Below are 118,702 nucleotides of genomic sequence, written 5' to 3' on the forward strand. Positions count from 1 at the left end.
TTGCTTAATATTGAATTCTACATCGCAGAAATTCACTGATGGTGGTTTGATCTGGAAGCAATTAATCGCAATAAACAAGAGACGACTGTATACCGCATATGACCGTATGAAGTGTCAAAAGTTACCGAACACATCAGCAAACCTCCAAACATGACCTGGCCTCAGAAGCCACAGAAGTATTAATGCGGACACCGATGCTGTGTATGAACAAACGCTGTCAAGGTCACAGTGCCCTAGTCCATCCAAGAACATGACTATGGGAAGTGGGAGATGTTGAAACAGATGTTTTAGATATTGGCTTTGTGGCGTGAAGTTGATGGCTGCTCTGTTGCATTAAAGCAGCACGGGGTGCTGTTGGTGGAATTCAATTTCATCGGTCCCTAATTACTCACAATTTGCGCCTCAGCATCATTTCACATAACTTAAGAGCCGTGCCGTCAGGGGAGTCATCATCCATCCCTGTACCTTTCCATGGATAACATTAGTGACTTTCAGTGTCCTCTGAAGATCTATTAAAAAGGCTTGAACACCATCATAATGTAAATTTACATATGAGGCTCGAGCAAGAAATGAAGGAAACGCAGTGGAAACAAGCAATGGAAACATTGACAGTCTGGAATACTTAGTGCTTTCCGACTTAGACTTCCTGTTACAAGATGGGTGCGGTGAACACTGATTTGGACCTTGGCATGGTCGTGAACGTGGCATTAAAGCAACAAATAACCAACAGATCAGATCTTTGCTTTGACTGCCATGGTTTCTATAATAAAAAAAATAGCTTGCTTCCAAACTACCTAACACTCACTCATGTTTGAAACCTGAGTTCCTCCATCATGCTGAGAGGTATGCACACACACACACACACACACACACACACACACACACACACACACACACACACGTGTATTTCTGGATAATTCCAATAGTTTTAACATTTTCTGAAGTAAAACTCCCTGAATTTGCACATTTCCTGATCAAATACCGTGCAGAAACCTAAGATGAGGCTGCCGCGAGCGTCTCTGCTCGGCTTATTATGCAAACCCAGCCTACCAAATTGGATCATGGAGCCTGCCAGTTCCAGTTTGTCAGCATGTCACCAATAATATAATGTTGCAGAAACATTGATTAGAGCCTACACCGTCAGTTTCTACAGACTGTGTAATGTCTTTAATGTAAGTGTGACACTATTATTCTTTCTAATAAGAAAATGTAGAGGAATGTCATACGGGAGGCACTTGCAGTACTCTCCTCATCCAGACGGTGTGTGAGGTGGAATGTGAATAGAATGTCACTATCATGCATCCATAGAGAGGAAAACTATTTATTTTTCAGCCGCACCAGCAAGACAGAAGCTAGTCCATCCATCCATCATTTGCATTGAATATATTTTTATGCTGGGATAGGCTCCAGCACCCCCAACCCTCATGAGCGGTAGAAAATGAATGAATGAATAAATGATTCGGTTGAGCTGGTTTCATAATTATACCTCTTGAGTGTTAAGTTGGTGTGTGATGAGTTTAGTGTTCTTTGTGAGAGCACTAACACATTCCAAAAACATGCTAGGTTAATTGGTGACCCCAAGTTGTCCATAGGTATGAATGTGAGTGTGAATGGTTGTTTGTTTATATGTGCCCTGTGATTGGCTGGCGACCAGTCCCAGGTGTATCCCGCCTCTCTCCCGAAGACAGCTGGGATAGGCTCCAGCACCACCGTGACCCTCGTGAGGATAAGCGGTAGAAAATGAATGAATGAATAAATGATTCGATTGAGCTGGTTTCATAATTATACCTCTTGAGTATTAAGTTGGTGTGTGATGAGTTTAGTGTTCTTTGTAAGAACACTAAATCGTTCTAAAAACATGCTAGGTTAATTGGTGACCCCAAGTTGTTCATAGGTATGAATGTGAGTGTGAATGGTTGTTGTAAGCAGTAGAAAATGAATGAATGAACAAATGTATTTGACTTCCAAGATGGAAGACTCTACATGGCAAGCTCAGCAGAAGGTGGCTAGACTTTTATAGCAAATTGTATTAATCTAGAAAAAAAAATTAAATTATGCAATGTGGTTCATGCCAGAAAGAAGTGGCAACCCCTTTTGTTAAGTCAAGGTCAATTGATTCTCTGAATGCAAAATGGTACTGTCCTTTTCGAAATAGACCACAGGTATGTTGCTATAATGCTATGCAGCGTCTTTATCAAGAATGGCTGCAGTTCGTTGGAATGACTCATCGTTTTGACCCAACATCCTCAGCATACGTCAGAGCCCTCCTCCCCTTCGCCATCAATCTTTCACCCAAGAAGGTTAGATTTTAGTTCAGTGTAATACGTCAGCAGCCCTCAAGCCACACAAATGCTTCTTATTTTCACTTCAGACTCTCCATGTCTCTTTTATGAGGCTTCTGCCAGAGCAGGATGGCTCTTTGGGTTTAGGGATGAAAAAGCCGCTGCTCCTGCCAGAAACGATCATTATTTGAGACGATGGCTCTTCCAGTGTAATTCTTGCTATAACCCTAACTTTAAACTTGACCTTAACCCTAAGCCCTAAGCATCCTAAGCACTTCTCATGTCTTTCTATTTGTTCGAACGCAGTCACTTTCTTTCCTTTGACTGTGAGTCTTGGACTATAAAGAACATTTACCTGCTGCAAAGAAAAAACACAAACAAAATAAGGACTATAATTTCATTTTTGTGATAATCTAGACATTTCTATACAGTCAATCCGTTTTTGTCTCTTAAGACAGAGATCAAGCGAAAAGTGTTGATGGGATCCAGCAGGCTCTGATATGCTGCACTTCCACATTCAATGTTTGGTAGACACTGAGCTGCGTGCGTGTCATGTGAGTCGTGATGTGGATGGTAGTGGTTATGTAAATGGCGAGCCAGGAGTAATAGTCACTGACAGATGCAAAAAGGGGTCTCCTTGTCCAAGTTGCAAAGGGAAACAATTTAAGAAAGATGACGGCTACCACTAACACGAAGCCACTCAACACTCAAAGTCTAATATGCAGCATGCTAGCATACATGCATGTCTAGCATGCAGAAAAAGAATTTATTCAGATCACAATATACATTTTAGAGTAAGAAACTTACAAAAGACTATTAGGGCTACAGGGAAATAGTTGGAATGTTAAAAGTAAAAGAAAAAAAATTGTATGTCAGCTTTGTGTTATATAGGTTAAAAAGCGTATTATCGTAAATTTTGGTATACAAGTCACTACTTTGTATTTATGGCTTATACAATGGTACAGCTAATCTATGGCTAAATTCCATCGTGGTAGTTCCTTTACTTCAGAACTACTAATTCATTGTTTAAATATTGTGCCAGTCATTATCTACACATAACAGTTTAACAATATGACATGGGGGTCATCTTACCAGCAACACTAAAATCACAACACAGCAACTTAACACTCAAAACATAAAACCGGGAAATATACAAACATGTACCAATACAAGTTTTGAGCAACTTTCATTAGTGCGCTGCAATGACATCTACCTCCCTCTGGGCTCCTCTGGCTCCTTCTGGTGAACACAGGCAACATTTCATATTTTGCTTGTTGTCCAATGAACTGGCTCCGGTCAAATAAAGAGCTGCCTGGTCCTGACAAACTCGTGTTTACCACAATATGTCATTTTATGATGTGGACACTTGCAAATTATACATCAGTGCGTATTCTTTATGAACAAATCTGGTCTTTCCTGTAAATTTAGTGGGTTTAGCGTCAAATTTACAGTATTGGTGTTAACGTTGCTCTTTTTCCTCAGGTTTTCAAATTTTGGTATTTTTTTTCTTCCCAAACGTGGCCCTAATACTTTTTCACAGAAAAATCTGCAGTATTAATTAATCTTTTTCGGACCTGATCAAGGCAGTTTTATTCATACTGCATGTTTTAGTGATTTTTCTGACTCTAAGAAAGGGGCTTGAGCTCAACCCTTCAGGCTAACATCAAGAGCTGTAAAAGGAATTACCACTGCGGTTTTTGTCCGCAAACCTTAGAGGCGGTGTCATTCAGTTTTACTTTTTGACAGAAAATATATAAATAAAGTACAAAAGTGTACCACTGAATGCCTACACATTCATACACTTTCCCTGGAGCGAAGATAGAACACCACTTATTTGGGTGAGTTTATTGAAAGGAACGTGTGGGGAGAGCAAGATTAATAGCTAGAACTTTATCTTGGCAAATCAGTTTCCAATAAAGCCCGAAGAGAAATTTGAATCTGGCCGGTGTGCATTGGATTGTGATTCCAAAAACCTGCAGGTGATTGTTATACGGCACTGATATCCAATACAAACTGTATTTCTGTATACAGTATTTAAAATGTATTTCTACTCACCTGGAAAATATTCTGGTTTTGTGCTTTAGTGTTCTGCAGGATTCATTTTGTATATGAACTCTCTATTTTAGCGGCGTAGTTTAATGCATTTTACATTACATGCATGGTTAATGTGAAGTATTACAGCAGCTTGGCGTGGTCATCTAGCAACCCGAAGGTTGCGGGTGGAATTCCCAGCTTCTTTCCAGACCTGTCAAAGTATTCGACACCAGACATTTAATCCTCAGTTTCTCCTTAAACTGTCAACATTTGATGAGGTATTAGAGCCATATTGAAAGAAAATAATAATTGGAGATTTCAAGAATAAAATCATGAATTTACGCAAACAAAGTCATAAATTAATGAGAAAAAAAGTTGTAAACTTAGGAGAAAAATTAAGTGACTGACTGTGGTTTGCGTATTTTGAAGTATATCAAAGCATCATGCAAGTGAATCCCACTTACCATTTGTCCGAGTACATATTTTGTTCTGATTCGCTGTGTATTCGTCAGGTACCTGTTCATTTTCATCCCAGAAAGACATTCAATTAAGAATATTTTGATGTATTGTCAAGATAATATCATGATGCTATTTGTTTTATCACTTCTGGCTTTTAAAACAGTCGGCCCAAACACAGTTACAACTTTTTCATAGTTTTTATTGCTGACTGCGTCTCATCTCATTTGCTTCTCACTTAAATTGCCGCTGTCCTCCTTTCATCAAGGCTGTTTGACATCATCGGCTCTTTGGAGGGTCACCTAATAGGTCAGGTCCAGGTTAGCTCTCCTCCTCCTTCTCGGCAGGATGTCCTGATGTTTCTGGGGTTCAGAAGCAGGGCAACCAGTGATGGCAGACGTCTTAGAAGTACTCATAGGGAGGCCTGATGGATGGAAACCATTATATGTGTTTTTGTGCCCCTTCAGGCCTGGGTCAAAGAGGGACAACTGAGAAATGTGTCAGATAAATATGGCTGACCTGCCACCAGACAGCAAAGTATGACTAAAACTTAAATGACTGTACTTTGTAAATAGATCAATACATAAATCTATACACCATATATATGCATTTTGCAGCTAACTGCAATTCTTACCAGTTTGGGGGAATGGTCCAGCGCAGGGCCAAGTGTTTTGCCGGAGATGATGTGGCAGCCATTGTGGTGGGCTGTGGTTGGGTGCCAGTAAGCTCACCATTGGGTGAAGGCCTTCCCTGTGAAAGAAGATATCACCATAGCCTGTTGGCTGACAGCTTCGGGGCCCTTATTGAAAAATCAATGTCTATTTGTGCGTCCAGCTCACCTGGCCGTCTGCCAGCTCGGCTGAAGTCACCTAATGAAGCCTGATCCCGTTACCTGATTCCTGATTCACTGAGTCAAAGTGACTTTGTGGATGAAGTCATTCACCCATCGGGGCGAGTTCAAAACAAACCATGCAGTGTGTTGTTGTTTTAGATTTACTTTGCATGCTTCTGTGGGGAGTATAATCCTGGCTAGCATGCGGTCATGCTGAAAGTCATCGTATGGCTGAGGCCATGTTGTTCGGACCTACGGTATGTTGGAAAAAAAACACCCTAATGATGACGTTAAAACTAGTCTACAAGACATATTGGAGACTCAACGCTCATACCATTATCGATGTTGTAATTAAGGCAATGAGAATCCAATATCAAACATGGAGGACACTGAAAAGCCAAATAACACGGATCGCTCGAGGCAAGTTTAAGTGACTGAAACCCAAATGTAATGGGCCAAACTACATCTTATGACTAACTCTGTAAACGTACAAGCATCTAATACCAGCCTTGGTCAGAGCTCTCTCATTACTAACACTAACTCAAACATGGTCGGTGACTCACTCCACTTCTCAAAAGTAATGTGTTTGACACAAATTGGGAGTACAATTGCATCACTTAAATGTCCCGTCGAACAAATATATTAGCTTTAAACTTATTCGGTTGAGGCTGAAATGACGCTACCGACAACGCGGTGCTGTTTTAGCAGTGGAAAACCTGGTCGACCCCTCTGTCAAATAGCATACCACAAATGAGTCATCCCAGGATGGATACCTAAAACTGAAATGCAGCCTGTATCCTTGACACACTGTGGTCATCTTTTCAAGCCTTGTGGATAAACCTCCATGATATCACAGCTGGGACTGAGGCTTTTCTTCCAGTCACTCTGCTCGGTTTACCATTAAATGGATAGAAACTTCACAATGCTATTGTGTATTGTGAGTCTTTTTTAGCCCACGCAAGGACTGCGGTCTAATTGTGTCTGAGAAAACTTTCCTATGTGTAAACACTCGGCCACTCTGACTGATCATTATGTTAAATGTCAGCTGGCTTTAAAGTTGTGGCCGAGGCAGTTGAGCAGCAAAGCCAGCCTTCTTTGGTGGATTACAGCCCTCTGTGATGTTTCATCTGTCCATGGATGAACGGCCGGCAGCAACAGCAGGCTGTAATCCTCTGGGCCATAACAGCAGTGCTTGATCCAAGGTGGAATGAAACATCCCACTGTAAAACCCCAATCAGAATTGAAATCCCAGTAACTATTGGGCAGGGGGAGCAAGCTGATCATGCGGATGGTGATTACCGCGGAATCGACTGATATTCAATCCCTCTTCCACTGGCTGGGTGCTGTTCCCTTGAGCATTGGAGAAGAAAACAGGGTTTTGATAATGAGGTGTTTAAAAGAGTATCCTGATGTACCTTCTCAAAAGTGTGAGTCATGTTGGGCATTTAAGGCGGGGGGGGGGGGGGGGGGGGTGAGGTCAGCGAGAGTGAGGAGGAGAGAATGATGAGGTGGAAGAGAATTGAGAGTGCCCTGCCTTTAACGCAGACGATGCTCTCCAAACATTCATTATAATGATGACGTAGTCTGTCTGAACACCTTGTTCGTCCCTGATCTGACCCAGAAATCACACTTGTCCCTGCTTTTTGCCTTGAAGGGGAAAACCAAGAAGTCAGTTACTTTCAACATACATGTTTTTTTTTTATTTATTTTGGACTGATACTGGGAATACCCCCACCGTCTCGACCATCCCGACACCAAACATCCCTGTTGCTCCCCCTGCTTTGTGCAATGGGGTTTAACAGAGAAGGCAGTGTGTAATGCAATTTGGTTGATTAAAAGAAAACATTAAAGCTGTACCTTATTGAATTTGACGGCACGTACGGATCCGGATCTCACCAGCCACTCTGTTTTATTGGCTGGGATGAAGGGAATCACGTCATTCCCCATCTTCTACCGCCCCCGCCGCCGCCGCCGCCAACTCGGTACACCATTCTCCCCACCTTTGAGCTCCGCCTCTCTCTATCTCATTCTGCTCTAAACAAACCTTGGCAGTAGGTCGTCCTGGCAGGATAGGATTGTTTAGACCTCCTGTCTGTCTCTTTTGAATCCTCACTAACCTTGGCCATGACAACAGAGTGAGACACATTATAATGGACGACATGAAAGTGACAGACCCTTGGTGTAATGACAGTGGAGTCATTTTGTATGTGTCAATAAAGACTGATCAGGTCATTAATCTTTTGAACAGATGGCTTCGAGGTGGGCACCGCATCCTCGTCTGATCAAGATGACTCATACCTTGTCCAAGCCTCATTGTCTATATTTTAGAAGCTGGCGTGTCTTTCATAGGGTTAGAGGACAGGGTGGCGAGTGTATGTGTGTATCCTCTTCTGGGAATATCGAACACCTGCCAGTCTACTCAAACGAGGCCAAGCACCCTCTCTGCTTGCCATATCCAGTCCATTTATTAGAGTTACGGTGATGGAGCTGGTCTGCCTGGCCGTGTACGGGAGCAACAAAACAACTTCTGAGCCCAAGTCTTGTATTTAGATGACATCACCAGTGAGTGCATCGACTACGTACTCTGTCTGAAATGCAAAGGAGCACAGAGAGGGTGATGTAATGTATCGACAATCTGTTGAGCCATTGAATTAAGGCTTTTTCCCCACACTGGCTTAAGTGCATTGTTGACTCTTCTGATAAAACAACATCATCAAAAGCACAGAGCAACTTATTCAATACAAAGAAAGACAGAAGCATTAGTTTACCGAATTTGATGTTGGCCCTTGTTTCTAAACAGGCCATCAATGCATTAGTGAATAAATTAATCAGTATGCCATCTGTGGGCAACCTTGTTTTCATTACAGAGACAGTGGGAATGCAATTATTCCACTCTTCAAACATTACCAGCTGTATGATTTGTGTTAACGCCCTCATCTGTGTTTGTTATTAACTAGGGATGAGCGAGTACACCACTATCTGCACCCGTACCTGTTCACTCATCTAAATTATCTGTATTATATCTATACTTGGGGGCGGGGCTTAACCAAAAGTGGGCGTGTTTAATTATTTTAAGTCTGAAATTGATTGGGATTGATCATAAATCGTTATATTTATTATTAGCCCGTTATATGTGTACTGTGTATGTGTGTAAGTGATCTTTGAGACCTATAATTTAATTAACTTTTAATGATCTGTATGATCTTTGTGACTCATGCCACTCACCCGAAGTCAGCTGGGATAGGCTCCAGCACCCCCGCGACCCTTGTGAGGATAAGCGGTAGAAAATGAATGAATGATCATAAGTTGCTATATTTATTATTATCTCGCTATATGTGTACTGTGTATGTGTGTAAGTGATCTGTGAGACCTATTATTTAATCAGCTTTTAATGATCTGTATGGTCTTTGTGACTCATGCCGCTCACCTAAAGTCAGCTGGGATAGGCTCCAGCATAGATTAAGCAGCATAAAAAATAAATGGATTGGTGGACAGTTGAAAGCAGCTTTTTTGCTTTACCATAGTTACGTGCTAAGAGGTGCACATGAATTAGTTTTCCCTTTCTTCTACAGTATCATCTCCATCTTGTTCCCAAATGCTGAGGCTGTGCACGAATACATAAACGAATGTTGATAATATTATGACGTCTGTATTAGCGTTTGCCCATACCAAGTGGAATTAACCATTTTGCATGGTTGCAATGTGGGGATAGGTACTTCCACACTGTCGTCATTTGATTAAACATTCCATTTGATTATAACATACATATCCAAATGAAAGAAAAGTAATTTTCCAAACTTAACCAAAGCCCAGCGGCCTCATCGCGGTTGGGGCCCTGGTACAACATCCCCCGATTTGAAGGTTACGATGCTCCAAATGCACCACCTTCCATTGGTACACTACGCCACTGGGTAACTTGAGATGTCAACAGATACAAATGTGTGCTACAATTTCCCGCAAAGAGCCCCCATCATGACAAAGCATGGAGGGACGCCGGGGCACGGGAGGTTACTAGGGTATTATTGTCTTAAGAAATCAAATCCAGGGCATCATCACTGTCTTGGTTGCTTGGCACTTTCAGCGCCATGACAAATTGGGGTAACTTTGCAAATAAAATTATAAGGAAAGTATACTTTGTTGGAATGGTTTAAATGGAAACCAAGGAGAGAAAGAAAAGGTGAGAGATGATAGGAGGACAAAGAAAGATCCTAAACAAAGATCTCTGGAGGTTCTTTAAAAGCCTTCATCATCCCATACTCCTGGAACTCCGAGGCAAAGCAGTGAATGAATTATTCAGGTTGTGGCTGGATGATCTCCTCCGGGACTCTCGCTCTCCTTGTGCAATAGAGCACCACTTGACGGTAAATGTTCACTGGGACAAACGGGAGGTCCTTAAAAAAGACGCGCACTTAACTCGCACTATAACCCCCCTCCACTAACCCTTCATCCTGACCTCGGCCAAGATCAATACACGGCGGGAGCCAGATGTTGCACAATACCACACACAAGGTCTCTAAGAGGAAGTTGTGTGCTTATATTTAAACACACTGTGTTCGGAAAGCCAGTTGATTGAGTGGCTTGCATTAACTTTGTATTATTTTTCTTATGCATGTAATCCATGGATTTTACACAGCTTTGCTTATGATGCTTCAGATTGAAATTGCAAGTTGCACTGCCTAATGCTGCCATCTTCAGGTTGTCTTTGGTTAGTTGGTGTTATTGTGTCTCAATTGAAAATGGTTGTATTTATCGCTTCTGCCATCATTATGCTGTGAATTTGATCTTTTTGGAAATACACATGATCATGGACACCACAGATGACAATGCAAAGACTCACTGGGGAAAATTTTGAATGAATGAAGTCAAAGTTTTCCTTAGTCACCAGTAATATTACAACAGGTGTGCTATGCATAAAATGGACAGCTCCTGTATTTATGAAAATGGGGTTTCTTTTACAGATAATAAGTTGTAATGATACGTGTTGTGTTGTGTTGTCGATGACTGCTTTCATAGTCCTTCAAAATGTTGTCCACATATGATTCATTTGAAGCAGACAGTGATGGTGCATTTATCCCAAAGAAGGGAAAAAAACCCAAAACTGGGAAATGGAACTCCAGCATTGCTGTTGAATTGTTGTTCAATAGAGCTTTCTAACAAAAATGATGGTAGTCTTTGTTGCACAACCTTTTGAAGCAATTACTGCCATCAAGAACTTCCTGTATCTCTGGGTGAGACTCCTGCATCTGTCCAGGTATTTTGGCCCCCCATCCTTAAAAGCAAAGAGCTCCAGATGGGTCATGTTTGATGGGTGCCTTCTCCAGACTGCGTGCTTCAGCACTTTCCAGAGATTCAATTAAATTTACAGTAAATCAAGAATTCAGAATAGTTCAATGCTTGACACATCTGCAATTTTCAGAGACTTTTTATCTGTGTTTTAGGTCATTGTCATGTTGGAGAGCTTTATGACGCTGGGTAACACATTTTGCGCTAGGATCTAGTCTTAAGATTTCATTATGGCCTACACCGATGAACGACATCATGTGCCGGTATCTAAACATAGAGCTGATCTCCAGACTTGTCTTCCAGAAGCTTTCTAGCTTGTTCATATACATTTTGGCAAAATACTTCTTTTTTTTTTTAACTCACAGTGGAACTTCGGTTAGTGGATGCCCCAGTTAGCATGTTTTCCGATTAACACTGAAAATTTTTACGCAAAATGTAGCGTTTTCCAATTAGCGTGCAATAGGCCGTGGGTCTTATCGTGTCAACAGTACGCTTTGCACAGTTCAACTCCGCTTACTGGCTTGTTACTAGAGCAAACCCTCGTTTTTTGCGGTTAATTGATTCCAGACTTGCCTGTGATAAGTGAATTTCTTCTTTATAAATATAATATTTGCATAGTTAAGGCATAGACAACCAGTTTATAATCGTCTAAAGATGTTTTTTTTTAACATTATTAGTGCACTCTAAACATTATTTAAGACGTAAATAATACTTGTTACTTTCTATGTCGCAGTAAAGTGTTGCGGGTGTATGGAAGACGACGTCAGGGGTTTGGAGTTGAGTAGTCTATATCCTTATGTAGAGTACAATTTAGTGGAAAACTAAAATTAGCATGTTCCCAGAATCTTCCTTGTACACATATTACTCGTTCTCTTTCCAGTCAGTCTCCTTGCACACAGAACTGGTGGCCAGTGAGATAATCAGGTCTGCAGAGCCTGTTGTTGGACACAGACCCAACAGCACCGCTACATTTGAAGCTAACCATGTTGCTTTACTGCCCTGTTTGTGTACCGTCAAAATGCAAATGTCAGCAATAAAATTGGCTGCTGACGGGAATGACTGATGATCGTTTCAGTCTGTGGTTGGATGGAATTCTGTGCATCTTTACATACATTAACACTTGGTGGTTTGTCAAGGAATGGTAGAACTATTGCAACTATTCCCATGGACTTTGGTAATAGAATAGAAAGTCCTATAGTGTGGATTCTAATAGCTTTGTCAGTCCCTGACTTCCCAGCATATACCCAGAGTTTTCTATTACTCAGCTTTTTAACAAAGCAATGATTATCCAGTGGTTAGCATGTTGGCCACGCAGTCAGCAGATCGGGAAGACCTTTGATTCTCCGCTTGGGCATCTCTGTGCGGAATTTCCATGTTCTCCCTGTGCGTGCGTGGGTTTTCTCCAGGTACTCTGGTTTAATCCCACATTCCAAAAACATGCACGTAAGGTTAATTAGCGACTCCTTTTTTATTGGGATAAAAGCCAAAAAGAACAAAAAAAAAAAACCTTAAACTGTATTATGGAAAGCAGGAAGTGAACAAATGTAACAGTTACTAATTGTAAAAATACCAGATGGAGGGGCAGGATTTAATAAGCTTTGCTTCTTCCTATTCCTTTTGGACATGTGGAACTGTGAACTGATTATGTGATGCACTCAATTGTAATTGATGCAGGTTGAAATGAAATAAAAACCATTACCATTACCTAAAATAGTACTCAGGTTTGGTATGGACTCGTGCCCATCACTACTTTGACAACACTGATGATTCACCGACCGGCAGATTCAAACCCACTTGCCTGCTGCAACAAACAAACAAGCAGGCAATCATTAGTTCACATAATTAGAGGTAAATGCATAGACATAATGGGGGGAAACAAGCATACAGAGGAGGTCATGCATGATGAATAACTACATTAGCAGTTTGATAGAAATTAAATCAAAGGAGCCCTGTAAGGCGGTGATTTACAGTGGTGACGGCTTAGCAGTGAGATGATCAAGAGGTGAAGTAAGCTATGGATTTGTTTATATGTCTCCAATAAGCTCAGGAGGCATTCAACCCGATTGAAAATATGACACTAATTATACTCCCCTGTCTAACCACAGCAAGACCACAGCCTCAGCCATCACAAACAGGCCATTAAACATCCACTGTGTGTAGGATCAGAGAGGCTGTGGGAGATGTAACCTGCATGGCTTCCCTGCAGTGGTTGAGTGGTTTTACTGTAAGATTGATCTAACCGATCACCTCATTTCCTTTCTCATCTACCATAACTGCCAAACACTGAGTCGGTCTGAGAAAGCAATGTAAAAGTGCCAAGTACAACACAGGAAATGTATCTGCTGCAGACTGTTTTTTTTCTGTCTGGTTATGACATGCTGTCTTTGCCTTGTGTGGGATGAAGCAGCTCAAATAAATGCATATGCCCCTTAAGATTTTACAATTTAATGTTTTTTATTCATTAATTATTTTGGGAAAAATGATGGTAATGGATGGCAATTTCATTTGAACATCAGATTACAATTGAATGCATCACATAATCAGTTCACAGTTCCATATGTCCAAAAGGAGTAGGAAGAAGCAAAGCTTATTAAATCCTACCCCTCCATCTGGAACTTTTACAATCAGTAACTGTTACATTTGTTCACTTCCTGCTTTCCATAATACAGTTTAAGGGTTTTTATATATATATATGCTGAGTTATCAGCATACATGCTCACAAGACCCAAAGTTCAGTGAGCATCAAAAGATTAACATTTTTAACTTTTCTGCAGAACTCCACACTCTAAAAATAGCATAGGGAATGCTACATGCTACTTCGATATCACAACTTCATAACATTACATTTTATATTGGTCAACTTCTTTTTACATTTAAAAACCTTACAAACTAAATCCCCAAGATGTATAAGGGATTGTTAACACTGCTAATACAAAATTATTTTGTCTTATCCAGCCAAATAAAGACTATAGTCCATATTATTATTATTATTATGCAACAATAATAACATGAATAAACGCATGATCACACATGGAGTTATGTTTACGAGGCCTGATATAATGTAAAAATGAAATGTTTGGACCCCAGCCAGGAAAAGACTGAACAATGTACTTAAAGGCTGTAATGTAAAACAGCTTGGCTTGGATAAATGCATCTTGCCCAATGAGATGTGAAAACCACATTTACAATACAATGAGCTTTCCAATGATCCAGGGTGCACATTGACTAAAAATATCCTGTTTGGATAAAGCAGTGGAGGGAGCAACCGAAAAATGAAGTCATGTCTCACAAGAGTTTTGGCTTCGGCCTTTCCCTACAAAGTAATCAATTGAAGTGGAAACTTTTTTTGGCCTTGCCGTCTGCTGATAAATGGAGCTGTAGTTCATTACAAATGCATGTTTTGTAAGTTGTCTTGAAAGGTTGGAACCTTCAAACTTACTGGACTCATGCTGGATTTTCCTACAGTACAGCGTCTCGTGTTTCCTCTGTGCAACCACTGCTGGACAACTGTTATCTACATACATTGAAAAGAACTGATGAAAAGATGAATGATTAATAAATCATTACTATTATTGTTATATTGCTGCATGGAGGGTTTTTATGGCTTTACAAAGATAGCTTTACATGCATTAAAAAAATATTAATGCATATAAATGAAGAATGTCTTTTCCATCAATGTCTTCAATGATGGTAATAGTAACCTTAAATGTTCATGTATCGCCTTCGTTCATTGAATTGTTTTCTGCATGCTACTATTTTTTTTAGCTTTTTGGAAGCCATTAATTGGATTTAATTTGGTAATTTGGTAATTTAATTTAATTAATTAGACATGATTTCTGTTGAGAAAAAATGATTTAGTTAACATCCGTTAGAGGTGGACCTTCTGAAACAGATTAATGACACTAACCAAGGTTCCACTGCGTTTTTATATGAAGTACATGCACCCTATCCTTCTCCAGGAAAAGCTCTTTTACCTTGTTATAAAAGATAGATAGACTTTCTTTATTGTCATTGCACAATAACACAGCAGTGAAATTGCCAACGAAATGTTGTTGCCTGGCTCCCGTATAATAATAAATAATAAATAATAATGTGGAGAATAAAAAGTCTCATCACCTTCTGTTGAGCTAGGATATACACTCAACAGAAATATTAACGCAACACTTTTCTACCGTGTACCAGTTCCCACTGATATCCAGCAACTTTGCACGGCCATTGAAGAGGAGTGGACCAACATTCCACGGGCCACAATTGAAAATCTGATAAACTCTATGCGAAGCAAATGGTGGTCACACCAGATACTGACTGGTTCCGAGTCCCCAGACCCCCCAAAAAAGCACATTTCAGCCTTGAATATAGCCTTTTATTGTGGCCAGTCTAAGGCACACCTGTGCACTAATCATGATCAGCATCTTGATGTGGCACAGCTGTGAGGTGGGATGGATTATCTCAGCAAGGCGGAAGTGCTCCCTATTAAACATTTAGACAGATTTGTGAACAGAATTTGAAATAAATGTTAATATTGTTTATCTGGAATTAGTTTATATTTTTGTTGAGTGTACATTCCTGATCAAAATTGTAAGAATTTACATTTTGCACTGTTTGATTTTTCTGAGGTTCTAAGTAGACCTTCAAAATGCGAAAATTGGTGTGACACAAAAAAAATGTGCAAGTGATTTATTACAAACAGCGAGCATTTTATAAACTTCCCCTGCCATCCGTCCGCAAATATTGTCAGTCACCAAGACTGTGGTTGGTGTGCTGTGTTGTGACCCCTTGTGGTTTCATTGAGTTCGGTTTTACTGCTGCTGCTACTTCCTGTTCAAGCAGGGTGATGAGTCTCTAGGAGGGAGTTTCTTCATCCGGATATGTCAAATATATGATGTTTTGGTTCTATGTAAATACATTTGAGATGAATGAACTTGTCATGTAGGTTGTGGTTATGTGGTCAAGTTAGGGTTGCTGTGACCTCCTGGAGTCTTGTCGCCAGCTTTCAGAGGACAAGGTTTTTTGTCTCCGGCCAATGCATACTTATCCGCTCAATAACACCATGCTTTCTTATTTAGGTTTAGGTCTGCTGAAGGTTTAAGTTATATTATGTTACTTAGAGGCAGTCATGTACACCGCAGGCACTGCTAGAAGAGCTTAGTTCCTCTCACCATGGGGTTTTATGAAAACATATTTCAGTTTGAGAATGAATATTTGCACCTTTTATGCATCCAAATAAGATAAAACATTATAAAAGTCTCTCAGTTTGAGCAGTGAAATTGGTCATTGTTGCAAAAATACACTTTAAGAATTCTCGCTTTTGTACTGATTCTTAATAACCATACACGTCTACATTTTAATGTGGTCATCTTGTTGCAGTGTTGTGAAAAAGCTTATTTCCAGTCATATGTCAAGTCTAAATTTGGCACAACGCCCTTTCCTGAGTCAGCAGCTCTTTAAAGGTGACACCCAACACCTTTGCAGATGTACTGTAAATATACAACAAACATACTCACACACACACACACACACACACACACACTCACACACACACACACACACAGTTGCATTGTGAAAGTGTATTATTACACCTCGGGGAAATTAGCTGACTGCAGCTGCTGGGTCAAGGCTCTGCCTTACCTGAACGGATTGACTTACAGAGGAGCCAAGCAAATATCAATAAGACTGATATCGTTGCACACTGCTCAAGGATAAAGCGATTATGCATGAAACCTCTGCAAATAGACTCGAGCTTGGCATTTAAATGTGTTCGCTCGAACCAAATCCCTGCTTAAATCCCCAAACATATTTAGTTGGTTGTATGAGGGAAGCTGCATGCGTTGGCTGTGATCCTCGGTGCCAAACATAACGGAGGAAAGATTGCACGCCAAGATGGGGCGCATTAAAACGATGAGGTAGATGATTTAGCACTCATCTGAAAATCTAACACTGCAGATGTTTGCAGACAAGTAAACGCTCCAAGCTCTGAATCTGAGGAGGTACCGAAGCAATGTGCCCAGTTATATCTGCCAGTTCTCTTACACACGTGTTGGCATGAAAAATGGATGAAAAATAATGAAAAAGAAAATGGGCATTGAGAACACGTTGTTTTGGAAGAAACGTCCAGGACAGTGTGCATAGTTAAATATGGCCTTTAAACTGATTTACAACTTCACTGAAAGGAACAGGACATCGCTTCATCATGCGGAATATTGAACTACTGTATATTCCCTTTCCTGGAAATCTGGTTGTTTTTTCTTCCCGATTTTTCAGTATTTTGACACGCCTGAACCTTGCATCCATCCATTTTCTATGCCGCCATCCTTTGGCGAGAGGCGGGGTACACCCTGGACTGGAAGCTGGTCGCCAGCCAATCACAGGGCACATATAGACAATCATTCACATTCACTCACATTTATATCTATGGACAATTTGGAGTTTCTGATTAACCTAACATGTTTTTGGAATGTGGGAATGTGCCACTTAACCACCGTGCGGCACCAGTAGTAGGTAAAATTAAAATTCCATTCTTATGTGAAATCTAAGCGCCTAGGAAGGAAGTTCCGGTCATGCTTAAAAGGACCAAAATACGGCAAGATACTGTAAGTATTACATGGTATTATGTTACTACTAAATGGTTCCAGCATGTACTGTACATAAAACCATAAACCCGTGTTGTAGGTTTTTGGAGGTGTTTTAATAGCAGTCTTGGTATATCCCATTAGGTTCAGTAATGAGCTGTCTCTTTTTATCTGTTTTTATATCTTTTGAACTAAATTAGAGCGTTTCCATGTCTCATAAACGGAATGTGGATGATGGGCAAAATTCCAAAAAAAAGGTGCAGTTTTCATTTAAAGCCACTAATGAAGGAGTGTAAGATTTTAGTGCTGTTGTTGCTATACGTCATTCCTTGACACTTTTAGAGTTGAGGTTGAGTTGACAGTTGGGGCTTTTAGCTTGATGGCTATTTCTCTCGATTCTCACTCAGCGGACCCAGGCTGGCTGGACCAGTCAGGGTCCACATCTCATTGATAGACTCTGACCCATGTCAGTTAGAATGAAAGTCTTGCAGTCTAGAACATGACAGGGCATAAACAAAAACAGAACAAAATAACTCCTGGCAGTGAGTACTCATGATGTGATTCCAGATTATAATAGTAAAATATGAATGAATGCAAACGTGCTCATGCCTAATTTATGAGCAACACACACACAAAGGCATTGTGTGGTATTCTTTATTTTCTGCTGGCTCGCATAAATGCATGAATCTGCGGCAGCATCAGTTGGTAAAATAGATAAAACTGCATATGCTCTTTAACTACATTCCTCCCTGCGTCTGAGAACTCATTAAAATATTGAGTTGATCAAAATCCGACATACCGGGGCTATCACATTTGTGGGGGGTGTGGGGTCATACTCCAAGCGGTTTATATCACTTTAAATTTTTATCAGAAAACCACTCGAATAACATGAAATTGTATGCTTTGCACAGGATGTCCTTTATTTTGCATTTGTAATATGGGAATCTTTTTCCGAACTCATTTTAAAACCTTTTTCCGATGTTGGCACTCTTCACATGGACTGCAAGAGCCACATATCAGGAAGCAGGCGTGCACACGCACTTCTGGACTGATGCAATATGCTGAAAAAATAAAGATGTTAGTGTTTGGTGTGGAATAAAAAATATAAGACATGAATGTTTAAATCTGGTTATTGACTCCTGCAAAAAACCTTGCATGGCACAAGTGTTTCTGTGATAGTGTTAATATAGCATAATGTTCCACTGTGTGGAATCCACTGTGAATGTCAAATTACACAACATTATATAAGCTTCGCAATGCTAAAAGGCAACGATCTATTCATGATAGAAGAGAATCTGAGAGAAAGAGACACGGCACAGGAGCGTGCGCAGTGCATGACAAGGTTGCCCGGTGCAATCAAAGTGCAGAGCGCAGTCAAAGCGACTTGGAGCTTTGGATCGGATGCACAAAAGCTCGGCTAACTGGCTTACCTCAGCACTGCACCAGAGAGGGACTGTCACTGGATATTACCATGCACACCGCTGAACTGATTCTCCCTCAGCAGAGTGGACCTCTTAGAAGCCCACCTCAGACACACTCTGGGGACTCCGGCTACTTCCTGAAATGTGTCTGTGTATGATTTTGCGGTTCAAAACCTTCACATTAAAAATGAATAGCTTTAATAATCAACTGGAGCTCTTAAGAGATTTGCTGGGTACCGAAAATGCAATCTAGTTCTGCGACAATGCCCGTAACATCTCTGTCGGTACTGTATGCATGATAACAGTGTGTGTATCCTATGAACAGTTGTTCAAGCCCAGCCTTGGAACAATACGAAATTGTTATGTCCCTTTTTAAAAGACTGGCTCGTATAATATAGATATTTAATGATTTCATTAAACGAGACCAAATACAAAGTGATGCCCCTTTTTCTGAGAGAGAGAAATGTCACAATGTTTAGTTGAAATTTTCCACAATGTCGTCCAGAGACAATTGTGTCGAGGAGTGACTTGGACTGGATTTAGTTTTCAAGCTGATGGAACCGTACAGTTTAGCTGAGCGTTTGGAATAAGCGATGACCTTCCTCCTGTACATCTCTCCTTTCCAGATGGAGATCATGAGCAGCGTAGACAGCACAACCCCACCCAGGGTCAGCAAACACAGTCCAGCTATGACACACCGGTCCAGGTGAGCCCCAATCCGAGCACTCTCCAGTTCTAGCCTCTCCATCTCCCTGGCCGAGACAGTGTCCCGGTCCACGACTATGTCTCTGGGCACAGCATAGGAGATGATCACCAAAGAGATACCAGTCACCAAAAACGTAACGGCACTGATGAACCAGTAGTCCACTGAGGACCCGGAGGCCTCCCCAAAGGACAAATCATCCTCAGACATGAAAGAAAATTCTGGTACTGTTTCAGAGCACGGCTCGCAGTTACGTGGGGTTCGATGAGAACTTTTAAGACTCGTCTCCGGGCTGGCGAGTCTCAGGTTAACATTCTCATCAATGTAGATGAAGGAAGTCTCCAATTCTTCGTCACAGCAGACGCGTACTTTCTCGTCCCCGAGAGGACGCAGTTTGACCTCCGAGCCCGCCTTGCGATGTGCCGTCCTGGCTGCTGAATGACAGCGGGCGTTGCAGCCCCGGGCCGGGTTCCAGAAGCCATCTGCAGGGATCCCTCCTCCTGTTGATTCCCTTGTCTTGCTGACGTGCAGCACACCAGTGAGGTGTTCAAGGACGGCGGGAGAATGTGGTTGCTTATCCACACTGCTTGCAGAAGGCGGCACTGGAGAAGCCATTCGTTCCCTTTCCCTTCTTCTACTCTTTCAGTGCACAGCATCCCTAATGAGACAAGTTAAATGGTGCATATTAATTAGATAACCCCATTAATAATCTTGATTTGCCTTGTCTTTTTATATGCAGGGGCGTGTGCTTCATATGCACACAGAACTAAATAAAAGCCACTTTTAAGTTGATTATAGAAATCTGTGCGCTCATCTTGAAAGATGCTAACATTGGATGTGATGAGTCGAATACCGTTGTATCCAATTAGGCAGAGAATCTGTGTGTAGCCTTAAACCTAGATTAAACTATTCTAATTCGGCTTTAATCTGATCACCTTTGCGAGCACACCAGATTTAAAACGTAAGCGGACCATAATAATCAGCAGATAACTCACAATTGAACAATACTTCCTAAATGATACAATATCAGTTCATGGACCGAAATGCTGCTTCACATGGATGTGTAGCGGAACATCCGTTTTCAACAGCCGAAAACAAGACGTTTTCCTTCGAAGGTTACATTTACTAACCGTGTTTCTTCAGCATTCCTTCTGCTGTCGCGCTGTCCAACACGCCATAGCACGGAACTCCGCGCCACCGAAGGCAGATTTATGAAAAAAAGCTTCAGTGAGTGAGGACGCCTTCACTGCCGTCTCCCTGCTCGCTGCTGTGACGTCACAGGCCGAGCTGATTGGAGCTCCCTCGTTAGCCCCGCCCACATCCGAGCCTCTGCCTGCAACCGTGGAGGAGAGGAGCTGACCAGATCAGCACCAGGCAGTCAAAAATTGATAGGAATCTGCGAAAATAAGCTATTATGATTTGTTTTTGACACATCCACAGCATCATAAGATGCAAAAAACTTTATTCAAAGTCTGCTTTGACAAAGCACTGGATGACACTGACAGCTGAGAATTATAATGCAGGCCTTAACCAATACAATTGAGGTAGCATTAATGCAGCTAATCTCAACTCTTCTAAACTAATCCTCTTTGTCAGATGCAGCATCATTTGACATGAAACCTACATATCATATTTCTAATTATATATTACAATGTATAGACTCCTGTCAATATTACATAATATAAAAATGGAACAGTGATTCTCAACTGGTGTCTGGTGTCAACTTGTCTTTTTATTGAATCATATTGAGCAATATGTTAGTCATCTTCCGCTTTGGTGTATACGGGGGGGGGGGGGGCACTTTGATATTTTGCAAACCAACACATGTAGATATGCTAAGACGTTCTACTGTATATATTTCAAGAATAAAATGCATCTCAGCTATGTGATATAGGTGAAAAATTTATTAATAATATGCTTTATAATAATTTGCTTTTTTTCCAAAAATGTCAACATTCTTTTTGATTTTCCTCTCATAATATTATAGCTTTATTACCATAATTTTTATCCTTATTTCCATAATATTATCATTTTTTCTCCCACCTAATTTTCCAGAAATTACAACTTGATTTGTTTTGTTTGGACAATAAGTAGCCCCTGGGCCACACTTTGGACACCCCTGATGTCCAAATGTAGTTATATGTGATTAATGTGATCTTATATGTTGCAATGATTATGTCCATCCATTTTCTATGCCGCTTATCCTCATTAGGCTTGCGCACGGGTGCTGGAGCCTATCCCAGTTGACTTTGAGCAAGAGGCGGGGTACACCCTGGACTGGACAGCCAATCACAAGCCACATATATACAAGTAGACAAACAACCATTCACACTCACATTCATACCTATGGACAATTTAGAGTGTGCAATGATTATGTTATTTTAATCGATGCATGTATTATGTTATCATTTCAAATGCACAAAAGTATGACATTTGAGAAGCCCTAACATAAACCCAATGGAGTTATGAGGTATTAATAATGTGTTTACACTCAAATTTGAATCTGTGTTCACTGTCAACATATCAAAAAGATCTGTTTGCGATGTTATGCAAACAGCATTGTTAAATTGTGTATATCATTCACCATCTGTTGTCCTGTGCTCTCAAGAGATTACCGACCATGGAAGAGTCATCCAACCATTTTTAATCTAGAGATCAAGTGAGCCACATGAGCTGTGATCTCATGGTAATCTTTAGGTGAGTACTGTATCCTCGGAACTCTCAGCTGCACTCTTTGAATGTATAGAACACTATAGATTATTTTTTGAATGATACGGTCTTTCATTCTGTGTTCCATCCAGCTTCAAACTGCTGACTCTTGCTGCTGCTATCTTGCTTATTAAAATCGCCATTCTTCAAATTCCAGGGACTGGGCCAACAGCTTTAGTTGATTTTCCAAAATGAAAAAGAGAGAGAGGGAGTAGGAAAAGAAAGTAGAGAGTAGTCAAGCATCGATGGAGACACTGCAGGAGTACCGGCTGCTACATCATAATGGTTTACGGTATGTCGGCCATATTTGCTATCAACTTTATACTCTGTTGGAAGCAGATGGCAGAAGGAAGTGAAGGCAGCGCATTATCAGATGTTATCTGTCAGCAACATTTTACCACTTTGAACCACTGTTGGCGAGGACGCCATCTTCAAAAAGGGGGGAGGTGGCTGTTTGAGGCTTAAAATTACCAGTGTGGATCCCCACAGAAGCCAAACACCCACACAGAATGAAGAATAAGGATCCATCATATTAAGGTGGTGGTGGTGTGGGGGATGGGGGTTATTTCCTGTCGCTACACAGGAAGATGAAGAAGATGACAGCGTACTGTGTGTACTACGTATGTGGGAGTGTGCATGAATGGAAGAGGCCATTGAAGCAAGCTCCCTTTCTATTTCTCCTGTTAGCTGTTTAGTCCTAATCCTCACATGACCAACTTTTCAATCTCACAAAACCATCTGCTGGCATAAATAAGAATCTATTATGTGCATCATATGCAATATGTCATTGTCTGTGCACATTTTAGGACATCCTCAGTTGGCAGAGTCAGGTATCAGGTATCAGATGAACACACAGCAGGTCTCAGGAAAGCGTCTGTCTATTTATGGGATTGCAGCCTCATGTTTCAGACCAGTTTTATGGTCCTGTTTTCTAATTCCATCTGGATAACAAACATTATTTTTAACAATAACAACGTTATTTTTCAATCTACCGCTTATTTAGCTTGTATGGAAGACATGTCTGCCTGTCCAACATTCTGATAACAATAACAAAATTTCTAATCTGAATGACTTCCTGCAATTGACAGTCGACCAGTCCAGCATGCACCCCACCTCTCACCCAAAATCAACTGGGATAGGCTCCAGCTCACTTGTGATCCCAGTGAGGACAAGTAGCACAGAAAATGGATGAATTGAATTAGAATTTCTTCACATTTACTTGAGTTGTTGAGCTGATGCAAGTGGAATCGTTTACAGTGGATTAAAAGGTTTTTCATGGACTCAATTTTCTACTGCGTATTGTGCAGGGTGACGGGGAGCTCATGATTCATAAATCGACATGCACTTCTCTGTGTTAGATGTCATTTAGATACAACCAAAAGAGACACTGAGTCGGATTCATTATTCTCTTTTAAAAGGAATCAGCATTCATTTAGAGTTTGAGCACAAATTATATAAATTCAATGTATAAATATTAGAATGGGGAAAATATGATAAATCAATGAAAATCAATTGGCAATTTTGTATTTGATGAGATTTAATTGGTTAATAACCGTGTGGATACATTACCAGCAGCATAGAAAATGGATGAATGATTAATAACCATTCATTTTGGAGTCTCAATGGATATTGAGATGCAATTCTTAAAGCCTGTCCTTGGTGATATTAACTTTTATGCAGTTCCTTTTCAATCTATAAAACCTTTTTGCAAGGTGTGCAAACCGCTTTATGTCTGTTCTGTCTTGTTTTGGGGGTTTTGTACTGGAATTCCCATCGAGAGAGTCGTCCATTTTGGTCAAGTTGATTCTACATTATTTTGAATATTAAAAAAAAATTGCTGCTGAGCAGTGGTCACCAATTTTTTGAGCCCCAAATCCCTACCCCCACCATGATACATATACAGTAATACTGTAATAATAATGGATTAGATTTCATAGTATTTTGCAAGATACCCAACATCCTTCACACTGAAGTGAACCCATTGTTCATTCACTCCTCAGCCACACAGTGGGGATGGTAAAGTACATCCGAAATCCACAGCTGCCTGAGGCAGTTCGACAGAAACGTGACTTCCATTTCGTACCTATACGGTCTCTCCAACCACCACCATAGTTTGGCAATGGAGCAGCTAAAACCCGACTGGTCGATTGCGATTGACAGGTTGGCAACCCCTGCTGTATACCACATTTTTATGGTGAACTGTTCAAGCCAGTCTGCATGACACACATAGACATGCAGGATCCAGGTCTCTGACTGGATAGTGTGCCAGGCCAAAGGTGCATTATTAATAAGGGCTTATATGCTGTACTCAGCCCATTGGTTTGCTTTGCACTAGACTGGCTTGCAAAGCATTCAAAACTAAAAAAAAAAAACCCTTTCAGAGATGACTCAGGGTGAGAGATGAACAGCGGGCTAAGGTTCAGTGGAGTTTTTTCTGGTGTGTGTGGGTGGCCGGCATCACATTCATGAAATATTTAACTAAGACCTTCATGTTAATTCACAGTCACGGTGCTAATACAGGCAACGTGTCTACTTGTGTGTTGATGGAAAGCTTTTAATGGAGCTGAAAGAGGTGATGGGGGGGCTTTTGGTGATTAAGCAAGGCTGCATCGATAATTAATTTCAGTAAACCTTTTTGTTTTTATCTTCTCAACATAATTAACACTATGTTATCCCCTCAGACAGTACTGCTTTTACAAGTTCATTCTCTCCATAGCTCTTCAGGAGTATTCTCTGCCCTGTCTTCTGAGTGTCTATGCCTCTGAGATGGTTATTTTTACCACCCTAATGAGAACTACGACACCATTTGAATGGAAACAACAATAACAATAAAGCAATCCCTTGTCATGTCGTGCTTTGAATTTTGTGGCTCTATCACGGCTTTTCAATATTATATTAATAAATCATGTTGTTTCGTGGTTGAAGGCAGCTTATTGTTATTGTTCTTACAGCACATTTAACAGTGATTTTTGTAAGATGTCTGCATATGTTTAAATGTTGATATATTATTTTATGTTATTGTCTACTACATTATATTGGGTAACACATTGTGACTACAGGGGTGTTATTTCATGTCTAGAGGGCTCTAATAATGTTAAAAATTTTAAATGTACTGAGAAGGTCATAAACAGGTTTTCTATGTTCAAAAAAAAACAAAATATTCGATTTATAAATAAGGACAACATCATTACAGCATCATTACAACAAATAATATCCATTGTTATAACAAGGTTTCACCACGAGATGGCAGTATATACCAACTTGCACCTTAACTTAGGAGCGCCCAAACTTTCTCCAATGTGGGTTACATACAGAAAAATGAAAGATGAAAAAGCTTTGATAGTTTGTAAACCAACACATACAGATGTGCTAAGAAAATACACATATTTGAAGAAAAAACTGCATCTCAGCTTTGTCATATTTTCCAAATATTACAACTTTATTTGTTGTTTTGTTTGTCTCCCATAATATTACAACTTTATAAAAAATTGAATACAATTATTGACTAAATCAATGTTATGCTACTCAATTTTTCTTGTAAAATCCTTGTAAAATTATTATTTTTTTCTCAACAGATTAAAATTTTTTTCTCAATATTTTGACTTTAGTCTTGTAAAATTGCTGCTTTTTTGTTTTCTTGTTAAATGATATTTATAGAATGTGCCACGGTCCAATAAAAAAACAACCACAGTCTCCAAATGGCACCCCAGCTGCACTGTGACCATATCACCAACCATATACCAAAAAACTACAGTGAAAGAACAATAAAGACATCATTTTATAGCAACAAATACCCCATAATATTCACGTATAAAACTGTTTAACCAGTCCCACGTTTCGACACATCAGGACCGGCATCTGGTGAGACAGTTATTCCAATCATGTTCAAAGTCGAAAACATCCCCCCTGCTGCTTGCATTAATATGATCAATATACACGTAAAACGACTTGGCAGACCTGCAGGCTGACAGATGTGATTTGTGTGACGCGCCTCCTGTTCCCCCCCGGCTGTGAGAACTGATGAGCTGTCCTTGCCTGGCAGCTAAATTAAACACTTCATTTAACCATCCGGTCATCTGATATAATAGGCATAGAAAGAATCGATAGAGCGTGAGAATGAATGATAACACACAGGCAAGTCAGTGTAACTTATGAGGAACCTTGAAGTCACCTGGAGGAGGACCTTGCAATTAGAAAAACACTAAAAAAAAAGTGTGGAGCAAAGAGCATCTACTGTACCTGCCCCGAGGGACCCCATGCCTCCTTTTATGCTATTTAAAGATTGAATATAAAACAATGCATCAGACATCCTGCACTGAAAACTATAAGCGGCTTTCTTTTCCAGGCATTGTTTTTAAGGATGGGCTCTCTCAGGAATAACAATCACGCTAATCTGAGTGTTGATCGCATGCCTGAAACCTCAACTAGTCTGGTTTAAGTGGCGTGACGGACTTGAAGCGGAGGAAAGTCTCAATGAAAACAAACATGGATTGTTTCAGATAGCACAGAGGGGGAGGGGGGCACTCCTTCTGCACCTCTATCTTATGTTGCAGCTGGAACCCTGGTGGGAAAAAAAGCTGCTAAATTGCTCCTAGATGCCTGTTTTGGGGATACAGCAAATTGATTGATCCAATTGGTTGATCTCCATTTTCCATATAGCCATACAGTAATAATGCATGTTGTGATAACTAACTTTCATTCATTCATTCATTTTCTATTGCTTATCCTCACAAGGGTTGTGGGGGGTGCTGGAGCCTATCCCAGCTGTCTTCGAGCGAGAGGCGGAGTACACCCTGGACTGGTGGCCAGCCAATCACAGGGCACATATAGACAAACAACCATTCACACTCACATTCATACCTATGGACAATTTGGAGTCGCCAATTAACCTAGCATGTTTTTGGAATGTGGGAGGAAACCGGAATACCCGGAGAAAAAAACATGCAAACTCCACACAGAGATGGCCGATGATGGGATTGAACTCTGGTCTCCTAGCTGTGAGATCTAAAGCCTGATAACTAACTTAACTCACTAAAACTAAAAACAATCAAAATTGCTCTTTTTTGTTCTTTTTGGGCTTTTCCCTCGAGGGGTCGCCACAGAGAATCTCCTCCATGCAACCGTCTTCTGCACCTGTCTCTCCCACACCAACTACGCCATAACAATACAGTCACGTGGGATTCAGTCATACATAACTTTGATGTTTGCAGTTGATGTTTGCTAAATACAAGGATGAAGAGTCTTGAACCAGTCATGACGTGCTATACATATCACTATATTGACACTTACTATGGTACCCATTATGTCATTGGATGGTCATATCACCTCGTGCTTCGGTACGGTACAAAAAATTACAAAATTAAAAAAAATTCCAAAAAAAAAAACAAAAAAAAAACTTAAACTGTATTACGGAAAGCAGGAAGTGAACAAATGTAACAGTTACTGATTGTAAAAGTACCAGATGGAGGGGTAGGATTTAATAAGCTTTGCTTCTTCCTACTACTTTTGGACATGTGGAACTGTGAACTGATTATGTGATGCATTCAATTGTAATCTGATGCATGTTCAAATGAAATAAAACCATTACCATTACCATTACCATTACCATTACATATTTTGTGCTCTATAATGATATACTTAGTAATGTATCACATTGTAACAAATACACATAAAACATTCAATGTTGTCACATTTCTCAAGATGGTTAATTCCTTATGCTTCTCTATTGTAGTCATACAACGGATGATCCATATGGCTACTATTAGTGGTCATATGGATCATAGTTGAACTATGTCCGTGTGGGCGGATCTTATTCATCAAAAATATGACTCAAGTGATTTATTTATTTTTAAATGACATGATGTGATCATCACATTGAGCTTCCGTGGACGTATTCCCATTCCATGTGTGGTGTTCCTGCACTGTGATATCAGTGTGGTGGTGATGGGAGGCAGTCAGGAGGAGGGAGGCTGCTCTCACACATGAAGGAGGACTCTGGGAACTTCACAGGGAACATTTCATTTCATCACATCATGGAGGAGAAAGTACATTTGACTGGATTATTTTTACTTTTGAAGGCTGGGACTTTGGAGTTCGGTCCAATTAATGTTTTGTAAGTTTTTTTTTATCTTCTCTGCAAGGTGTTTTTATTTTTTGCAAAATGGATAACCTGGACAACACGACTGTGTTAAATGACACGACATCCACGCAAAGCAATCACACCTTGGGTGTGTGGAACGACTACACGCCAGAGTACAAAGCGGCCAGCGTGTTTTTGGTGTCCCTCATATGCGGCGTGGGTATGGTGGGGAACATTATGGTCATACTGGTGGTTCTGACCACCAAACACATGCGGACCCCCACTAACTGTTACCTGGTGAGCTTGGCCGTAGCGGACCTGATGGTTCTGACCGCCGCCGGGCTGCCCAACATCACGGACGCCCTGCGTGGACAGTGGGTGTACGGCTACGTGGGCTGCCTGGGAATCACCTATTTCCAATACTTGGGAATAAACGCGTCGTCTTGCTCCATCACAGCCTTCACCGTGGAGCGCTACATCGCCATATGTCATCCCATCAAGGCGCAGTTCCTGTGCACTTTGTCCCGGGCCAAAAGGATCATCATGCTGGTGTGGGCGCTCACGTCCATCTACTGCGTCATGTGGCTCTTTTTGTCGGACACGCAAACTTTAGTGTACGACAACGTGGTGCTGCTCAGCTGCGCCTACAAAGTGTCCAGGAGTCAATACCTGCCTATTTACTTCATAGATTTCACAGTGTTTTACGTGCTGCCCCTGATGCTGGCCACGGTTCTCTATGGACTCATCGCCAGGATCCTTTTCCTGAACCCCTTGCCTTCGGACCCCAAAGACAGCACCAAGAAATGGAGGAGAGGAACTAGTAAAGGAGGAGGAAGGGTGATCAATGCAAGCTCCTCCAGCAGCACCACTGCTGCCTCCAGAAGACAGGTGGGGGAACTTCATGATCATTATTTGCAATAGTGTGCAAAAATCATGCTGAATGAATCATCATTATATTGCAATAGGATAGAATAGCGTGCAGGATAACATACAAATAACTAATGGTAGTACATACCGTACACCTTATTATGATTTTACATTGACTTTAACGTCAAAATTGATTAATAGAGACATGGAGTCCGACTGTGCAAAAATGTGTGTTCAAAAAAGCTCAATGCACATTCAGGGTCTGGGAAGCAATATAACCCCAATTTGTTTATTCATTCATTTTCTACCGCTTATTCTCACTGCTGGAGCCTATCCCAGCTGTCTTCGGGCACACCCTGGACTGGTGTCCAGCCAATCACAGGGCACATATAGACAAACAACCATTCACACTCACATTCATACCTATGGACAATTTGGAGTCGCTAATTAACCTAGCATGTTTTTGGAATGTGGGTGGAAACCGGAGTACCCGGAAAAAAACCCACGTATGCACCAGGGAGAACATGCAAACTCCACACAGAGATGGCCAAATGTGGGATTGAACTCGAGTCTCCTAGCTGTGAGGTCTGCGCGCTAACCACTCGATCGCCCTGCAGCCTCCAATTTGTTTATTCATTCATTCATTTTCTGCCGCTTATCTGCGGGGTGGGGGGGCTGGAGCCTATCCCAGCTGTCTTCAGGTGAGAGGCGGGGTACACTCTGGACTGGTCGCCAACCAATCACAGGGTACATATAGACAAACAACCATTCACACTCACATTCATACCTATGGACAATTTGGAGTCGCCAATTAACCTAGCATGTTTTTGGAATGTAGGAGTTAACCGTTAAAATCCACGCATGCACAGGGAGAACATGTAAAACTCCACACAGAGATGGCCGAGGGTGGGATTGAACTCGAGTCTCCTATCTGTGAGGTCTGCGCGCTAACCACTCAATCACCGTGCAGCCTCCCATTTGTTTATCAGCTAAACAATTAATGATTATATTGGCCTGCATTTAAGATCTCCACCCATGTGATTACGTCAATACTAATTGTATTTTAGTATCCTAAAACTTGTTAACAATAGCAAGGAGTAGAAGTGATGTTGGTCCAGGCAATATTACATTAGTAGTATATTTGTAAAAGTTTGAAAAATATGATGCAAAATGCACAAGTTTCCTGTGGTGGCACCGAACCAGGGAAGTTTAATACGATCAACCTCATCATGTATTTGAGCAGCATCACAAAAACGTCATGAGTAGCAAAACTTGAGCAACTCCTACGGAACGGCAAAAGAGCCAAGAAATGTTACTTCGCTGACCAATTTGGTTACGTGCATGTCGATACCAGAGCTGCATGTTTGTTCATCAGATGAAGGGAAGAAGCCTTCCTGGAATGGCGTGGCGGGTGTGGTACCCTGAGGACCCCCTTGCCCTATTGGCTAATTTGATAAGTTAACTCTAACGCAAATAGGATTAATTTCCATCAGTGTCGTTGGTCAATATTGTTTGACGGACATGTTTCTGTTGGTCAGCATTAACTAAATCATTCTGAACACAAGGAAGGAAATTCTGTGCTCTTTACCAGATTAACCAACGGACAAAAAAGATCTGGGATTAGGAAAGAACGACACCTTGTGTAAATGTCATTTGTGTGTCTCATTGGATGTGACTCACGGTTGAATACATCATGTTGTGTGTATGAGCAAAGCAGTGTTGGTGAAATGGTGATTTACAATTAGAGCTTTCAGCAAATAGCTTTTTAAGGATGGGCGGTGTACTGATCGATTGTAAACAATCAGCGTGCCATCGTTATTTGAGATGAATTAATATTGCGACATTGAATTAACTGACACATTGAAGCTTTAATCTCTCTTTAATGGCAATGAGAAAACGGTCGCGTTGAAGCTTCAATCTCTTATCAAACAGTCCATCCAATCCATTTTCCTCAGGGGTACACCCCGGACTGGTCGCCAGCCAATCAGAGGGTACATATAGACAAACAACCATTCACACTCACATTCATACCTATGGACAATTTGGAGTCGCCAATTAACCTAGCATGTTTTTGGAATGTGGGAGGAAATCGGAGTACCCGTAGAAAACCCACGCATGCACGGGGAGAACATGCAAACTCCATACAGAGATGGGATCAAACCCTAGCTGTGAGGTCTGCGCGCTAACCACTCGACCGTCGTGCAGACCGATAACTAACTAATAAAACTAAAAACAATCAAAATTGCTCTTTTTGGCATGGAAACAGGCATGGAAACCGGAGTACCCGGAGAAAACCCACGCATGCACGGGGAGAACATGCAAACTCCACACAGAGATGGCCGAAGGTGGGATCGAACCCTAGCTGTGAGGTCTGCGCGCTAACCACTCGATCGCCGTGCAGACGATAACTAACTTATAAAACTAAAAACAATCAAAATTGTTCTTTTTGGCATGGAAACAGGCATGAAACCGGAGTACCCGGAGAACACCCATGCATGGGGAGAAAATGCAATGCCAAAGCGGAGATTCCAACCTATATCGTCCCGATCTGTGTGGCCAACCGCTCATCCACCGTGCGGTCAGGTTTTAGTCAGGGCTAAAACAATGTAAGGTTCCATTCAGACTTTGAACCATTAACTCTACAGGACTGATTTGTTCCCTCCTAGCAGCAATCCTTTATATCTTTGCATATTATTATGCAAATATGTTTGGCTCTTTAGGCTTCCATCCTAATGACTTTGTAATGAGCCGATCTTCTTGTAGTTTGCTTCATCACGGGTGTTCAATCCAACCTCAGCTCATTTATTAGCTACACCTCAAGCTCATGCTGCTATCCTATCAACCAATCCTATAAAGCATTATCAGAGATAGCACCGTGTATTGTGCCAGCATGCCACAGAACAATAACAATGAATACAGAAAAAAAAAAAAAGACATTAAAGGCTCTCATAATCCCCATCTTCTGTGATGACAGCACTTCACCATCAGGAAGAAGATTCAAGATGCATATGAAGCCACTTGCAGCCATTGTTTGTCCCTGCTTTCATCAACAACATATCTCAGTAATCATCACAATGATAAGAGAAAATATGACGTGTATTTGGTACAACAGCTGAGGACTAACAGTCTGATTAAACAAGGAGGTCACAAGGTGTTAAATTATGGAGGCGTCTCAGATATTACATGATTGTTCAGATTTGAGTTGTATGACACTCCCATTATATTATAAGTTCACATAATATTTTGATATAATTTATGATTTCACATTTCTGCTGCTGGTGTTAATTATATTTTTAGAATGTCCACACTTTGGACATCCATGGTACAGCCAATACAACTAAATTAGCTATAATTACTAAATCATGAATGCCATATTTTTTTAAACCTTTTAATTTTAAATTCATGGTGGTGTGTACGTCATAAAATCCAGCATCCTGTTGAATGCTTATTAATGTTAATAGAATGTGATCTGTGTGTGTATAAGTTAATGGTTTCTATTGTAACAGGTAACAAAGATGCTGGCTGTGGTGGTGATCCTCTTTGCCTTACTTTGGATGCCCTACCGCACCTTAGTGGTGGTCAACTCCTTCCTGGACAAGGCCTACCTGGACACCTGGTTTCTGCTCTTCTGCCGACTCTGCATCTACTTGAACAGCGCCATCAACCCGGTCATCTACAACGCCATGTCCCAGAAATTCCGCTCAGCCTTTAAAAAGTTGTGTCACTGCGGCCCTCAGCACCTGGAGAAACCTGCTTCGTACAGCATGGCTCTTACCTACAGTGTCATCAAGGACATGTCTAATGGAGAAAGTCCTGACCACTTCACCACAGAAATGGAAGAGCTACAAACCCCGAGTGGGTTTTCACCCACTGCAATCCCACCAATTGGCAAAAAGACTCTGTTTGAAGAGCCGCCACTTTTGGGAAAGATGTCCAAAGCTAGAGAAAAGGGAACACTCGAAGTCATCCATTGAATTGATTGAATGATGTATGGATGTAAAATAAAGAAAAGAAAAATATTGTATTATTTAATCCTGTTTGACCCCCACCAAACACCCACTGGACTATCTCAAATATCGCAGCAGACTCTAAGAAAATATCCACCCATGAAAGAATGATATAGCAAAGAAAACAAGTTTATGCATCCTGACTATACAATACACTACCTAACATTGGCAGAGAGTACATTTGGAATACAGGAAGTGAACAAATGTATTAGAAATTGACCTAAAACTGAGGGTGTAGGTTGAAACAGATTTCTTCCTACTATTTTTTGGACATGCGGAATTGAACTAAGTAATGTATGCCAATGTAACTTGTGTGTTCAGAATAAATGAAAGCATTATCATAAAAAGTGCAAGATATCACACTCAGCAGCAAGGGGATTGAAGTACAATATCATCTGCATTCATAAAATCCCTGGTTAGATGAAGAAATGATATCCAACCTCATTTTTCAAGCGACCCCCGGATGACACTGACATCTTAATTTCAGCCAAGATGGAAGGAAGCGATGTAGAATGTAATGTGCTGCAGTGAAATAAGAAGTACTGCACAAGAAGTACTGTACAATAATTGGCTTTTTTATGAAGCATGTTCCACCACTCTTGTACATTTTCAATCATGTCTGTTTAGTGTCTTGTGGTGGGACTTGCTTTGGAATTGAATCTTGTTTTAGACTAAATCATTTCAGGAGTTTGTGCATGCTCTGGTAAAGTTGAAATGTATTATATTTACATATCATTTTGCACAATGTTCGACTATATTATTGTGAGAACATATTGGAGAGAGATGGAATTACAGTGGAAGGTTTTCGTCATTATAATGAATTCCAAACGGTTACAAAAAATCAAAACGTAACATGAGTGGTGGGGAGTTTTACTGTTTACTGTTACAAACTTAACTTTAAAAGGTGCACAGTTAGAGCTAGGCTTGCTCACTTTCCTGTAAACTTCAGCAGCAGGTACAATCATCATTACACACACTGGCCCGGCTCACTGACTTTTATGTGTCTCTGTTAAACCATTCCCCTGCAACCTGTGTTCGCAAAGGAACCTTTACTTGCTAATGTAACAGATGCTACCTTTGTTTTTTTCTTGAATTTTGAATTTTGTTGTTGACCTTCTTCATCAAATTTCTGGCAATTGCAGCATTTTTCTGCAGTCGTTCTAAATGAAAAAAAAAAAAAAAACGCAGATTCCGCTAACACTCAAAGACGCAGTGTGCTTGAACGCCTCATCAGCACACAGCACAATGCTTGAAAGGAGGAAGGAAGGAGACAGATAAGAGTTGTTTGTGTGGTCTATGAACAAATAAACCTTCCACAAACACATAATAAAGAAGAATCTGTCTGTAGTGTCCCGATTCTAAAAGAAGCACTATCTATTCTTTACAGAGAGTGAATCACCAATGAGTGGAATAAACCTTCCACAAACACATAATAAAGAAGAATCTGTCTGTAGTGTCCCAATTTTAAAAGAACCATTACCCATTCTTTACAGAGAGTGAATCACCAATGAGTGGATGCTTTGTTTGGGCACTCGACCAGTTTGTTAGGTGCACTGTATGTTAACCAAGACAGTGTATGAAAACCAAGCCTCTATTGTATATATAAAATTAAAGCTACGGACACGTGATGTTTTGATTACTTCGGGGAAAAAATACTTTTTTCTTGCGTTATTTATGCCTCAGGTCAGTGACCAGTAAATAAAAAGGAGAAAAAAACAGCATGTAGTCCTGATATGTTTCTCGGATAGCAGTTTTGGCAGTCATCTACTGATATTAGTAGAATTGAATTTATGTGATTTGTGCTCAGCAAAACCCGCAAGGAAATGATGAAATGTTTAAATAGATCTTGATAAAGTGCAGCACCTATGTACGCCGGGGTAGCCTGCAGTATGTACTGTATAAAGCTGTCATTGCTATTATTAGAAGGTACAAAAGAGCTCCAGAGGGAATGAAGAGTTTTTGACAAAAAAAAGTGTTTTTTTTGCTCGGAGCCAATCCTGTAAAGTTTTGATTTGTGCAGTGTAGTGGAAATGTTCAGTATTGTGTCCCTCAAATGTGCGCCACCAAGTGCATTCAGAAAAAAAAAAGAGTGAAAAAAAATCTTGTTTTGATTCATTCTGTTTGTGTTTTGTCTTGTCACACACGTCAGTGGAAGTCAATTGCCTTCAAAGTGAAATAAGTCGAAAAGAATGAAAAGGCATTGTTGTGTAGCGTAGCTTTCATTATAAAATACCACACTGCTGCACTTTTTATTTCACAGCCCCCGCTGCTTGGAGTGGAAATGTTTTTTTCCGCACTCTACTGCTGTTTTGGAGATCTTTTCAGTGATATGTAATATATATTTTGGTGCATGAGCACAATAGGATGTCGGAGTGTTATACACATACTCATTTTTACCCTTTTGAAGCATTGCTCTTTGCACATTTCTTTGACAAAATACCTTGTTTATTTTTGTGCTCCTGCTATTGAGTGTCTTGAATGTTTTTTGCATTGTTCTTTGTCTTTATTAAACACAGAACATGACAGTCATATCTTGACTGCTGCTTTTTTATTGTGCCTCTATTGTCAATCTGGGTTGACAGCTAGTAATGTGTGGATTGATATTGGAATATTAATACGCACAATAATGCCGTGGTTGTTTTCCATAGCTGCATTACAGGGGTCTTGTGTTTTTACTCCAGCAATGGATATTCACACCAGTCCTCTTTTGGACAAATAGGATCAGAGTGGGTAGGTAAATAGATGGATGAACATCATTAAATTTATTGTTTCATATCATTTTATCTCCCCTTTTACTCCCTGAAATCTGTCGGCAGGATCTGCTTCATCTAAGTTGCTGCCATCATCAGATAACTTCACTTTGCGCCACAACCACACTGAGGACATTAATCTGACGGATTGATGGCTTCATTTGGAACTCGCCTTGCATGTGGCGCTTCAGCAATCTGTCAACATTAAACACACGCCACACCAATGCCATGTGAGTAAACAACTAGCCTTGTCAACTAGTAGTTGGATCATTTTGATAATCCTATACATTCAGAAAAGATAATAATGTATATGATGCTATCCAAAGTAAAAAGGGTTATTTCAACAAGTCAATGGCATGATAAGAAACACAGGAACTAAAATACTCCATTGGGTCAATGGTAATGGTAATGGTAATGGTTTTATTTGATTTGAACATGCATCAGATTACAATTGAATGCATCACATAATCAGTTCACAGTTCCACATGTCCAAAAGGAGTAGGAAGAAGCAAAGCTTATTAAATCCTACCCCTCCGTCTGGTACTTTTACAATCAGTAACTGTTACATTTGTTCACTTCCTGCTTTCCTAATATAGTTTTTTTTGTTTTTTTTTTATCACGTACCAAAGTACGAGGTGATATGACCATACAATGACATACAATGTCAATTGAAATGACATGAATCCTATTCCAAATATCCATTAACTCATTTTTCTACTGCATGTCCCCTAACGCAGCAGTCGTCACAGATGGTGCACTCATGCTAACCATGTCTAATCAGTGGGTTGAAATGGAATATAGTTAATAAAAGACATCATTCATTATTGCATTCAAGGTTGCTGAATCACAGTTAGGGGGGTTGTACTCATTACAGATTACTTATCAGTGCACATTTTGTACTACTTTTAATCAGCTTCCCTCTTCAATTATTCAACCACGCATTGACCAGTTGCATCGGGCACATCCGCACACAGGAAGTGATGCTCTCATTTGCAGTTTGAGGTCTGAGGGGGAGAAAATGAGACATAGTAGAAAAGGCAAAGACGTGACGAGAGAGAAAAGAGAGACAAAAGGCTTTGCTCTTACTAAGACCGATGAAATCGACCTGGTTGAATGAATATTGATATTTTCACACTCCCTGTTCAAATTGTATGAATGTTCCTATGATGAGCTGTGGATGAGACATGCATGAGACCACTGTAATTATTAATTTCAATCAATTGCAAGAGCGAACTATGAATCAGCTTTTCTGATTGCTATCTTACATATGTATGGATGTAATTTTTTCCAAATATTTTTTTTTATGTTCAATACATTGATAACAAAACATTATGGCTTCACCTTAGATTGTGTACTTATTATAACATTTACATTGCTTGTTGTCATATTTATATTTACATATTTCATATTTACATATATAAATATTAATACAAATAGAATATAAATAAATACAAATATTTCATATTTACATATTTATACTTATTTTTTGGGGTTCAGAATGCTAAAATAACAAATTCTGATGCGCTCATAATAATAAACATCAGTTCCAGTCAGACCCTAAAAACTATAACAGAGGGGTGAAATTACACTTGACTTGACTAACCTGCATCAACGTGCACAAACGACTTAGTTTGAGCTATTGAGTCACTGTATGTACTGTAGGTGTGAGGATTCTGGCCATCTTTAATACCTGGTCAAAGTCAAGAAGGGAATCCAGCATAAAAACCGAGCTACAAACATTAAAGGGATGTATTTTTTGTTTTGCAATGGTAAGGCTAATAGTAATTGTGTCATTGTATTTGTATGCTTTACAAAAAGAGAGTCTAAAGTAAGTAAGGCTAAATTCTGAAAACCTGCATGTCATACAATCACTAAACGAAGCATGAAAGACCATGCCTGGTAATGTTTCCACCAGCGGTAGCATGAAAGAAACCATATAATCACGTTTTGTTTGGCAGGTGCCCCAGGTAATCTCTCACAGGAGTGTTGCCTTTGTCAACAATGTCTCCGGTCGATCAGACACAAGGGAAAGCAACTGAAAACAATCTATATGACCTAAGCTCGCCGCTTGTATTGGAAGGTTTTGCAGCGAAGTACAGTGTGTCATTTATGACACAAAGTCATTATCTTTGATATACATGAATGTGCTGCAATATAAATGATGTGACAAAAAACCCATCATATTAATCAAAACCTTGACCGGTCAAAGATGTCAAATATTGAACGGCTTTTTGAAGATAATAATAATTATTCAGTAATTATTTAATGCCTTGGGTAAATCCATTTAATACAATCTTAACAAGGCAGGCTGTAAGAGAAAGGATTAGAAAGCAATAGTCGGAGAAGGTTTTGTAACTTGTCACTAATAGCAGCCAGTTTTCTGTTATTACCACGGAAATTCCAACAACAACGCTTCATTGAACACAACACAGTCGTAGTTTGTTTTTTAATTTTTGAATGGGCAACTAGGTCTGTGAATATTGTGCTTCACCCTGATTATTGCATTGTCAGGCTACGGCGTCAGATCTTATAATACAACCTAAACAGTCCAGTTGCGATCAATTCGATGCCCTGAGAATGAATGTCGTGCACCCTGTCACTCTAACATGGCCTCCTTGCATGCCGTGCATGGATGGGTGGGATCTGGTTCTGTGTGTGGAATTTGTGTTTGTGGAAAAAAACACAGAAATGTGTTTGGAGTGTTCCAAAATCACCATAAATCACATGCAACGGGAACATATTTCACTAATAGAGCAACCATTTTTTAAATGTTGCACAATGACATGAAGAAAAAAGTACTTTTTTATTCTCTAAACTTACTTACTTTATAGTTTTAGAAGCGCTTGTAAACTGGCTAACGTTTTTGGCATTTGCAGTTCTTGTCCTTTGCATTTGTTTCTGATCTTGCACTATTTACTCCTTTGCAGCATTTTTCCATTGCATTTATGTTTTTGATTTTGGATCATTTCAGTTCTTTGTTGCTGCATGTTTTAATAGCAGGATCACTCGGAGAACACAGCAAATACACAATAACATTGTATTCTCTATACTGAAAAAATAAAAGAAGACTTATGCATTACAATTTAGTGATTCTGAAAGGGAAGGGGGGGGGGGTGGTTTTAGTTTCACCTCCTGGTGATTGTTTTGAATTCCAATGTTGAGCAGATACTCATGGTATAACAATACCATAACAATAAAAATGAAATACATGCTTTTATCGTACATTTTATGTCAAAATCATCTATTGAAAAAGAAATTCTGCACCCAAGGTGACTCCGTCCAAGTGTTTTTTTCCACACCGTTCCTTGGATGTGAAAAGTATCATATACATGTGTATTGCACCACAGGTCATTTAGCTCCTTTCTGCTAGACGGCTTTTGGGTCCTAAACTCAAAGCACCATCGGCGTCGGACAGATACTCAACTTGTGTGACATTGTTAACAGCACCATTTATTATATGCTGTTTTTTTCCTTGACTTTTCCTGGGTATCATGTTCTTGTTTAGCATACATTTTATGCCAGAAGTCGACAATAATTCTGCTTAGGCCTTATGAGTTGTTTCGGGTGTTCAGTGAGTGTAAACCTCACTGAACTAATAGACTGAATGAGATAATAATATCTCACATATACATATGTACTATGATTCTTGCTGGTGTCATTTGATTCACAGTAATATGAATGCACAGATTCACAAATATATATTCTTAATATGAATTATGCAATAGTTATATACTAGACATGATTGCCAAGCTAATTCTGGGCATGCAGCCAGAATTAGCTTGATATATGCATACATATGAAAACAGACAATAAAGCCTGGACCTTTAATTAGCCAAATGAGCCCAGTTGATTTGAAACTTCCATATATCAGCAAATTAATCGATATGAGAAAAAAAAGATACAACATCCGATTTTGTACTTTTACAACAATTTTTGACATGAAAGTTGAACAGAATAATAATTGAAATATTAAATAAAGTGATACACATAGTTACATAATTCCATCGTGTAGGTTTCTGCCGCCCTAGTGATTACATTCACTAAAAAAGATTGTTGTACTGCTTATGTAACAGTAATCTTCATGGATTATGTTTATTGTAAAGAAAATACTCTGTGATGCAAGTAAGTCCAAATTTATTGAAAAATAACTAACTAAAATAACTGGGACTTAAAATCAAATCCAAAACACAACACTTTTTTTGGGGGGGGGGCGGTTTAGTTAGGTACGTTTCTTTTGCCGGGGGAGTCGGGGAGTAAATGTAACCCAGCAATTAATACAATTATCATCTTGTTATCTGATCAATGTATATGTTTGGGTGTCAAGCTAAAACGTACATTTACAGATAGTCTCATGTATTTTATCTCTTGACATAGCTAACTGTATGTTTATGTTTACACGGGAGGAGAAAGGAAAGCAGTGACACCATGCATAGGACGCAATCGGCATGGCATAAAGACAACACACAGTCCATAAACAAATGTAATCATATTTTTGTAATGACCGTGTATATAGAGTTTCCCATTTGTTTTGCTATAATGCTTTAATTGATTCACTTTCTCTGATCAATTCATGTCTGAGGTTGGGAACTGTTCACAGCAGTTGACGCTTAAGTATGTTCCTCATACCTATACTTTATTAAACATGATCATTAAACTGAAATAAATAACTTGGTAAAGCCAAAAAACTAAACTCAAAATCCATAGTTGTTCTAGTGGGTATAAAACGAAAGCTAAAAAGTAGAATCTTTTTTTGCATAAAGCAAAGCAAGGGCGGCTTCATGAGCAGAAGAGAATAGTCTTATTCTCTTCTACACAATGGACATATTATCTAAGTCTGCCATTGATTGTACTGGGTGTCATGTAAGGTGCTTTGCTGCTATAATTTGCTTCGTAATATCCAAACATGTTGTGTAACATTTCATCTTGACCTTCAAATAATTATGACTCATTTTTTTCTAGGATGTCATTCATAGATTTGAGATGACCCAAATACATAATACATCATTTTCTTTCTATTACCTACTTCAGTTTAATCAGGATAGTAATTACTCAAGGAAAAGTTGAAGTAGGCCAAATGGAAAAAGCTTGTGTTTGGTTTGTATATTTTCCTCATTAAAAAATTAAAAATGATCGCTAAATATGATTATCAAGGTAACATTAGCAGTGATGTCCAGCAAGGCCAGTAAAGCCTTCACTGCTGGCTTAAACAGAAGCAGAAATCCTGACTCCATAGGAAGTATGTGTTTGGTAGCAGGAGGGATGCATTTTTTCCCGACTAAGCCACACAAACAAATCATCTCGGTACAGTTTACCGATTCTAACGCCTGCCTGTTCAGTTCAGTTCAGTCAATCAAGATGCAAACAGCCATTGGCAAGTGTAGCCTTAACAGTCATGGATCTCAATAGGAATGTTTTGGTCTGCATCCACAATGTGCTCATAACAACCCGACCAAAGAGAGTGTTTTTCAGCCATTGTGTCAAAAAGAGAAATGATTAGGTTTAGAATGTGCACTTGGAAATGATGCTGTCAAAAACCACTGGGACAATGTTAGATTGATTTCATTGTGTCTATCCGAGAACTGCTGAATGACTTCATGTCAGGTCTTCTATAGAACACTTGGCAATGCATCAGCAAGGTTAGACGGATTGAAGAAAGCATAAGAAACATTCCTTCCTTTATTGGAGAGCTTGCAGAAAAGCATTTGAGGGAAAGAACTCATATTAAAAAAAAACACTTCCAGTTCCAAAACGTAATTATTACTAATAACGTAATCCTTTACAACCAGGATTTCCATTTAAGGGTTCAGCCACTGCATCACTGCTTCTGCTTCCTATTTCAGATTCTCATAGGAGTGAACTATCAATTTCTCCGAGTTGTTTTTTTTATCATTGAGGAAGAGCACCGACATGCAACAATAGCTACTTATGATACAAACGTTATTAGATACAAATGCAATCAAAATGTATAGATGATGAACGACAACCTATGATTACTACTATTACTACTATTCTTGGTGCACTAATTGGTTTTACGTCACGAGTTAGCAACAATGATGTCTTGATTGCATTCTTTTTAGTGTCACTGCTGCTGTTTCACGTTATCGCCGTTTGTACAGTTCATTATTTTTCACGACATAACCCACCAACATTTTATTGTAACAAAACCAAAATATGAAACTTGCAGATGATAATGATGCTTTGAACCAATAATATGAAGTGGCGTTCTGGTCTTGCAAAATGTTGTGTGCTTCGGATGTGCTGGGAGTAAACTGTAATACCAAATGTCACCAGTAGATGTACTCATATCCTCAGTAATGTTCAGTCAAAGTCTGAAGAGGAGACACATGCTTCCATATTCCGGCATGGCACATTCGGGGTATTCATGGCGGCACGCCGGGGATGCTCCAAGACTGGGTCTGACTACAGTACACCTTGTTGGGCCGCACCAGGTGGCTCCACCTGCTGCACATCCTGGTTATATATCCAACCTCCAGGCCGCTCGGAGAGAGTGTCAGACCACAGTGCACCTTGTTGGGCCAGGCCAAGTGGCTTTATCCGTTCTATATCCTGGTTCGACCGACCTCTGGGACAGCGCTCATCAAGTGTGTCCAACCAAAGTGCACCCTGCTGGGTCAGGATCCATGTTCCAAACCCAAGCTCATTGAAGAAGACGTAATGTACATGTTTCCCAATGCCACATCAAACTCAAAGTTTTTTGTTTTTTTTGCTGACATGTTAAACAGGGTGGCATGGCGGTCGAGTGGTTAGCGCACAGACCTCACAGCTGGGAGACCAGGGTTCAATTCCACCCTCGGCCATCTCTGTGTGAAGTTTGTTGTGTGGTTAATTGGCGACTCCAAATTGTCCATAGGTATGAATGTGAGTGTGAATGGTTGTTTGTCCATATGTGCCCTGTGATTGACTGGCGACCAGTCCAGGGTGTACCCCGCCTCTCACCTGAAGACAGCTGGGATAGGCTCCAGCAACCCCCATGAAAAGCGGTAGAAAAAGAATGTTAAACAGTTTTGAATCCACTTCCCAGTCCAATTTGTGACCATGAAACCAAAAGCTATGTTTTTAAAAACAACTTCTTCTCAGGCCATAGGTTACATGTTTTATAGGTTTTTCACGCGCCGCACGGAGGACAAGGTTGTTCAGCAGCTGCCAAAAGAAATGTCAGCAGCCATGGCAACCGCCCCCAAATATGGAACGCTTATGGATTTGCTGCCATGAGGACAGTGGACAATGTTTTAATGTTCACATCCAAATAGAGTGGACTAAGGAGAAGACTGATCAATGTGACTGTTCAGAGATAAAGCCAGTGCAAATATCAATAGAAGAACTAATTTCCAGCAGGCTTGGACTGGGTGCCTCAAAGCATCACCTAGTATTTGAATGAAGTGATTTCAAAAGCTTTTCAGTTCCATGTGCCATTACAGAATGACACATCCATTATGAAATGAGCATCTACATCTTCACAAAAGCTTTTCAAAAGATATTTGACATTTACATTTCACATGACAGGTATCACGGACGCATGTACTCGCTCTTATGTTTGCTCCTTCAGCTAAACTAATGCTCACACATTACTGTGTTTTTGCCATTTGTGCTCGAGATACATTGTCGGTCTCTTTCACCCTTGCTTCGGCAAATGCCGACGACATAGCCTAAAATGTTAATGGAGGGCTGTCTATGCACAGCGGGCTGTTGCAGCTCGTATTATCCGATACGGAGACATCATCAGCTAAGGCTGTCAACAGGTGATGCATTAGGTTGACCTTTTCTGTTTTCTGAAAGCTTTTTGTCCTCAGTAGTACATTGATATATTCATACTTAGTATCTTATATATTTTTATTAATTCTTGTTATTAATTATTGTTAAAACATTGTAGACTCTTATTGTATAAAACTGTGTTTTATACCATAAATCATTTATTCATTTCTGTACCGCTTATCCTCACGAGGGGTGCTGGAGCCTATCCCAGCTGTCTTCGGGCGAGAGGACACCCTGGACTGGTCGCCAGCCAATCACAGGGCACATATAGACAAACAACCATTCACACTCACATTCATACCTATGGACAATTTGGAGTCACCAATTAACCTAGCATGTTTTTGGAATGTGGGAGGAAACCGGAGTACCCGGAGAAAACCCACGCATGCACGGGGAGAACATGCAAACTCCACACAGGTCTCCACTCGGGTCTCCTAGCTGTGAGGTCTGTGTGCTAACCACTCGACCACCGTGCAACCTATTACAATGAAAATGTATACAAAAATTGACATTGACTGGTGACAACACATAAACTTATATAAGTATATAAGTATATATATATTGGACATTGCATGGGGCGGGCTGTATTGGCCGACTGGGGAAAATTAGCGCCTACAGTATCTGCAAACTGAGCAGTGAGCAATGTTCGAATTCATAATGTTTTCTGATTTTCCATATCTATATGACGAACATTCATGTTGATAAAGGCATATAGGACGGGTCTAAATGAGATGTCAAATAACCAGAAATGAATTGGAATTGGCAAGCTGAAAAAAAGATGTTTCGGATGTTTACAGGAATATTGTGTGCATATAAATGTATTCATTGAGCTTCTGCGGTGTAATGAGTTTCACCTTTTCTGACCATTGTCTGACTAAGTAGGGCCTCTTGTGTCATCCAATCAAGCCGGCCAAGCAGCTGATTAACCTGCGCTTATTTGGTCGCCTTATATCCGGTCAGTATTCCCCAGGGGTCTCATTTATGACGGCTGTGTTTGCACACAAGTAGCATAAAAAATATGCAAATCTGCAAACGTGAACGTGAGCGTAATTTGCATACGCACAAAAGCCAAAACCGTTGAAACGCTATTGAAGATGCTCAAACGCAAATCTGCACACAAGGTTCTGTTTATAAATCACACCTCACCCCACCACTATACGTCCACTTGCAACCACCAAGGGTCAAGAAAAGCACCTCATGAATAGAAATGACATGAACATATGGCTTTTTAAAACTGACACTGGCTAGCAACTAGCCTCCTGCATGGAAAGTACTATATAATGTGATTGCATTGAAACAGAGAAGAGCAGTTCAATAGCTTTTGGGCACCTGGTACACAACCTCAAGTGGTTGTATTTTCCAAAGCTACAAAAGGGCCTTGTCTCATGAATTCATATGACTTCAACACGAGACACTTGTTCTTGTAATGCGTTTTCTTAGAAAAGTTCCACGCTGGAGATGGTTGAACACAAAATGAGCTGCAAAAGAGGGTTTAGACAATATGTTTGTAGCAGCTGAGTGAAATATGCAACAAGAAGATGCTGCTTGTGGTGAGCGCGATCTGTTTACAGAGTCCAATTTTTCAAAATATTGTTGTATTTGCATGAAAGGATGCAAAAATGTTTTCAGTTGAAAGACCACTGTCACAACGTGGGAGTCAGAATCCGTGACAGCTTGTTTAGTTTCCTTCCATGCCTTAGTTCCTGTTTCCGTGCCCTTATTTTGTAGCTACTCCCTTTGTTGTTTCCTTTCTGTTCGCTCTCACCTTTACTTGTTTCACGCACCTGCCTCTAATTTTCTGTTCCCTATTTAATTCAGGTGCGTGCATCTCCCTTTGTTGGTTCATTGTCTGGCATTTGTTTGTTTGGTTTGGCCGGTTGCCGTTTTTTTTTCTGCTGCTGCACAGCAAAATAGTCACTAAACAAAGATCTCCGCATCCTAGGGTTGCGACGCAACATCGACTTGCCGCATCGTGACAACTGCAACAGATGCTGTTGTGTAACTTTGTGTAAAGCCACCTGCACAAACTATTCACAAACAATGCGGGAAGGGGCGTATGAAAGCATGTCAAAGTACTTATAATTGTAGGAGAATAATCCAGCTTTGAGTGGCTTCTTCCGACATGTTGTGGTTCTATCTGGAACTTAAACTAATCATAATGTTGAAAGTGATGTCTTCCAATATAATTATGGTATCAATTAGTTTCATTACTTGTAAACTTTGAAACTGTGGATGCAAAATACTGATTTGATTTTATATATTATAAATACATGTTTTATCGAAAGAGGAAAATAATTTTGACATTTTGACTGTATACTACTGTACATGTATAACAACCATGAATAATATGTATGTATATTGATATGTACGTATATAAGTACTGTATTTTCCGGACAATAAGTCACACTTTTTTTCATAGGTTGGCGGTGCCTGCGACTTATAAATGAAAAAAGTGTTTATGTTACATAAACACTGGACACCTTTTCTGTTCATGTTTATTTTTTGTGTAGCTGAATAACCATTGTGTTAGCATATCTTACACCTATTCAGCCTGTTCTCTATTATTTTATTAATATTAGAACTTGCCTTCCAAGATGACGTAATGTCTGTTTTGGTCAAGTAGTTTGGAAATTAAATTACCCGCAAAAAATGCGTCTTATACTCCAGTGTTTTTTTCTACCTAATTATGCATTTTTGGCCTTGTGCGACTTGTGTGACTTATAGTCCAGAAAATATGGTGTATATATATATATATATATATATATATATATATACATATATATCGACTTAGCATCACAAACTGCTCAGTTATGATTAGTCGAGGGGTTATCAAATGGATTAATGAAAGCAAATATTGCAATGCGAGTGTCTTGATGAGTGTGCAGCCAACCAGAACAACGGGCACAGAGATAATATAACAAAAAAGATTGAAAATGATTGCGCACAACAACATGTTGGATTGTTTTATTCATGCATGCAAACACATCTACACAACCCCGATGGTTTCTGATCCACATACGTAGTCGTGCTTGTGTACAGATGAGCCTCAGACGCCGATTCCAGCCGTTGCTCTCTTGAACAGTTTAGCTGATATACAGCCTCTTAGACCGGCTGCGATCCAATCTGAATAAACAAGGAGCAGATGGCCACTTGGAGGCACAAGTGTCAATCTGCTGGAGGGGCAGCGAGAAGAGAACGTTGGAGAACCTTATGGGGCTCAATGGAGATTGTGGACAATACACGTCTATATATATATATAACATATATAACAGTAGTTGGACTAGAAGTAGGACTTTATAGGATGGGTACATATTTGGGGATACGAACCAAAACTGGGTATTTCTGCATTTGTGGTACTCTTGGTTTTCCCACACTGGGCAATCAGATAATAAACATTTTAAGTAGCTGTTGCGGCATTTTCTTGTGTTTCTTGGAAAATAAGAACATGTTGGGTCGGTGGCCAAATGTTTCTCATTCTGCTCTCTGTCAATGCTTGGGCATAAGAGTTATGTTTTGTTTTGTGATGTCAATAAACATTTCAATCTTTCGCCACCGCAAGAGCTTCCGCAGTGGTCATAATCTAAATTTTCCCACAGTGCCTGGAACTTTCTGCACTCACTTGTTGTTGTTGTCACAGTAAAAGACACTCATGTCCAAGTCAGAAATACAACAAGTAGTACAAGCAGTTTAACATTTTATTTCTAGGATAAATCAGACCGCTCTAATGACCTTATTGAGGCTGCCTAGGGAGGGGTGGTTACTGTGCATGACCGGCCAATCACAGAGCATGAAGAGTGAATACATAATGAGGATTTTCTGTCTACAGGATTACAAATAATGATGAGCTTTACCCATTGAAGGCTCGTACTCGGCAGTAATACATTATTTGTCACGGTTACTCATCTCCAGCGAGTATCTGGCTCATCCCTACTAGTTATGAGTTATGCGACCCACCTGAAACGGACCTTCTATCCGCTTTTGGGTTGCAACCGACCAGTTGAGAGATATTGCTGTTTATAAGGCTGGAAAGCAAAAAAGACAGACCAGAACCAACATAGAAAAGAGATGCTTCCAGATTCCGATGATTATAGAGACTACTTTTAAACAAAGTCAACAGTTCTTGATTTGTCTTTGTGAAAAATGTAAATATTTGCAAGGAAAATAGGTGAAATATTGCATTTACATGGGTTTGTCATTCCAAATCTATTTCAATAAATATATTGTACCCTCGAATACCAAATGTAACAGCTGCACTCTCGGTTATATAAACTAAATATTATAAAAAATATATATAAATAATTCTTGTTTGGGAATAATTTCATTTGAGTTAATAAACTGTCAATTTGGGGATTTTTTTTTTTTTTTTGAGGAAACTGACTACCCAGAGAAAACCCACAGGTCGGAGCCAAGATTCAAACCTTCAACAACCTGACTACAGAGGTGCTAATCACACTGACACCCTACTACCACATACTACACCGTAGCTGCTTCACATTCCTCCATGTAAAGTGGCTTTCTGCTTTGTCGCAGATGATATTTTCATCAGTCGTTGACCCGCACAAAAGTAAGATGATTCGTTGTTGAACTCTGATGGGACTATAGTATTGTTGATGACAACAACATTGTTGTATCCAGCAAATGACATAAAATAAAAATCATAAGTATATTTTAATAGCACTACAGTACACCACATATTGAAATATATCGGTCTTAAATTTGTGAGAGATGTGTAGTTTTATGTTTTCAAAATAATGGGTCGAGCGAGGGCTCAATTATCTCTCCCTTCCTCTCTTGTCCTGACCCCCACTCACACTGGGATGTTACTTCACAATGCAACACTGCATTACTGCAACTTTCCTGATGTTGAGGCTTATTTTCAGTTATTTTGTTTATCTGTGTCTACCTCTGAATTGGACTGGGAGAAAAAAAGAAGGCAGTAGGAGAAGCAGCTAAAGGGAATGGAAACCCGTATAAAAAAGCCAGTATGGGTCATTCTTCTGAAAGGGATACCAAAAGCAAGTGGCTATTTTGAAACCGATGTGTATATTAAAATAGGACTTCCAAGCAAAACTCTCAATAAAATTCAGTATATTCAGAAGGAAGGCAAATGATAGCAACATAGCCACCATCATTGTGTTTTTCTACGACTTTGTTTTTCTCACCTTCTTTAGCAAAGTGCTGGCACTTGCAACTTTCTTTGGCACCATGGTGGGTTATTTTGTAGCCATATTCAATAAAAAACAAGGAGAGACTTGTGGTGTAACTGTGTTATTAAACAACATATGGCAGACTGACATCTGGGTAAGAGTTGAGAGCACGTTTTGGAATAAAGATGGAGACACACAGTGTATTAATAATAATACAACACTGTGGGATTTTTCTTAGGGCACTAGAGTCCACGGAATGGAATGGGGCCAAATTCAAGGAAAAAAAAAAAAACATATGAAAGCTGGGGCGATTTATTTTTGTCCCCAAAGTGTGACCAGGGACTTCATTCTGAAACAAAAAAAAAATCAGTTGGTCCATGTGGCGGCGCGGCGTTAGAGTGGCTAGCGTGCAGACCTCACAGCTAGGAGACCAGGGTTCGATTCCACCCATCTCTGTGTGGAGTTTGCATGTTCTCCCCGTGCGTGTGTGGGTTTTCTCCGGGTACTCCGGTTTCCTCCCACATTCCAAAAACATGCTAGGTTAATTGGCGACTCCAAATTGTCCATAGGTATGAATGTGAGTGTGAATGGTTGTTTGTCTATATGGGCGAGCAATCCAGGGTGTACCCCGCCTCTTGCCCGAAGACAGCTGGGATAGGCTCCAGCATCCCTTGCGACCTTCGTGAGAAAAAGCGGTAGAAAATGAGTGAATGAATGAATGAGTTGGTCGATGCAGTGGCTTATGACAACTGCTCATGCCTCACTACCCTGGTTCTTGTAATAAAATGTTTTGACAAAGCGTTGTCTGCACATCGAGTCTGTAAGTCTGTGTGAAGTCTTGTGTTTGTTACCGGTGATGTGTTTCTGTCTGTGTGTGCTCTGGGACTCCATGCTTGATTGTGTTATGCTGCAAGCAGAGTAACAAATGTTACCCACCAAGTGGACCATTTATCAAGACGGACTTGGTGGAGTAAATGAAGCAAGGGAGGCAGGGAACTCTCTCCCATCAACATGAACAAAGTGGAAAGCATGAGCTCACACACCGTGCCAGACTCCTGAGCATCTCGCAGCGTGGATGTAAAGCAGCGGCTGTGCCAAACACTGACGGGCGAGCTGCTGGTTCAACTCTGCTGTTTGTCTGAGCGTGGTAGCAATGGGAAATATAAGCATAACTTTTCAACAATAACTCATGCATACAGGTGATTTGAGTATTGTTGTTTGTAGAATAAAGTATGGTGAAGATGCTGCCCAAAGGCTGCACGATGGAGGAGTGGTTAAATTTATTACTTAATTTAGTTTAGCTGTTGTAAATTTATTATTTATTATTTTCAGCACCGGGCATCCGAGAGGACTGAAATTTCATGTATGCTGTATGTCGAGCATGTATAGCATATTTGACAATAAAGTTGATTTTGACTTTGACTTTGTAGTGCGCAGGCCACACGGCTATGAGACACGGGTTTGATTCCCTGTGTGGAGTTTACGTGCTCTTCATTTTTTTTTTTCATTTTCTATACCACTTATCCTCACTAGGGTCACGTGGGTATGCTGGAGTCTATCCCAGCTATCTTTGGGCGAGAGGCGGAGTCGGACAACAACTGTCAAGGTGGCCCAATATGATTTTTTTTTTCATAATGATAGTTCTATAAATAGCTGACGTCAATGAAGTGGCAACTAAGAATGTAAATTATAATTTGGACAACTGTTTGCAGACGCAGGAGTTTCCTTTCCTTGCTTCCTTTCCTATGACATCATTTTTACCTTCCTCCTCGATAATTGCGACATCATGACATCTCAGAAAGGTGCTTGCCTGCTTGAGTCAAATCTATAAAATTGTAGTTGTAATGTGGTCATTAAATGGCGTCTCAGGGGCTAATGGCCACAGCTTGAATTCATCCCACAAGACTCATGACAAACACCCCTTTTTTCACACATCTACTGATTTATGCTAACCGACAAGGACTTTTTTTTTTTTTCCTGGGAGTGGAATGCATGTTTTTTTTTTCCTGGTGATGACTGCAGCTGCCTTAGGCTGCCTCAGCAAAGATAACAAAGTTAATAGGCTAGGGACTGTGTCCATTGGACAAGGGGGCAAGGAGAAGATAAAGAGCATCCCAAGAAAACTCAAGAAAAAAATCATCACTATAGTGAATTTCCTGTTATCTATATCCATCTAATGTATCCATTAGAATGACCAAACAACAGTCAAATGATGTGTAAGTATATTAAAATGAACGTTTAACTCATTCCTTATCAAACTTGCCAACTGTCAGTGGAGAGGTGGTAAATTAATGGCGGGTCCTCACAGCCTTGACAGGATTTCCGTGTGCCGACCCCCCCCCCACACACACACACACATATAAGGCAATTACTCTTCTGAGGACAGGTAGTGCATCAATTAGTGTGACATGAAGTAATGTACCAGGAGGCCTTTTCCCTTGAACCTGACTGTAATCCCGCTTCCTGACAGGTGAGGAGTCCAGTGGGAGGCTATTTGTGTCAGGATCGGAAAAAGCAGAATCATGTTAGGAAAGTTAAATACAAAACAGTCTGTAATAAGAATCGGTTTGACAAAAGCTACGACCATATGGAGCCCGCATGTGAAAAAGCACAAAAAAAATCATAGCAAAAACATAATTATGGTCCATTTAAGAAAAAGCAAGGTTGGAAGGAAGTAGCTGGTGAGACCAGCCATGTTGTTTGGCCTAGAGACAGTGCCACTGAGGAAAAGACAGGAAGCAGAGCTGGAGGTAGCTGAGATGGGGATTCTGAGGTTCACATTGGGAGTGACCATGATGGATAGGATCAGCAACAAGTACATCAAAAGGACATTACATGTTAGAGGCCTTGGAGATAAAGTCATTATCGTCCAGACTGAGATGGTTTGGACACGTCCAGAGGAGCGATACTCAATATATTGGTAGAAGGATGCTGCGTTTAGAGCTGCCAGAGGCGTAGAGGAATACCAAAGAGGAGGTTTACGGGTGTAGTGAAGGAGGACACGAGGGTAGTCCACAATCTCTCTGTACCACCATTGATGAGGTGATAACAGCAAAGATATATCAGCAACAAATATCTAGCAGACATATTGTATAAAATTGAATTCTGGCAGCAAGATAGTCTCAAAAGAGTACGTTTGTCTCAAGGGACAAAAGCTGAAGCAGCAGCAAATAAATATGGTTAACCGAAATGTGCGTCTTGCTTGAACGGTCATAAAAGGAAATAAATATCACACAAGTATCTGAGGAATTGGAAGCTAACTTTATGGAACATAAATCACATTTTCCCAACCCAAGAGTGCCACTCCGAACATCCAAATGATGACTTTGTAGCGTGGGCATATTGTTTTAATTGCAGCACGCTGTCCTATGAGAGTTTTTCTTCTTTTGTTGACCTTTATAGCTTCACAAGCCGGATCCAGCCAAGTATCCTCGGTGGAGTGTTGTTGCTTTAAACGAAATCTAATTGGACCTTGTGGAGTTTTTCCGTTAGTGTTACTCTACATGGACGATGTTTGCTCAAATAATATTTTATGTCACATCACTGACCTCAGAATGTTTACTTCAGATTCCTCACTGATGTTATTATGCTCATTATTTTTTGTTTAAAAGCCACCCACTGTAATTGTAATCATTCCACTATTCACTGATTGTTTAATAACTGAAGTAGCCTGAAGATGGAAGACGGAATGTTTTTCCCTGATGGAAAGCCTTCAATTCTTGAATTTGATGTGAACCCTTTTGGGGAAATATACGTAGCTCAGAGCAGTGAGGGTTATTTCTAACATTATTCAACATTTAAAGACAAACTCCAAGACACCAAGATTACATTCCACTCCAAATGTATTGCAACAATTAGGCCGATGGCTTTATTTCTGCAGTGCTTCTCAAATAGTGGGGGCGTGATGCCAAGGGGTGGGGGGGTCAACTTGCTAGCTCAGCAGACCGATAACAGGTTCTCAATAAAAAGTTCAATTTCAGAGCCTTGACTTTGAAGCAAGAAATTGAACTTCATGAAATAAAGCATGCCAATTACAACTTACACAAGGTATAACGGTTTGTGTGGGATTTTCAATGCTAATTTATTTTGGAAATCCCATAAACATGCTAACAATTAGCATTAAACGTTAGCATTTTAGAATTGGAATGGAAATATGTCCAACTAATTAGACATTTAAATGTTCACAGGTTTTTTGCTAGTATCACAAACCAATACAACACTTATAATAAGGATCATTTTCTATTTTTGGGAAACAAGTCTTCATGGTGCCTTCACAGGCAGGGAGGTGAAATCATTTACACGATACAGAAAATAAAAAATGCACTTTCGCCATTTCTTCTATTAAGAATCCTCTCTCACTCTATCGGCAAGCTGGAACAAAATAAATGTGAACTACATTAAATATGAATCCGTTAGTTGTTTTCCCCTGAAGATAAATACGTTCAGCTCTTAAAACTCCCTCAGGAAGCACCTGAGATGTTTAGTTGTTAAAAAAATATATAAAATTAAATTGCTGGATCTCATTCAGCAGTCAATTAAGTTGGATTGAAAATGATCTATGAACGTGAATATCTGACATACTGTAGCCACCTACAGGATTAAGTAAATAAATGTTAGAAGAATAGAAAAATCACTTTCAAAACCATGCATGAATAAATGGTAGTGCACTGCCATCGTGTGTTGAAACTGTGTACTACTACTAGTACTACTATTAGTTGGATGGCAGCTATAAAGGACTGTTTTTTGTAATGGTAATGGTAATGGTTTTATTTCATTTGAACATGCATCAGATTACAATTGAATGCATCACATAATCAGTTCACAGTTCCACATGTCCAAAAGGAGTAGGAAGAAGCAAAGCTTATTAAATCCTACCCCTCCATCTGGTACTTTTACAATCAGTAACTGTTACATTTGTTCACTTCCTGCTTTCCTGCTTTTGTCAGAAAAGTAAGGTTGAGCTTTTCACTTTATTAAGTTCAAAGATATTTATTTGAAGCTTTTTCTTAGTCATTCTTTAATGTTAACCATTAAGGCAATGGTCGTGTAAAGTCGAGCAAATAGACCGCAGTATTGCCTTAATGTGGCTTAACCACATTAAACATGGTTTATGGTAGTATCTGGTTAAGAATTACTAGTTAATTATGGTTTATTGACTATTTGAACATACAGCTGGTACCAGAAGCATCTGCTTGTTTTTCCCCTTACCAGTAAATTCCAGACTGAAAGCAACCATAAACCAGAGGCTTATTACAGGTTGCACTGTAAAGGTAAGATTGATGAACGTGTCGTTCAAATACCGTATGTAGCATTCTTCTTCATTTACCGTGCAGCATTTGTTTGAGGAAAACTAAAAATATCAAAGAACCCGCATAATTGGAATTTGGCATAATTCCAATTATGTATACCCCCACTTTATGTTGTGATACTTACATATTTAACGCTGGTGTCATCGCCACAAGCTGTGTTTAATTCAGCTGATTAGGCACACACCTGTCTATATAAGCCCTTAGTGCTCACAGTGCATGTCACATGACACATGTCACATGACACAGCCAGTGAAGCATGCTGGTTGCAGCATGACGCTGTGAGGATGGTTTACAGCTCCAGTAAAAGGAGGACAACTGGCTGCCATTGAAGGAAAGACAAATGCGGTGAAAGACAGAGATACAGGATCCTAGAAAAAAAAACCTTCTCCAGAATCCTCAGAACATCAGGTTGGACCCAAGATTTACTGTCAATGACCCTTAGTTCACAGCTCAAATAAGAAAGGACTGGCTTAGCAACATCTGTGTGAATGTTCTTGTTCTCAAAGGTCTTCCGATCAAGGTTTTATACCGATCATTCATGACCATACCAATCACATGGACACTACAAACATCACAACAATGTCTTTATTATGCGTGGTCTAAATAAATATAAAGAAAAACTAAGTGGATATTCTTGTAACTCTCAATGCATAGTGCAATTTTCTGCATTAAAATATATTTGAGGGCTGCACGGCGGCCGAGTGGTTTGCGTGCAGACCTCACAGCTAGGAGACCCGAGTTCAATCCGGTTTCCTCCCCCATTCCAAAAACATGCTAGGTTAATTGGTGACTCCAAATTGTCCATAGGTATGAATGTGAGTGTGAATGGTTGTTTGTCTATATGCGCCCTGTGATTGGCTGGCCATCAGTCCAGGGTGTACTCCGCCTCTCGCCTGAAGACAGCTGGGATAGGCTCCAGCACCCCCCACGACCCTCGTGAGGATAAGCAGTAGAAAATGAATGAAAATATATTCGGAAATAAACTTCAAACATGTAAATCCATCTTCCAGTACATGAATGCAACCCCCATTGCTCATAATAATATGGTTAAAGTGTGATTCAAATTTTCTGCTGCTATTAAAAAAAGGGAAAAAAGTGACTTCCTGCTCAGAAAATATGGTAATTTAATTGCCTTTCTTTTAAAAATGTGTTCCCGACCAATTCTTAATCTTGTTACTTTCTGGTGGTTGTTTATGAAGATTTGATATTGGCATGAATTAATTCAGTAATTCAACTAATTCACAAACTCATTTGTAAAATATGAAGTAGACAATACAAGTTGAATGTAATTTTTCTCCAATAATAATTTCTGGCCACTTCACAATAATTTGTCAGTTTTTCCCGAAGGTGCTTGTTTTGAAGTGCTTTCCATCACTATGAGCAGTTTTAGCGTCCCTGGTTATTAATCACACAATGTCACAGCCAGCTGGAGCACTGAATTAACATTGACCTCAAACTAAATAATTCTTGACCTTGTAATGACAACGTGATGCTGTACTTTCCAGGAGAAAGGAATGTTCCCAACACGGAAGAGTGACTGGCTGGAGAGGCGGCCATCAAAAGAAGATAAACAACAGAGAACTTCTAGACAGCGACACCACCTCACTTTCAACCGGTGGTCCAGTTTCCGAGTCCTTGGTGTGTTGTTCCAATGAGGTTATCTCCTGTCCAAAACATCACAATGAGGTAAGACTGTAGATGTCAGTTCGGAGTTGTCTCCATGCTACAATTGTTCCTTTGAACTTCGTATTTGTGTTGTCAAACATCATCACCGCCGCGCCAATTTCAACCAAAGTCAACTACTGGAGGGCTTTTTGTTCCGTGTTATTAATTTTCCTTTTCACGGTTGCATATCCACAGTCACAATATTTTCCCTGCAATGCTGTGGAAGGAAAGTTCATTCAGTTCAAGGTCGTATGACATCAACGCAGGTGACAATATGTGCATGCTAATGTACTGAGCTCCAACACTTGGACCTCGAACCCCATGTTATATCAGCAGATCTCTTTGGTGCTTCACATTTTCAACTTAAGCTTTTCTCTCTGCAATGCACCACAGAGCTACGCTGAATAGAATTCTGTCTGATGAAAGGTATTATTACACAGCTTTTTATTTATTTTTTCACTCTACATCACTCAGCCTGCATCATTCTAGTAAAGAGCTGTACAGAAACCAGATGACTCTGCATAATAAAACAGAAGAATGGAGTTGAGGTGGAAATAAAGTGGAAACATGCTTTCAGCAGAATTGCACTCAGGAGAGAACAGACCTCAGCCATGATTGAACAATCCTAATTAGGATCTGCACTAAACTGTGCACACTTATACATACATATAAAACTCATGTATTTGCAAGAATTGTAGCTAATAAATGTAATTTATGTAACAAACAACCATTCACACTCACATTCATACCTATGGACAATTTGGAGTCGCCAATTAACCTAGCATGTTTTTGTTTGTTTGTGGGAGGAAACTGGAGTACCTGGAGAAAACCCACGCATGCACGGGGAGAACATGCAAACTCCACACAGAGATGGCTGAGGGTCTCCTAGCTGTGAGGTCTGCGCGCTAACCACTCATCCGCCGTGCAGCCCCCTTTATTCAGATTAACATCAAAATATTAAGGGTTGCAGATTTGTGCTCAGTCCCCATCATAGCTTTGTAGAAGTATCCTTGAGCAAGATACCAAACCTCCAGATGGTCCTGATGTAATCACTGTGTGGTTCAGCTCGAAGCTCTTTCCTTTCATGGTAACGTATTCCACCATTGTGCGAAATGGCATCTCATTTGTTCACTCAGTTTAAGTAAGAGTGAAGTTAGACGCCTTTAACCTTGCCCCACACATCCAAAAATCTTGGGTAGTTTGTATGCAATCTTTTTATTTATTATTACAAACACACTCCAATATATCTTTCCTAATGGAGGTAATAATCACTCTCTCATATGACTTGACCAAAGTTGATATCAATTAATGACGTTTGCAAGGAAAAGCCCAATACGCTATTTGTGTCGCTGTGTGGTTCGTGTTAGCAGCGGCATACACGCACATTCATCACTCCAGGAATCGGATCATTGTAGACTGATAGCAGCTGTGTAAATAGCTGATGGAGCCAAAAAAACGGGATCCTCGATGCTAAATCCCATAGGTGCTGAGATGGTCTCTTCGGTGAAACTGGCAACGTAAGCCACTTCACTTCCCCACTGTACAAACATGATGAAAGGCACGGCAGCATGAAAACAGATGGAAGGACTGAGTCCATATCATATGTACATGAAGTTATATTGCACCTCCATATTTAAGAAAACAATGCACCTGCTTGAGGCGATACAAGTTGAAACAATGATGAATGCTGTACAGAACTGTAAATCTGCCTTTCTTTACAACCGTAAATCTGACATTTCCAATATACAGGACTCATATACAGGCTTTGTGTGTCATATATTTTCAAATACTTTTTTTAAGAATAAAAATGTCAAAAACTTTGCATAAGCACACAAAGGGTCAAAAAGGCTCGACTAAACAGACCTGGCATGCGGTTGGCTTTCCTAACTGTCAAAATGCCTGACTGCCATGCTCGATAAATTAGTGTTTGAATGCCGTCACTAGAATTTATGAGAATTCTACAATTGCGGCACTTCTATTACATTGTCATTTTGCTGCACAAAGTGAGAAATGTTGGCATGCCGCACTGTCAAAAGTTTTCAATGCATTTACACTCTGCCGTATCCCCCGGGAGCTATTTTCTACAACCTAATGAGTCCGAAGAGCAAGTTTGGTTCTGTTATTCCTGGCACCACCCCACCAGTCACAAGCGTATACCACTCGCACTCACTTTTTTTTCACAGCTTTTCCCTTCTCAGTAGCCCAGTGCAAATAATAAATAAGAGGAAATACATCATCCCCCTTTTCAAGCCCAGTGCCAAGACCGAGGCTGCCAAAGTTAACACAACACAATCTGAGCTAATGATCCGCAAAGGTTTCATAGAGCGTGACTTCACATAATTCTTGTTTAGATCATACTGGCTGGCTCGGTCGCAGCTGCATTTCAAACACACACACACACACACATATAGGCTTGTTTTGATCACTAAGCACGCCTTTTTTATGCGATTTGATGTGTCAACACAATGACAAGGATTAGTTTCTGATCATCAATTGTGACATTTTATTAAAAGGATTCGATTTTTCCATCCATTCATTTTATTTGCCGCTTGTCCTCACTGGGGTCATGGCGGTATGCTGGAGCGTATCCCAGTTTGACATTGAGCAAAAGGCAAGGACTCTGGACTGGTCGCCAGCCCATCGCAGATTTTCCATTCATTTCTGATTTAATATCACGGTCACCACTATTTCCATCTTGACTCGGCTCAAGAAAATGAAGGAAAAAAAAAATCACTAAGTGGCTCTACCTACAGCAAAGCCAGGTTGATGTGCAGATGGAGAAGTGGGGGGTCTGTGCGACGACACGGAGGAAAGAAGTGAAACCCAATCCAGACATTGTTTACCCTGTTTCTGATGTAGAGGCCACTTACTGTCGTGTCCAATGGCTAACCCTTCATTTGCTGCACATTTGTCTTTGAAGCGCAAGCATATTTCCAACCTGACACTACCTTTCTCTCTTTTATTCAAGCTACAGCACTTGATATTGCAACTGGATAGGCCATGTTTCCACTCTTTTAGGCGTGCTCTCGTGATAGAAAACACAAGTGGGAAAGGGGAAAGCAGTGCTGGGTGCACACATCCACAGAGAGGCCCCGGCCCCAACCCAGACAACGCTGCAGGGGATTAGAGCACACCCTGGCAGCAGAATGGTTTCACTTAAGAATTTCAGTAATCACTTTTAGGAGTGTAATATATAGCTGACCTTCGGCAGCGCCACACGACCCCCCGCTCCCCTGCTCCCCCAACTATTTGATCAAAGGAAGCCGCAGTGGCTGTGCAAACAGGCGCTATCAGTGGACTCCAAGGGATTTACTGCCTGCTTCTTCTCTCTTGTCTTCCTTGAGTTATGTACTCATACACATAGAAATCCAGTTTCATCTTACGGAACCTATTTTTCTCCCAGCGCTAATTTACAAGCCAGATCAGGACTTGGGAGGGAGGAGGCTAAGGAGGCCTCGGGGAAGGAGAGGGAGCAGCCTGCATGGGGCCCTCGTCCTGCACTGCCCGCTGACTGGCCGAGGAGAGCTGTTCTCATCATGGGAACGGCCCAGTCGGGTCCCAGCTGGAGCAGCCATACTGTGGCCTGTGCGCCGCAACAATAAGGGCGACCAGAAAAAGGACAGAGGGCTGTCTTAGTCGACTTTATATAGTCCCCTAAATCATTAGAGGCTCTGACAAAGCGCAGGCGAGGGAGGATGTGGGTATCATAAAAACCATTAATAACCCTATACTTACTGGTGTGAAAATGTCGACAAGTCTCGGATACCGGAGTGTAATGTTCTCATCATCTTTAATTACCTGTAACTACTACTAACGTCGCCCAATGATATACTACCTTCTATTTCCTCACCACAGCATTCTGGCATTGTTTTACATAACATATCATTTCCATCACTGAGGACCGAGTAATGTAAACATTGTTTCGGAGGAGATCTTGACCTTAATGCTTTTATAAGAAAATAACTTTCAGCTGCTCCAAGTCCATGGTCATTTGTCCAATTTAATGTAATGTTATGCTCTTATTAAAATGTTTCTTACTGTACTGTGCACGTTGTCTTCACGCCAATAATCCTATTCAGTTGGCATAATTTGATTTCAACACAAAACACCAGTTGCAGGAGAGCTGCAATTCTACTTTTGGCCAGACGAGGGCGTCACAGAACCAATGTTAAAATGAAATCCACTCAGTCAGGAGTTAGAATAATGACTTGCAACACACTCACTGCAAATAATGAATTGTTTATAATTAGGAAATGAGCAATATTTCATTTGATCATCTGCAGTTTGGAGAATCCAGCCACCTGAGTTTATGTTCCACGGTTTTCCATAAGGGTGAATTCACAATTAACTGAATCCAATAAAAAAAATAACAGACTTGAGTTGGCATCCTGTAGAGCGTTTATGAGACTCAGCTGAACTGCTTGGACGGGCATGGGGGTGCTGGACCAAGACCAGCCAAGCAATGAGAGAACTTCACCTGGTCTTTTAGCTCCTGTTTCCAAATGAGGTGATCTCCATGGGTTACGTAGTATATTTTAGTGGTGGAGTATATATTAGAAGTTGAGGAATAAGACATTCTTACCCTAATCAGATGATTTGCCTGGAGAATAAACAAGTGAAAGAGTGTGCACCCTAAATGCATCGTGTATTGCAAGTCGTGACCATAAATCAGTGGGTGATTTTGATGCTAATTGGTGTTGAGTCAGTTAAAGTGAGAATTATGGCGCTCTTGGAGAAGACTGCAATAATGCACCTGCCTCATTAGTTTGAAGGCGAACGCCAGCAACATTAACATGTGGCCAACACTTGCTTTCGGAAAACTGAGAGAACTCTGTTGACCTTCATGATTATTTCCTTGCAAGATTTGCAAAGGCTTGTGCAGCATCCTGGGTGGGCAAGTAAGTTATCTAAGCTATCGAGCGAGAGGATGATTAAAAGGATGTCGTTTATTATTTATGTTCCATGCAGCTATGAGCTTTATGAACATTAATGTGCAACATATTTTTTTTCATACATGCCATTTTGACTCCAGCCGTACAGTAGATGCATTTAGCCGAGCAGGTTGGACTGCGTGTGTACGTGGCATTGGGAGTGTTAATCAGCTGAGCCTCATGTGGCTGGCCTGGCCTTGCACCTTGCGACCCAGTGGGGCTCAGCCTCCAGCTGCCGAGCACCCACCACGCATTCCTGCTTTATCCCCGAACTCGCCTCTCATCCACACCGTCAGGACAAAATCTATACCAGCTGCGACATCATTAAGTAAATGGGATCCGTACATAGTTTTTTTGGTTTTTTTGAGGCATCCAGTGCAAAAGTTAGACAAGTATCAAAGCATGTGAATGTGCAGACACACACACCTCGATACACACGAGTGCAGCAACTGGTGCACTTCTGGAGTACTCTTACAGGAAAAACTTAAATTGCCATGACAGTTTGCGTACATACAGTATGTATTATTCCTAAAGGAAGGATCCCAACAACATTCCCCTTTACAAACAATTTGCAGATTATACAGGTGCTTTTTAGATGTCTATAGGATGACCCTATACGATGACCTAAGGAGGACTGTGCACGAATTACGCACAAGTCAAAAATCTTGATGATGCCCCGCATTGTACACATTTCAAGTGAGGACAGGAAGTGTGCATTTGGCGTTGCAAGGAAGCTCCACAAGACCGGGTATTGTGCCTAAAAGAGGACGAAAAGACGAGGCATGTAAACCAAGAGTGTCCAAAGTGCGGCCCAGGGGCCACGTTATTAAACATTATGTTTTTTTTTAAACACAAAATCACCAGCCAGTGATATCTGAGACTCGATGTACTTCACTGTCAACAACTGCATCTACTACAGTTTGTTGTGTCCCTTGGCGGATCAATAACGGCCTTTTGACATGTAGGGTTTGCCATTGCATGCTAATTGTTTTCTGTAATTGGCTTTGATGGATCTGTGCATCCCTAATATACTGTATATGCAGTACGTACATATATAGACTAATACACGCAACCTGACTCTGATGGTTTAACCTCCTGGGATGCACAGACGCCGATATAATGAATACGCCGCACACCAAAGAGTCAACATCCTCCTCAAACCGTCAGAAACACACAGCCAGACACACACACCCTTCCCTCTAGACTGCCGTCACGGCACTCCGAGCACAGCTGTCAAAATGCACACTTTTCCAACACAATGGTGTGATGGGCCGGGAGGGCTGGAGAAAAACAGATACGGGAGAGGAGATATGTTGAATCGACACCTCCAGTTGAGTCAGATCCTCTGGATTAGGTCAGCACACAATAAGTTCCACTTCCCATTTTTTTTTTCTTCTCACTGTCACTGATGGTGTTCTACACTTCCAGCTTTTCCTTCTTCCACCGCGGCTTCACCGCTTTAGCTCCAGGCACAGTCCACTGTTGTCTCACATCAGCTCTCATAACAGCTTTGGGAAGACCTCCCTCAACCTCATGCCTCGCATGTGAGTCCACAAGTCCAAGAGGAGAAATAACACTGAAATCCTCCAAATCAGGTCATGTCAAATTAAGAGAGGGAGCCCACCCAAGTCTCAGAAGGGGTCAGCTGAGAGTTGCTTGAAACCAGATTTACATGTCAAAACACAATCTGCAAGGTGTCTGTGTCTCAATGTGTCTGAGATGATGTAGATTGGTCTTCAGGTGTGGACGCGGGTGAGAGGTCTTGTTGCTGCACGGAGACTTAACATTCGCCTTAATTGCAGCAATCGTGGACTCCTCGGTTGAACTGGCTGCCATAATATTTTTTTAGTATTTCAAACCCCAAGTCCCCAAAAGCTTGGACTAATTTCCACTGACACACCAGTTGCTTCGTGGTATTGATTGTAACCAATATGCACGGCTGAAGCAATTGCGGATGAAGATTGCCACCTTAATAGCGCTGCAGGCACCTGTGTGTTGTTCTATACGGGATATAGAGGAATTTAGGATAAAGAGATCACTTGTACCTCACCTTCATCCCTGATAACGCAGATGTGCTGAACACAGATAAGGTTTGGACCTTGCTTGGACTTACAAGCAATCATTAGGCTCAACAAGCATTCCAGGGAAGTTCACGCTACGCAGTGATTTATTGCCAGGATGTAGCTGTATAGTGAGAGTTTGGAGGCTGGAGGCTGGGGTAGCTGTTGGCACAGCAGGTCACAAAGATAGCCCATAGCTGGCTGGGATCCATTCAGGAAGCTCCCACAGGGGCTGTTGACTGGAAGGAGGTGGTAAATTCCTATTTTGAGCGCTTTGTTTTTGCTTATATTATGTAACGACTCATTAGGGAATCGCACCTGATTTACCATCAGACACCGGATCGCCCCCTCCGTCAGTATAACTGAGGGAATGATGGTTGCGATCATTGTCTCTTTGGAGGAATCACAACAATTCAATTAATTCAAAAGTTTTAGAACAAGCCAATTTTTCCAGTTATTTGTTGAAATACAAATTGCCAGTGAGAATGAAATTTCCTTAATGATAATATTTTATTGGCCGCTAGGGGGCAAGGTAGAGCAGGAGTCACATACTGTATACTCCAGTTAAGGTCCCTATTTATACTTTTACTAAGCACCAGGTCCCTCATCCACAAAGCTAGTCTGTATCTGCAGATTAAGCTTCACCGCTTGTGTCCAGAAGCTACCATCAGTTTTGAAGATCCTCATCGTTCTATCCAACATTATATGGATGCAGTAGTTGAAAATGTGCTCCAGCTCCAGCAGCCACAACAGTTCTATCACCACCATCCAAATAAATACATTTATCTTCATGCTCCATCTCCACAAATGTAAACAGGTCCTCGGTAGCTCAAGCGCTTGTAAGGAAATGGTGTGGTTTCACAATGCTGAGATTAGGACTAAAATCTGCAGTTCCCTCCAGTACTTTTAAGTGGCTGTGGTGCATTCACAAACCCACCGAGACCATAGAAACATACACGGTGGTTTAGCATTGGGTTCTGGCCAAGATAAATGACTGCTTCAGGTGAAAACTAAGCATGGTCCCAGAACAAGTTTTGCCCCAACTTTGCTTTTTGTGTCAAATGTTCTTACGCATATACAACACTTCCTAACTTGGCTTCTGTCTTTTCCCTGGGATTATGAATTATTCAAAATGTGATTAACTTTAGTGAGGTTGAGAGCCTCTTGAGCTCAATCGAGTCTAGGACATTAATACATAACATTTTCATTGAGATAAATTGAACGAGGTGACACATTATGTATATATATGGCATGCACATATGCATTTAGTTCAGTTGTTACTATAGCAACAATACAATTGCTAAATAAAAGGATGATGAGTCTTGAACCAGTCATGATGTGCTATACATATCACTATATTGACAGTTACTATTGTACCCATTATGTCATTGTATGGTCATATTACCTCGTACTTCGGTACTAAAATTAAAATTAAAATTAAAATTAAAATTAAAATTAAAATTAAAATTAAAATTAAAATTAAAATTAAAATTAAAACTAATTAATTAAAATGTAAAAAAAATAAAAATAAAATTATATTTGGAAAGCAGGAAGTGAACAAATGTAACAGTTACTGATTGTTAAAGCTCAGATGGAGGGGTAGGATTTAATAAGCTTTGCTTCTTCCTACTCCTTTTGGACATGTGGAACTGTGAACTGATTATGTGATGCACTCAATTGTAATCTGATGCATGTTCAAATGAAATAAAACCATTAAATTACCATTACCATTACCATTACCAATTGTTATTCATCATCATGCTTTATAATCAAATGTTCCGCCAAGGTGCATATCATGATCTGATAATCGAACTGTATTGTAGAATGAACATTATACAGCAGCACTTCGTATTTCACCTGTTTGACCGTTCTTTCAGTCAAGACATTCCTGTAAAAACCTTAAAGAAACACCAGAACAATAGCCATGATTAACAAAATACCACATCTGATGTCCTGATCCCACCTAAAGTTTGGAATGATCACCTGAGTCCTACCTGAGGGAGTGTGGAAAAGGCTGGTAGAAGTATTGAAAGGCTCCCATTAAGAGAACAATTGCTTTAGTCACACAATTATGTGCTCAGGGTGACTAAATGCAGAAGGCCCTGGAGGAGGACAGCTAAAGATCCTTGGCATCCCAATCAAAGTGGTCCGCCCACCCCCCGCTGTTCAGTCCTGGGACCACCAACAGGGAGCCGCGGAGCTGAATTGAACAACAAGCCCCGCAATGAGATATTTAGCTTTGACTGACAGCGGTGTTCAAAATGAGCAACTTGGTGCCTTCACAGTAACAGCATATTGTGAGCCAGTTAGAAAGTGAGAATTCGAATTCTCACAAAATATGGCCTATCTAACGGCTAATTCTACACCGATCTGGTCCCTCCGAATGCATGGTGTTGGTTTTACTCCAATATATGGTCTAAAGGTTTCCGTTTACGTCTGCATATTTGGCTGACATCATGTGCATGCTGTTCAAAATACACACGGCTTTTGCGCCATTCCGGCATATGGCTGTGTATGCTGCAGGAAGTGACTCAATAATAATCATTGGCTCAACTCCCAGACAAGTCAGACTTCACACTTGTTGAAACAGAAATTCCATAAGCAAAAAAAATGGAAAACTGTAAATAAATTCAGCAGTCAGACTGGAGGTAAAAATGCTAAATTTACATTTGTATTGTAATTTTTATCAGTGACATTCAACATGAGCATAGCCTTACTTCAGTTTTGACCATCATAAATGTACGTTCAAATATTAAAAATAACTGACACAATTACATTTGTTATGTTATTTTGCACAGTTTGATGCCTTATAGTGTTAGAGAGTGCTTCATTACCTAATAATTATTTATTGAGGAAATCTTGAGCAATACTCTTAATCTAGCACTTTGACAGATGCAATGACATCACCGCTAGAACCGTAATATTTAGAGAAGGTTACTCAATTCGATCCCAAAGTCACGGAAAAACCTTGAATCGGTGGTCTGGTCATTTTCGAGGTATTGGTATATAAACACTTTTTGATGAGATTAGCCTGTGGATATATCATTGGAAGTACTCTAGCTTGTGAAATCCCTTTCACATGGTCGCAGGACCCAGGCAACGTTCAGACATTCCATCGGCCTTCCCTCCTCCTCCCCCCTCGTCTCATTGTTGAGTATGCATATGTACACGCATATAGATTTTTGTACACGTGTCCCCGTGAGTCAGAAGGATCTGAACCCAGTTGATAAAATCTCCAACCGTCTTAGGTACACTTTTTAGCTTTGTAGCACACTTCCACCAGGCTGTTGCTTTGCTTTGGCAACAGGAATTCTCCTTGGAGAGGAATGAATGTGCAAATGTGTTACAGGTGGGATTCATTAAAGTGAGACCTGGCACACTGGTACTCGCTCAGTACAATTACCATGTTACAAAACCTGGGAGCACAGAAATATGAGTATACAGGGAGAATGTAAATGAACATTCATTTAATGCACGGGAAATGGGAAAAAAAAAACGTGGAAAAAAAATGACATAGTACTGCAAAAAGTAAAGTTATCCTTAGATTAAAACATTTGTTCAAGCCTGCTGTCGTTGTGGTTTGAAATGCAATAAAAATGAGGATGGTTACGGTTCAATGAGATTGTATCCACTCACAAATTCTCATTCATTTATTCTTTTCGATTTTAATACTTTTTTTGCAGCATGCTAGTCTATTTATTCAATTATCATCAACTGCTGCTGTTGTACAAAAAGCTCTTTTGCACATACTGTCTTACCTATGACTTTACTTCTTGCTGTGATTTCATTAAGTTGACGCTACAAATGTACCATTTTACTATCATATAATAAATTATTTCACACATCTGTGCTCTGTCAGCTCAGAACTCGGAACAGTTTTTGATTTAATAATTTTTACTCTATTTTTATGCCAATACATAAGTAGTTGCCCAGTCAGGATTTTCTGTCAGCACAAGTGAGGATAATGACGAGCTGTATTCGTTTCATGCTTGTACTCTGCAAAATCGCATCACCCGTAACGGGAGAGTAAAAAAAAAAAAAAGAGTACCAGCCATATGCAACACAATGCAAGATTAATAACCTGGCTAAATGTTCGCACAAACTTTGGGGGGAAAGTCATTTGTAAAACATTTCCGCAAAATACTAACAAAGTACAATTCATAAGTCAAATATTTTCATAGTTAGATCTTAGAAAATCTCGTTGCGACCTTGTAAATATGTTTTTGATAATAAATTATCAGACAAATTATAGACATAATCAGACAAAATGAGCCATTTAAGATTAATGAACTTGTGTGTGTTGCAATAAATGTGTGGAGGACAAGTAGTGACATCGACGGTTCAGAATTGAGTGGATTACAGGCACAAAAGTAGCCCATGTTTTATTAGGATTATTATTATTATTATTATTAAAGTGAACCTATTATGCTTTTCTACTTTTGTGACCTAAAACTGTAGTAATAATGTTGTATTCTCATGTTAAACTATGCCAAAGTTTCAGATAATGAGGTTTGCGCATTTGAAAGTGAGCCCCCAAAGAAGGTCGGGATGGCTCAAAATGTTCGGTTTCAGAGGGCGTGGCAAAACTGTTCTTTTTTGATGTCACAGAGGAGCGGGCTATCTTATGGGCGTGGCTATACGGGCGATAAGCTCTCTGTGTGCCGTCACCGGGAAAGCTGTATCAATGTCGGACACGCTGTGAGTCCACAGAAGTGGGAGAGACCAGCGGCCCCTCTGACAAAGTGCGTCCGACAATGAGTGCTCCTCCTTGGGCACTTTTCAATTAGCTCTCCAAAGACTTTATTAATGTATGATCAACTCCTATATCCACTATATTAGAAAATGTTGTTTGTAGTAGTGAGGAAGTACTTCGGGAGTACTGTAATACGACGTAATTAATTTTTTTAATGATCTCTGTGAAGTTGGTGTTCATGCAAACATCCAGTGATAGCAAACAGGGAAATAATCACTCAGCCTTGTTCAATCTATTTTTCCAACTGACTTTATATCGCCAGCCAAATTATAAGCGAGCAGATGAACAAAAAGCGAATGTTACGTCAACTGGAGACAATAAGTCCCGTCCCCGTTAAATTTAAATCCATCTGCAGCTCCTCTGTAAAGCCGCCATCTTGTCCAAATATGGTCACCTCCTGTTGCAGAATCTGTCAGCATGTGTAATAATATCATTCGATGTATCTACGTGCTGGTGTCATTTCGGATGAGTAATGGGTCTGGGGTGTTGTTTCAGTTCTGTGATCAACATCAGAGCATTCTTATAGATCACAATTTCCCCCAACTTCCGTCTTCATGTTTCACAGAGACCATAAACGACTAGAGGCATTTATTGTGCAGTGCTAATGAATATGCAATGCTTTAGTGAGAACGGAAGGTGTTCAGCAGATCCTAATTATCACTGACTACTACAATGCGTGGAATTTGTTTGTAGTGCAGAAAGCAATAAAGTTGTTGGTGATAGACTCTTAATGTGAACTGTCTCGCACGGTTGTGTGCTTTTTGCTCGGATCCTCTGTCTATTTTCTTTCTTTTTTTTTTTTTTAACAATAAACTGTTTGACTAGCAGATGTTTTATATTTGTCCACACATACGCTTGCACATTCTCTGTAATCTGAGTTTATGTGAGTGTGCTAAAAAAAATTTAGGACGCACACTTGACTGCATGCATAACACATTAAAGGTTATGCCTGTAATGCTTTCATTAACAGAAAGAATGTACACACTCTTTCACTTTGTTGAACTCTTGGAAAACTGCTGTCAAGTGCGTGAAATACCAGCAGTCAGAAGATGTTATGTGTTTAAAAGTAACTTCCAGGTTATCTTAATATATTCGCATGAGAAATTGGGAGCTAATCATCCATTTGTGATTGTTTTCAGACATGTTCCTCATTCCTTGTCCCTTAGTCGTGGTCGGTATGTAGTGAGTTTGCATATCTGGCTAAATATTAACATGACGTCTCACTGATTGCATCCATGATGTCTTTAATAGTGTGAGAAGACATGTATAATAAACCAAGAAAGCTACTTTAGTAAAGTGGAACTATGTCCTAGCATTACAAAACCTCTTAAGAAAAGCAGTTTATCAGGGTTGGGTTATGTAGTATTTCACTTCCAGTCCTATAGGAAATGCATTAGGTCCGGAATTCCCAGCATTTTTTCATTATTTTTCCTCTGTGCACGGCTATTTAAGTTGAATAAATGAATGGACTGTAAATATGTAAATGGAATATAACCTAATAATACTTGCAAGCATTGGTTTGAGATCCGATGATTGACTTAGCTGTTGAAAAATATTCCATTTATTTGCCTGAGTGAACCAACAATTACCAGTGAAAACGTAGGCGGACACACGTCAAAATCTAAAATGGAGAAACACCTTCATGAACGTGAATAGCGAATGTTTACAAGAAGATGCAAACATCTCACAAGAGTTTAATGATGATGTCATTGTTGACATTTGCCCATTTTAATATGAAGGAGAGAATACAGTGTGATGGAGTAACCTGCAGCTTATTGGATGTTCCGGTTAGACATAGTAGCCCGAATATCATTAAATTAAATTAAAGCTTCAAAGGTTTAGTTTGAAAGGGGAACTGGGGGGATGGGCTATGTTGCAGATATGAGCACAAACCTGAAGGGGGCAGTGTTTGTTTTCGCCACATGGGGATTTCTCTGGCACAGGTGAAGACAAAAACTTAATCAAGCCTTTTGGTAGAGTTGTGGAAATATTAACTTCCGACAATGCAACTTTAAATGATTAAATAGAGGGCTTATGTAGTATTTGAAAATTCGAAAGACACTAACGAGATGGCACCCAAAACCATTATTTGAACATGCATATCCTTGAATCCAGACACTTTTTCTTACAAGGCAAAATATTAGTCACACGACTCTGCATCAACATAAATTTTCATCCGAAACCTTGCGGTTGTTCACGTGCGCCGCTTGAGCTTTCTTCGGCCCTCGGCTTTTATCCCATAATAATCAATAGTCTACTGAGAAACAACTATAACAGCTGTTCAAATATATTTTCCCCTCCATTGAGAAACCAAAAATTGCACTTTTGTTTTTCATTTTCAGGCCTGTAACTTACAACCACCTGGAGAATATAGCTGGCCAGCGGATCGGTCTCTCACGAAATTATTAATCGTCCACCAATGCCGTTGAACTGCACTCCATGCAACAGAACAGAACACTGTCAGCAGTACTATGATGTGGCTGTCCCACTGGCAGTCCATTGTAACATTAAGCAGAACAAAATATCCTTGTAATCTTTGAGGAAGATCCAATCAGAACAAGGAGGGAGGAACATACAGTAAAAGGGGGAAGGGGATGAAGAACACATTTGTTTTTTGGCTCGGGGTAATAGCCTGAGAATATGCCAATGAAACAATACTCAAAGTAAAAAAGATGGGGACATGTAATCCTCCAAGTCAAAGGCAGTGAACGAGCCTGTATTACAATGTGTTGGTGTGTTTGTCATCAGAATCAGCTTTATTTGCCAAGTATGTTGCCGCAATCTGAATTTGAAAACGAATACTACTATACATATTTACATAGAATATTATACATCATTAGAATTATGGTTTTAACAATGTTACATGTTATTACTTCCAGTGGTCGGTAATATAAATATAGGTGAGCAGTACATATGACACCGCTAGCCATAACTTCAACTTCCCCTATTATACTATGATTTAAAAATGTAAATTTTCAGACCACACAGGCAGTTCAAATTAACCCTTCCGTTACAGCAAGGCATGTGCCGTGACTTAAAATGTAAGCTTCTTTGTGCCCCGCAATTTAATTATGAAAATATTTGCCTATTAACCTGCAAAAGACCTTGAAAGTTTAGGAAAGTCCAAAATTCTATGAGTGATTGATGCCGTTTTCAATAGGATTTAGGTTAAGCATTGACTCATTTTCGGTTAAATCCGCAGTACCACTCTGTGACCCTTTTGCTAGCCCGCCTATTGGAGATGAAAGGTGAAGACGGGGCCAAATCGGTTATCAAGTCAGAAACACTCATCGTCAACTTCTCAATGTGACATTATTGCGCAGGCGTACTTACACATTCACACACACACACACACACACACACACAGACACACACTCATAATAAACTTTCATCCTTCCTGCACTGAAGGCTGTGACCCCATGTCCCAGTAGGGAAGGAACTGATGGAGATGCAAGAACCTTAACAACACCGCTAGGTGCTTTTGTGACGTTATGAGTGGCACTGCGTCCAACTGGTGTGATGTCTTATCAAAATGTCCAGATGGGATGTTTTAGAAGCATGGTAGCATGTTCAAAAGAGAAATACAGTCATTTCTAATCTACCCGGAAACAACACATTCTTCTAATGTCCTCTGAGGTGGATTTGGTAATGGTAATGGTTTTATTTCATTTGAACATGCATCAGATTACAATTGAGTGCATCCCATAATCAGTTCACAGTTCCACATGTCCAAAAGGAGTAGGAAGAAGCAAAGCTTATTAAATCCTACCCCTCCATCTGGTACTTTTACAATCAGTAACTGTTACATTTGTTCACTTCCTGCTTTCCATAATACAATTTAAGTTTTTTTTTTGTTTGTTTTGTTTTTAAATGTACCTGGTACCGAAGTACGAGGTGATATGACCATACAATGACATAATGCGTACCATAGTAAGTGTCAATATGGTGATATATATAGCACATCATGACTGGTTCAAGACTCTTCATCCTTGTATTTAGCAAACATCAACTGCTTGTATTGTTTCTTGAATTGGCTCATCGTTGTGTATTGTTTGAGGGTCTTACTCAATCCATTCCATAGTTTGATTCCACCTACTGAAATGCTATGGCTTTTTAACGTAGTCCTAGCATATAAGTGTTTCAAATGTAGTTCTTCCCTGAGATCATATTTCTCCTTTCTTGTAGAGAAGTATTGGATGACATTATTAGGTAATTGGTGTGTTTTTTAGCCTTATGCATTATTTTAGCTGTTTGAAGATGAACTATATCAGCAAGTTTAAGTATTTGTGATTTTAGAAATAAGGAGTTAGTATGTTCTGTGTAGGCGGCATTATGATTTATAACTGATCCTGTAGAATGATGAAGATGGTTGACAGTCAAGTTGCAGAAATGCATATGTATAACCAAGAAATGGAGTGAAGTCAAGTTCAAGTGACAGTTTTGGAGTCCTTCTGTTTAGTTCACCATATGTTTTATGAACTGGATAAAGAACTGTTCATATTAAAGTTATTTTTATGTCACATGCATGACCGACCAAATATGCTCCTAAAACGTTTTGTTTGTTTTCAGTGGGCACTATGTCTTTTCAAATATGCCCAAACGAAAATACAGATGGTTAAACATTAAACATTCTTAAAGTGGGACTGTTTATTTAAATCAGAATGGAAAGAATGGTTGATAAAAAGAAAAGTATGTGTATGTGTAATAGCCAGTGCTCCCAAAACAGATAACCATGTCAACATTTCTCAATCTTTTCCTGCAGTCCAAATCTTTTTATATGCTGATGTTGCTAAGAGACATTTGTGTTTGTTTTGCTCTTGCATCTGAAGTGCAGTTTGCTGTATGTTCCACCTGAAGTGCTGTAAAGTTCAAATTCTCCCGGTGCTCGTTTTCTCGGCAGTTGAAATGAGCAATCCCATTTCACAGGCCATACTAATTCACCTGTCAAAGCTTTTAGTGCGTAGTAACAAATTAGTTTCAGGTTACCAGCTTCATTCCGGAATCAGTGTTTGTGTTGAATCAATCATTTGTTAGTTTTTACATCCGAGTCCACAAGAAAGACTGTGTTAACCTGTTGCATCCACGTTTGCATGTTCTCTGTTGTCCAGTCATGAGCAAATAATTGTTCCAATAATTGAATATGATATTTTTTGTGAATTTTTATGTAATGTTTGCTTTGATAAATACCTTGAAGGAGGCTGTATTACAATTTAAACGCCTAATATGAAGCTCAAGATTAGGCTAACTGCATTCATGTCCTGTGCCTGCACAAAATGTGCCCACTTTTAATATATTTAATTGAACAATTTTCCAGTTGTAGTGCTGTTATTTAAATTGTAAGTTTGTTGTCACATTGTAAGCAGCAACTGTATATTATATATAAAATATTATATATTTTTGTTGTTCAATGTTCAATGGCAGTATCACACAGAATTACAATTTACCAATTTTACAATTTACAAAATGCCAATTTTCATGAAATTTTTCATGAAATTATAATTAAGTAATCTTAATTTATAATGTGTTTTTTTTTATTTCTGTCACAATGAGCCATTCTCCCTCTCCGGAATGGAAATTAATATTCTCCATGAACCCCCAAATTAGCATGCAAACCAATTGAAGGACAGCAAAACAAACCAAAAAACACGATTTGTTGTTTTTGTGTGAGGAATTATTTATATCTGATGTATATTTGCAATATCTTATGTTATCCTTCACGAGCTGATTACTGTCGGACAAATAAACAATTGTTTTTCAACAATTCAACCTTGGTCAAGTTCTGGGTTCTACTGGGTCCTATTATAATTTGTATTAGAAATTGATTTACAAATGTAATATTTCATATTCATTTCACATTCAAGTGATTCAACAGATGTCTTAAACATGCTATTAGTGTGACAGAGGCGATAAACAACCCCCCCCCCCGAATCTGTACAGCAATTAAGATCTCCAAACAAGTTGAACTTAATCTGGTTTCTGAAGTCATGAAGGTTTTAGTGGGTCTTAACAGTGAATAAGTGGCTCCTCAACTGGAAAAAAACATTGGCTTATATTTGTAAAGACCTAATGAAGCATTAGCTGACATTGCCTCTACCCCCATTACACTCCCCAAGCCTTTCCCAGATGTCAGGTCTTGGAATGAACAGGAGAGTTGGACAGATAGTTAATGTGTATAATCCGTTATCTCTCTTGTCACCTGTTGCTCCTGAGCTGCTCAAGCAAAGCCCTCCAGGTTCGCCGTGGGCAGAAGTTTCCCGTGCGCTCCGTTGGCAGCTATCTCCCAGAGCAATTGTTGGTAAACAGTGTTGAACAACAGGTTTCCGCCGACCCCTAATCCAGGCTGTGGAGGAGACCCCGCCACCCCCCCTTACCCTTTTGACCCTTCCCTCAGTCAAAACTCCCTCCATTCCTCCTCCTCCTCTGTGGTAGTGGCAGTCGATGGGCCGGTGAGATAAGCCGGGGTGGAATTCCCATCTGGGTGTTCTTGGGACTGACCTGGGTGGCAAGAGGAGTGGCAATGAAAATCACTCAGCACTCTTCTCAATGAGGAGCCGGTCTGAGCTAGGCTACATTTCATGTCCCGTTTCTTCTTTGTTGAAGTGTCTCTTTCTTGATTGTCTCTGCAGGGTTTCCTCCTTCTGGCAAAACCGGAAGAAACGAGACCTTGTATGTATGAACTTTTCACAACCTCTCACCTGGGGTAAGACAGGCTTAAAAAGTCTTGTTGTGCATGAATCGAGAAATTCATGAAAATCCTTGAGCTTGAAATAGCACCAAGAATGTGATCTGATGCAAATCCGATTTCATAGTCTTAAGAGGACTTTGAATTTTTCAGTTACTGTATTAAAAAAACACAACTTTTGCAAGAAAGAGCCAACACCAGCGATCACCACATATTTTTAGTATCTGAACCCTTTGTTGTTATCATTAAAATATTCCATTCTGAAAGCAAAAAGTAGAGTCATCGCCATATTTAACCATACGTCTGGAACTTCCTTAGTAACCGTAGGTCCGCTTTGGAGGGGCCGGTTGCCTGGGAAAGAATGCTGAGGGTCTAGAGTGGCCCGGGTTAGGCAATGGTCTGGCCATTGTGCCCCAGGAGAAGGTAATTAGGAAGTGAAACCTTGACCAGTTGACAGAGGGCTTTGTTCGTGGGTGAGTGGGCCAAAAGAAATGCTTTTGAAAACTTTTTAACTTTCTTTGCTGGGGCGACCTCAACAACCCCACCCCAGAAACATGCTGGGGGGATCATATAATTTTCTGAAGAAAAATGCATGCACAGGGGGGTTAAGTGGCTTTTACAGAGAAGAGATTTTCATCCAGTATGGTATTTGACGAGAGTACTAAGTACTGTATTTGTATTGAAAAGTGTCACTTCTAATTCCAGTTGAGGTGCAGTTCCAGTAAATCATATTTATTTACTTTTATAGCTCACTAATAATATATGAGAAAACTCAGGTAATTATGCTAATATTACACAAATCTTTGGCAGAAATCAACAGTTTTGCACTTGTGGTTCCCGGCACTACTCAACCAACTCTTCTTAAGCGCTGCAGCTGCAGTGAAAGCTGCTTGCCAGCCCGTAATCAACATGCTCTTTTCCAGCGCTGTATGTTTGCTCTCCAGAATTAAAACAACTAGCATCTGGTGAGGTTGTTCGGCACCAATAGCCCATGCTTGTCCAGTCCCCGTCGACCTCAGCTCGAAACTCTGCAAATGTGTGAAGTTAACCCCCATTTCAGTTCATCATCGTCACAGCGATCCAATTAGAGGCCACTGCACAATTAAGACAGCTCTTATATGAGGATTAGCTGGAGTCTACTTTAGACATGTACGGTATTTTTTAATTGTTAATGCATGAAATTATTTGACATAAAAACATCATCTCCGTCGGCTTGATATTTCTATTCTGGAAATTGTTGTTTGGTTAACGTGCAATTGCCTACAAAGTAACTGACCAACAATCCAAGGGTGGTGATGTGTTTAGGGGTTACTGGAAGTTACTTGAGGAGCAGTTGAATATGCACGTGTATAATATTCATTCATTCATTTTCTACCGCTTTTTCCTCACGAGGGTCGCGGGGGGTGCTGGAGCCTATCCCAGCTGTCTTCGGGCGAGAGGCGGGGTACACCCTGGACTGGTCGCCAGCCAATCACAGGGCACATATAGACAAACAACCATTCACACTCGCAACGTGTATAATATATTATACAAATATGTATATTTGACACTGTACTTTGGATTTGGCTGAACGCATTAACAGGTTGTCATATTATTGTATTGTACCAGTTGGCAAATATGGATGCTATTCTCTTGCCTGAACATTAGCCTTGATGATGGTCTATAAAACACCAGAATAAGAATATACATCTTCATCCAACATGTATTTGAAGAAATTAGTTTAACCCGAATCTCAAGGATGTGTTTTCCTTTTACCATGTTCAGTCCATCACTGAATGCAACTCGGGATTAATAAGGCTGGAGTTACACTACAATAGTTGAAGTGGCACAATTCCAAATGATTTCTACCATGTCACAGTTTGTAGAAATGCAATATGGTATTTCCCAATCACAATCAGCACAATGTGTGGGTAAAAATAAGATGTGAATCAAATATCTGCCATTACAGTATCTTAACTGGCTTATTTGCTGTTATTCTGTTTGCTATATTGGATAATACAAGTGCAAAGATGACTACAGGGGTGTTATTTCAATGTTTGTTAAAACCCATATTTAGATGGCCGTAAAGAGGTTTTCTATGCTTTAACTACTACATTTTCCATGTATAAATGAGAAAGTCACTTATTACGGTTGAGTTTGCAACAAATTAATCGCGACTGCACCAGGGATTAGCATATAAAAACAATCTGTGGTCAAACCACTAGAGAACGTACGTTGCTATAAACGCAGCAGTACACGCTGTAAGAAAGACGTATGAACACGACCCCTTAAAGGATTACCTGCAACGTGCCCGGTGCGTCACTGGACATCTCAATGTTTTGGAAAGAAATACCTACTTGAGGTGGTTGGTCTTAAAATCACTCAGACTTTATGGACTCGTTAAGGAAAATCTGCATCGACGGAAGGTTTTTCACTTTGCTTACGTGTCTAGACACCGGTGTCACCAACAATCCTCTTGACTTTTTCCCCGGATACCGGAACACCGGAATACAAATCAGTCCTCTCTAAATGCTGATTGAAGTTTTTATGCTGCTGACAGAAGAGCTGGAAAATACCAAGGGACGTTTAGATTAATGATGGTAGTGTTAGCTGACTCTTAATGAGAGCTGAAGAGACAGAGGGATGACATTTTTACAGGCTCGGTACTTATGAATACATTTGTGTACATTTGCAGGTTAAAACATGCCAAATATAAAAACAGCAGGAACCGTCACACAAGTGGACTGTAAACACACCACTCAGGCAGCATAACACAGCACGGTCAGCGCCACTCATTGTAGCGTGTGTGTGTTTGTGTATGTACATGCATGTGCTGAGTGCCATAGTTGGCTCTTGGGCTTGTGTTTGGTGAAGTCAGCAGTTTAAGTCAACTCCAGATGGCCGGGCAGAAAGTAAAACAAGTGCCATCTGCAGAGATCCCACTTCGGCTCAGGTCTTCCCCTCTCCATCACGCCATGTTCCCCCCTCCTCTCTCACTTGGCATAGCCAAGACCCGGAGCACTCAGAACATTTATGTCATTAGTTAAATGTTTCAGAAGAGGCAGCCAACCACAATGCATCACACCAGCACAACATGGCCACGAAAGGACTGCAATCAGTGCTTGATCCACAAGGTAAAACCCAGAGTGAGAACGAAAATATGCATGATCAAATCTCAGGTAATACGTTGTGATGTTTCTTATATCCAAATAAGATAATATATTTAGTCTAGCGTATTTTTATGTAGTCCCTGTGTCGTGTACTCGTCAGGTGCGTTTTTACCATCACCTTCTGTAGGTATGAAAGGGACAGTTTTTTACATGAAATTGTATGATCAGCTGTGTAGTATCAACGGTAAATTGACCATCGTGAAAGTGAGCTGAGTTCTGGTCGCATTTCGTTTGGTTCCGGTTAGTTAATGGGGCCAAATAAATAAAAAAGTTTGGCTTCTCAAAACAGTTTCTCAAGAAAATTTAATCACATTAATGCCTCCACAAAAATCACTATTGCTATGCGGTACTTTCTCTCCTGTGGTATCACTGTAATCCATCCATAACTCGGTTCACGGGACAAAGTGGGGGGTGTTGATGGGGATGTCATAAAACTCCTAACAATCCCTGTAAACTAGATTTGTTTACACCAGAAACACACACAAGCAAATGTAACATATTAAACTTACTACTCCTAAAATACTTTTTAAACACAAATCCTCAAGTGGAGGCATCTATAGACACGTATACATGGAAGAATCTAACCTTTGTATATACCTCATTCATAAGAAAAGTGCCGATCCGAATAAATATATATAATCGGATTCACGGGGGTGGAATATTCCTTTCCCCGATCCGATTGAGGTATCTTGTACCCGCTCAAACGGAAAGTTGTCAGGGTGCTTTCGTATGCATTACCGCCACCTGTGGAACAGAATCTAAACACTTCTATACTTTATTCAAAAGTCCAGTTTTATTTAAAAAAGAAAATATATATCTATACAAAACATGTCCCAAGTTTAATTATAAAATATTAGCAAGATTTAATTTTTCTTTTCCTGTTGAAATTGATCCCGGGTGCGTTCTTTCAGTGCAGGCTCAGATATGACGTAAAACACAGCTCCAGATGTTCTTCAGTTTTAAAAATGGAGCCGAATAATCGGAAATAAGCGGAAAGTTATTTTTTGATTCAAACTAATTTCAAGACTGAACGAACGAAAAACTGGCAATACGGAGTTATTCCAACAAGTGAAAAAAAAACACGGGGAAGCCGGTATCACGTGATGTTGATGTTTACGTTTTACTGTGCATGCCCCATTGACTATTCTGGTTGATTGTAGCGGCGCATGTAAACAAGAGATTGGAATATACCTTTCCATGTATATCATTGTTTTCAGAAAGGTCATTCAGAAAGAGAAAAACTCCTCATGTAAACATGACTTATGATATACAAGTAGACAGAATACTAGCATAAGTTGGTACTGCAAGGAAAGGTAAAACACAAGGTACTTTCTTTGGGAAAACTAATCCGGTGTTATTGTTGGTGTGGGCGATGATTCTAATTGATGAAAAAGCTAAAGCAGGTGTTGTCGCCCCTGCCAGTGATGCAGAATCATCACTTTCATCTGGCTAAAAAACATTGAACCTCACACATCAGTTAAGCTGTGAGTCCCAGAAGAAAAACAGGACCAATCTCCTTCAGCGCTCCGTGTTGTAATTAAGCCCACAGCTGGCAGTTCCCATTACGCCATCAGAGCAAGCAGGCAGACCTGGCCCGTGGTACTACAAGCCCTTCACCTCACCTCTCTGCGACGCCTTTTCCTCTCCTCAGCACCTGTACATTGTAAAGGAGCAGTGTGTGAGCCAAAACAAGCCTGCAGCGAACATACTGATGGCTTTGAGAGTGTTTGTTGCGAAACCCTTTGGCGTTAACACATCATCTTCCCCCTCCTTTGTGTACATTTTCACATTCCGCCTCGCCGACTGTTTTTGCCAAGGCAAGTGGGCGGGGGGGCGGGGGGTCCACACGTGGCTGGAGGTTTAGTAAAATTCACACCACGCTTTTATATCTAACAGGAAATGACATGGAAATGTGGCATAATAGAGAACAGGCAAAGCGGTTGGGGCGATTGCTTGTTACGCCGTGGAACATCGAGCGAGGGCTCGCACCCGCCTTCATCTGTCTCGCCCCTTCATTTGTCTGCCCGCCTTCTCACGTCACAGGAGTTACGTTCAAGCAAGAATTTTAATGTTGTGCCGCTATGAGTTTGCCCATACCACACCCAAGTCATTCCAGTCCCTGTGGGCCTGACGCTCTCCTGGCCAAAATCAGCTGTCTGACCACGGAGCAGCCTGCTGTAAACACTGGCCAGGTTACCGCACAGATACACATGCACACATGCACACACACTTACACACTTACACACTTACACTCGCCTTACACTAAGAATGATTAGAGGATTCATTTGCTTCCAGACACATTCTTACTGACTTTATCGAGGCATTTAGAAAACTTGAAACTACATCAAGGCTGCACGGCGGTCAAGTGGTTAGCGCGCAGACCTCACAGCTAGGAAACTCGAGTTCAATTCCACCCTCGGCCATCTCTATGTGGAGTTTGTATGTTCTCCCATCCAGGTACTCCGGTTTCCTCCCACATCCAAAAACATGCTAGGTTAATTGGCGACTCTAAATTGTCCATAGGTATGAATGTGAGTGTGAATGGTTGTTTGTCTATATATGCCCTGTGATTGGCTGGCAACCAGTCCAGGTTGTACTGTACTGTGTACTGTTTTCTCGCCCGAAAACAGCTGGGATAGGCTCCAGCACCCCCACGACCCTCATGAGGATAAGCGGTAGAAAATGAATGAATGAATGAATGAAACTAGATCAAATAAAATGTGCATCCATCTCAAACAGGCTAGCACCATAGCCCAAAGTAGTACCGTTCTCCCACAATCCCCATAATCCCATTAATTTAGAGTAGACACCGAATTCAAAGAACCGTCACTGTGTTTACTTTATCGCCACAAAATGTCTCTAAATCCTCAGTTTCATTGCCCACACTTGAAAAACAGCCCAGTAGGATGTGTGTAATCCTGCAAACAAACAAACAGACTGACTCATGAAAGCATCGCCTCATTAGAAGACGTAAATATGGGAAGTCTGAGGTAACTTTCAGTAGAAAAAAACAGCATAAACACATTTGGTGATGGCGTTTAATGATTTGCTAATAACTAAAAGTTTCAACTTTTCCTGTTGTAGCCACTGCAGGTGCTGTAAATACACAATTAGCTGTAAAAGTAGCCTACGTTGCACCCAGGTCAGGGTTGTTATTGCTCCGAGTGGCGCTGTCAAATATAAAAATGACCTTGCATTTTGTTGCTGTGTCTCTCTTTGTTCAAGCGTGTTTGTGTAAGAGTTGCTGTCAAAACATGGAAAAAAAGATAAATGTAGCTAATTAAAAGAGCATTTTTTTGGCAGTTGCTGTAACAGATATCCCAATGTGGGGTCTGGGGGGGGGGGGGGGGGGGGCAGCGTTCCATTTAACCAATCACAGCACTTGTGGCAATTGAATGTGATCCCTCGCACGTACGCTGTATTGGAGAGTACCTTCACATAATCGACATGAAATAACGTACTGCGGTGACACATCGGAGGTGCGGAAAGGCAACACTTCACACTACGAACTGAGAGCCTGATGGAAAGACTGAGTCCCCGTGAGTCATGGCCCTGGAACAAATTGGAGGGAGACCGTGTGACCCTGTGTGAGCGTGAGCACACCTGCTCTACCTTTGTGCTGGTGGCCCAATTCCCTCTGCCTGTGTGTGAGTGTGATTCCGGTTCTGCCGTGTCAAAATGCAACATGTTCCAGCTGACTGCAATTAAACGGTAAACTGGAAATACTTACCGTTGATTTAGTTGTACAGAAATTGTTCCACCAACGCACCACTTACCTCACTGTCTCGCCACCCAGAGATCACGCATTCACGCATTTATCTAATATGATTTACATATTCATATTTCACACCTGCTGACTTGTGGCGGTATTAAATAACATACATGTGGTCCTCGTTTCACGACATTCCGTGTTATGATGTTTTGTGGTCCTGTGAATTAATTAAAAACGTAACTTTATTCCATAAACACATTTTACACTCCATTATCAGTAGTGTGCCAAAGAAAAGGAAAGCCATGGAAGTGAAAATTAATATAAAAACCTCAGAGAGGAGATATGCTCACCAATATTGGTGCCTCATTTGACCATCATTAAGGATAAAGATTACCGAATGCTAATGAATGCTACATGGGTCATGGATTCAAGATGGCGTTATCCTTCCAGAGTAGCCTGGGTCAATAATTTAAGATGGTAGACAGCCATAGACATACTGTAAGGAGTTGTTGTCATTAGGCCCGATTTTTTTATGTCCTTTGTGTGTTCTGTCCACAGTGTGAGTGATTTAGGAGTTAATTTAAGTTACACTAAAACTCAATTTACATCTATAAATGGAACTCCAGAAAAAAATGGCAAGCAACCGTTTCTGAGAGAATGGTCAATTCCAATTCAAAGCTCAAAATAAGAAAATAAATTCATCTATCCCTGTCTACAACATTTCACTGTAATGGTAATGGTTTTATTTCATTTGAAAATGCATCAGATTACAATTGAGTTCATCACACAATCAGTCCACAGTTCCACAAGTCCAAAAGGAGTAGGAAGAAGCAAAGCTTATTAAATCCTACCCCTCCATCTGGTACTTTTACAATCAGTAACTGTTACATTTGATCACTTCCTGCTTTCCTAATATAGTTTAAGTTTTTTTTTTGTCACGTACCAAAGTACGAGGTGATATGAGCATCCAATGACATAATGGGTACCATAGTAAGTGTCAATATAGTGATATATATAGCACATCATGACTGGTTCAAGACTCTTCATCCTTGTATTTAGCAAACATCAACTGCTTGTATTGTTTCTTGAATTGGCTCATCGTTGTGCATTGTTTGAGGTCCTTACTCAATCCATTCCATAGTTTGATTCCACATCCTTCGTGTCATGTATGTATGTGTGCATAAGCATGTAAACAAAAGTTTTAAAGCAGCCCCCCCCCCCCCTCCCCCTTCTTCTATTTTATTGTCCGACCTAGTAAAGCATCATAAATCCTTTGGATGGGACATAGACTGGGGAGTCAGTGAGAGATTTATATCCCTTGCCTTGTTTCTAATCCAATATCCCCTCCTTGTCAGCCATCCTCAAAATGGTTTGGCTGTGAAGGTGGTGAAGAGGCTCTGCTGAAGGGAATCACACACACACACACACACACACTGAGTGACCAGAGCAACAAGAGGAATGCAGCAAGTTGCTCCACATCCCAGCTGGACTGACAGTGAGAGTAGCGGTGTCCTCCTCCACCAGAGAGGATGAAAGGACATCAACTCATTTAAGGAGCAGAAAGAACGCCTGGAATTAAGAGAAGGGGAAGCTCTCCAACAGGGGCTTGCCTGAGAAATGACCTCGGTTCACTGCAAAAGAAGAGATGGAAAAAAAAGTAGTGAGAGAACTTCAAAAACAGTCCTGACGCTGCACCTGTGATCAATTATGATCTGCAAAATTAGAGAGTTGCTAACAAAACCCTGGCCTGTAATAATTCATAATTATGAAAGGAACATCAAGAGGCAACTGCAATGTTCACACAGCCTCACAGGAAATGTGTGTGTGTGCCCATTATGGTTGTGTATGTGTGTGTGTGTTCTTATGGCTCATTTAGCCTTCTTACCTGAGGCTGCTGTGTTTATTGACACTGACGAAAAGTGTACTCACTCTAGGCCCATCGTATCAAGCTTGGACCTAAATCTCACAGAAAGCATCACACCCAGCCACGGCCGTCTTCCTCCTCGACAGTAAAGTCCAAAAAGGAGAATGACTGCGCTCGACAAAGTGGTGTCATTTAATTAATAACAAAACAAATATTCAGAACAACTCAAAATAAGACTTTAAATGATCAATAATGTCATGGAAATTGCAGTTGTACAGCAGAAAAAGTGATGGCCGAGCATCAGGGTCTCGGATAAGGGAGAGGGAATTGTGTCCAAGACTGTAACGGTACCAACGGCTTCTGTCAAGCTTCAATGTTTAACATCTTGTTAAACTAGCGTCCTATTTTTGTTTGTCTATGTACTACAATGCAACAGGATAGTCCATCCATTGGGACTTGAACATCAAACTGAGAAAATAATCGCCTTTGATCGACTGTCCTAGACTGTCTGATTCTAATAAGATGAACGCAAAAAATGGGTATACCTTTAAATTACTATGACTGTCCACACATTAAATCATAGCTATGATGGAGCTCCCACGTCATCCACACCTGCATTTCCACTGTCCATGTATCATTTTTCATCACATAACAAGAATGTTCTGCTTAGATTCCACATGCTGGCCACCTACAAAGAGAACTGCCCAACATAGTGAGAATCAACTCAGTGGAATCACTATAAAATGTTATATTTTATCTTTACAAGCACCTTTTATGGTTGAACAGACAGCGCTTATCTCAACAAGGGATTAACAGAGATAAATCTGCACTCACTTGCAATAATCATTACGTTTTTAGATCCAATCATAAAAAACAAGCCTTATTTATACTTGAACGAATCCTGTCCTTGTTGTGGTATGCAATTTTGCATACCAAAATTTTGAATTTTGTCTGCTGTTGTGTGGCGTCACACATTGAGACCAAATTACACCACAGATACAGGAAGTGGTGTTGACAATGCATTCTCATGCAGGAACAATGCACGTCATGCATATTATTGTCGTGTCCTAGTCTTGACAAGGTGTAAATAAGACGTCTGGGAGCGTGGTTATTTCATACCAATGCCACCATATACCGTTTTCGGTCACGGATTGCATGCCAAGTGGGTAATTTATGTGTAAACAGAACACAACAAGCGCGTCAACACGCCTTCACGCTTTTCAGTCGTGCCATAAATAAATATAATTCATTGCCACGGCAAATTGCGGGACAATGCCAAGGCAAAATGCGTGCAAATGTGTAAATGCCGCTATGGCCTCAAATCATGGAAAGCAGGTCTGCAAACCCTTGAAACTCTTTTCAGAAAAATGACTCGGTTAGAACATCCCAGACAATACCCTCTCTCTGAAAGAAAGCCAATTCAATGTCATATTTGGGTTAGGATTTGGATAAAAACAGACATTTTGCTGAATCTGCTTGCCTATGTGTCTATCTTTACGTGTCACACGAAAGTCAATTGAAGGGAAATGTGAGTCAAACTTGACAATGATAATTGCTGTTTCTCTAAAGGTGACTGAAAAGGTGTCAAATTATGATGCACTCAATAGCAAACTGTGTCTCACAGCTAATTTGATTAGATTTCCGACACTATAATTGACACTATATTTGCTCATTTAGGTTCGGATTTAACCCCTGCGCAGGTTCACTGCACCTGAGAAGGTTAACTTATACAAAGAGGGTTAGGTTGCTCCTGCTCCAGACCTGCCAGGTTAAGGTCCGACTGCGGTAGACCCGATTAGCGGGAGGCCCAATCTGTCTCCCAAAAATCGTTCAGTGGTAGCATGATTCTCATTAAGGTAACAGCTTGCCATCAGCACAGAGACAGGAAGTCAGTCTGTTGTGTCATGATGAATGCTCTGGTGAGCACCGCATGTCGTGGTGGAGGTTAATCTGACTACGCATACCATCTCACCTCCTCGGATGCATGTCGGAGACATCTAGACAATGGAGAGAGTCCTTCTAACATGGTCTATCTGTATTTTATGGAGCAATTTTTTTGTGTTAACATTTTTAGTTTTTTGGTATTGATTAAAAAATTATTTGGTTAGAGTCGAATCTAACGGCCTTAACCAAGGTTCCATTGTATTGGAAATCAGTACATCCAACACTGAGAAAAATATACTGCAGTATATGTAGTACATTCTGCAACAGTGGGTCCCTTTTATAATGTAAATAAAAAAGGACAAGTACCCAGCTGGTTTATTACAAATCCTAGTGTACATAATTTATAATTCTGCTGAGGTCACCCACAAATACACAATGTACACGGCCATGTAGAAAAAGAAATATGGATGTAAATATATCAACTCCATTGGGTCATAAATAGTTTGATTATGATGACGTCTGTTTCGTGGAAAAATAAATGGATAATAATGAACATCGCTTTGTTAGTGTCTTTTATGTTTAGTGGTCGACAGGCAGAATGTATCTTATTTAATCACCCGGATGCATGTCATACATCTTGCACATTTGAACCATTGCCCCCAGACCTTGGCTCAAGGGCATTTTAGAAGTAATTTTATAATGGTCTGTAGTTTGTGTTATCACAATCCATAAAAAAAATCCAGGCCAGGCACTATTTTATTTTAAATTAATGTATAGTTGGTGTATAATTCTTGTTATGAGTGATTTTGTTTTATGGTTTCAAAAAACATAACTAATGACCTACTTTTAATTTAAATTACACTGTCATCATAATAGTGAATAAACATGGATACTCATGAAGGAACCTGAAATCACCCCCATCCCAATTTAGCCTTCTTCCTTCGCATCTTTCCCAACCACCGCCAGTTTGTGGGAACCTCCCAGCGTGCTCTCTGTTCCACAACCAACCGCAGGAAATGAGTCTTGGAGAGTGCCGAAGTTTAATAAAAAAAAAATTAATGAATGGGGTGTCCCAGGGTGAATGCGGAGTGGATGCCCTAAAGTGGAGGGTTATTTGAGGTATAATGTTTAAATGTACTACAGTGTGGGTTTCTCTACACGGATAAATGAAAGAAATTCAAACCAGCTGTGATGAAGAATAGCGATGTAGATCATCTCCTGGGTTAAAAATATAACCACCCTCATTTATCCTTCTCTGAAATAATTTGCGACCACTGAGCCCACAAATTCTAACAGGAATTTCCTTGCACGCGTGCGTATGTGTGTATGTGTGTATGTGTGTGCGCTGTCTTGTGTGCACAGAGATAGCTGCATGGATGCCTTACCTCCCTCCCCTGACACAATAACTCTCATGCTCTGAATGGAGGGACAAACATTCCAGAAATGCCACATGTCGGGGCTGCTAGCGAATCATTAAACTGTGGAAGAGAAACTGCAGGATACCTCTTTTTCCCCTGTGTCCCCCTACGTCCTCAGTAATTACACTTATACCGTTAATTGACGTTGAACATGAAACAAGTTTTAACTCGGAAAAAAGGAGTTACGGAGAACACTGCATGGCTTTGAAAGTAAGTAACTGTACGCCCGATGTCCCAACAAGGATATGAGGTAACTTCGTAAGTGATGGAGAGTTTTATTATCTTGCTTAGCTTCGGGATTACGACTACCTTTTTCTCTGTTTGGCTGGAGGCACAAGCAAACCCTAACAAAAGAGAGCGTTGCTGAATAAGAAAGCAGCTAAAATCAGAAAAGAAAGCCTGATTTTTAAATTCGTATTGTTGGATATCTCAAAGCTCACATGCCCTCGGGGCCTCCCCCCTCCCCTTTGAAAGCACGGCCGTCTAAGTGCCCGAGGTGTAACACCAAGCAGCCTATTGAGAGGCAGGTGATGTGCAGAACAAAGGGAGGATTCAGCACCTCTGTGACACAGTGGGAAAGAGATGAGTGATTATTAGCCCCACCGTGGGCTGCGACAGACCATTTAGAGTCAGCTTCCTTTGATTGTGACAGTGTAATTGTTTCACAGATACAATCATGTTGAGCACTTACCTGGGGCAGGGGAAACTGGACTTTCATTAAAGTGCGGGATCGTCTCCAGGCTGCTCTGTAATTGGAACTGTTGTCTTGTTTGGTGACGTTGTCGTGCTCTCTCCCCTTTACTCTGAGGCAATCTTTAGTTGTGTGTGAACGTATGGGACGGTGTGAATGTGGAGGGATTTGACTTCAGGCTATTTGGGATCTGAAATTCCACACATACGATCTTTACGTCAAAGTAAAAGTGCTTTTAGATGATTTCATGGATTTTTATTAATTGAGGCACCCCCATAAAAGTGCACTCAAGTAAAAAAAAACACAAAATAGAGGAGCGTGGTAAAAGTTGGGAGTCTACCTATTTAATTTTGCCCTCCCTCGTCCTGTGTTTGTTTTTGATTCAGCAGGCTGAGATGACACAGTCTGTTGGGTGCTCTATTGGCCGTGTAGTCTGGGTCCACTGAGTGTGTCCGAGTCCTGAGCTGATTAGATAATAAACTAAGGGATGGAGAAAAACCACAAGAATATCCCTTTTTTCGTTTTTTGTTTTGTCTTCTTCGATTTACCGCAGCAGGATTCTGCCAGTTTGTTCATGAGTCTGAAGCTGAATGAAACCAGAAACCTTAAAAAGAAATCAAATTTATATTTTGCCTATAATTAAGAATCACTTTGCATGTTTATTAATTTCCCCAAGAAAATACAGTACTTGTCACATATAATATGCAATATGAGTGAGTGTGTGTGTGTGTGTGTGTGTGTGTTGTGTGTGTGTATGTGCACCTACCTTTGGCTCATTTTACTGCTCATAGCATCCATGGTGACATGTAATAGCTGCTAATGGGCATGATGGATCTCAAGTGCAATGTCATGTGCACCAAAACACTCTCTAGGTAGAGCCAACACAAAGAAGGATTGCTGAAGTTGTCTATTTTTAATAAATTCTTAAAAACTACACTCAACGCACACTTTATCGGAATCACATTTATCAAAACTCAATAAAAAGATTCTCCATTCTCCAATTAAATAATTGAGTGTAATGACTTGATGACTTGCTACACCACCACAACATGCATGCGTGACACCAACCTTGTTTATTTTTATGACTTGCCGTGTGTCCGTGGGCCCTGGTGGTGAGCCTTCCTCACATTAAGCCCACTCTTGCCACTTCCCACTCCACAAGACATTGGGGAGAATCTTCTCCCCGAGGAAAGGAACTATAATTAGAGCCTGAGGGGCCCCAATTTCTTTGGGAAAATCAGTTGCCGGGTTCTCCCTCTCACTGTCAGCCTACCTCCTCTCACCATTGTGATTCTCAACTGGTGGGAGATGTTTTCAATGGGTCGTGGAGTCTTTGCTAAAAAAAAAAAGATTTTATGGTCGACTTGGTCAAGCTTGAGCAAAAGTAGAAGGACATGGACATATAGACCTTTCAGCGAGCCTTTTCTGTGTAGTTAATACGTTACACCAAGAGATGGTGGACATATGTGACTTTGATCTGAGCATCATTTGTGGGTGTTTCTATGCAAAGTTTAATTTTTTTTTTTTAAATGTAACCTCTTTTCTTGAGAAACTTCAGTCTGTCTCTACATTCACAATCCAACACATATGGCTATATGTTAAAAGCGGACATTTTAAAAACATTAGTCAGCTTTTACGATCAACTCCGATAAAGTTGGGTTCGGCAGCTATCCAGAAGTCCTCCTCAGTACTTGGAAGTATGACCAACCACAGCAAAGCGTGAGTGCCTGGAATTTAAAACAGACCGTGTGACCGCAAAGAAATACAGCTGGAATAGGTGCAGATTGTGGAGGATGTAGAAAGCTTTCTGTGCTGGTTATTGTATGTAGATGCTCTATCGGAGTCCACAACTCAAAACGAAAAAGGACCGAAAAATGAGTATAATAGGTCCCCTTTAATATGTTCAAGAGTGACAGCAAAAGAGTAGCTTTCAAAGACCGGTCTTGGTCTTCTCAGTGTCAAACTTCTACTTTCCATTCATCAAAACTGTTTAAACACATAGTAATGTTTTACTACCGTGGCAATACTCAGCAAATGCTGACATACAGTTGGAAGAGTTTGTTTGCTAGTTAGAGTTGAAGTCTACCTGTGATATTAAGAGATTCTGTGATCAAAGTTGGCACTTCATAAATTATCCAAAGTTGGAAGAATGAACTACATAAGTTTTCTCATGCTTATTCGTTTTTGGCTCACTCAGGTCGGCTCTGGCTGTTCTCACACATATGCCACAAAGGTGATTTTTATTGGATTTAATGGATATAATCGTAATAATTAAGTCATTTATGTTACGAAGAACCTTATTATGCTTGAAAGTGGAAGTGCAAACTTGGCAGGATACATCTTGGCCAGGGGTTCTTGGGGTCCTCTGCCAAAAAAAATGTTATTTAAAACAAATTCCCTGCTTTTCAAAACCACCTACTTTCTTGGATTAAGTAAAGAAACAGCCATCTCCATAAGTCTAGATGAATTATACTGAGGCTGTTAAGAAAACCAAGAATGCTGTAAGAAAGGTAAATTACTGGGTAATTATTATTTGTTCATATTTGATATTCTATTATTAAATGTATGAGATTGAATGATATGACAATTCAAACTCAATCCAAAACCAACAGGACAAGAATAAGAGCAAATTATGTAAATTTATGTAATAAAAGACAACATGCGTGAATGTGCTTTGGATAGTTATGAGGAAGACCTTGAAAGACCTTGATTTCTTTTTCTCAATGCAATAAACTAGACAATTAAAACAGACACAAATTACACTAGCTTTGTCAATCATTAAATAAATAATTTCCCTCCAAAAATTGTGAACAACTGTATGGGATGACAAAACCCGTAAAATTGGTGCACACGAGTCACTGAGGACCAGGAGGAAGCTCGTCATTTGATACTCACAAACTTCTCAACCCATAGGAAATCACAGAAACATGTCCAACAGTAAAAAAAAGATACCTCTGTCCACCAGAGGGAGACAGAGGAGGCCAGAAGGGAGGCTGACGTCATTGCAGCACTGCATTATAATGTGTTTCTCGGACGCAATGCATTATCAGAATTTGTTTTGTTTTTTTTCCAGTTTGAACTCATATTGGTACATGACTGTACCTTGTCCGTGTTAGGTTGCTGTGTGATGAGTTTAGTATAGTTTGTAAAATGACACTCTGAGTCAGGCTAACTCATGATTTGCTCCTGCCAAAGAAAGCGCTATCATTTCCTCATTGACTTGTGAGCAGCATAATATTTAAACAATTACGAGTTCTGAAATAAAGCAGATGTCACTAGAATATAATTGAGCCATAAATTTGCTACACTGTAAAAGCAGAAGGGTTCAATGTTTAAGAAAAAAGTAGTGTTCTTATACACTGGAATTTACTTCATATGTTTTACTTCAGTTGAACATAACATGACACAAAAGCTAATTTTAGAAGAAGAAATATTTTACACCCATTCTGTTTTTACAATAAATATCGTGTGCTAGCTACTACTCTGCTCAACTCATCAGTCTGATGTAAAAAAAATATGGCAGCGCTGCTCCTCTTCTGGCTTATGAGCAAATAAAAAGTGCAGGTGACGGCAACCTTGTTTCCTTTTGTGGTTTGGCGTGTGTCCACGGTCCCTTGTGTCAGGCCCTCCTCACATGAAGCTCACTCTTGCCAAATCTCATTCCACAAGACATCGGGGAGAGTTAACAGGGCCCCAAGGAAAAGTATTATAATGGGAATCCTGAAGGGCCCCAATCTCTTTTGAAAGATCAGTTGCCGGATTCTCCCCTACCGTCAGCCTACCTGCGCTCGCCATTTTTTCACATCGCGACGATCAGCTTCACTTCCTTCTCATCGTAAATCCAGGGAGCAGCAACCCTGATCGGCATTAATTACCTGTGGAGGAAGTTCAGTCAGTCATCAGATGAGTGAATGGACTGTTGATGTGTGTCAACGCTGCGAGTGCATGCGTGTGTGAAACGGGAAATTGAGCTACGATAAGAGAAGATGAGCAGATAGAATTCTCACACAATACATCCGTGCTGCGAGGCAACCCATTGCCACTTTCCTCCCTCCCCCAACACTGCCCCCGACACAGTCCCCTACTCTCTGTTCATAAGTGCCTGAGCCCCCCGAATTCAAAATAATAAGATCCGATTTCCAGGCAGGTAAGTGCATCCAGACTTTTTATCTGCGATATCGCTGGTGCATTTGCCCTCTTCCCTTCGCTACCTCGCGTTCCCTCATATCCCATCTCGGTCGCTGCCTCTTGTCCCCCATCTCTCTATCTTTTCAGGGTATCTCTGGCGTCTCTAAAACTGTACAGTGAAACACAATACTTTGCATTATATACTTTGTGAAAAGCGGTTTCTGCAGCACCTTGTCATCGTTTGGGCGGCCGGCTGTTGTTTGAAGTGCTCTCGAGTTCAGGGCTCAGCGTACAACAGTGACGGCTCCGCTGCACAACAGCGTATTATTTACCCAGATGGGGTTAATTGCTGAATAAAAGAATGGTTCTTTTCAGTTGCCCATTGTAAAGCTTTGCCCAGGCCTCTTCCGAGCCATGCTCACTACACACACGCACACACACACATATGCATCACACAGCTGCAGAATACAAGCAATCGCACATGGAAGGAACACATACAGCACTCATAAGGAGAATGTTCTTCACTGTCCTACAGCAAGATAACGACCCAAAACATAAATCAAAACTATACTAGAACTTCATGACACAAGATTAAAAACATGCAGTGGCCATGAGCTGAGTCTCCAGACTTGGATCCCATCAAGATGGTTTGACAGATGAATGGAAGCAAAGCTTTCTGAAAAATATGTCAAAAATATGTCATGATGCATACCGTAACTTTGGATTAGAATGGCGCCGGCGCCAACATAAGCGGTTGGAACCACACCGAAAAACAAAGTTGTTAATGGTGCCCCATTTCAGTGCTCGATTTAGCGGCACTGAAGTGGGCCAAAAAGTTGCTGGCAGTGGTTTGCATGTCCACGTCCACACACTTCCTCACTATCCACCACACTAAGGTGCATTCACGAACACCGGAATTCTGGTAAGTGGTAAGTGATTGACTAACTTTTCTCATTTAATACATGACTCTTGTGTGCATTATTAGCAAGCAAACATCATTATGACAGTAGGTAACATTGCCACAGTATATTATATTATTAGATATACGTATCATTATCAATTTTTACTTCAATTGTGCAGAATATATTAATTTAACCAGTGGGAAGTATGCAATTAAAAACTGTATAATTTTTGGGTGATTTTTAGCATAATCCGCTTGAACATCAAAAATAATTTGCAGGTTTTCCCTAAATTGAGCAGTGATAGTTGGTATTCCACAACAATGTAAGTCTATGATTGCATAATATGCACTTAATTATTTTATTAATTCATTCATTCATTAATTTTCTACCGCTTTTCCTCACGAGGGTCGCGGGGGGTGCTGGAGCCTATCCCAGCTGTTTTCGGACGAGAGGCAGGGTACACCCTGGACTGGTGGCCAGCCAATCACGGGGCACATATAGACAAACAACCATTCACACTCACATTCATACCTATGGACAATTTGGCATGTTAACATGTTTTTGGAATGTGGGGGGAAACCGGAGTACCCGGGGAACACCCACGCATGCACGGGGAGAACATGCAAACTCCACACAGAGATGGCCGAGGGTGGAATTGAACCTTTGTCTCCTAGCTGTGAGGTCTGCGTGCTAACCACTCGACCGCCGTGCAGCCACACTTAATCACTTAATAATGTAATATTTAAAAATATATAAAAAGACCGGTATAAAGACTGGAGAAACGTAATTAATACTCTGAGAAGGTGGGAGGCAAAAAGGGGAGAATGTGCAGTTAAATAGCTCTCACACTTCAGAGTAGGATGGCAGGTTGGATATGACTTGACAAGTCCCAGAACAGTAGCCTCTCCTGATCCCCATTAGCAGAAGCCTGACAGTATTTCTCCTTTGAAGAACAGAAAGTCAACACTTCATTTGAGGAGATAAGGTGCAGGTGAGAAGAAGCGAGTGGAGCCAGATATACCATTTCGGCTATCCTGGTAAACCTAAGTCATGTCGAGCTGCCGTTCCACTTTATGAAAACAATATGATCTTCAAATCTCTACACTTTAGAGATGTTGGAGCCGTAAGCCTCCAACGTGTTTGCTGCTGTCCGTTTCCGCAAACACTCGATCCGGCCCCACACCTGAACAAAGCTTGGAAGTGAGGGGCTTCCACTCCCTAACCCAATGACCTGTCTATAGTCTCTTCAAAAGAGACCCCCTTTTTGAAACCCTGCTGTCCCATCTTATGCCTGCTCTTCAAACAGGCCTGTATTGATAGATCCAGTGGGCTTTCTCTACCATGCACCTATTAATTACCGTATATGGCCTTCATTACCACGGTGCTGATGAATGCCCTCTGCTGGAAAGACGAGTAAAGAGGAGGTGTTAACACAGCACCTGCCTGCACTCGTGGCCACTTATTAACCAACAATGACCTTCCACATCATAAACTCACCGGCCGGCTATTTGCTGTCTAATAAACAGAGCCCCTCTTCCTCGGCCCCTCTCTTTCCCTGCTTGGCCCCCTTCACTTGAGCCCCTCGAGAGTTTATTGTTCAGGAGAAAATAAAATAGATGCCTATAAACTCGGGACACCTGGAATCAAGTAAAACACAGAAGTGGGAGAGAGAAGGAGTTAAGTAGCATAGGTGGTTAATGGGTTGATGGAGAGCCTCTCCTCGACGCATGGGAGGAGAGCAGCTACACTGCTAGGCAATGCTAACAGAAGCAGCTAAGGCTAGCATTATGATTGGTAGCGAAACAAATGTTCTTCGATTTTGTGATAGAAATGCAATGAAACACTTAACTGGCCTGACCTTGAGCCAGGCGGTCATGTTTTCAGTGTGCAAAATTTCAAAATAAGGCGAAAAACAACTACTTACCTAAAAATGTCATCCAATACTTCTCTACAAGAGAGGAGAAATATGATCTCAAGGAAGAACTTTTGAAACACTTATATACTAGGACTACATTAAAAAACCATCGCATTTCAGTATGTGGAATCAAACTATGGAATGGATTGAGTAAGACCCTCAAACAATGCACAACGATGAGCCAATTCAAGAAACAATACAAGCAGTTGATGTTTGCTAAATACAAGGATGAAGAGTCTTGAAGCAGTCATGATGTGCTATATATATATCCCTATATTTATGTCATTGTATGGTCATATCACCTCGTACTTTGGTATGAGGTACATTATTTAAAAAAACAAAAAAAAACAAAAAAAAGCCTTAAACTGTATTATGGAAAGCAGGAAGTGAACAAATGTAACAATTACTGACTCCTTTTGGACATGTAGAACTGTGAACTGATGTTGTGATGCACTCAATTGTAATCTGATGCATGTTCAAATGAAATAAAACCATTACCAAAATAAGAGAAGATGGAGATTGGCATGTTATTCATCCTCGGAGAGCAATGAGAAATTAGTATTAAAGTGAGACAAAGCCAAGAAAAATTCCAAAACATTTCAGTGACAGACTATTGCAGTAGAGGTGATATATATTTCTGTCACTGTTGGAGTGTGCACTTGAGTTTTTTTGTGCTCTATGGCAGCCATGTGAATGGACACCTCTCAACGCGGGGCTGTAGTTTGGTAGATCTCAGACAGACATAATGGTCCCGGGCCAAGCCAGCGCTCGACCGCTTTGCAGACTACAGGGAGAAATGGGAGCGAGAGGCCTGGTAATGGGCCCTAATGTGAGGACGCATTTATTTCATCCACTGGCCCAAGTAATTGGCTGTCTTTCATCGTGGCTTCGGTTAAAATGCTGAGTGATGGATGGCAGTTTTGACAGAGGTTAGCTGGCTTCTGCTTTCACCGCCATTCATCTCCCTGAAAGATGGAACCTGTCATTGACTTGAGTGGAACGATCTACTTTGAACCCCCTTTATCTCGGACCAAAACCTCAAGGTCTGTTCTCATTAAAACATAACTTGCATATTAAATAAATCACATGTAATGAAATCGTAAGAGTAAATAGCAATTAACCCAAACCATAAGTGTGGAATATAATTCTCTCAGGTTGCAGCACTGAAGTTATTATAGGAGTATGGGATAAATGGCCGTGTCAAACCTTTTTGCAATAATGAATGAATTAATGATGGACTGCAACTATAAATTGATGCAATTGGGAACACTACAGGGACAATAAAATAGTTTATTTTTTCATTTAATAAGGTTAATTGGCGACTCCAAATTAGGAGTCCTTAGGTGTGGTGTGAATGGTTGTTTGTCTGTGATTGGCTGGCGACCCCACTATTTGAGAAGAACTGCATTAATGAGAAGTTGTTGCATCCAAAAGTTAATCAAATACATATATTTTTTTATATGTCTATAATTTATATGTCTTCTGTGTCCTTGCACCCCCACCCATTCCCTTTCCGAAGCAATGAAGAATTTCCCTGCTTCAGTGGACTAGGCTGCAGGGAAATTAATCGAGACAGGCAATAGTGTTGATTACTCATTGGCCATTAGATTGCTTTCACTACGGTGGCTAAGCCCCCTGCATCATGAGATCGCTTGGCTGACTGCAAGATTAGGTAGCATGCTTCGCTCAAATCCCCCTTCTAGCACAACACCCACCCCTCCCGAAAACCTCACCCGATGACCCGCCACCCCCGCAACCCCTCCGAGCCACCCTTTCCTTCCATTTCCCTCCCCAAAAAGTTCATCTGGCTCCCCTCAGGTCAGCGAGGCAGTGCAGTGGCAAGACAGGTTGACTAGCTGTGCAATCCTTATTACCTCATTTCCTTTGACCACAGTTTTACCTCGTCTTTCTTTAGTGCAGGAACATGTTTTATGATGGTTATACATAGTTAATGGCCCCTATGACTTAATTGTTTTTGGGTCAATTTGGAGTGACAAATTTAACTGAACCCAATTGTATTACTGACTCCTTGGAATCCATTTGGCGTGCAAGAGGGCAACGCTCTGTTTATGATTTTAGCGAGTTCTGTTATACATACGCATATGCATGAAACACATGGGTAAACACACCGCCTCACGTACTTGTACTTATGGCACCCATGTGGGCAGAATAAGGAAAGGTAATAACTGAACGTTAAATAGAAGTCACATGACCTGCCTCAACCGGAGTTTTATGCGGCTGTTTCTCCGACTGGCTTGCTGAGCTCTGACAGGATTCAGAAACAACAACCAAAGATTTCCTTCTTAAAACATGGCAAGAGTCAAAAATTCCCATGAGGCACTAAACGTTAAATAGTTCTCTCAGAGTCACTTGGCAGGCTGAAGCTAAAACGTACTATGAGGCTTTATAGCTTTGAGCCTCCTCTTCAAAATAAGCTTGGACTTGAAAGGTGGCAAAGCAAAGGCAGGAAGAGGCATAGCATTGCAGCTTAAAGCTCATTACTCTCTTTCTCCGGCACCTTGCTGAGTTGAAAAGGCTTGGCTGCCTCTCGCAGACGCGTCCGCCAGCTGCTAATCAGGTCAACAGCGAATCACACAATCTTTTAGATTTGGTCACTGATGCTTGCAGGTTGTAAAAATACTTGCTTTTCGGTCTTGTTGTGGTTTGTGGTGATCTTTACTGTCATTTGGAACAACAAAGAGCTGAGGGACTTGTATTTGAATGCATAAAGATATAAACTATAAATAACACCAAGTATTACTCTTATGGATATGAGGACTGTAAAATATTACTGCAAGATTGTCTGTTGTTAAGAGTACAAATTTGCAACATAACCACACTTCGAGCATACTTTTAGAGAAAATAATAAATGCTTCACATGCAAAAAAATATACATGATGAATGAATGGAAATCTTGTACATCACATTTCTCACCTTCTTTATCGAATTGGCACTTGCAACTTTCTTTGGCACCATGGCAGGTTATTTCGCAGTCGCTCTAGATAAAAAAACTGCACAGACTCAGTTTTGCAGAATGATACAGAACACAACAAACAGTGCAATATTGTATGCATGTTACTAGTTTTTTTATGTGCAATATATGAAAACAAGCTAGGCCATACAAAAACATACATTTAATATTGCACTTTTATGCAAGAAATAAACCAAAACCTTTGACAAGAAAGCAGGAAAAGACAGTGAAGTCATGCCATCTCCAGAGGATTATAGCAAATATAGTCTAAATACAACCTAATCTCGTAACCGCTAAGGTTATTGAGCAACAAAACATTTGCGGCAACAGATACCCAGAGCCTACCATCACCTGCTTTGGCACAAATAGAGACGTCAATATATGTCATAGAGCCACTTTTGTGCAAACACTTTGTCATCTATCGGATATAAACATACACAGATATCAATTGGAATACGGGTAATCACCAGAGCTATCAGAGTTAGTACCAGTACATTTTGGGACTGTGGGATAAACTCCCTGACATGGAAGACAGCTGATGAACAACTACTCCCAGTAGCTCCACATCACTGTCCACCTGAATCTACGTATCAGGGAGTGGGTCTGCTCTGCTGGGACTACTGGGCTTAGTCAAGGAGGCAGTGATGTGAGTTAAAAGTAAGTATGCTAAACATGGGCCTGCGTGTCTAAGCTCAGCGAAGACAGATGAGGTGTTGGGACCATGTCTGGAGGGGCTGGCAAAGAGGGAATTGAGAAGAAAAATGTTGATATTTGCTGAGAGTCAATCATTAAAGGCATGAAGGTACTGGTAAATAAACATTTGTGTACATGGGACATCGTTGACTATGCCAAAAGTTACTACTTTAGATCCAGACATAAGAAATTTGTTTCATCCGTGGTACCGGTCAAAAGTTTTAGAATAAAATAAATAAATAGTTTTTGTTTTTTATTATTTCTTTGAAGCGGGGATGCACTGCATAAATGGAACGCAATACGTTATGAAAATACACTGTATACCTAAATCGGAAAAGTTTCATTACTACTACCATCTGTGGTGGTATCATGAGAAAGGTAGGTTGTTGTCGCTGTTACAACCTATGGATTTTGTGCCAATGGTGTATTTTCCATAAAAATAGCATTTTACAACATCGGGCGCATTCCTCTTGAATGGATACACACCGTGTACTGTATTTGTTGACTGTAAGCACCTCCATTTCCCCAATATGTATTTTTAATTGCCTATAAACATATGTTCTATTATTAGTTTTCAGGGTGTAGAAATGTATTGCATTTTGTTTTCCTTGTCATCTCAGCTTTGAGTTCAGCAGACGTGATTCATGTTGCTTCCTGCCAACTGCTTGTGTATGCATCGCTGTGAAGACATTGAAAAAAAACCCGTCTAGACACAAATAGTAGTAGTAAAGAAAAGGATTATTCTCATGACCTCAATGCCTGGATGAGACAGAGACTATTACAACATACGTGATCTCTGATGGGGCAATCAGGACATCACCATTACGTGCCATAATCGACATCATCCACTAATGCCAGTCTGTTTGAAGCCATTAATAAGAGCATGTCTGTTATTTTAGTCTGAGACATTTAAAAACGTAAGATGAGATACAACATTTCCCTTTTTTTTTTTTAAAAAAGCCCTCAGCCGGTGATCTCATTCCCCGAATTCCAATCAAGAAAATGACTGCATCTCACCATTGGCTCATTGCGCATGACTGACATTATTTGTTACCCTAGCTGGTACTATGCAGTTGCCCTATGACCTCCGAGCAACCTTAAGTAGTAGGGTTTAATCTACATGGGAAAAAAGCTTGAAGAACCTGTCTGTCTCGAGCTTCTTAGATCAATCAACAATTAGAAGTGAGGTAATGGTGGCTATATTTCAGGGTCAATGATCTTCAACTCCTCCCTGTCCAGCCTGCCTGAGCCTCCTACTCTGACGCGGCAGTCAATCTGTTCTTCACTACAGTGTTTTGGCATTAACACACAGACTTTACATCCCAGGGGCTTTTTGACTCATCCGACTGATGTGTGAATGAAGCAGCAAAGAGAAAAGTGCTCATGAGCTTTGGATGGAATCCTTTGGCGAGACAAGCTGATCCATCTCGCTTACCTTCCGCTTGCAGAGATTGTGATGCTTGTAGGGGGAAAGAACTATTAAGTTTACACCCTAACTGTCCAGAAATTGTATTGTAGGTTTCTTTTTCATGTCATTGTTTTTTATTTTAAAAACTGCTGACAGTTCTTCCCTATTTTTGATGATATTTCCATTCAATATTTGATAAAAACATAACTTTGTCATACAGGCATTGTGAACTGCAGTATTGTCTTGTTGAAGAACCCTGTCATTACTATACAAACAAGGTGAGACCAGGTCTTGAGTCATGAGGGATGCCCCCTGCAACATAACCGCATAGCTAGCTGCTGTTTGACGCCCCTGCACAACATGAAGCTCCATTGTTCCATTGAAGGAAAAAGCACCCCAGGTCATGATGGAACATCTCAGTTGGCATCTCCTTGTCATGCCAGAAACATCCAAAGCCATCGACCATAAATAGTAATGGTTATAAGCATCATCACGACATAGAGTCGCTGTGTACTTTAACTAGTAGTGCTCCTTCAGACCCGTTTGGTACCAGATGCTGCACTCATGCGTTCTTCCATATGGAACCACTCCGCTAAGCAAACTGCAAGGGGGCTGATCACCACGGTGGGAAGGGGACGTCCCTCTGAGTAACAATAATGAAAAGTAGGCTAACCATTCATCAACCTTCCTGCATTAAAACAGCGTCAATTCCTCAAACACTCCCTCCTTTCATATGAAAACATACCCGTCTATGCTCGCTACCTATCTAATGCATCACAAGTTTATATTGTTTATTAGTGCGTTGATTCATCATGTTTGGGTTTTGCCATTTGACATTTAGGATGAAGACTATTTTTTTCACCCATTTAAATTATTCATTTGTCTCAGAGTGGGTGAGGCATGAACCGGAAATGGGCGTGTATTAAATTTTGCAGGGCGATAGGGATACAAGTGCTGGCAAAACAAGCTTCTTATCCTTTGCTGGAATAGCCACAACAGTGCATGAAATGCTGTTATGCCCCCAATATAGTAGTATGATATCACTCAATGAATCCACTTTCACAATGAATATCATTTTAATTAAGTCATTTATAAGTAATACTGTGATTAAACACAAACATGAATCCACATCACTTGTCATCCCGCTAAGCGCTCTCGACAGGACAAATTTACATGTAGTCACGTCAGAATCCGTGGTAATCGAGCTTGTAAGGTTTCAGTGCCTAAAATCTGGACGACTCCACCCATACACTTAAATTTTGCTGATTCTGTGGATTCTTTTTAAAGCCAGCAAAAAACACATCTGTTCAAACAGGCGTACGGGTAATCTGCTCAAACCAGGTCTGCTTTCTTCCGCATTTTCAGAACGCCTTTTGTCTAAGTTAGACACAGTTATACACTTTTTTTAAGGAGTCTCAGACTAAAGATTTTTTTTCAAATGCTACATAGAAATGTGACTCAACTCATACTTTCAGTATATACAATAATAAAATATATTGATGTTGTCTGCAACATCCGTCCTTCTCTCTGAACCCCGGAGTTCCAGATGGGACCATTAAACATCAAAATGTTAGCTATATCATCCAGATGTTAGCACTATAATTAGCAGACCAATTAATGTTCGATGCTATTCATCAATTTGACATCAAAAAGGTGGCATTGCAGCAAACAATTGTGTTTATCAACATTGCACATTGCACGTCTCATACAATTAGAATCCAAATGCCTTGAAGTTGATTCTTTGAATAGTTTTTAACAATCATGCAGCCATGCCAATGCCTATAAAATTGGCCTCTGATTGTAAACAATCCATCTTGTAATCCTTGTCGTATTCAAAATTAGCTGGGGTTGGCTCCAAATCCAGGTTTCCCTTAAGTATAGACGGCTAAGAATCCAGAGTTTGAATACTCATACTACTATAACATTGTGACGGCCACACAAACTCAGTTCCCCACGGTGGCAGCTGGTCAAAGGACGGTTCCACGCATACTCCCCTTCTGAGGCTGGCCTTGCATCCTCAAGGATGAAAACAAGATGGTTTCAAATCAAGACACACTGCATTCCTGGCCATCCCTCCATCCGCCTATATTACAAAGTATGACTTATAGCTCCTAAATACAGCCATGAGATGCTTTAATAAGACAGGGAGCTTATAAAAAAAAAAGGACATGTGATTAAGAGCAGATCCCCGATCCTCTTGAGTCAACAAAGAGCATACAATGTGGTTTGCTCAGAGGCAATGGGGTGTTCTGGGAAAGATGTACAGATGTCTTGAAGGTAAGGCTTGGAGATCTTATACGCTGTCAGACACAATCCAGCCAGCACCGGAGGCCTGCAATCATGTGAGGAAAGATATTACAAAACAGAGTAGGAATTCTCCTTTGTGATGTCTGTTGTACAATTTAAAGAGGCGGTATTTATCTGCTGCAGTGATGAACAGAGACATAGAGTAACACGCTAGGTTGGGGGTTTCAACAAGACCACTGAGAGATAGCTCCATCTCGCTTGATTGAACCAATGAGAAACTGACTCTGTGTTAACTCTTAAACAATTATAAATACTCGGTGTGATATGAAACAGGCTTTTCTTGGACTAATTGAGCGTTTTAGTGAAAGGGTGGAGTCGCCTCAATCCTGTTAGGCTGGAAACACGCACACAGGCGAACACGGAATTGCCTCAAATCCCTCTGCTCCGTCAATAAAAGAGAACAAGGTTGAGCTCTGGATTCGGTTACAGTATGTGACGGAGCAAAAAGTCAGACCGAGTCCAATCCCAGTGTCCAACCTCAAGCTGTGTTGTAAATACCAACTGAAAAAACAAATTAATTATACTGGTTATAAGTGGATGTTATGCATCTTGACATCAGCCAGCAGCCAGGGCGTATTTATTTTATTATTTATTATATTATTATATATATTATTTTTATTTTTATTTTTATTTTTATTTTTATTTTTATTTTTATTTTTATTTTTATTTTTATTTTTATTTTTTTTTTTTTTTTTTTTTTTTATTTGGGTGCCCCAATGCAGTCATTGGGGCTGTCTTTTTTTTTAATTTACATTTTTGCAGAAGGAGCGTATGTAATCAAGGCCGCTTTTTTCCCTACTTTCGAAATGTGTTAATTATCTGTCTGTATCGTCTCAACGCCTTTACTGTCATTGATAAGAACATTAAGTTTTATTTAATTTAATATAGTTTACCCGTATCTTTGTGATGAAAAGCGCCATTCAGCTTCATCCCGAAATCTAAAACATTCTCTTGTGCTCCTGGTAAGAGCATCTGGCTGTCTAACTTCAGTCAATCTGACTTAAAAATATGTTTCCCTCTCACCTTCTCCTCTTCTTCACTCCACTGGGATAACTCCACTGCATCACCGCGCCAACAAGTTTGTCTTACTCACTTCCAAAATAAATCTGTACATGCTCAGTCACATGGAATAGTCCATTTCATGAGAAGGGAGGGGGAGCAGTTGAATGTCTTATGATAGATTAAACATTTTAATGCAGTTTTAAGAATGTGAATTAAGACTAAAATACATACTTTAAATTGAAGGGGAAAACAATTACAATCATTTTGAATGAGACGTTTAGGGGCCCCTGGAAATCTCGTAATGCTTGTATTTGCCTAATGGTAAGTCCGCACCTGACAGCAGCCGAAGCAAGTGCCATAAATGGTTTTCTCATCACGACTCAACACATCAGGCTTAACAACAGATGCTGTGATAGTGTAAAAATAGTCATGAGAATACGAAACCTGACTGTTCGCTTTACACTTTTACGATGACATAGTAATTCAACTTTGTAGCCCACAGTCATTAATGGCCATACTCCTTTACAGATATACATACATACGTGTCACATTCAACCGTGAACCTGCAATATATGTACTAAATGCATAGAGACGTTAATATTTTTAGAGACTTTTTTATTTGTGATGGTTTAGTTGATAAACTTGTATGAGTTCACTTTATGTTAGTTTAATGTCATTTACGTCACTCCAAGGTACATCCTCATGTGATTCCCTCATGTTGACATGGGCGTTCACACCAAGGTCATGGGAGGCCAGGTGTGTCCCAGACACCAAAGGATACCTTGTGAGTTGGTATCAAATGCCAAGGACATGAGGACATGTCTGTATAAGAAGTGAGTATCAACAAGCAGCTGTTTACTCATCCCACACTTTACCCGCTCAATCTGTATTTCTTTATTTTTCTCAAGTTGCTGTGCCTCTGTGGAAGTCTTCTGGCGCCTCCCAGGGGAGGCCCACTTCACACTTTGAAAAGCCCTTGTGTGAATGCAACTCCGCTCGGTGCAGTAGTAGTGTAAATGTACATTATGTAGTTTTACAGTAGTCACAATTATTGCAAATGTAATACCACCTTTTATGTATGACCATCACTTCTTTGGTCGCTTTATAAATATTTCCTTTCATTTGCTGCACTGGAGCATTTTTTTCTTAGATCAGCTCATTGACTATGACATGATTTATGACTATGATTTTTTTGGGGGGGGGCTTTCAGCAGGGGATGTCAGAGATGCAGTGATGCTCATGTTGCTATATTAGTAGGAATGTAATATAATGCATTTCTCCTGTTACTCCTGGAATAGCAGAGGACAGCTACTTTTTTATTGAATTTTCTTTATTTTTATTTATTTTTATTGTTATTATTATTATTTATTTAATTTATACATTTCTTTATATTTTATTTACACAAACGTTTATTTGTAATGTTAGTCACAATATACTTTGTGAGATTATTTGCTTGACGATTTACCTTATGTCTAGTTTTACATTGTGTTTGTTTATTTATAAATCACGGTCCATTTTGCGTTGAGTTGTTTTGAAAAGAAAATTGAATATATGATTTTTTAAAATGCCTAAAGCAAACATATTATCCGGTCTCATGTTGATAGGTGTATGATATTTCAAAGATACACTTGTTATAGATTCAAAATGCTATTTCGTGTGATTAATTCTGATTAATTCTGAGTTAACTATGAACAAAATGTGACTATACACATATATCCTGTAAATATATGCGAATGTATATACATACCCATTGGTTAATATAACGCACACAGAATCGCACCGCTAACTTTGAGTGTGAGGCGTCGACTTTCATCAACCAATCGGAGGGCGGGAAAATAGTGATGTCACGGTAAACCCCCAAGTTGGCCCTGTGAGGTGAATCTGAAATCCGATGGGCCAGCTCTACTGATTCTGAAGGCCCTGGGCCAGTTACGTTGCCATGGCAACACATAGAAGTTACATCTGATGTAAATACATACTGGAAGCAGCCAAGAAACACGCTACAATATGAAGATAATTTACTGTTGACTGTGAAGTTTCATGGAACAAATACTGGAATTGAACTTGTAAATGTAGTCCAGTGTTTCTGAACCAGCAGAGAAGGCGTAGTGGCCCTGACCGCACACCACTGGATATTTGGACTTGTTTACAAGCAAGCGGGCAAGGTCTTATTATCATCAGCTGCATCACCAACATTTTCGCTCTGGCTCTCTGACTCTGTGCGGTCCAAAATGTTGTCCATCTGGGAGGGATTGAATGGAAGGTTGGGGTCCCAATTCAACTAATTCTGTCAGCAAGGCAAAGCCTTTTCCTCATGTCTGTCTGCAAGCGAGGGAGATCTAGACGCAAGAGGGAGAAGCAGTACGTCCCTGCTCTTTCTACTCGTGTCTGCTTACTGCTAACCTCCCTCGGTTCTACATTGCCTCATCCTATATGAGCTCAAAATGGGCTGGGACCCATGTGTCAGAGGTCACACTGCTGGGACTAGGCTTGGCCTCCCAAGCCTGGGAAATGTGTAGCTATTTGGCTATATACATTAAAGCTGTCAAGATATTCTGCATGCATTGTTCCTGGTGCAACCTATACTACTTATTTCCAGGTATATTCAAAACACATGACGAATTAAACAGGTGTAAAGCTGTGCAGAAGGGAGTGTGGTAAACATGTTAGGAGCATCATCGCTGTGCGGAGGAAAAATCCCCTTGGAAGTTCCCCGTCCCCCTGTTGTCCTTCCACTACATACACCTCACAAATCATAGCGGCTTCTCGCTAAAGTACACATTCCTTAAGATTCAGCTTCATGAAAAACATATGTCTGACAATAATAACATAATTCCTGATTGAGTATGGGGACAGAACATGTCGTTTGTATTTATTCATTAAGGCATAAGGAAATAAAATCCGACCACTGTTAGTACTTGGGTTAAGGATGCGCACCTACGTATATCACATAATTTGAGACAATGATATGATATGATGCAAAAGGATGCAGCAATATGGTACAAGTCAAATATTTGGCAAAAAAGGTTTTCTCCGAGATCACCAGGAGGTGCATTGTGACTGCTTAATCTGTGCATGATCTGCAGCGTATACGTAGCACATACCAGAAGAAGTCACCTTGACTGGCGGTAAAGACAGACGAGTTTTCCATGTTCAGGGAAGTGCCGAAGATACGTTAACTGTTCCTATGCTAGTGGAAGTCTACCCTGCCGCAAAGCAGCTTTGTGTTTCTTCTTAAGTGATTTCTTCGTTGCCTTGGCTGTATGTTTTTGGTCATCGCCATGCTGAAAGACGCATTCAAAACCCTTCTTCAGTTTTATAGCTGAGGCCAAAAGGTTATCATCCAAGATTCCGTGGCGCATGGCCCCCTGCGTTGGACTCTCAAGGCGTTGAAGCAGAATGTTTCCATGTCTGAGGAAAAGACAAGAAAAACTGGAGGTAGCAGAGATGAGGATGCTGAGGTTCACATTGGGAGTGACCAGGATGGATAGGATCAGGAACGTGTAAATGTTAGAGGCCTTGGAGATAAAGTCAGAGAGGCCAGACTGAGATGGTTCGGACATGTCCAGAGGCAAGATAGTGAATATAAGGATATTTATGGAAGTAGTGAAGGAGGACATTAGGTTAGTTGATGCAGAAGACAAGATTGGATGGAGGAGATTGATTTGCTTTGGCGACCCCTGAAGGGAAAAGCCAAAAGAGAAAGAAGACAGTGATGATGGCGGTCTTGGGGGAGCCTGTGTCTCTACCCCAGACATGTTGTCCAATCATCAGACCTCATCATTTGTAGGTGAGAATTCTTTCTATTTGAACATTTATCAATCAAATACAATGAGGGTTGGACATCGAGCCTCGGGCATTGACGGCAACCTGGACTAGAAACTGCAAACTTTTATGACCGTGCCTTTTTAATTCATCGGAATTGAGAATCATCAGGAGCCGGAATCAAAACGAGGAATCGGAATTGTTCAAATTTAAATGATGCCCAACCCCACTTGAAATAAACCCACTCGTGTCTTTATAAAAGGATAAACTTGCAAAATCAGCTGGGAATCCAACAATTATTTCCAATTATTACAAGCAAAAAGGTCTAACATAATTATAACAATAATTCTAAAATATTAAAAGAATGTATTACCCTGTTTTCAGATATTTCATTTTGCTTCAATTTCAGTTTTTTCCAGTGAAACTTCTGTCTTTTATTTTCATCGACAGAGAAACTGTTCTGACTAGTTGATTTATAGCCTGATGACATTTTCACGTTGATGTACTTATGGGATTTATGTAAGAGAGTCCCTGCTTGGGTTTTTAATTTCAAAAAGACCAGATGTCATTCATGTGTCTATAATCCTACTCTATTCAAACGTGCCTGTGGAGTTTCACACAACATATGTCCATAACAGACACAGGAGATCTGAAGACGGCTTCTTGGATGATTTGGACATGTCCCATGAGAGTCTGCTAGAGTATATATACAGTAATTGTTAAAAGTTGTTTGCAGCTGGTGCGGGAAAGTGTTGCAGTTTGCAGAATCACAACTGTACACACAAATACAAAATAAACTTCTTGTTTGTTAACAAAGTTAACCTTGTCCTATTTTGGGTGTTCATTTACAGTTAACAGAATTAAAATCATAGTTATGTCTGTTTTAAATCATGTACAGCACACAGTATGGTATAGCCGGTTTCACTCATACCTGTATGAGTTAAAGAGAACCATAAATCCATAAAGAAGGCACTGGTGTGGATAAGAGAGTGCATGTTTTGGTGGTTGAAGACACGCTACCCTTCAATTCACCTCATCCTACTATCAGCTGTAAGCGCAGATGAAAGCAGACGCAGAGAACAATCTATCAGAGGGAAAAAAAGACAGAAGGAAAAATGCTCTTACAAACATTGGTGGCGGATAATTAGAAGGTAGGATCTTGTCATGGTATGCGATTACTCAATATACTTTGGAAGTTGGTGTGCTCTATGATCTTGGCCAAATAGTCACACCTGAGTAGGAATAGACAGATGACTAAGTTGTGACCAAAAAAGGATTTGGTCATTATTTTTATTATTTTGATAACCCCACTGCATCCATAATAAAGTGTTTAAGTGCCAATAAGTTATTTAACACTACAATTGTTAAAGATATCAGAATGAAATGAAGTACGGTACAAATTAAAAATAACATTCTGCATATGAGTCATGTTTCCCAACTTTATTAAAAGACCTGTAAACGCATGGCACCTGAATGACACCTTTGATTAATAATTACCGCAAAAGAAGCCACCTGTTGCTGAAACACGTCATTCTGCTGTTGGCAGACAAGCCAGCCAGTGATTCAGAATAGTGAAGCACAGGAAACTACTCCGGCATTACACACGGGACTGAAAACATGGATTGAACACAACATCAGGAAACCTGCAGCCATGCACCGGGTGAACCTAGGAAAGTAGGAAAATTATATTCCAACACTGACACCACTTTTGTGACTCAAAAACATAATTTCTTATTCATGTAAACAAACAAGGTTTGCAGAAACAACATCCTTATTTGAAGAGTGATTATGCTACCCGGATTGTAGGTTTATTGGAAACAGTACGGTGATGCAATTTTAGCCAGTTCATCTGGGAAGTTGTTTTAGTGACCTATTTTGCGAAATAACATCCAGTATGCCAATGTTATGTATGTGCTTACATGGTAATAGTTCAATGAAGAGTCTTGAACCAGTCATAATGTGCTATATATGTCACTATATTGACAGTTACTATGGTACCCATTATGTCATTGTATGGTCATATCACCTTGTACTTTGGTACGAGGTGCATTATTAAAAAAAAAAAAAAAAACTTAAACTGTAATATGGAAAGCAGGAAGTGAACAAATGTAACAGTTACGGATTGTAAAAGTACCAGATGGAGGGGTAGGATTTAATAAGCTTTTCTTGTACCTACTCCTTTTGGACATGTGGAACTGGGAACTGATTATGTCAATTGTAATCTGATGCATGTTCATATGAAATTAAACCATTACCATTACACTGTTTTAGTGGACAGGGTATCTGCAGTGACTTCAAGTTATACTTGTTTTTGTTGTTTTGGAATGTGTCCATTGGAGCGTTTTTGTAACGTAGTCTAAGTGCTTTTGTAGTCCAAAAGCAGTCAGGGGTGATGGCGGTGGATGAATAACACGGCAATGGGCATCAAGATCTCATCACGGTATCGCTGTGCATTCAAAATCCCATCAATAAAATGCATCTGCGTTTTTTATCCATAACATAAGCCTCCATAACATAACCCCCACTGTCACCATGACCGTATTCACAGCCCCATGTTGCAATGATCTGTACACAATTCCTGGATGTTGAAAACACACCAGTCCTTGCATGGACAGCATATTTGGGATGCTATGTCACCCCTTGCACCTTCTCAATTGCACATTTTGGAGTGGCCGATCTAAGGTGCATCTTGATATGCTACACCTGTGAGGTGGACCAATTAGGAATGCCACAATATTTGAGAGTTATAGTACTTTTGTGTACAGAGAAAGTTTTACATCTTTGAGTTCAGCTCACGGCGACACGGCGGTCGAGTGGTTAGCGCGCAGACCTCACAGCTAGGAGACCAGGGTTTAATTCCACCCTCGGCCATCTCTGTGTGGAGTTTGCATGTTCTCCCCATGCATGCGTGGGTTTTCTTCAAGTACTCCGGTTTCCTCCCACATTCCAAAAACATGCTAGGTTAATTGGCGACTCCAAATTGTCCATAGGTATAAATGTGAGTGTGAATGGTTGTTTGTCTATATGTGCCCTGTGATTGGCTGGCGACCAGTCCAGGGTGTACCCCGCATCTCGCCCGAAGACAGCTGGGATAGGCTCCAGCACCCTAGCGACCCTTGTGAGGAAAAGCGGTAGAAAATGAATGAATGAATGAGTTCAGCTCACGAAAAAAAAAGAAGCAATGGTATGTTTGTATCTCTGTTGAATGGATACCTTTTCTCCCTCAATAATATGTAAAAAAAAAAAAAAAAAAGTAGTCGGTCAGACTACTTTGAATCAATTAGCACTTTTTCTGACTCTCAACATCCGTTGGAGATTTATGCTAAGACAGTGAAAGAAAGCACCCTTGTGATTTTTTTCCCTTTTCTTTCCTTTTCCTCTTAGACTTGATCCCACCTCCTTTACTCCCATACTACCTCTGATCTATGAAAACATACAAACATGACACTGAGCCTATGATAAACACCAGGTCTGTATTTGGGGAGGAGAGGAAATCAACTCCAGTTCAGGATGTGACCACTACCTCTGCCCAGATCAATCATACTCCAGCAGCCCTGCAAGTGGGTGGCAGCCATATCAGTATGAGGGGGTTGGGAAGTGCTCACACGGACAAATATCCACACACACAAACGGACAAAAGCTCAGATGCACAAGCATCCTTGAATTGCAAGGGTCTGAATGGGCGCAGGACCCTCAAAGTTAACAGGTACGAGGTTAGGAGAATGAGTCTGCTGCAATTGGATTCCAGCGTCGGTGTGCCGGGTTAACACTTGCAACTCCCCTTTCCTTATCTCTCAGATTAGCTCGATAAGAGAATTATGAAGCCAGACAGACATCTAAAGCTTCCTGGGGGGTAAACGATGTGATGAGAGACAGCCCAGGAGGGGAGCCCGCCGCCTCTGAAACATTTGACTATGTACTCATAAGCGGTCCAGGACCTCACTTATTCCTTATTCCCTCATCTTTTATCCCGTTAAACAAAAAATAGAAGGAGCGGGAAACAAAGGAAGAGGGAAGTCAAGAAAGGGGGTTCTGACAGATATCCATACTCCTTTAACTTCCTTCCTGTGCATTCCAGGTTTTGTGACCCCACCTTCAAGGACAAAGAGCTGAAACACACTTCCCTCCTCAAAATTCAGAGGTCGGCAAGGAAAGTTTTTCTTCACGTCACAGGACGTAAAGGGCGATAAATTATCAGGCTGTCAATTGGTCACAAAGGCTACTCAGTACTGGGGAGGTACAAGCAGATCTCCTTTCCTCCGAGGGGCGAGAAAGCGGCAAATTCTCATGAGGCTTATTTATAACATGCAGATATTTGATATGACATTGCAAAACTCAACTTCATTATACAGTAGACATTTTTGCCATTTTGTGCTATAAATACAATTCTTAATTCGAGCGTGAAATAGAATCATGTACAGGTGAACGTGAGCGTCCTCTGGGAGTTTAGCAGCCGTAATTATGCAGCTGAAGTGTTGATTGAAGTCATGCATCTGCAAGCTGAAAAGTAACGACTGCTGAATATGTTGAATTCATTGTGGCATCTGGAATATGCAAAACACCTTAGAAACCAAACCAGATTCCTTCCACTTTGCCCAAATGTTGTATTAAGTAGCATTACTTACTCTACCAGTTACTTACTCTTACTCTCAAAATGTATTATTGTCACTCATTTTCATACACTGATGGAAGGTTCCATGCTTAGTGTCATTCAGGTGTCCTGTCTATGGTCTATGACCTTCTATCTAATAACTTGCAAACATGTTCTCAAAAGCCCATTTGACATGCTGTGTAAAGGATTTAATCAGCCTTTATTCCCCCCTGTATGTTCTGTAAAAATGCAGTAGTTCTTCAGTGGTACTATCAGAACCAGAGTGCAACAAATATATGGACCATAAAAAAACTACTGCAACTCTCTTCCGTTCGTCCATCATTATTGTTTTTAAAGTAATCTTGCTCCTCTGCACATACGTCACACTCCGGTCCAGGCATAGTCATTGATGTGAATAGTTTGTAGGATGTAAAAAAGTTCTGTGTGAAAAGCACAGTGTTTGGATATCTGCTAATTCATACCCTATATATTGCTTTCAATGCAATCCAAATAGTTCCCAGGTCTTCTGAATCTGACTGGGCAGGGTAGTCCCAAGGAAATGACATCAGATTTGTTCCATGGCACGGAAACATTGACCAGCACATCGTGTTTTACGGCAAGCAAATAGTCTGAATATTTCCATAGATCTGTTTAATTTGTGCTATCTCCAGCTGATATTCTGTACTCACACGTGTCATTAAGACGATCCTGCAGGGAACCTTTAATGGTCCATGTTTGGATCCATATAAGAGTATGCTTTCAACAAAAGCTCTAAAAAAGGCAGGTTTTTGTGGTCCTTGAAATGTTTGGGATGGGATGCAGCCTGTAACGTGCATTCCATGCTAGTGCTTCGCGAGTCATGAAGTCCTTCATAGAGTCGGCCATATAAGAGCTTAGATATTTAAAGTCATTGACCTCATCTAGCTGGGAGTCATCATTTGAGAGGATTGGTCGATCCTCAGATTCCTCGTTTATTGTTGTGTTTTCTGTTTCTTGGCAACGTGAACGAGACCAAGCTAGGCAGACGCATTCTCAAGAGATTTTATGAATGGGAAGGAAAGAAGACCAGAACCATCATGTTCAGGTGTTGCTGTGATTAGGTTTCCTTTTAACATATTTTCTAATGGTAATATTTACTTGTGAAAATGTTTTGCTAATTCTATTGAAGTAAAGTTTACGTATTTTCGGGCTAAATTAAGCCAAAAAATGGCTGAATGAACTACAATACAAATATAAGACACATTTAAAGATGCTGTGAACAATACGTTAGTAATGGTAATGTAATGTTCGGTGAGACACACAATCTCCAGACTTGATCGCCGGAATAAAAGGCTTTGAAAGAGGTGACAGTTCATTTTCTACAGGGCTCTAATAATGTTAAAAACCATAGTTGATGGTCATGAATTAGTTTTCTATGCTCTAAATGTTTCATTCATAAACAAGAAATCCTGCTTTGCAGAAATTCACTTATCACGGTCGTGTCTGGAAGCAATTATCCGCGATAAATGAGGGATAAGCCAGTAGAAATACAGAGATGTATTTGTATAACATGCAGTTATAGACATCGATGATGAGGCATAAGATCATATCTTGTTTGTAAATGAAGCTGTACTTGGGAATATACAGTACATTATTTTTGTAATTGGGATGAAACTTGCATGGTTTGAGTCTTCACTTCTTCACCATGATATATACATAGAATGTTTCCCAGGGATTTAGTCATTGAACCCAGATGTTTCAGTTATCTGGCATCCTGATACTTTGTGACCCAAGGCCTTTTGATTTAGGTGATCAGTCCAGCGTATGCAATACCTCTCACAAGTCAGCTTTCATGTAATTCTGACCAATACTGATGGTGGACGGAAAAGTATAGACATCACTGCAGTTCTTTTTTGGTGTAGCCTTTACACCCACACACACGTTGCCAGATTCGTCGTTTTTGGATGTGTAATGGAAAAAACAAGTTACCCCGCCCCTTCCCACTTCTGCAAAGTGTTTCGTCTCCGCATCCATCCACCCCGTGAATCACAGCATGATTGTTATGTCACACACTACATCTGCTGCCCAGAACTTAATTGCAACTTTGCACTGCACTTGCAGTCACCATCACATCCCGTCACCATTTTTAGCTATCAACTGGCAAAACTGGAACTGTGTACTAGTCATCCTCATATGCCATGCACGTTTAATCTCAAAACACTTCCTATGGCAACCTTTTAATGTCAAAGTGGATTTCCTCTGTGTCCACCACAACACTCTGCCAGAGACCTTCCTTGGTTTCACGTTTCCCAACAAAGCGCAAATATGCTTCAAAACCAATAAACCCGGCCTTGATATTTATTGGGCTGTTATTCTAAGTATTCTCTTCCTACTCAGCCAAATACAGACACATACGCACACACGAGCAAACATGCATGTTACCATGCACCGTTTGACGAGCACAGACATATTATGAATTCAAATGAGGAGCTGAAGATGAAAGGAAGTGTTGACTTGCGTGTTACAGTACACGTCTAGCCTGACTGGGAAGACCAGGGGTCAAGAAGAGGAACACCGAGGGAGGAAATTGAGAACATTTCTTGATTAAAGGCTGCTACAACATCTAACCTTTGACTGCAAACAGACACAACAGTGGCTTGGCAGGATTTGCACCCTGGTAAGGATTTACGATAGTCGGTCCGTGTTTTTCACACTTCTCAGTGAAGTCCCAGTTTACATGATTTGGGTGTAAAGGCTAGGTTATACTTTCCGCACGGGAGTTGCAAGGAAATCCGATTGAGAGACCGTGTGGATCTTGCCAAACTGCAAGGGGCAGTGTATCAAAAACACACGTCTAAACTCGGGTAGGCTGTCTCCAAAAAATTCTGTACTTCTGCTCGCCTACCATTTTTTTGTACTTGTCTTCATCCGTTACAAAAAATTTGGACGTCCCCATGAAAGGAGCAACTTGAGGGGGCGTGGGTGCCAAAATGACGTCATTTGTCCACACGTGGACCTCGTGGAAAGCATAAAACAGGCTTTAGGGTGTACTCACACTCAGTCAATGTTAGCAGGTTTGGACCCGGTTCACCCGTGAAGTCCGGCACATTTGGCTGATGATTGGTGAGTGCTCTGATCCGTACTTTGGTTCGGCACACTTTGGCACACAATGAATGAATCACAACTGGACAATACAGATTCTGAAGACTCAATAGGACGCCACACCAGAGCTGTCCAATCTAGTCTTTGATTAGTCTTTGAAACAAACAAAACCTGAACAGTCCTGTTGCAATCGATTCAATTCCCTGAGAATGTACTTAAGGGCTGCACCATCAGTCCTTCACAGAGACTGGTTCCTGCTCCGATGATCAATCCAAGAGTATACATGCATTTAAAAAAAAAAAAAATTCAGTTGGTATGATGTCATAGTTGAGAGTGTGATCTGGAAAGCAGATATTCAGTCACTTTATTGACCACTGGGTCAAACTACAGTTGAAGATGAGGTAACCATTAAACAGGAGTGGTTATGGTTTACATCAATGAGGAATGAATGGCCATTATGTTGACATGACAGATACAATATACCTTTTCTTCACATTTATTCATTTGGATCATTGACAAATGCGTAGCTCCTGCATAATAAAAGGCTGTATACAAATTTGCACTCAACAATTTGTCTAACAAACAAAACTATGTCCTTGTTTAGCGCTTCCTCTCATTCAGACAAACCAGTTTCCTTGTGTCCCCTAACCCCGCAGCTCCTCCACCCCCTCCCAGCAGTTTGCTTATCAATCCTCCCTCAGCTCCGTCATCAATCTTACTGAGAAAATCTCTGTCTTTTCTGCCAGTTGTTTCCTCAACTCCAGTGTATTTGTTAAGACTTTGCACAAGCTCCCCCTTTTTCCTGCTGGCTTGGTCGAAGGCTCATAAAACTGTCTCGGTCAGTCATAAGACACCCTGGGAGAGAGAGAGAGAGAGCGAGAGAGAGAGAGAGAGAGCGAGGGTGGAGTTGGTGGCAGTGTGGTGGGATGGGGGCTAGCAGGACTATGTTTCAGAATGGGCTCAGTCAGACCTGAGTGGCTTTGCAGAGGGGAGGGTCCCATTTTCGGACCTCCAAACCAGCATAATGATAAATAGCATTTAAAAGAGACAGTAAAACACAACTATTGCACAAAGTCATCTGTTAAAATTAATTACAAAATATATGGGGGTTTGATTGAATGGGTCCCCGGGGAGTGATCAGGGGGAGAAGCTGCAGGCGAGCCGAAGACAGTCGTCCGACAAGGGGCGGTGACTCACACACATTCCTTGGACCGAGACCTGGTCTATGTAAAGAACTTCAATGAGAGCGGATGATTCATCCCATGCCGCTATGAAGGCAAGAAGACAATGAATGTTGGTGTGCTACCATACCTGAGATATGATGACAACTGTATTTATCGTTTTGAAATATTTAGGCAAAACATCAAGATGTTTCAACTCAACTTTATTGGTACTGAAGTACAATGTACTGTTCACAAAAAGTGAGGGTTCCCAATGACCTAAAAACTCTTCTATCCAAAAATGTCATTGTTAGTTGGTGTTGAAATATGATATTATGTATTACTTCATGATTTTTTTGTGATTTGTGAAAAAACAGTTAATACAGATGTATCAGGGCACGGACAAACAGACTGAAAAACAGTTTCTTTCCTCGAGCCATCATCTCCCTCAACAAGACCATGTAACCAAGGCAACCAATCGTCCTCTACAATGTAGATTCTTTGTTATTTATTATTATTTATTCTTCTAATTTCTAATTTCTATATTTTGTACTGTCATACTGTCTTGCCCTGAAAATGGAGCTGCTGCAGTTTTATTCTACTGTATGTAAAATGACAATAAAGGGCATTCTGATACTGATTCTGATTCTACTTCCATTCAGCAACAGCGCCAATGGCTCTGAAATGGGGCACCAATGGTCGTCCCATGAGAACCTAGGTGCCAGTTAAGGGCAAATCCCAGGCCTACTGAGTGGAAAAACAAAAATCCGAGTGAGCAATTCTATACATTGTAATTAGTATTACTGTGCTGTATAAATGTGTGGGGTTTTGGGGGATATCCGGTTCAAAGTTGGTTACATAGTTGTTACCGCTTCTCAGTGTTGGGGTGCAGCCAGCCGTGTAATCAGTCTGTTCCTTTATCATGTCTCTGGCCTCCTATAACTCAGCGCCAACACAATCACACATTCCCAGACTCACCCACACACAAACATTGACACTGATATAGGAAAAAAGAGCAAGCCAAAGGATTTAAGCCACTTCCAGCAGAGGCCATGTGTTTCTTATGTTGCTCATGAGATCATCACGGTTTAGGCCCAGCTAAAGGGACAAAAAAAAGTCTAATGTGTGTATATCACGTTATTAAATGAGACAATATGGAACATAAAAGGTAGAGGTGTTGTGCACGGTGCAGAGAAGGATACAGAGGAACAAGAAGCACATGTAAAGCACAAACTACCAGGAAATTGGTAAAGTCCTGTATGATTTTATAGGGATCTTGGGCATGTCCTTCACATTAATTAGGATGTGGAGTGCGGAGGTATATTTTACAGGAAACTAAGTATGGAACCCCTGCTGGTTGCCTTGGGGCTCCAGCTTCTTAGCAAAAAAAAAAAAGAAGACTGTAACCAAAGTAAAGCAAGATAATCCAGGTCAGATGCACACTAACACACATTGAGAAACTCACTGTACGTAGCTGTAGGGGCACATTTAGGGACAGTAAAAAATGAAGAAAAGGGCTTTTAGAGGATTTAGCGTATAACCTGGCTTTTGTATTAAATGTGTTGTCATTTTTACCACATGTCAATCCAGTAATAACTGTGTAATGTGTACTACTATCAGTCACTTAGGTCCGTCTTTTCCACACAAGCACTTTTATTATGTGTTTAGTCAACAACTAACTGATGCCGGTGCAGTAAAATAAATACCACAAATCATGATTTTTAAATTCAGTACTTCATCGTTAAGATAATAATCCCAGTGGAACCTCGGTTAACATCCGCCCTGGTTAAAGTGCTTTTCGGTTAACATCGAAAATCTACGCCACAATTTTGCCTCAGTTTGCAAGCATTTTCCAGTTAGCTTACAATATGACAGCCGCCTTGTTGCGTTATTAATTTAAAAAAAAAAAACTTAAACTGTATTATGGAAAGCAGGAAGTGAACAAATGTAACAGTTACTGATTGTAAAAGTACCAGATGGAGGGGTAGGATTTAGCTTTGCTTCTTCCTACTCCTTTTGGACATGTGGAACTGTGAACTGATTATGGGATGCACTCAATTGTAATCTGATGCATGCTCAAATGAAATAAAACCATTACCATTACCATTACCAATACGCAATGTGAGTCCAACTGTGTTCTTAACACTAAACATCCCGTTAGCATCCTTAGCTTGCTGAAAAAAACCAGGACTGGAAGTTGACTATGTCGCCCGTTTATGATGTCATCAGCGCTTGACTCTCAAAAATGGCCCACAAAGGCCCAATGCGCGAGGACGTTCTGCAGCCCACAAAGGTGGACTAGTGGGCTGCAGACCCTGGATTTACTGCAGACACAGACAGTGACATCCATTCCAGTTTCCATATTAACACGCTGCTGGAGGGACGTTTTGTGATTGAGAAAACTCACATATACATAACATGACAAGGCAAGTGCCTTAGACTCTAATCGGAAAATGTAGTATATATATTTTTTGCACATATTTTTATGTAAAACAAACAAAGGCTTAAAATATGCTTTAAAAAGACATATTTTGTTGTAGTAGACATGATGTCTGCAGTCGCTCACGACAATTAATATAACTACAAATGTTCATAATACTCTATTTCCACCTGGATCCTGTACATGTGGACAAATATTATTTTTCCAATTGGGTGTGCAATAAAGTACTATTGAATTGAAATGGCCATGAACTCTATAATGTGAGATTCACGGCAATGGTTTGCAAATATATTACAGCGTATGGAGCGATCGCATGGCTGGTTCTAATTTGAAAACAAAGCACAAAGAAAATACACCACAAAATGTCCCTTTTTACTCCCGAGCCTATGAAATTTGAGTGCTGAATTTGCAGTTGCACAGTCCGAAGAGAACATCGGCAAGTGTAACACGGGGAAGGGACAAGCCGGGTCTAAACGTCTCGATGTATGTTTACACAATCTAATGCACAAGTTCAAAGGTGAAGGGGAAAGGGGATTTTAATGTTTCCGGGTTTATTTATTCAGCCTAGTATCTGGCTAAGGACTAATTCCCAACTCCCCCACCTTTCGCTACCCTCACCCACACCAGCCTCACTTCTTGCCCTCCTGTAGGGGTTCCCACCTCAAGTGACATATCCCAGGATATGATTGCTGAAGAGCACAATGTAGGCTGTGTACAAAAAAAGAGAAAGGAGCTGTAACTTCTATCCACATGTTTTCTGAGACAAGTTAAGTACACACAGTAGTATATAAGGGTAATAAATCAGCCAACAGCCAGCCACTAATTTCTGTACAGGGGGGAAAGGGGGGTCTGTTATTGATTTCATATAGCTCACGCAATTTTCTTTACAAGCATACATCAGTGAAGTTATTTCATATTGAAAATAACCGAAATATGAATTTTGTGTTTAAAGGTCTGCTTTGCATATGTAGAAAAAAATGTGTTTTAAATCTGGTATTAAATCTACACCCATGCAATAAAAATGGCTTCAGGTTGGCAGACGCAGCGAGCCAAACTTGAACTGTTGTTCCTTTGAGCCTCGTCAATCATAAAAAGTTGAGACATTTTATTCGGCCAACTCGCTGCTGGTGGATAGCGTTGGCACTCTGGCAAGAGGCTCATAAAATTGACATGTCATGAATTTATTGGTGCGGATGAAGGGAGGCCACGCCCCTCTCTGCCATTCATTGTGAACGGTTCTCGGAGAAAACCAGCTGAACATTTTTGGAAAAGTTATTAAGAGGCAAATTTCAAAATATCTTTGTGGAAT

The 118,702-nt window shown here is 40.5% G+C and overlaps 2 protein-coding genes and 1 long non-coding RNA gene across 8 annotated transcripts; 2 read left to right on the plus strand and 1 right to left on the minus strand.

The window, feature by feature from the left end:
- Positions 1-18,254: 18,254 nt before the first annotated feature.
- LOC131105389 (transmembrane protein 74) lies at positions 18,255-20,855 on the minus strand. Of its 2 annotated transcripts, XR_009119928.1 has the most exons (3): positions 20,711-20,855; positions 18,887-20,238; positions 18,257-18,517 (listed from the first exon to the last, which is right to left on the minus strand). XR_009119928.1 is itself a non-coding variant. In XM_058053437.1 (2 exons), the coding sequence occupies exon 2, from the start codon at positions 20,193-20,195 to the stop codon at positions 19,353-19,355; it is 843 nt and encodes a 280-aa protein (XP_057909420.1). In that variant the 5' UTR covers positions 20,196-20,238; positions 20,711-20,855; the 3' UTR covers positions 18,255-19,352. The 2 variants fall into 2 exon arrangements, 1 of the variants encoding a protein (XP_057909420.1); XM_058053437.1 differs by having other exon boundaries at positions 18,255-20,238.
- Positions 20,856-28,237: 7,382 nt separating this feature from the next.
- On the plus strand, positions 28,238-35,643 carry LOC131105286 (thyrotropin-releasing hormone receptor-like). Its single transcript, XM_058053263.1, has 2 exons — positions 28,238-29,256; positions 32,742-35,643. The coding sequence occupies exons 1-2, from the start codon at positions 28,450-28,452 to the stop codon at positions 33,207-33,209; spliced, it is 1,275 nt and encodes a 424-aa protein (XP_057909246.1). The 5' UTR covers positions 28,238-28,449; the 3' UTR covers positions 33,210-35,643.
- An 18,816-nt stretch (positions 35,644-54,459) lies between these two features.
- LOC131105509 (uncharacterized) lies at positions 54,460-110,522 on the plus strand. Of its 5 annotated transcripts, none has more exons than XR_009119950.1 (3): positions 54,460-54,629; positions 55,727-55,907; positions 110,200-110,522. It is a non-coding gene; the product is annotated as an uncharacterized LOC131105509 (long non-coding RNA). The 5 variants fall into 5 exon arrangements; XR_009119951.1 differs by lacking the exon at positions 110,200-110,522 and adding an exon at positions 74,257-74,447; XR_009119949.1 differs by lacking the exon at positions 110,200-110,522 and adding an exon at positions 59,290-59,811.
- Positions 110,523-118,702: the final 8,180 nt, after the last annotated feature.

The sequence above is a fragment of the Doryrhamphus excisus genome, chromosome 17 (assembly GCF_030265055.1).
Source record: "Doryrhamphus excisus isolate RoL2022-K1 chromosome 17, RoL_Dexc_1.0, whole genome shotgun sequence".
Classification (NCBI taxonomy): Eukaryota; Metazoa; Chordata; class Actinopteri; order Syngnathiformes; family Syngnathidae; genus Doryrhamphus; species Doryrhamphus excisus.

Bases quoted from the DNA above. Each gene is read 5' to 3' on its own strand.
- LOC131105389 (XM_058053437.1), bottom strand. From the start codon at position 20,195: ATGGCTTCTCCAGTGCCGCCTTCTGCAAGCAGTGTGGATAAGCAACCA.
- LOC131105286 (XM_058053263.1), top strand. From the start codon at position 28,450: ATGGATAACCTGGACAACACGACTGTGTTAAATGACACGACATCCACG. The intron at 29,257-32,741 runs GTGGGGGAACTT...CTATTGTAACAG, and splicing joins CTGCTGCCTCCAGAAGACAG to GTAACAAAGATGCTGGCTGT.